Source organism: Syngnathus acus, chromosome 4, assembly GCF_901709675.1.
Source record: "Syngnathus acus chromosome 4, fSynAcu1.2, whole genome shotgun sequence".
In the NCBI taxonomy this organism is placed as follows: domain Eukaryota; kingdom Metazoa; phylum Chordata; class Actinopteri; order Syngnathiformes; family Syngnathidae; genus Syngnathus; species Syngnathus acus.
Window position 1 is genome coordinate 9,422,900 of NC_051090.1, and position 139,526 is coordinate 9,562,425.

At 45.7% G+C, this 139,526-nt stretch overlaps 9 protein-coding genes and 1 long non-coding RNA gene across 19 annotated transcripts; 3 read left to right on the forward strand and 7 right to left on the reverse strand.

The window, feature by feature from the left end:
- Nucleotides 1–3,525: 3,525 nt before the first annotated feature.
- sh3rf1 (SH3 domain containing ring finger 1) lies at nt 3,526–23,748 on the forward strand. The gene is made up of 12 exons (XM_037250014.1): nt 3,526–3,866; nt 5,112–5,587; nt 16,012–16,287; nt 16,616–16,711; nt 16,938–17,237; nt 18,617–18,727; nt 19,859–19,986; nt 20,483–20,653; nt 20,946–21,232; nt 21,356–21,645; nt 21,774–22,105; nt 22,174–23,748. Exons 2-12 carry the CDS (start codon nt 5,219–5,221, stop codon nt 22,340–22,342), a joined length of 2,529 nt encoding a protein of 842 aa, XP_037105909.1. The 5' UTR covers nt 3,526–3,866; nt 5,112–5,218; the 3' UTR covers nt 22,343–23,748.
- Nucleotides 23,749–25,263: 1,515 nt separating this feature from the next.
- LOC119121293 (60S ribosomal protein L5) lies at nt 25,264–28,233 on the reverse strand. Its single transcript, XM_037248712.1, has 8 exons — nt 28,110–28,233; nt 27,602–27,671; nt 27,409–27,524; nt 27,197–27,331; nt 26,792–26,994; nt 25,681–25,858; nt 25,504–25,592; nt 25,264–25,426 (listed from the first exon to the last, which is right to left on the reverse strand). Exons 1-8 carry the CDS (start codon nt 28,110–28,112, stop codon nt 25,327–25,329), a joined length of 894 nt encoding a protein of 297 aa, XP_037104607.1. The 5' UTR covers nt 28,113–28,233; the 3' UTR covers nt 25,264–25,326.
- Nucleotides 28,234–28,868: 635 nt separating this feature from the next.
- Nucleotides 28,869–44,300, forward strand: evi5b (ecotropic viral integration site 5b). Of its 6 annotated transcripts, XM_037248704.1 has the most exons (21): nt 30,870–31,084; nt 31,412–31,512; nt 34,072–34,286; nt 35,590–35,779; nt 36,717–36,941; nt 37,025–37,099; nt 37,200–37,325; nt 37,410–37,553; nt 37,727–37,816; nt 37,889–37,986; nt 38,082–38,142; nt 38,229–38,282; nt 38,948–38,980; nt 39,528–39,674; nt 40,136–40,267; nt 40,434–40,574; nt 40,771–40,929; nt 41,038–41,184; nt 41,251–41,346; nt 42,105–42,200; nt 42,522–44,300. In XM_037248704.1, exons 2-21 carry the CDS (start codon nt 31,510–31,512, stop codon nt 42,825–42,827), a joined length of 2,538 nt encoding a protein of 845 aa, XP_037104599.1. In that variant the 5' UTR covers nt 30,870–31,084; nt 31,412–31,509; the 3' UTR covers nt 42,828–44,300. The 6 variants fall into 6 exon arrangements, with proteins under 6 accessions (XP_037104598.1, XP_037104600.1, XP_037104603.1 ...); XM_037248703.1 differs by lacking the exons at nt 30,870–31,084; nt 31,412–31,512 and adding an exon at nt 28,869–29,124; XM_037248707.1 differs by lacking the exon at nt 31,412–31,512.
- A 1,109-nt stretch (nt 44,301–45,409) lies between these two features.
- Nucleotides 45,410–48,488, forward strand: LOC119121292 (zinc finger protein Gfi-1-like). Of its 2 annotated transcripts, none has more exons than XM_037248710.1 (5): nt 45,410–45,501; nt 46,422–46,658; nt 46,789–47,150; nt 47,372–47,509; nt 47,631–48,488. In XM_037248710.1, the coding sequence occupies exons 1-5, from the start codon at nt 45,426–45,428 to the stop codon at nt 47,973–47,975; spliced, it is 1,158 nt and encodes a 385-aa protein (XP_037104605.1). In that variant the 5' UTR covers nt 45,410–45,425; the 3' UTR covers nt 47,976–48,488. The 2 variants fall into 2 exon arrangements, with proteins under 2 accessions (XP_037104605.1, XP_037104606.1); XM_037248711.1 differs by having other exon boundaries at nt 46,792–47,150.
- Nucleotides 48,489–56,237: 7,749 nt separating this feature from the next.
- LOC119121887 lies at nt 56,238–56,930 on the reverse strand. Its single transcript, XR_005097778.1, has 2 exons — nt 56,834–56,930; nt 56,238–56,753 (listed from the first exon to the last, which is right to left on the reverse strand). It is a non-coding gene; the product is annotated as an uncharacterized LOC119121887 (long non-coding RNA).
- Nucleotides 56,931–61,604: 4,674 nt separating this feature from the next.
- LOC119122140 (uncharacterized protein C1orf146 homolog) lies at nt 61,605–62,873 on the reverse strand. Its single transcript, XM_037250346.1, has 5 exons — nt 62,737–62,873; nt 62,344–62,437; nt 62,070–62,232; nt 61,828–61,906; nt 61,605–61,712 (listed from the first exon to the last, which is right to left on the reverse strand). The coding sequence occupies exons 1-5, from the start codon at nt 62,815–62,817 to the stop codon at nt 61,605–61,607; spliced, it is 525 nt and encodes a 174-aa protein (XP_037106241.1). The 5' UTR covers nt 62,818–62,873.
- Nucleotides 62,874–63,374: 501 nt separating this feature from the next.
- Nucleotides 63,375–70,402, reverse strand: btbd8 (BTB domain containing 8). 3 transcript variants are annotated; one of them, XM_037250223.1, is made up of 6 exons: nt 70,297–70,402; nt 68,209–68,658; nt 67,492–67,570; nt 67,313–67,428; nt 65,627–67,231; nt 63,375–64,100 (listed from the first exon to the last, which is right to left on the reverse strand). In XM_037250223.1, exons 2-6 carry the CDS (start codon nt 68,576–68,578, stop codon nt 63,616–63,618), a joined length of 2,655 nt encoding a protein of 884 aa, XP_037106118.1. In that variant the 5' UTR covers nt 68,579–68,658; nt 70,297–70,402; the 3' UTR covers nt 63,375–63,615. The 3 variants fall into 3 exon arrangements, with proteins under 3 accessions (XP_037106118.1, XP_037106119.1, XP_037106117.1); XM_037250224.1 differs by lacking the exon at nt 70,297–70,402 and adding an exon at nt 69,705–69,771 and having other exon boundaries at nt 67,313–67,425; XM_037250222.1 differs by lacking the exon at nt 70,297–70,402 and adding an exon at nt 69,705–69,771.
- Nucleotides 70,403–71,862: 1,460 nt separating this feature from the next.
- Nucleotides 71,863–76,368, reverse strand: ephx4 (epoxide hydrolase 4). The gene is made up of 7 exons (XM_037250306.1): nt 76,000–76,368; nt 75,579–75,664; nt 74,922–75,079; nt 74,487–74,615; nt 74,182–74,285; nt 73,363–73,511; nt 71,863–72,467 (listed from the first exon to the last, which is right to left on the reverse strand). Exons 1-7 carry the CDS (start codon nt 76,243–76,245, stop codon nt 72,227–72,229), a joined length of 1,113 nt encoding a protein of 370 aa, XP_037106201.1. The 5' UTR covers nt 76,246–76,368; the 3' UTR covers nt 71,863–72,226.
- A 798-nt stretch (nt 76,369–77,166) lies between these two features.
- Nucleotides 77,167–82,660, reverse strand: brdt (bromodomain, testis-specific). Its single transcript, XM_037250347.1, has 18 exons — nt 82,466–82,660; nt 82,236–82,373; nt 81,565–81,703; nt 81,215–81,336; nt 80,747–81,076; nt 80,497–80,625; nt 80,080–80,292; nt 79,797–79,966; nt 79,341–79,717; nt 79,042–79,173; nt 78,858–78,910; nt 78,654–78,786; nt 78,495–78,553; nt 78,308–78,368; nt 78,021–78,124; nt 77,757–77,929; nt 77,467–77,674; nt 77,167–77,321 (listed from the first exon to the last, which is right to left on the reverse strand). Exons 1-18 carry the CDS (start codon nt 82,646–82,648, stop codon nt 77,256–77,258), a joined length of 2,790 nt encoding a protein of 929 aa, XP_037106242.1. The 5' UTR covers nt 82,649–82,660; the 3' UTR covers nt 77,167–77,255.
- A 7,174-nt stretch (nt 82,661–89,834) lies between these two features.
- On the reverse strand, nt 89,835–117,682 carry tgfbr3 (transforming growth factor, beta receptor III). 2 transcript variants are annotated; one of them, XR_005097696.1, is made up of 18 exons: nt 117,437–117,682; nt 115,172–115,344; nt 107,722–107,912; nt 103,457–103,594; nt 100,243–100,429; nt 99,336–99,498; nt 99,096–99,243; nt 98,793–98,982; nt 98,415–98,710; nt 98,179–98,334; nt 97,543–97,686; nt 97,151–97,339; nt 96,294–96,557; nt 96,034–96,160; nt 93,575–93,616; nt 93,354–93,464; nt 91,778–92,256; nt 89,835–91,700 (listed from the first exon to the last, which is right to left on the reverse strand). XR_005097696.1 is itself a non-coding variant. In XM_037249236.1 (17 exons), the coding sequence occupies exons 2-17, from the start codon at nt 115,233–115,235 to the stop codon at nt 92,117–92,119; spliced, it is 2,550 nt and encodes an 849-aa protein (XP_037105131.1). In that variant the 5' UTR covers nt 115,236–115,344; nt 117,437–117,682; the 3' UTR covers nt 89,835–92,116. The 2 variants fall into 2 exon arrangements, 1 of the variants encoding a protein (XP_037105131.1); XM_037249236.1 differs by having other exon boundaries at nt 89,835–92,256.
- Nucleotides 117,683–139,526: the final 21,844 nt, after the last annotated feature.

Genomic DNA, 139,526 nt, shown 5'->3' on the forward strand with positions numbered 1-139,526 from the left:
AATAAATTCTGATGTTTTTATCACCTGAACGCAAAAAAACAAGTTATAGATGTTCTATGCGCAGAAGATAAAGAATAGATGCTGGTGAGTATTGTCATTTGTCTTTCTACATGTGTTGCTTCACTGTGTGTGTACAAATATCCATTACTGAAACACAGCAACATTGATGCTAATTTTATTAGCCAGTCTATTTTGCATGGTAGTAGATTTAGTTGTCAATGCCATATGGTAACATCTGACCTGTACGATGGTCGCCCGAGTCCAGTTGACGAGCCAGCACTGTCCTGTACGGTGGCTCAGATGAGACATATGTGTGATAGTATCGTTCAGGCTTCCCCGCTGACAGCTTAGCATCGCGAAGGCTAGCTGTGGTATGCACCAGATCGCTGCAAGCCATACAGAAAATCCACTTGAGGGTTATTTATTTAGTGTTCAACATTTTTTTCATTAATCTATAATACCATTCTTTTTTCTACGACAATCCGAACAATAAAATGTTCAGTGTCTGTCCCTGTACTGATAACTTTGACAAGGCTAACAACCTAATGAGATGATGAAGATCAACAAGCGTCTCACGTGAAGAGTTTAGCAACCAGTGGCAGAGTGTCAATTCCAAAATGGTGTCGGTAGCCCAGCTGGTCCAGACGCTTCCTGAGGTGGCTACTGGTCTTGTCAATGCTGCTATCCATGGTTCTGATCCGAAACCATAGGCTTGTTGAAACTATTTCCACTTCATAGCTGTCCTGTAAATGGTGACCAAAGGATGTCACTCCCAAACACATAGGCGCAAAGACATGCTCTTTATGACTAACATCAAAGTTTCAAACACTGAAGTCACCACACATCAAATTGCACCTTTTGGCTAATGTGTTTCTAATACTGCACTGTAAATTTCCCAAATGTTTCTCATAAATCAAAACTATTTAAACCCCTAAAACGTGTGCGGGTTAGAAACTAGTTTAATCCCTTCAAAAGTTTCAATTGTATTGCCTTTTAATCCCCTAAAAGGGTGCTGGTTAAAGTGGGAATATTTTAATATATTAAATTCCCCTGACAGTTGCGAAGATTAAAATTCTCTGAGTTTGGGGAACACATTTGACACATTCAATATGGCGAACGCGCTGACGTACCGTAGGAATGCACGGATGCGAATCGATCACGTGGCTCACACGTCACTCGCTATCCTGATGTGCCGCTCGCTTTAGACGCCAGGGGGCCACGTTGAGTTTATTTTGATTTGACCTCTCCGATGTAATAAATCCAAAGCACGTTAAGAGCCAAAGGTCTTATTTGATATAAAAGTAAAAAGCGTTACTTTCATCCTTTTATTTTAAATGTAACTTCTCTGTGAATTTTTGGTTTCACTTTTAATCACAAATGGAATGCCAACTGCATAACAGCATGAAAATATAGCTGCTGGCTGTCCTCTATTCTCATTTATGTCAGTGTATAAAAAATCCTGTGACATTCCATTACGAATCAATGATTAGAAAAGATTATTTAAGGGGACGTAATGTACACACTGACAGCAGAGGCCATTTGGGAGCCAAACGTTTTTCAGGCCTCGCCGCTGTAATACAATTGCATTTTTGCCGACTCAGCAAGTCATAATTCAGTCTAAATGCGGATCGCGGGCTATGCACAATGTGCACTAAATTAACTCCTTGGCGCTTTGTTTTTTGGTGTGACATTATTATAGGCTGCCTTTGGCATCCCAGCCCAGTCTTATCTGTTTCATTAGCAGCCAGCTTTTTACACTTTGGCTGCCCCTGACTTTGTGGGGGGGAGCAGTGCTTTGTTTTTTCTCAACTGGAAAGGTGAAATAAGCAAGGAAGTCAAAGAGACGGCTTGGCGGATGTTGGGGTTGAAATTAATCTGGCTCGTTTCCCATAAGACCTTTCGTTCTCTTCCCCCGGGGAGGGCAGATATATGCACGCAACCACCATTAGCCAGCAATCGGCCCTTTGTTGCCTCGGGCTGGCTTATTAAATCTTATTGAAAAGTCTAATCTTGATAGCGTCATAAGCTTTTGGTCCTGATGGAGTAAAGCTCAAAGTTGTTCTTTGATCGTTAATAAATGCACACTTGTCGAGCAGCATTACCAACAAAGGCTCTGTAATCACTTGTTTGCTTTTCTTAGAGTTCCAGAAATATCACAGATTTGAAAGCACAGTTAGCAGGGGAATTAATAGCAGCAGTGCGCCACATGTAGGACATTTCTGCACACTAGTAGAACATCTTTGGCGTACTAGTAAGACAACATGACAGCTAATCGTTGTGGGGACAAAATAGTAGATGGGCCTTGAGCTGGAAATCAAGGATGGTGAATAATTTTCCAAATGCTCAAGTAAGTGACAGTGCGTGGAGGTCAAGCAGTAAAAAAAAAAAAAAACAGCATAACGGTGGGGGCCATTGTCTGAGCGAAAGTACAAGGAGGGGAATGCATTGTGGCAATATGAGCCGGAGGATGGGGAGGCGAGGGTGGGGGACTCCTGCCAGCTCCCATGAGATCACATGTGACGGTGGAACGCAACCTCCTTATAAATCTGTCGCTTTATTGCGCCTTTTCTCCTCCCTCTTGCGCAATATCTTCCAAACAGGATCAAAATAAATGTTTATTGTCTGGTGTGCTGCATAACCCCGATGGAATTTTGACACTTAGCAGGCGAGCAATCACACTCAACGCTCACATTTTAAATTATATATATATATTTTCAGTTTTTCCTGAAGGGGAAATGTATAAAGCAGTGGGACAGTTTTATAGTTTGGAAAAACATCCAAGAACTAGATAAGCCTGGGTTGTATTTTCATAAAGAGTGAGGACCAAGAGTCAGAATAATCTCGTCCAAAAGGACTTTGCTTTACCGTTAATGGTGTCTCACACGTCGTATTTTGCAGTCTGTGCCCTGTCAAATGTGTTTTGAAAAATGCAGACACAATAATTACATTAGCCTTGTCTGCATTTTTTTTAAAATGGCTTTTATTACAGTATTTGTACTAGTAAGTCTGAATTTCGAGTTGCAGCTGGTGTAGTAAGATGAAACAAAATAAAAAATAAAGTTTGTTCTCCTTCTGACAAAGAAATCAATTCAGCACTATTTTCAGGCATTCTGTGGAAAAGATGACAGATTAGAATAAAAAGTGGAGTTTAACCACATTACACAAAACACAATTACATAAAAATATAATAATATAAATACTAGCATGTGCGTTTTAAGCGATTAAATGGAATTAAAAACAAGTTGACACATGGTGGCATGATTTAGCTCACGCCCTTTTGACAAAGCTTCGACGCCCGCTTCGGGTGTGCCTCGGAAATAAGAACACTCGTGCATCGAACGTAAAATACCCTCATTTTAAAAGAGGATCGTGAATTGTGTGTTTAATTTGGGAAAAAAGATAAAGAAACAGCAAATTAAAGAGTCTTCTCAACAGCATTTTCGTTGGATACGCTTCATCGTGCGTGCCCCCTCCGACAAGAAGTTGAAATTCTCAGTGTCTTTGAACGCCACACAACTCCCTCCCTTCCCAGTGTTTGCAGGTCCAACAGAACAGAACAAGCGAGTAGCATGGCGGTCCGTTGACGCGCTCCGACTTGTCGTCGCTCGCCTCCTCTCCTCATCTTCGTCTAACAAAAACTGCATCAACAAATACTTGGAAACGCCATACATCGGATTAAAACCCCCACCCGACATAACAGAACTCCATTTTCGATTTTTCATAATAGGTGGGGGGGAGGCTAGTAGTGTTAGTAGTAGTAGTAGTAGTAGTAGTAGTAGTACTGTAGTAGTAGTAGCGGGGAAGCTTGCTAACTAGTAAAGCTAGCCACAACTGGTCGAAGAGGGACACGAGCGGTAAACGAAGAGGTAAGTAAAGTGTGTTCATTTGCTTGTATTTTCTGTGATTTCCATCTAGTTCGCCACATTTCGAGTGCTTTAAAACTTAGTAACGCAACTAAGTTACCGCTAGCTGCGGAAATGTAGTTTTCCTTTACTCATAGCAATATTGCCCAATTCATTTTGAACGTTTGGGAAAGGATAAAACAGCAAATTCAACCAACAAAAGAGTTCAGATCTGAGGGATTTTAAAAAAAAATCCATATTGTTATAGTGAGTTAATTAAAAATGACTGGTGCAAAGTATTCTATTAGGCTAACAATATTGTGTTGCATGTGTATGACATGTAATTGCTGCATATATATATATATATATATATATATATATATATATATATATATATATATATATATGTGTGTGTGTGTAAGCAGAACTTAATTTACGTTTACACTTTGCTTTTTAATGAATATAATTAATTAAAATAATTAATAATGCTGTACGTGTCCTTCTACCTTGTTGTGCAAAGTTTCATGCTATTGCCTAGGACATGCAGTGAACTTGCTGTGGAGATGAGATGCAAACTGAAATATCCTCTGGTGATGTCACATTGCATTGGGCTGACTACAGTACACCAGTTGGATCCTACAAACTAGCACGACGCGGCCAATCACGTCAAATGGCGGAGTAATATGAGAGAAACAATTTTTTGCGTATTTCCTGCAAGGTGTAATTGTGTCTCAATCCGGCCATGGGAGTAATGTGCCAGATTGCAGGTCGCAGGTGCGTTTATCCGCTTTGCGGCAAATTAGATTAAACGTGAACTTTAAGCACCTCTGAGTTAATCATCAATCCTATAAGTTGAGGTTTTAAACACCCTTTTCTACTCCTGTGTATCAATTCATGGGTTTTCTTCTTCGTTTGAGGTGGATTTTTCAACCACGTGGAGCCACTGAGAGCCATTCCTTCTTGTTTTTACAAAACAAAAGAAATGCAATCAAAGTATTATTACATATTCAGGGTCTAGGATGCCTCATCATAGAACTTTTTTTTTAAATCCAGGAAATTTTTAAGTATGAAATTGGATATGCAGAAGGGTCGCAAAGAACAAAAAGTTATGTTTGATTTGAGTCTGACTTGAGATGAGACTATGATCAAATTCCAAACGATAATATGTGCGCCAATATACTTGAGCCATATGTGATTGTTATGCACGTGTCCCGTGACCTGATTCTCGATTCTGTTGACTAATCTGCTCGTGTTGACCCTCTTTTGCAGCTCATGCCCAGGCCGTGGCCCTAACCAAGGAATGGCAGCGACGTGACACGGGTGGAGCGAGCGTCATGTTTTTCTGCTGAAGCCACCGGGGCCGAGCGCTCGCAAGCATGGATGAGTCGGTGCTGTTGGACCTGCTGGAGTGCCCCGTGTGCCTGGAGCGTCTGGACGCGTCGGCCAAGGTTCTGCCCTGTCAGCACACCTTCTGCCGACGCTGCCTGCAGGGCATCGTGGGTTCCCGAGGCGAGCTGCGCTGCCCGGAGTGCCGCACGCTGGTGGAGTGCGCCGTGGACGAGCTGCCCAGCAACATCCTGCTAGTGCGCCTCCTAGATGGGATCAAGCAGAGGCCGCGCAGACCCGCACCCACCAACGGCACCGCCGGAGCAGCGGCGCGGGCGCACGGCAGCGGATCTCGGAACGACCAGGGCGCCCCTGGACCCCAACCCCAGCGGGGACTGGCCAAGAGCACTCTTGTCCGGGTAAGTCTTCAATGCATCGCATACTGTGTCTTAATTGCTTCATTTTGCATTTGTTACACTTTTTGTTTGTTTTAACCCTCAAATCTTGGCTTGCAATGCAAAAAAAATGACCTAACGACAAGTGCTAACACAAGTTGGGGCCTTTTCGGACCATTAAGTGCTGCATCCACCCAATCCAGAGTTTGGTGAAACTATCTTGAGGCAAAGCAGCAGACGTGGGTGCGGCTGCCTTATCTGTCCGCTCCTGCTGACTGTCAATAATAAATTCAACACGCCTGCGGTTAGACTTGTGATTGGATGAGCGAGTCCGCAGCAGGGAGTGGAGCGAGGTAGCATGAATAGAGGTTAAACATTGACTTTCTGCTCGTGTGGACAACAGATTTTTCGGTGTTTTTGACATTTGGGGCTTTTTTTTTTTTTTTTGCTGCGGCCATTTTCTGCAAATCATTATACATTCATAATAATATTCATCCCAGCGCCGATATGCGACTTGAAGGCAGAAGCGCAAAGCGCACGACCACCGCGCTGCCCCCTGAGCTGAAACAATACAGCAGAAATCCGCACGGATTAAAAGCAGCATGTTGCATTACCGCCGCTAATCTTTGCCGCAGATTAACTGCGACCAGAGTGAAATGGAAAGCAGCTGGTTGACTAACGGACGTGATTGGGATCAGTTAATAATTTAACACACACGTTTTACCGCCTTCTGCTCCAGCCAGCAGTTTTCCGATAACGAGATTTCGCACTTTTTTTATTTCCTTCTGTTAGTCTTGAGCACTGGAGGTCCATTCGTCAATATTCAATTACATGTGGTCAATATTAGATTTTAGATTGATCTCATGTCCTTCATCTATTTTGATAGGATTCATTAAAACATTAGTAAACTGCTGCTGGGGAACGCCGTGACATTTCTGAGTACTTTTTTATGTTGAAACTCGTTTAGCGTGTCAATCAACTGATCATCGTATGTTGACATCTAAATCCATGTTTGACACTAATGACTCCAGTTGTCGTGTCTTTGCAATTCCTGGAGAATTCCCCGAAAAAAACAAAAAGGCCAAATATTTGAATGGCCCCTTGTTGTGACCTGCACCAAAAAGGGAGGATAGGCTTGATGAAAAGATGTCAAGGCCCTGTGTAAAATCATCAGAATGTCAACAGGCCGATAATGGATCGCCCCGGCCCGAGATCAGAGGCCCTCCTGTAAATTGCTACTGGGCGACCTGCCTCGCTGGCTACAGTATCGCTCTATTCATTCGTGCTCCTTTCAAAGCTTGTTTGGGCTTTGGGGAATTTCCCTTGGCTCTGGAAAGCCCGGTCTCAGCGGACCTCTCTTCGGCTTTCAGGCCGTGTTGACATTTGACACGTTCCGGTCCGGGTCAAACAAACGCCCGTGCGACTTTGTCTGATGATGCCGCTTGTTTGATGAATTGCGACAGGAAGGAAGTTTGAGTTTCGCTCTCGTGAAAATTGTTTCTTGTGCGTCGCGAGGCGGGCGTTCCGCTAATGACAGACCAAAGCCCGGCTGTGCAGGTGTAAGGTCTTCGCGACATGAAAGGGTCTGGATCAAAGCCGGTGCCGATTGGCCGCTCTGATCCCCCGACCGCCCCGCCTTGGGCCCTTGAGCGCTTCACTAACCTCGCTCAACATTCTTAGCTTCACCTCTTCATTGTTGGATGGCCCAAAATGTCCATCTGGAAGCAGCTCATTTTGGGTGTCCTGCCCCACCTCCGATTTTTGTTTGGCTGAGAGCCGCCCGACGGGTGCACAACAGGGTTTTGTCTCGGGCCCCTTTCTCATCTTACCGCTTAGTGGAATGACTGGTAACAGAAGTCGATGGGTGTTAAGTTGTGGCGTCGTGACCAAAGGGGACAAATGTTTAGTGCGGCAGCGGCTCAGCGTTGCCCCCCACCCCCTTAACAGCATCTCCGGGGCTGCGGCAGTTGTTTGACACTCTTTTCTGGCATTTGCTTTGACTTAGTTGTTTGAGCGGGTGGTCCGCTGGAACCCTTCAGTTTGATGACTCACATCCCACGGTGCGCGGTAACAAGGATGTTTTGACTTCCCCTTGCCCTCATTTGCCTCGTATAACTTTTTTTTGTCTTTTGTTTTTTGCCAGCGTAGATTGAGAACAGACGGCCGGCCGAGCAATGCAAAGAGCCATTGGGTGCTGTCTGGGAGTCAAAGATCCGGGTTCAAGAGTCATTGTAGTCAGGGGGGAGGGTCTGTGTGTGTGTGGGGGAGATTTGCGTGGATGTCTTCACTTATTATGGTGGAGTGGCAAATTGAGGCTTTACTCGCATAGTGGAAACAACAGTTTGCCGCTTGGGCTTACAAACGCGACCACAAAGACTTCCTCGTTCCCACCAGCTGAATATTAGGAGAAAGGATTTATTGATTAATTCTAAACAGATTCCGACTGGTTTCCCCTCGACACGGCGTACGTAAATCGTTTACGCGAGGCTGATGGCGCTCATCATGGGTGTTCCGGCTGCACACGTTCACGGCATCGGCCGCAGCTGCTCGAGATGTTCTACGCTGTCAAAATAGTGATGGACGACCTTCTTGTGTTTCCGTCATCGTTAAAAAGAAAAAAGTTGACTTGACCCGCGGCAGAGGGAGGTTGTTACTTTTTCCACCGTGTTCTCAACGTGAACACGTGGAGCCTCTTAAGTCACTTGTCGCTGCTCTTTGCCCGCTGACGGGAAACAGGAAAATATTTTGTCGGCGGGACGTCACCGTCTCGTGTAATGAAAGCCTTTAACAAACAGTTTGTTTTTCTTCATCAAGGCCTCTCATAGGCACATCAAACAAACGGGACGCAGGACGGTGGATTTTGTTTCCCTGTTATTTTTTGTCATTCATTTTGTCGTCGATTTATACTGCGGGCAAAAAAGAATGTTTGTGTTTTCTTATGCGGAGGTTCTCATTAAAATTCCCGCACGCCTCCCTCATCTGAGGTCGGTGATTCACGCCGGCCCGCTTTGATGACGTCAGGCTGTTGTCGAAGCCGCTCCTCGTGGCCGGCCGGCTGACCCCCGTCCGTGTGACACAAGCCCATCATTATACCGTCACGCCGCGCCACAAAGCTGGCAAGCCGCACCGTGGAAGCTTTCCATCGCTCGGATGTTTTCCCCAAAGGCCTTCGGCCACCCCATTTGTGAATTTTTGCAATGATGTCACGGCAGTTATGTAGCTCATGCCGCTATCGCTATTCCCCTTGGAAACACGAGCCAGATCGGATTTTACGATTACAAATGGTGCCACGGTGACCTGAAGTGAACTTTCCCTGTTGCGTACCAGGCAGTACCTGTTACCAGTCATCCTGTTTATAAGAGTAAAATTGGGTTGTTGGGTTGGTGCTACTTTTCTTCACCCACACAAAGATACGTCATTGAATTGTTTAGCATTCGGGAATAGCTCCCAACATACCGTGAATAATGAACACATGTTGCATATCACCTCCTGACACGATACTCTTAAGGCGGCCGAGCCGGCAGTCCATCATACGCAGCCGAGCTCATTCGTCATCGCCATAAATCCCGTCTGTGTTTTGGAAAACATGCGAGGAGTGAGCGGGCGAGCGGCTGCTTATGCTGTGGGTAATTACCGTCCTCGCCATGTCGGGGTTTACGTAATTCCCAAGGAGAGGTTCAAAAGAGCAAATCATGTGATTGCACCCTGGCGGAGGGAAACGCGACTCCCCCCGGTGTGGACTTTGTGTTTCCCCTTTGTCTTGTCTGTTTCCCTTTCAAGACACAACTCGGAAGGACTTTATTTTTTTTGTTCCGTCCCACCTTAACCTCTTTTTTCTCAAACAGAAGGAGATGGCGTGCGTTAGCGTGAGCGTCTCTGAGGAATTCCATGAGTAGTTGCAGGTCATCCCAACCCCCTCCCCTCATTCCCCCACCCCCATAAACGTGTCTAATCCTGTCCGGCACATCCGTCTTCTGTACAACTTCAAGCTGGAGATTATTTGTATTGTGCCGTCATTGTGTTTGGTAGAAAGAAGCAACGTCACTCTTTGCCTGATGAGCAAACGCCATTTGTAAAGATGCTCGGGGTCTTTTACGATAAGCTACGCTCTCGTGTCGTGCGGCGACACGCTTCTGCACCTGAAAGCCTTTGGGCCGAGTCATGTTTTTTTTTTTTTTGTTGTCTCCTCGCAAGAATGTTCATCTTGACGACAAACTCTTTGCCCGTCATTTTCCCGTTCGTCTCGGCCTTTGATAAAGCCGTTGTCACACGCTGCGGGTTAACTCTGGGTGGTCCGCCGACCAAACCGCCGACCGCTCCAGTCACCCTCCCCCGTTTTGCTTGGTCTCATCTCTTGCAAGTCTGTCAGCATGACTGTGCCAGTGGAAGCAGTCATTAGCCCACTCACCACATTCCAATCGCACCTGGAGGCTCCCACAAAATACTTTTGTCGTCCAGCAGAAGAGGGCAAACACTTACGGAACTTGTCACTTCTTTCAAGCATGTAGGATTGAGATTTTAAGTTTTTTTAAATAATCAAATATTTTGGTCATACGTGCTTGCCTAGTGATTTACTGTTGACTGATTGTTATAAGGCAAAGATAACAAGATTTTGTTGAAAACACAATTGGACAAAAATGTGTTTAAAAAAATCAACTGACCAATACGGAAAAAAATCAGACAACACAGGTCCCTAAAAAGGAAATCTGCCAAAAAATAAAATAAAAGCAATCTGACTAAAATGACAAGCCTGACCAAAATCGGCCAATATTTTGATGGAAATAGTTATTTATAGAATACATATTGGTACATTTTTTTTTTTATCCCAGATATTGGCATCGTCTTCAAAAAATTCACATTAATTAGGCCCTAAAAGCGTCACTCTGTCAGACTACGACACGTTCTGACTTGTATACATTTTGTCTTCTGTAGCCAGCACACGCCGTCGTAAAGCGAGCGCCACATCTTCGGTGGGGTTTTCGCCTGCAACTATTTTGTCAGCTGCCGGACACTCTAACTTTTCATTGTGCGGCTGCCCTATTCCCCAAGAGCCCCAATAGTACCTGCCCGGCCCATGAGGACAACTTTGACCTTTCACCCTTTGTTGTGATTGGTGGAGCGGCCGTGATCAAGCACGGGCTGTTTGGCTGCTGGCATGTTAAGTGTTTTGTTCCCGTCCCCGGGGCCAAATAATGATTTGTGGAGAGTTTTGTTTTCAGTTGTTTGACCTGCGACCCCCGCAGCTATTACCGGCTCTGAATGCATCTTTGATACGCTCCTGCTGGTTGCCTCAGGCTCACCTTGAGTGATGCGCCCTTTCAGACCGCCCATAAAATAAGTGAAACTCTGAACATTAGCAACATGAAAGTTGATAGCCTTGTCTATCATGAGTAGAGCCACAAAAAATGCCTGTAGCAGCCATCGAAGGATTTAATTACATAGATGAACACGATTTTGAGCGTCTGCTTTTAGCTACGGCTCTGTCGCCAATAGGTGTGATTAATTCTGGAGAACCCGAGGAGCGCTGACAAGAGTCGCGCTCAAGGCGGTCGGCCATTATCACCCCCTTGTGCGCAAACACCCTGCCACCACTCCAGGAATACGCTCCGGCTGTTTGCGTCCCTTCCTAAGCACGTCTGATTATCTGGAAGTGCACTTTGAGCCCATTTGTCTCGTACAAACACTAATGCGGTCCTGACGCGACCAAATGGCCGTCGTGTTTGCTTTAATAAGTTGCGGGCGAAACACAGGTGTGTATTCCGTGCAGCTTTTATCCATCTGAGTAGTTCCTCCGTATAACCTTGGCAGAAGAATCCCGTGATGTCCGTGAACTTGAAGGCGAGCCAGCGGCTCCATGCTACATCTGGACTCGGTCCAGGTCGGAATGAACAAACAGACTGGCGCTTTGTTTACAAAAGTGGAAATTTGGAGAGAGAGAAAAATGCGCCTTCTCGCGGCCATGTTTGTTTCTCGGACCCCTTGCCAATTCTCTGTCAATATCTTTTGTTTGTTGGCCCTTTCCAGGCCCGTACAAATACGAGCCTACCCAAGCAAAGTTCTTCACTTGCCAGCGGCCCAGGAAGTGAACAGGTACCAGTCAGGACAGGAACCGAGCATAAGTGGAAGGCAACATAACGGCCCTGTAGAGTCCACTCCCTTGACTTCCGCCCTCCTAATGGAAGTCGTCAGAGCGGGGCAGGTGGCTCCTGCTGAATGACTCCGTGGAAACAAAAGAGCCAACAGTGCTCGCTTTTAGCCGCGCGGCGGCCAAGAAAGCGAGGAAACGCTTAGTATTCAGCTGCTATTGACTGGCCGCTGCGTTCACTGTTACTGTGACATTTGCGCACCAAAAGCCTCTCTGTAGCTTGGATACGAGTTTGCTTCTTATGTGCAACTCGTCTCTTGGTACTAATCCACCAAATTCAATCTGATCTGATTGGGGCCTGAAATAATGGCCCCTTTGTAAGATCAGAGGTTTCAACAATCTTATTGCTTCATCATGCCCACCCAAGTCTAACACTTTGGTTCTGTCTGGCGAGGCCAAACAGCCGTGTGTCATTTGTTTGCCATTAATGAAGGTTTGGGTTAAAGGTCATGATCCAGTAGCATGTGTCCTCTTGTTGTGAGAGTGTAACATCGATAGTTTGACTCATGACCTCATGACTCAAAACTGCTCAACGTAAATATTTTTTGTCGTGACGCAAGTTTAGGATGGCACGCCACGCTGTCTCTCATCTTTGCCGGCAGCATTGTAGCTTGCTAGCCTCCACTGCTGCTTTGTGCACCCTCCATACTGCCGGGCCCCCGCGGAGGCGGTCCTTAAAGCTCACTGGACTGTATGAACTGGCACGCGGTGAAAGACTTTTGCTCTCTCGGCCTTAAGTCAGAAAAGCAAAGCGGGCCGTCCGCTGGCCCACCCAGAACATCCTTTGCCCTCCCGGGTAAAGTACCCCACTTGGGCTTAGACAAAGTGCTGCGCCAGTCTTGCTTTTGTGTAAAAAATGTACATCCCAGCAATAAACCCACATGAGAACCGCATGTGTGTGTGTGTGAGACATCCCATAAAGCCAGCCGTATTAGCTCCCTGCTAAAACACTTTTCCTTTGCTCGCCTCAGCTATAGCTTAGCAGCCGGACTCGCCAGAAGAATGTTATTATAATACTTGGTGCTTCCAAGCGTCTCTTTGTAGACACAAAATCTCAATGTAATTCCTGCTTTTACACATGGCAACCTTATGGGGCCAGGTAGCCGACTCCGGGAACGGATGGCTTTGATCATCAACCCGCTTCCAGGTTCTCATGAGCGAGCTCCATCTGAACTTGAGCGGCAGGTCAGGACCCGGCAGTAAAACCGAAGCGGGCCAAGGTCAGCGGGCGGTTAGAGCGGCAATGCCCTTTGTGACCGGCAGGGTGAAAATCTGTAAAGTCGTCTCGTTTCGAATGGAAGGTTGGACTTGCGTCTCTTGAAGTGCTACAACAAGAATTTCCTTTCCAGCGCTTGTTGAAATCCTCCCGTTCTTGTCGTGCGATCCATCTGGCTCGCAGGCAGCGCCTTCTTGAGCGAGCGAGCGCATTCGTGCCTGCAGTAGATGGCGAGCCTCATTTGCCGTGTGGTGAGTGGCAACAAACAACAGCGCGGGGAAATTGTTGTACAGCAAAGTACTCGGCCAAGCTCGAATGGCTCATTGCAACTTCCTCCCCACTAGATCAATTAGTCCCACAACACTGAAGCTGAGCTCAGCCTTTTATGCTTTTGGCTTGTTTGCTTCCACTGCAGAAAAAAATTTAAAACTGTATTTCCCTCGTACTGCGGACCAACCTCTGAGTTGCTAATAATGCTATTAGTATTAAAGGAGACAAATTACAGTGGCACCTTAATTTTGGTCTTTCCCCCCTTTGCTTTTCCTTCAAAAATCCTTATCACATGACAAATACATTTTGTGACAAGCTTGTTACTTAATTTGCTCTTCCGACAATCCTAAACGCTAACCCCACCCAAAAATTGTTTCCATGGAAACAGGCGGTAGACGACGTTCTATTTTCAGCAATTTCACATTTGGCCCCTGGTGCGGTTGTATCATCTCACCTCAAAGTTTTCTTTCCAGACTTTTCTTTCTATTTTAATAAACCTGATACCCCGCCTTCCTTTGTCTGCCCGCATGCTTCCGTCCACGGCCCAGTTCCTGCGTTTTACACAAAGAAGCCCTCAGGATGCAAAGGCGGAATGGCAGGGCGCTGAAAGGAGCCCCGCTGTACAACGGTCATTAAAAAAAAAAACGCCATTAGGAATCAATTTCATGCAGCGCTAATGGAGTCAAGATGCCCCCCTCACCCCCCACCCCCTCCTTGTCTCGTGGGCGGCTGCAATTGTTGGGCGGCAAATGACCTGCTAATGAACAACAAATGTCCCGACAAATGACCACCTGGCCGATATCTTGGCGGACGTTTGGGCTAGCGCTCAGGCGGTCACCTGCGGAGCTGCACAGGCGAGAACGTAGACACGGTGGGGGTCGAGATTTCTGTCTACTTTGGCCAGACCCCGACTGCTGACGTTGCAAACGTGGCTATAAAAATATGGTGGATGCGTGGACTGTGCAGCACATCTCTTGTAGGCAATCTAGTGACTCTGGAGGAAGCTGCGAAATCCCTTTGGCACACTCTTGTAATTGCATTAGCCACGATAGAGGCGTGATTGTGCACAACAGCTGAGCAGTGTCAAGTCTCCGTCCGAACAGACAAGCCTTTGATTATTAGAAATCTCTCTGCGCCGCTTCCAAAACCAAAAGTATATTTTTAAAGCCCGTGTTCCTCAGCTGACTGTGTGGAAATGGCGGTTATTTTTGGATTGCGCCGCACTGAACATTTCCTGTGTGGACAAGCGCAGCAGCGATGCGCTCTGTTTTGGGACCGTGGGCCAATGAGACCAAGCGTGTCTTTAGCGGGTGTCCTTCCCTGTGCTGGCATTGGAATAGATGACATCACCTGGAAAAGGAAACTCGTTGCATTTTTACACAAGACATGCCCCAAATGAGAGTAGCAAATGGCGTCTCATGTGGCCATTGTAGCCAATCAAGCGGACACATTTGTGGCCATTATGTAACCGCAGAGTCCTTCAATCTCGGTCACGGTTATTTCTTATTTACCGTGTCCTCACATCTCATCGCCTTTGTCATTTGCTCCTGCTTTATTATTTGCATTTTCATCACAGTCCTGAGACCCCCCCTCCCATCCCCTGAAAGGAGGCCCAGTTTCAGTACAAAATGTAGGGGGACTGCCCCCGCCTCCCCTCACGGTTCCTGCTCCCGGCAAGGCAATCGGCGAGGCCTCATTGGTTGTGTGCTTCGGTGTGTGTGATTGTGTGCAGCGGGCTAACGTCAGAGTGGCTCACCATCACAGCTCGTTGTGTACTCCGTCCGCTCTCCCCGGCGCCTCCCGACGCTTCATTAGCCTCCAGCGAGACCATCCAGTCTCCTCCCCAAACTCTGTTTACCCCTTCGCTTCACAAAGTGTTTGGGATTCACATCACTGGCACCGATGTCCAGCAATCAGCGGGATAAATGGTTGTTGTGTGTGTGGATGTGGGGGGGGGCTTGGTTGGAGCTGAAGCCTTCCTTCGAGACACCCCTCCTCACGCTGAATGGAGAACATTGATGTTTCTCCGGCCTGCTACCCCCCAACTGGCCTGGCCCTCTTTCCTTGGATTGTCATCCCCTGAATGGCCCTTTCAGGGCTTTGGAGGCTAAGATATAAAACCTCCTTCGGGGGAGGGGGGTGTTAAAGGGACTGGACTTCTGAAAGTCTTAGTCGGACACGAATGTTTGTCCTTGACAGACTTTGGAACGTCGGTTCTTGAGCGATGTTCTGTTTTTGGGGGGAAATAAGAATCTTTCAATATGGTTTGCTTTAGTCTGAAAATGTGTGGGGTACCTTCCAAAAATGTGTTTCAGCAATGATTTTTTTTTTTTATTCACCACACAAAGCCAAGTTCAGAGAAAGGAAAATATTCTTTCCATCTTTGCCTAAGATATCCTGGATTTATCTTGTAATGTTTTTCAGCATGCGTCTGTTTTATAAAGCTTAACTTTTGAACCTTGTTCCCACATGTTCATGTCTCAGAGAATCCCCACAGAAATTTACAGCTGGACTGTTTTTGTTTGTTTATTTGTTGAGAAATCCATCGATGGTGTTTTACTCAGGCCAGAGCAATCAACATATTCCTTTGGCCCCATTTTTCGACATCCTGGTAGCAAAGAACTATGTAGGATTGAGTTGAGGTGTTTCATTTAGACAAAAGTAATGCTTTGCTGTCATATTGTGGCACGTGTTGGCAATTATATTACCATAGAAATCTATTTAGAGTGGCGTTAATCCGTCAAGTCATGTCTGTCACGTAGTCTACCAAGTAAAGTTGTGTCCTAAATTCATGGTGGCTCCACATTGTGATTTCAGGCCATCCCACAGCTGCCGTGCGCCAAAGCGCTCTACAACTACGACGGCAAGGAGCCGGGCGACCTCAAGTTCAGCAAGGGCGACGTCATCATCCTGCGCCGGCAGGTGGACGAGAACTGGTACCATGGCGAGATGGGCGGCGTGCACGGCTTCTTCCCAACCAACTTTGTGCAAGTCATCAAGCCGCTGCCGCAGCCGCCGCCACAGTGCAAGGCGCTCTACGACTTTGAGCTCAAGGACAAAGAGGCCGATAAGGACTGCCTGCCGTTCGCCAAGGTATCCAAAGACTTAATTGCGTGTGTTTTTCTTTGGGATGAAGCACCCTAAAGAAATGCATGGTAATTCCATTTTGTCTGGCTTCTTGATGAACGGCTGTAATTAGGCGAGGCGGGACCGAAATAAAACGAGTGCATATATAGCGAGAGCTGAAGACAGCAGTTTAGCTCAGCCTTTAGCTATGTCGCATCTCCATCTTTGAAGTGAAAATATAACAGCAGACAACTGTGCCAGATCGTCTAATACGAGCAAAACTAAAATAAAATTAATATAAAAAAAAACTCTTCAGAATCAAGTAACACATTTTCATATTCATGTTGTTCTCCAGGACGATATTCTCACTGTCATCCGCCGCGTGGACGAAAACTGGGCAGAGGGAATGCTGGGAGATAAAATTGGGATTTTCCCCATCTCATACGTGGAGGTAAGAAAAACAGGATGCAGCAGAATTAATACTCGTGGAGATCCAGGTCACCGCGTAGGTGGCTTCCTGTTCAAACACTTATTTTTAGAATTATTTTTTGACAGTTTGAGGTGGCGAGCTCAGAAATAGCAGCACACGGAGCTATTAAAAGAATTCTGTCCGATTGTTGGTATGCGAGCGCCTCACGAAACCCCGCCCACCATTTCCATTTTCTCCTGCCTGCTAGTTCAACTCTGCCGCCCGGCAGCTCATCGAGTTGGACAAGCCCTCCGACCACAACGGCGAGTCGGGCGAGGGGGCCTCCTCGGGGCCCCAGAACAATGGCGGCCATCGGGACAAGAAGAATAGCAAGAAGCGACATTCCTTCACCTCTCTCACCATGTCCCACAAACCTGTGCTGGCTCCGCCCCCGCAACGCCACTCTATGGAGATCAGCGGCCCGGTACTCATCAGCTCCAGCAATCCCACTGCCGCCGCCCGCATTGGCGAGATCAGTGGTGGGCTCTCCTGCAGCGCACCTTCACAGGTAACGACGCACCTCTGCCACCATAATTGGATATTTGTATCGTTATTTCCTGTAATGAAAGTGTCAAAGTGCTACTTTTGTCCAAATGAACCTGTTAACACAGTTCCTTGGTGCCAAGATGCCACAAGATGGCAGCAAAGTAATTGGCCTGAGCATGACATTTTTTTTTTAATTAATCTGCCCCATGTCACATCCCCCCGCAACGCGTTTAAGAAATCTGGTTTAGTATTTCGTGCCGATATGACGAATCCAGGCCAAAACATGATAAATGACATAATGCAAACAACGCTCCATCCGAGGATTCAAGCAATGCGTGGCTGCATGACTCCACTCGCCCGTGCAAAGCGTCCTCGGGCCCCCTCCGGGTCCCCGCGGAGCGCGCCAGACATGACAGCAGCTGCTTTATGGTCGGCAGCTGCCGGAGGTTTTGGACGTGGTTAGACACGCTCGCAGACGTGCCAATTTGTCTGAGGCCGCCTGCGCTGTGAATAGACCCAAGTAAGGCGGCCGGTGTCAGTTAAGGTGTTTAAAGAGCACTAAAATAATAAAGAGGAGCTGAGGAATGCGCTAATCGTTCTCTGAGTTGCAGTGAGAAAAACCCAAAACATAAACAACCCAAACGGTGTGAGAAAATAGCCATTTTGAGCAAATTCAAGAACTTCCTTGATGAGCGTCCAATGTGCTGCGGAATGTTACCTGATGCAGTTCTCAAGTCTTAAAATACCCCACCTCCACCTTACTGATCCTTCCAGCAGGCAGACAAAGGACAACAAAGGTTGGCTACTGTCGCCCAGGGGAGGATTTTATTTTTTTGAGCCAACACGCCCGCCATCACTTCTTTTCCTCACAGTGCCGTGCTTAACGCTATCAAGCAAAATCACATCAAGTCTGGCAGGACAATGACTTGTCGAGACATTTTCGAGACGGCGGCTTCAGTTGGAGGTTCACCTTAAGAGGCGTCCCAGCCGGCCCGGTGCACTCATGCGTGGGGAGAGCGAGCCGGCAAGCCAGCGAGCGAGCGAGCGCGCAGGCCTCAGGGAGATATTGTGCCAGCGACACTGGGGCCTTGTTACCACGACACCGCCGTGCTCTCACGCGCGCGGCCGGCCAATCGGCTGTCACGCGTGTCACCTGATCTCGGTCAGCCAATCCCAAGAGTTGCGCTCGCCACCTCGGCGAGGAGCAAGCTCACACAATGTGACGCCCACGGTGAAAAAGTGTCTTCTGTCATTACGCTCTACATTGTATCAGGAGAGCACAAAGTGTGTCCTAGACGCCACATCCTCCACTTTGCCAAGTTGTCCAATATTTGTTAACACTACCTGTGGTGGAATTTTACCGTCATGTTTGTCGAGCCCCATTTCTCCTGTGTTTGAAAGGTACACATTTGCACAACCGGACTGATTGTGACTCCGCCCCCGAGCAGTCCCGTCACCACAGCAACGGTCTTCACGTTTCCTTCGGACACCTGCTACGCACCCATTCCGCTGGTAGGTGCAGACTCTGACAAAGTGTGTCCACGAACATTGCAAAGCCATATCGAGAATTACGAAATTGTGATTTTGAATTGCCTATATGCAAATAGTTGTCTCTGGAGTGCCTGCCCAATATTGAAGTAAATCTTTCGTGTTCACTGTTATATAAGAGTGGAAGCCAGGACTTGCTCTTCCTTCTCAACGACAATTATGGGCTCTGAGGGGCTGGTGAGCGATGTCTGCCACCTAGTGTTAAATACTGTTACTACAACTCAACACCGCTCGCGAAACATCTTCAAAAATGAATTGAGGGCAAATCCAGGGGCGGGATGCCAGTTGCCCGTCCCAGCTTTAGCTGTTCGCAAAATCAACCCCTTTCTACAAATTTAGCCTGAGAAAAAAAAGGGGCAATAATAGCTCTCGGCCGACACAAAAGCACACACAAACTTCCTCTGCGTGTGTGTGTGTACACGCTGGCGTGGCGAGTTAGTGAATGAGCAGGAATGCGCACACAAAAGGTGGAGCTCTCCGCTTGGCTTGGGAACCCTACGTGATGTTTTTGTACAGATGATTCCTGTAGCCCGCTGGCGGCCTAATTATCTCAGGTTCAGCGTCGCCAGTCGACCGTAACACGCTCGCACCCTCGTGCACATACCGCTGGGGGCGAGGAGGTCTCACGGTTGCTCGGTTTGTTGACTTCTAAACAGGTTGTCAGCGACCTCACCGTGGTGGAGCTGCATCAGCTAGGCAGCCGCGCGGCATGTGGAGACAATTAAAGGGTAAAAGGGGGATTTTGCCATCGTTGCAAGCGCCAAGAAGAGTCAGAGTTGATCCGAGTTTGTCATTTCATATGGTCCGCGTTAAAGTCTGGGACCGCTTCTACAGCTGCGCCGTCTCTTAGCAACAAACAAACAAGCAAGAAAATGGAAGGCAAAGTGGAGGTCAGCTGGACTTGCTTTGTCACTCCTACACAAACTGGGCTCCAAATGTTTTCCACTGACGGCCAGTCCATTTGGTTATTCTTCACATTATGGTTATGAAACATGCTCAAAGCAAGCCAAGCTCAAGCCCAGGCCGGTTTCCGCAGAACATCCTGCGATCGATCATCATCATTACCTTTACGCTCCTCTCTTATCATTTCGGCAGGACGCTCTCCCACCACCGCCACCTCCTCCGCCGCAGTCGTCCACCGGAGGCGCTGGTTACTCGCCGGTGGCGGGGCAAAGACCCTCCCCTAGCGTCAATGATCAAGGCAGCAGACAAAGACCCACAGTGTGAGTTGGGAAAACCGTCAGGACGCCTTCAAAAGCAGCCACCTGTTTTCATCCGTCTCGGGGGGTAGCCATTTTGTCACTTGCTACAACTGACTTGCCCTTTGAAAGAATGTCTCAAGGACTTTGTGCACATGCTTAATACCAGCGGTGATGCGTTGAGGTTCTGTGAGTTAGCCTTGACTTGCAAAGCACACCCCAAGGCAGCAGGCACACTCATGCTGCACCTATTTAGAATGAGATGCCCCTAGGCCTGCCTGGTCTCCCGCCTCCATCTGTGTCCGCTTTTGCACACACGTCCCGGGTTTCCCAGGGTTCTCATGCTGACAAGTTACAGCATCCCAGCTGTGACTCCTCACCGGCCCCAATAGAGACATGACCCACAAATTCCGGGTCACACGTTTCTCGCGCAGGGTCCGCTGCATTGTGAGCAAAGACAAACTTCCTGTGCTTGCTTCTTATGGGGCGTGTCTTTGATATGTTTGCTTTGCGGCTGCAGATATGTGGCCATGTTCCCCTATGCCCCCCGCAAGGAGGACGAGCTGGAGCTCAGGAAGGGTGAGATGTTCCTGGTGCTGGAGCGCTGTCAAGACGGCTGGTTCAAGGGCACGTCCATGCACACCGGCAAGATCGGAGTGTTCCCGGGAAACTACATGAGTCCAGTCAGCAGGTAGGTCGCACTAAAACAGGTTGTGTGTTTTTTTTGTGGAGAAATGTTTGATGCACAGTGGGAGCTTTAAAGTGGGAGGCAATGCATCCAAAATGTTGATTTGGGCGCCATCTTGTGGCAATATAGCATCAACTCTTCAGGCTCTGTCCTAATTTAGGTTTACAGTCAATCTGTCTTTCGATAAAACAACCATTTAGCTTACTGCTAACAAATGACTGAGATCCTATTCAGTCTTGTGTGCCGTGTCACACTTGTAACGTAACCTACGCCCCCCCCCCCCTCAACATTTTAGGACTGCGTCGGGGAGCAACCAGTCCAAAGTACCCATGAGCCTGTGCACGCAGGCGGGCAGAGGGATCACCATCGTCAGCCCCTCGTCGGGCCACCACGTAGCCATTGTGGCGGGCCCGGACTCTGGCAAACATCCTTCTGCCGTGAACTCCGTCACCTCCGCCGCCACTGCTCAGTCGGCAGTGCCGGTGACAGCAGCTCAGACGGCCACTGGCCAGCAGCCCAAAGTGCCGCTTAACGTCAACTCGCAGATGACGGTGAATCAGGCTCGCAACGCCGTCAGGACGGGTAGGTCCAACGGGACTGTAGGTCTCAACCACAAGCCTGAAAGATGGAGAACTTCACATTTTATTACCAAATGTGGCTCAAACCAACTCTATTGTTTTTTGCATTCGGTAATTGTGTTTTCAGCCGCATGCCACGGTCAGGACCGGCCCACCACAGCCGTCCCAGCCATCCAGTCCGCGCCAGCCGGAACCTACCTCCCACACCTCACTGCGTGTTCCCAGCCCTCCCCCGGCCCCGCTCAGGGCTGCGCCCGGGCGTCGGTGGCACTTGGGTGCGCCGCCGCCTCCCTCACCCCGCCCAATGTCAGCGCTGCCTCCCTGGACGGTGACACCTTGAGGCCTGTGCCCGTCCTCGCCGGGAACGCTTCTGCTCTCAGTGCCGCCCTTGCATGCCGCCTGGACAAGGACATCAAGGTAGGCAACATTTTTTTTGCCTCCTTTTTGGGGAAATGCAACATCCAAAGATTTTCTATTTTTGGCTGTGTGTGAACGCCACAAAGTTTTTAACGTCGCCTTCCAATGGTGTTTTGTTGTTGCCACAGAGGGAAAAGAAAAGTCTTCTAAAGCTGCTGTCCAACAAGAAGAAGTCTCGTCAGTCGCCACCTTCCTCCCCCACACTGGAGTCGGAGCAGGCCGCCGCCGGAGAGTCGGGCCAAGGCGCCTCGGGTCCAGAGGCCTCCCTTCCCTCCGGCTCGGATGCCGACGCCGCCATCGCCGCCTCTCCGTCTCCATCCTCCGCTTCCTCGTCGGAGCCCGCCTCTCATCGGAGGACCGCCGCTTTGGACGGAGGCGCTCCTATCGCGCCTCCTCCTCGCCAGCCATGCTCCTCGCTGTCATCGCTGCAGCATGACGCGCGGCCCATCGTCTGTGAGAGGTAGACTGCATATTCCTTCAAGCTGAATCTTCTCAATCACATTTGTTTTTGTTTTGCATCTGAATCAGGTACAGGGTGGTGGTTTCGTACCCGCCGCAGAGTGACGCCGAACTGGAGCTGAAGGAGGGCGACGTGGTGTTCGTGCACCGCAAGCGCGAGGATGGCTGGTTCAAAGGCACTCTGCAGCGCAACGGCAGGACAGGACTCTTTCCTGGAAGCTTCGTGGACAGCATCTAAGCCTCTCCCTGCACACAATCCTTTTTTTATTTTTTTTATTTATACCCTTAAATGTGTGCCTTGTACTGTGTATCACTTTATTGTACATAAGGACACAAACAGGATTTAGTTCCGGACAATTAGTTAATATAGATATGTTACCTTTTTTAAATTATTTCAACAAAAACTGGTCTTTTTTTTTCTTTTTCCAAGTGGTTCAAAGGGTTAAACTGGCACGTGTCCTCTCTTTTTTTTTTAAACGAGCGAGGCAGTGCATGTGCATCTCAGTAAACTCGAACATGACGCAATGTGGCATTTATTTCACGAGATGAATTTAAAAAGTGAAAGTCATTAATTACACCGAAAATTCTTTTCTAATCTTGATTGACAGACTGAGCGGGATGCAACTTGTATACGGCCCGCCTTGAGACTTGGAAAAACAAATCAAGCCTCAACGGAACTGCTTGTAAATTCATCCGAAGTTCGCTTTCCTACCGTCGTGTTGGACGAGCTGTGCTGCTAATCAAACGCACCCCGACGTAGCGCTGCTGCATCAGAGTGACTCAACATTTCTGTTGCAGTAACCTCACACTCCTTAATGTGACGCCGCCACCACGACACAACAGAACATTTGTCTCGCTTTTGTGAACATGCTGGAAGTTTTTCTAATATATATGTTGAGAGAGAGAAAGAATTGTTTTGATTGATCCCATTTTGATCGTATTTTTTTTACCTACTTGAAGTACCGTAAGATTTATTTTGCAACCCGAGAGATTTATTTGTGTTTTTTTAGTAAAATGAACTACACTCAGCAGTTAGCATTAGCAAATATTTGTTGTCCATTTTAGCTGTGCACTATTTCTGTTTGTCTTTATAATACAGTGAAACCCTGCATTTTCCTGGTTGGACTTTAGCAACTTTATGCCTCCCCCTGATAGGAAAACATTTGCTGGACCTTTTTTAGTGTGAACAAAGTGAACCACTGTGATGATTTTGTAATTCACTTTCTTGCTGAAGGCTTCCTTGCAATATGACACAAATTGTTTTCCAAGCAGCCCTTTTTTATTTTATAAGGGACTAACAAGGCCACAGAGACGTAATATTACAAGGAAAAAATATAGACAAAATTCATATGTTGTAGTCTTAATACTTTGGCTTAGCTGCACACATTCAGATCCAGAATAAATTAGGCTGGCAATTCAATCTTTTTCTACGTTTTTGAGGACGACAAAACAATTTCACAATTCTCCTGCTAAGCACTTGATACACTGTATATTTGTTGGTGTTTTAGTTGGTTCGGGGGGGGGCTTTACTTTCACTGTCTGAAATTGAAATCATTTATGCTCTCTTGTGAAATTCAGAAATATTTGAGGGAATTGCACATTTTTAAGAGGCAGTTTAACAATAAAAGCTAATGGTTACCATGAGTGTGTTTGCACACGCCGTCTTGATATGATTGGGAAAACTGGGAGAACACTGACGAGAAGTGACAGGCGAGACACAAACACACGACCCTTCTGGAAAGTGGGGGTTACCATGGAGACAACTTATGCCTACCACAGCGACAGTCAGCGCTGCTTGCCTTGTTGGATCTTAACCTTTTCAGCTTTTTCATGACCATTTGCAGATATTGTGACATTGGTTTTAATTTGTATAGCAATCCAGATAAATGGATTGCGTTAGCATAGAAGTACGTTTATGCATTCTGACACGCGAATGTTTAATGCACCTGCACACAAATCACCAAATCAGTGACAACTGGCCACACTCAAACTAGGGCGGATGAATAACTTTGCCGCTGAGATGTCCGGTTGTCTGTGTCCCAACAGATTCAAATAGCACCAGTTAGGAGGCTCATAGCCAGAAAAGGAGGTCGGAGTTGCGAAGTCAGAAAAAGAGGACCCAGTCATTCGACGGGCTACAATGTGACGTCACTTGACAATGTCAACAACAAAGATGGCGGATGACGGAGGGCTCCGCTCACCTGTCTTGTGTGTGGACACCGTGAATTAAATTCCTGCATATGACGGTGTGCATAAGTGTGTGTGATAAAAAATAAGACTAATTCCGATAGAATGTTGTTCTTGTTTATCACAACGCATTTTGACTTCCAGCAAACCTTCATAATTTTCTTAATTTATATAGATTTAAAAATATCGTAACTTGAAAACATTTCATTCATTTGACCAAATCATCATCATCATGCAGGTGCATAATGCAGTCAGTTAAAATCAGTTATTTTGAATAACTAAATGAATGTAATAATAAATAAAGCTAAATGTTTCAATCTTGTAAGTTAAGTTTTGTCATTCACGGACTGCGTCTCCTTTAAAACCATTATTTTACTGAACTTCAAAGGTTGAGTTGATACTTCAACTTTTGTTAGTATTTTTAAATAAATAAATAATATTCAACTTGAGTAATGTAATGTACAGGAAATCCAAGAGAACGATAGAAGGAGCGAACAAGGAGTATCGATGCTGCAGCATTATTACATCCAAAGAAAAGGATGTTTGAATTATACAAAATTATCCTCTGCAAATAGAAACTAACACTGCAGCTAAATGAGAAGTAGTGACATTCCACGTGTAGTTTAATTGCATTATACTGCACCTAGGGCGGCCAAAGTACACAATGTACGTATGTTTATATAGTCTTTTAAATTGTTTAAAGTTGTCTGGGGCTGGGTTTAGGAAGTCTGAGTAATTAAAGTATTATACTGCCCCCAGTGGTCAATGGGCATAATATGTATGTTTACAAACATTATACAGTGCTTTCTAACTATATAGTATTATTTTAAATAGTTTACATTTGTTTGGAGCTGGATTTAGGCAGTCTGAGTAATTGAAGTCCCTGAAAAGTAAAAACAAGTCTTATCAATTTTATTTTTTATCAAGTTGATGAAATCCTATAAGTATGTGATAAAAGCAAGAGAGGCAGTGTGAACATTTTCCATAGATTTATTAGAACAAAATTCTGGCTTAGAAGCAACATAGAGCGAGGCCTCACTCTGCTTCTTCCTTCTCCTGAGCCCGAAGGAAGCTGGCTTTCTTCTGGGCGACACGGGCTTTCCTCTGGGCCAGAGACATCTTGGGACGATTCCACCTGAGGAAAAAGACCCCATTAGCAAGGTGACATCTGGAATCAAGACCCCTTAATTCTAAATCCCATATCTTGCTCACCTCTTCTTCGTAACCTCCCTGGGAGGCTTCTTTGCGTGGACCGGGTTCTCACGAATGGCGGCGTGAGCTTTTTTATACATTTCCTCAATCTGAAAGACATGTTTTGGCGATGACTTAAAAACTGCACAAGACGATCCAGAGCGTTTGCTAGGTGCTATGCTTTAGGGCAGCACTCGCCGATTCGGGGGTAACGCCGTTCTTGATGAAGCGCGAGAACTGCTTCTTGTAGGCATCCTCGTCATCCTGCATCAGCAGGCTCATGTACTCTGACACATTGATACCCAGGATGTGCTTGCGGTGGACCTCGGCGTTGAACTCTTTGCTCTCTATGTCGTACCCCGGGAAGCGCTTGGTGCTGAGGAGACGGAAAATATGGAAAGCAAATATTGAGCACAAATATCACTTTTTTTGCTTCCAGGGTATTTCAGCAAGCACTTAATACAATTAGTCAATGTGGTAACTCAGCCCTGATGCAATTGATGCCCTACCTTGTCGCCACGTCAAAAAGGACACATCAAGCAGGTAAGATTCTGACCGTAACCAAAAATATTGCACTCACAATCACAGCGTTAAACTAAATTATTTTGTAACAATTGAGCAAATATTTTTTCCCATTGCACACACCATAGGTGCAACAATCTTAAACTAATCGACAGACAAATGATTGAAACGTCAAAGCACAAATGCATATTAGCCATGCGAGATATCCAACTCCGAGCATAGCAAGTATTTATTTTTTTAAACATCAACTAACCGAGCTGGTTGCCAATGTTCATTTCAAGATAGTTATAGTAATTTATTAACAGTGTGGGCACTCAGACACAATGGAATTATTTCCACCTTTAGCAGCATTTGGCATACTTTTAACTTTCACCAAGTGTAAAGTGTAAAAACATCAGGAGGCGTAAGGTCACTCAAAAAAATAAATACTCATATAGCGGACGGAAGTTATTTACCGGTTTAAAAAAGGTGGAACTTAAAATTATCAACCAAATGGGACCCAAACCATCCCATTTGTCAAAAGGCCCAGTTATTGTTTGTTTGCGTGAATTGACTTTAAAATAATTTTGCAAAACATAATGGATAGCTTACTTCTGTTAGATCCATAGCAGTCCTCAAACAAGAACATCTGTGCCATTAATCTGAGCAACCGAAGTCAATTCCTTAGCCGGGCATTCAATGATCATGCCAGGCAGTATGCAAACTATCCTCAAAATAGTGATCATAACCTCAGTATCTTCTGTTAAAACTGTTTTTGAATGCACTTTTTGACGTTGGATCAGCTGACCTGTGTGGGATGCTGAGGCCTCCGTCCACAGCGCCCTTGAGGGCCCCGAACACCTTGTTGCCAGTGGAGGTGCGAGCCAGGCCGGCATCCAGGTAGCAAGTGAAGGCTCCCGGCTGGCCGTCGATGCTCTCCACGTTGAACTCCTCGCCGTTCACATCCAACTGGCCCGCGTACACCTTGTCAAGGCCAAACCTGTTCAGGAGCTGCAAGAGGACGAGGAGGAGAAAGGTTAGCGACTCTTTCCTAAATGAGAAGATGTTTAAATTAGGACTGCGGGGGACTAGATTAACCGCAGAATTTGGTAGACAATACGTTCTGCCTCAAAACTAATCAGTGACAGCTGCGTCTGGTCGCAAAGAGGCCTAGTGTCTTGGCTTCACACGCCAGGCGGTGGGCAATACGTACCCTACGGGCCATCAGCAGACCGGTGCAGTAGGCCGCTGCGTAGTTGGTCAAACCCACGGCAACACCGTACTTGGGCAGCTCGTGCGAGTACGCCGCGCACACAACCATGTCCCCTTCGATTTTGGCATAGGCGATCTGCGACAAATAAAAAGCATTGCATGACATCAGTACTGAAAACGCCATAGCAACACAGATAAAGCAATGCAACCTACCTGGCAGATGATATCCCGGTTGGTGAAGCGGACGATCATGCGGTACTTAGGTGTGTTGTACTTGTTCTTGTCTTGCACAACAAGGCGCTTACGGGCGAAGTAGTCAGTTTTCCCCTCTAAGAAGAAGCACAAGCATGTGATTTTATTCCTTAAATTTCGAACAACTATCAAACAAGTGTGTGTGAGAACGTACCTCTCCTCCTGCGGAATTTGACCTGATACCTCTTGAAGTAGGCCTTATTCTTTACCACTTTAACGAAACCCTTCGGGGAATACACAATAGAAGTTAAGTAAGTGCAGTGATCACAAGTGCCCAAAATTCAATAGACCTAAGGGGCTGTCAGTGTTGCGGGCTAGTTAGCACGTAGTCCCATTGGAAGTGAACGTAGTGTTAGCTGCATGCTAACCGAGCTCGCAATTGAAATGGCACGTCAGGTGTTTGCTGTCAACGACGGTGTGAGGTGTTAAAACAAAACCCGGTGCAATTAATGACCGTGAATTGAGTTGATATGCGACAGGAAGTGGTGCGTTTGTCCGCACGGCCATTAGGCCACGTTGAGGCAGAGCCGGCGAGCAAGCACTGGGGGCACAATCCACGTTCATCATTCACACAGCTGCGTGTTTTGATACAAAACTCGACACCGAGTGCAAGATGCACGTCTTAGGTACGCATGTAGACACATATTGGGAGAATTACAAACCATTTTGCAGTCTTTCTGGCCTCCTTATGAAGGAGCCCGGAGCCAAAGACTGGGAATTGACTCCGCTGCACGGGAAAAAGGAAGTCGGCTTGTGCGCATGCGCAGTAAATAGCGTGTCTCAGGATGGGGGAATGAGTCAAGCAATTTTACTACACTGCCCTCCCTTGAGCCGGGGCGAGACTGCAGCAGAAATGTTGGTACCTCGACCGCAACCACAAAGTTGTCAAAAGCAGGTTTGCAGAGTTTTATCTTTTCTCACAACTTTGACATTTAAATCATACAGTGTCACACATGTTATTCAACCGTTCTATTTTTCTCACCCAGACTACAGCAGCCCCTACACAGAAGTTGAGTTTGAGACACCTGCTTTGCAGCAAACTGTGACAGTCCTTGTCAGGTATTCTGTCTCTGATTGATTTGTTAAAATCGAAATAAAGGCACAAGATGACAGAGTTTTTTTTTTTTTTTTTTTAAATGAGTTTTACTTATGTAAGAAACAACAGTTTTAAGAACTTCAGGTTCTCAGTGTGCAGTTTTTTCTCCAAAATAGTCTTTAAGATGGATCAAAACATGTCAGAAACAGTGCAGGATGTGAGGCCTCCTCTCCCCATGGAGTTTTTCTACATCTTCTTTTTTGTTTTTCTTCCCTTCAGGAGTGCCATGCTGGTTGGTGACAATAGACGTGCGTCAGCGTTGCCGGTGTGAAACCAGAAAAGTGGGTTTCATGACTGATCGTGTGGTATGTGAACGTAAGCCGTCACATTAGTCACATTTTCACCCCGGCAGGTAGTGAGGCTGTGCTCCCGGTGGAAACCTTCACCTGTCACTTTTTAGCCACTGGGATACATTCTCGTTCACAAATTGACAAACTGAGACCGTATACTACACCATAATTGTGGATTATTGCTTATTATTGGTACTGATTGAGACAAGATGCCTTAACTCAAGGAGCCACCCGTAATCTGACACGAGTGTTCCGGTGATGTCTTTCTTCTAAATGCCATCTGAACTTCAGGTAAGGCATTCTTGGGAGTCAGGTGCCGATCAGATAAAGGCAACACACAAGAGTGACTGTTAGTACATACTGTACATTACAAAACGTTGTGCCTTTTGAAAGGCCAAATGCAAAATATCAGGAAAGTCTTTGTACTTAATGATTGAGTGATATGTTATGTTATTGTGCATTTTGTTAGAGTATTTTCTTTAAAATTGAAAGTAGGGTATGAAATCCTACTGCCCAGGTTGTCTACAAAGTCTCATTACAATTCTACACAATTCTGACAAAAACAAATGAACATTATGCGATTTAATGCAAAATGTTGGATTGTTCTCGTGATTTACGTCTTAGTTTTTCAATTTTGTTTGATAAAAAACGTAATACTATTATTATAGGACATGATGACCACATTCTGGTTTGATGGGTGGTACTGCATTGAAGTACGCGTTTGGCCTACTGGTCTGTATTTCTCTCATAAAATATAGATATAATTCAGAAATACATATATTTAAACCCATTATTTGGCACATACTCATTGAAATATATTGAAAAATCTGATTTAAATCGATTTCTCTCGTCGTCTCATATTTAAAGTGTAGTTGCGCACTCCGCCCAAGAAGTGTCGCTGACGTCAAAGCAAAGAGTGAGTAAGGGGCGCATGCGCTATGGCATGTAAACACCGCCTGTACGGCTGGAGGCCGCCTACCCGAGACGTTGCTGTCCACGTATAGAGGCTTTGCAGCTGACGTCATCAAGCTACCCACATTAGCTTGGCGGCCATCATGGCGGTCAACTTTTCAGTGCCGGTCAACGACTCACACACGCTTTCTTGTTATATCTGCTGCTATTTGAGCTTAAAAATGCCGGATACCTGCTGTGCTGTTGGATGTAGCAATAGACGAGGCGATAAACCAAATCTTAGCTTCTATAGATTTCCGGCGAACATGAAAAAACGTGATAAATGGATCGCGGATATTCGTCGTGAACGATGGAAACCTACGATTTACACAAGGATATGCAATGAGGACTTCATATCAGGTATGTAAACAAACTATTCACCCCTGATTTGTTTCACAAAATGTGAAATAACACAATATGGGATGATACAAATATGATTGTTGAAAATGCTGGGTGCATTTTTAGAAAGGCAGCAAGAGCAGCAAGGCAGGGAATGGGATGATTTCTTCAGTTCACCCCCCCGTTTTTATTTTGTGTTTATTTTTTCATGATGCTTGAAAACGTTATCAATGTAAATATTGAATTATATTTATTGGTTAAGTTTTCAAGCCAATCAGATGTGGCATCATGCAAAAATAAACAAATAATAAAAATGGTAGCAACTTGAACAGACAGGTACAGTATCTGAATGATTTCACTCTATTCAGTTTTTTAATATGTCAAGTTATGAAATGCCATTACAAAACAAATCGACGAGGTAATTATAAATATCTGGATATGAGCGTTCAGGCAGGTCGGCTGTTGCAAAATGCTCGGGCGATTTTAGCATGCTTCTCGGTAAAAGGTACGGATCCGTTGTGCCAACAAGGTTCAACTTCTCTCTGTGACGATTCTTGGAGTCTTCATCCAAATGCCTAACTTCGTTGGATAGCAAATCAGCCATAATTCGGAAGAAATCGGTGAAAACGTAGCGCAGAAATCAGACAATCCATACAAACACGTAGGAACGAGCTGACTAGTTGACCGCCAAGATGGCGGCATAACACAAAATCACGTGATAAAACCACGTGACTGCAAAGCCTCTATTAGACGGCCGCGATCGCACCCAGCCCATGCAAGGAGACACCCGACAGACAGTAAACGCTCAGCAATGCTAACGCGTCCCGGTGGAAAAGTATCGAATAAAAAAACAACTTTTTCTTGCTTTGTTTCTACGCGAGAATGCTGCGGACGATAGCTTAATGCACGGGAAACACTCCAAGCGAGGAAGTTTGGCGCGGCGTGTTAAATTCGCTTCAAGGTAAATGGATGTTCCCTTTTTTTCCCATCCTCTCCCTTTCGGGTTTGTGTACTTGCTGAAACTATTTATAAAACGCCGGCAAGTAATTATTAATTAGAAATGAGCACTACGTGTATTTTTGTTTTTTACAAGATAGCTGCTAGCCAGCTAGGCGCATTGTTAGCTTTGTATACTCTTTTGTGATATTTCAGACGAGTTCTTACATAGAATTAAAAATTGAACTCCATAATTCGCTAACTCGCGTTCTGGGATATTAATTTAATGCAAGTTGGTGAGCTAGTTGGTACTGCTCGATCCTGAGTATCTCCTTTCAACACTCAACACCAGGCAACCATAAAAGGAGCAGATGAGTCTTGCATTGTTGTTTCCAAGTTGAACGCTGCTCTACTCAAAAGAAGAAAGATGAAGAACACAATGATGACAAAATGATCGGTCACTGTGTAATATAAAGTGGGACGGCTTCTGAATCTGCTGTCATTTTTTGAAACTAATCCTTATGAATTAATGGTGTCGCCAGCAAGACCAAGAGCAAAAATAAAACAAGTCAGCCAAGATTCAACCGGCCGAACCTTTGACCATCCATCTCTTTGAACTGAGCCGCTGACTTGTTGATGGGGCCTTGCCAGCAGTTGGAGACCAACTGAAGTCATGCCGGTGTCACCAGTTAGCAGCGGGGCGACAACCGCATGTTGGTCTTACTGGGTTGTTTTCGTTCAGTTGGTCTCAAGAGAAACACATCAGCTTTGCTCAATTGACTTGCTTCGCTGAATCGAATCGGCAATCTCAGTGGAAACATGGCAAAGTCAGATGATTTGGTTCAGAATGATGGCGACGGCCGACATCAGACCACCATCACTTCACATTGTTCACTTCGCAGTGAAAGTATAGCAAAGCAAAACAACTTATGTGTTCATACATTAGGAACCGGAAACGATTCAAGTGACTCGAATCATTTTTGTGAGTGACTCAGCGTAACTCGAGTCTGTGAGATCAAGCGATTAGACCAGCATTGGTCTGCAAGTGGCAACATGCGCTACTGCCAGAGCAGCTTCAAAAAGTCCTCCATGACTTCTTTTGGCCATTTCCCCATGAGAGTTTAGCACGATGATGATGAGGCAGCAGCAAAGAAGGAAATAAAAGTGTCATGTGGTGCAGTGGTCAGCATTAGTGCGGTGACTCCAGAATGTTATCTGAATTAATGAAGTCATGATTCGTGTATCTGCTTGGAGAACCAAATTAAAATGTCGTTTTGTTTGAACAAGGCGTGTACAATTGCTCTGCATCGCACTGAAATCCTCTGTGCGTTTGTAAATATAAGGTGCAAACTAAGAAACAGACTAGAAGTCATCAGACTTAGCTTTTGGCATTTACACACAACACGTTAAGAGGTTTGTAGATTACACAGGCTGTTTATCAGTAGCAGTTGTATCGGGAGATAAGCAAAACGTCTGTCCTTGCACAAAGTGCATTGGAGTACCGCCAACAAAACAGATGATCTCAAAAAACCAACAGAATTAAAATTATTGACAAAATCAAGGTGCAGCAAGAAGTAGCTGGGCGATATCTGTAAGGACTGTACAATATCGAAACATCAATCTGTTTTTGTGCTTTTCTCCTATGCGCCACAGGAGAGCGCCAGTGTTTGTGTTGGGGAGGAGCTAAGTGTGGCCTGGGTTGTTAGTGGAAGTTACCAAGTGTCTTTTGTATAATTATTGTTTTGCTGGTGCATTTTTCTCTTAAGCTAACCTATCTGTAAGCCTTTTATTTTCAATTGTGATGTAAAATGAGTTTGAATTAATATGAAAGTGCCAAATGAACAATTCTAAACATTTTTGGGGGGGTTTCAATTTCTCCATGAGTGGCATTTACACAGTTTTATAATCTATTTTACACGCCTAGTGGTAAAAATAAGGCAAAAATGAAAGTCAAGTATGTGTGTCCATATTGTGGGTTGTTGATATGCGTGGAGTGCAGGAAGAGGAACAAGCTGCAGTCACAAATGTCTTCCGGCTCGTGAAACATTTGAATAAGTGGCTTCTTTTACACTACTCGCTCATTAGCCATGCGAGCCACGTCTCGAAGCCTTCTTTTCTCCTTTTTTTTCTTTTGAGCTTTCCGGCACACAAAAGCCGAGCCGCTCGGATGTATGGGGAAGCCTCGCAAATGGAATGTCCTACTGACCGCTAGTGCCACTTGGCTCTGAGGGTAGGTGAGGCTGAAGAAATGGACTTTTTCGGACCAATGTTTTCAAAACTGCCGTTTGGGGACCTCCTTGGGTTCCGTGAGATGTCACTTAAAGGGTCATTTGCAAATGTTTTTAAAACGTTGACAGTGTTAATGCTAAAGTGAATACAAAATCCCATGAACACGCGAACAGAAAATTAGCATTGATTTCAAATAAATATTCACTCATAAATGCTGTAAGAACACATACATACATACATACATACAGGCATTACAATAATTTAATGCACATCTCCTTTTTAATCTTAATCTTGACAATCCCTGTTCTGGACCTTTTATTTCTGGGCGTCCAGGTGAGTGCAGCGTTGCACTTCCTGTAACAGGGAGGTGCTATCTTTACCGCAGCACTTTGACCTGCCAGTGTGATCAAGCATATGACTTCGTGAGCTCCGTTCAAAGCGGTCAAACGTTCCAAAGCAGAATGTCACGCTGGCGTTATGCTTGACTGGATGCTACCGTAGATACTGGCTGGCTATGCTGTCGCTGAAAGCCGGGGCAGAAGCCGGCGAATGACTTGGAATCATAGGTAGGGAAATTCAGACGTAGAAATGGAGACTCCTAGGTTCCTGTGCTTGTTTTTTCCCCACCCCCATTTTCTGTTCATTAAAAGTTTATTAGCGTTCGGGGCCAATAGATGGGGGTGCGTGGGTTGCATCATTCATTTAAGACAACTAAACAGCTCTGTCTTTTGCGAATGACACTCGCGCGTTCTCTATCATTGATGTGAGCATTTTCCCGGACAGGTGGCGACAGACAAGGTTTCTGGTAAGCTGAGTTCCACTCTCTCATGGGTGAAGAAGTCTGTGTCGCACACGGTCAGTCAGATGGCTAGCCAGGTGGCCCCGCCCACATCCCTGCCGACCTCCGCCTCCGCGCCGTCGCTGTCTTTGCCATCCTCACCGCCTCAGCTCAGCCCCGATGACGTGGAGCTGCTCGCCAAGCTGGAGGAGCAGAACAGGTGAGGAGAAGAAAGAAAAAAGCCATCCTCACTTTGATTCACTGTGACTTTAAAAGGCGGGGCCTTGCCCGGTGAGTGATGTGGGTGTCAGCGAATGAGAGTGTCCAGTCGGTTGGCTGGCTGGCTGGTAACTCGTTTGCCTGAGTGGACTGACTGTGTGATGCCCATCAGTAGCTTGCGTATGAATTTTCACAAGAAAATTGTCCTTTTAGTATCAAACTTGTTTGGGTTGCGTGTGAATCCCACTGAGCAATCGCCTTGCTGAAGCAGCACTTTTGCAAGTTTTCCGTGTGAATTGGAATCAAGCGAGTTCATAAGGGCACAACTGCGTTCGGACAGTCCACTGTGTTTGTGGTGCGGGTTTTTTTTTTTTCTGGTCTGAGGCCTTTGGACTTTGCAAACACAGATAAAAGTCATCCAACAGTGTAGTTGAGCAGCACACGAGGAACTTGTCTGTAAACCGCTCCAGATCTTGAAGATGCGAATGAAGACAACATCATGAACTGGTCCTGGTATGCTGCTTTTCTTCTCAAAGCTCATTGTGGACTCCAGGGAGGTCCAGTTATTGTTTTTTTTTATTCCAAACAAGAGTCTCGTGCTGGTAAATTATTAGCCCAACTGCTTGTGTGTTTGCATACCAGCGGGTCCACGGAACCTTAAAAACTCTTTTGAGTTTCCTTTAAATCTGAACTGAAACATTTCAATTCAGCAGTGAACATTTTCGCATGTCCTGTCTGTACTAATTTATTGTACAGACAGTACATGTTGCCGCTGGTGTTGGTTCCACACAATTGCCTGTAATTACTTTACAATATTAACAAAATAGTGACATCAATTTTGCATTTGACACAATTGTTGAACTTGCTGACAAGGAAACTTAGTGTAGCGTCACACACAGTTGCGAGCTGAATGGCGGGCGTTGCTTTTGTCGAGTGGGAAGCCCTCCGGCCGGCTCTTTGCGGCTGCGGGTTCCGCCCACACGACCCAGATGCGGCTGAAACTCGAGCCGGCCCCGTGACGTCAACGCTGCCGCTGCTGTTTTCCAAGACGGGCTGCCCGTTTGCTTGAAGACACCCAACGGGAACTTTTATTCACTTGATTATTAATTTAAATTAAGTTGATTAAGTTGGTCAATAAAAAAGGAAAATAAATCTGCTGGTTCTTTGAACCAGCCTGGTAATTGAACCTTTATTGACTGCAGTTTAAAATGGTGTTTTCAAAGGGGTGAAATAAAAAATCCAATTTGAAGAGAGAAAAGGGCGTCTGCGGTGCTTGCCCTCAATCCATTTTGATTGTCTCGCAGGCTCCTGGAGACGGACAGCAAATCCCTGCGCTCCATGAACGGCTCGCGGCGGAACAGCGGATCCTCACTGGTGTCCAGCTCCTCAGCCTCGTCGAACCTCTCGCACCTGGAGGAGGACTCGTGGATCCTGTGGGGGCGCATCGTCAATGAATGGGAGGAGGTGCGAAAGAAGAAAGAGAAGCAGCTTAAGGTGAAATGTGCCGCCACGCTTTCCTGAGCCATCACGCTACGCTAGCACGTGGACGTGATGACTTAGACTCGTAGACAAATGTAGTGTTCTGCCACCATCTCGTGGAATATGTAGGCAATTATAAGCCACGTCAGTTACTGATTTTCGGGTGCAGACCTGTTGAGTTTTTACAAAAGCAAAAAGTGAAGCAGTGTTGTCTTTCTAAGCTCATCAAATGCTGGAGGAAAATAGAAAGAAAAAAAACTTCAAACTGGATTTGCCTCGTATGTGTAAACCATGCTATACAATTGATCCTCCTTGTATATCCTGAAGAGAGCAAAGTATTTTCCGTCACTATTTTTGTACGAGTCACCCCCCACCCACATTGAGTCCTTCAACAGCCTATTTTTGGAAAAGCTAATTTAAGCTCACCTTTCCGTTTCAAACCTCACTTGTGCCAGGAGGAAGTCACACGCTGGTGTTGATACACGACACCCAATGGTTGAGTGGAAAAAGTTAGGAATAAATATTTTTAGGAATGAACATTTTTAACACAAAGGCGGTGGTGCCTGAAAAGTGCACGTGTGTGTCCATAGCAGCTGTCTGCTCTAAACTCGCACAAGTCCTGGTCAAAGTCAAGCTCTGGCCCAAATGCACCCTGGCCAGAGCAGATGTGCGCACACGCACAAAAACACACACGTGCGTGCATCATAGCAGGAAAGAGCAGTGTGCTCCGTCAGCACAGGAAATTTCTTAATCACGTTGTGTCAGCAGTAATGCATGGAAAAAAAAAAAAGTCCTACGTATGTTCTAATAACATCATTTAATTTGTTCCTTATCGTGGAACAAAAATGGAGGGCAGCTGTTGGTCCAAAACAACGACAACCACTGCTTTGGCCGGAAAACTTTAAATTGACAAGCACAAATAGCAGCATTGATTTGCAAAGTGCGCTTCCAGGATCTGGTCCGAATGGGGATTCCGCACCACTTCCGGGCCATCGTGTGGCAGCTGCTGTGCAACGCCCAGAACATGGCCATCAAAGACCAGTACTCAGACCTCCTGAAGATGACGTCGCCATGCGAGAAGCTGATACGCCGCGACATCGCCCGCACTTACCCAGAGCATGACTTCTTCAAGGAGAAGGACAGCCTGGGCCAGGAGGTTCTCTTCAATGTCATGAAGGTAAACAATGACGAGGCCCTTTGACGCCGCGTTAACGCAGCGTTACCACAGCATTTCTCCCGCCCATCTTGTTTGCTCCTCAGGCCTACTCCCTGGTGGACCGCGAGGTCGGTTACTGTCAAGGCAGCGCCTTCATCGTCGGCCTGCTGCTCATGCAGGTAATTGTCGCGCTCTGACGTCGCACCTGCGAGGGAACCAAAGCTGGAACCCTCACGGGGGATTTTTTTTCCCCCCATATATATATATAATGTCCTCCAGATGCCAGAGGAGGAGGCCTTCTGCGTCTTTGTCAAGCTGATGCAGGACTACAGGCTGCGGGAGCTCTTCAAGCCTAGCATGGCGGAGCTGGGCCTCTGCATGTACCAGTTTGAGTCCATGATCCAGGTAGGAGGCTCAAAAAATAAGATTTGGATCTTTTCACAACCCAAAACATCACTGTCGCCAATCTCGACCATCTCGTCCTTCCAGGAGGATCTCCCCGAACTCCACATGCACTTCCAGGCTCAGAGCTTCCACACCTCCATGTACGCTTCCTCCTGGTTTCTCACCATCTTCCTCACCACCTTCCCGTTGCCCGTCGCCACCCGGATCTTTGACATCTTCATGTGCGAGGTGGGTACTTGCAAGAGACGAGACTTCAGATGAATTTTGTTTCTTGTCCATCGGCGCCACCTGCTGAATATTGAAAAAGAAATTTCCAATTAGACGTTTTTGGGCTATTTAATATTCCCATTTGCTCCTGTTATGCTTTGCACCCAGTCACTTACGATGCCGTCTGTGCTCAGGGCTTGGAGATCGTCTTCCGAGTGGGCCTGGCCATCCTGCAGATGAACCATGCGGAGCTCATTCAGTTGGACATGGAGGGAATGTTACAGGTGCAACTGCGTGCGTGATGTAGCGAGGCCGTCGTTTGTGTCGTTTGGTCTGACTCGATGGGTCCTCTGCAGCACTTTCAGAAGGTCATCCCGCGCCAGCTGGACACGGGCCCAGACAAGGTCATCCAGGCAGCCTATCAGTTCAAGTACAATGCCAAGAAGATGAAAAAGTAAGCAGAGGCTCGTTTTGCTCTCTCTTTCGCCATCTTGTGGCCGCTTTTGGAAACGCCACCCTGGAGACCTACTTGTCTTTTGCTGGCCTCAGGTTGGAGAAGGAGTACACCACCATCAAGACCAAAGAAATGGAGGAACAAGTGGAGATCAAAGTGAGTCTGGCCACAGACTTTGACTGCTTTTTACTTTTGATGTTTAAAATAGATTTAACCTAATGCATTTCACTTGCTTCTGGCAGAGGCTGCGCACAGAGAACCGCCTGCTGAAGCAGAGGATCGACACTCTGGAGAAGGTGAGTTCCGCTCGCGTCACAGCAGATCCCTGACGACTCCCTCACCTCGCACTAAACCGGCTGTTTTGAGAGTCGGCACGCCAGTCGGTCGCCACGGCGCTGCCGCTAACTGAGGCCGGGCCGCGCGTGCATGTCAGGTTTGCGCCACGCCGAGCATGAGGCGGATACTCGGATTCTAACGCATTCCAGACGTCGTCATCTCAGGCACTCGATCGCTAACGCCGTCCAACGTTTGGAAGCTCGTTTATGAGCCCCCTCATCAGACATCCTCTCTCGCTCTTTCTTCTTCTGTCTTTCATTCTCACAAGTTCTTCTCACTGTTGCTAGCACATCTCGTTTTTTCTAATGGCACGCTCTCTCACTTTCTTGCACGTAATGTTCCTTTTTGCACCCCAAGATGTAAACATGCTGCATACTGTTTCCCAGCCAAGCAGATTAAAATCAATAACAATTACACTACTAATCAAAAAACAAACGTAACACAAATGTTGGTTGGGAATCATTGCATTAGGAGGTAAAAATGAACATTGCCTTTGACGCTGCATCTGTTTTATTTTTTTTCTTAAAAACAAAACAAAAATCATTAAGTATCTTTTGTGTGCTTTAAACTCTCCTCTGGATTGTCTCTCTGCTCTCTATTTTGTGGTTATCTCTGTTTTTTGTAGGAAAGTGCTTCCTTGGCAGATAGATTGATCCAGGTACTTTTCCCTCACTTGATTTTTCTCGCTGCACCCCCTCCCTCCTCCCCGTCTCTCCTCTCTGCCCCTTTCACACTGACGAGCATGAATCAGTCCTAAAGGGCTAATGATGCACATTTAGAGGAAATTATTCATGAATTCACCAGGTAATTATCGTTCATGACAGTATCAAATACATGCATGGAATCCTCAAATTACAGAATCCAGACAAAGGATTGAATGTTGTTCGCCTGAACAAGCCAGCACACTCCAAGCATTTATGAAAGTCAGAAAATGCTGATTGGCAGAAGTTCAAACTGTTCATATCAATGAACCTTTAAGGCCAGTTTGATGCTCCTCTAGTGCCTCCGGAGGTGCAATATTGTATGACAAGCCCACTGTGCACTTGTTTGTTCAGGTGTTTGGGGGAAAAAAATTTCAAAGCAGCATGTCCTTTCAAACAACCCCAATCTTTTTTACCTTTCTTCCGTCGTCTTCTTTCACTTGCTGTCGGGCTACCTATCTCACTTCCCAACCCCCGTCCGCCCTCGGTCGTTTGCGTCCAAAGGGACAAGTGACTCGGGCTCAGGAAGCGGAGGAGAACTACCTGGTCAAGCGGGAGTTGGCCACGCTCAAACAACAGAGCGAGGGGGCCGCCGCTCAGCTGGAGCAGGCCAACCACACCATCAGGCAGCTTCAGCAGCAGCCGCAAGCGGTAAGGACGGCCACCGGGAGGCGCCACCGCCCTCCGGAGCCAAGCCAGATCAGGGTCTCGCAGCAAGTCATTAAAAAGCTTTGTCCACAATCAAGAAACGATCACGTTTGGTAATCGGGCCTCAAGGAGATGCTCGCATTTAGCCTGCTTGTTGTGGCACGCATGAAGTCCCACGTGGACACTCTCCTCACACGCTGCCTGTATGCACTTACAAATGTCTTCACACCCCGCACATCTGCTCTCTTGCCGTCATTATGTTTAGTTATTAATTCATGCCAGCGCATGTTTTGGATAATGTGACATTTGGATGTTTTATTCATAAGGCGCCATTCTCCCGCTAAATCTATGCCACCCACGATTGTGTTAGGCCAAGTCTTTGCCAATTATTGTAGGAAATCTTCAAGTCATGCCGAGCGAAAAAGAAATGTGGTGTGTTTTTTTTTTTTTTGTGCGCTTGTCAGAAGGGGGCACTACGCTGCTCGGAGGAGGCAGTACTGCAGCTGGAGCGAGAGTTGGTGCAGGCCCGGCTGAAGGAGGCAGAGTCCCAGTGCGCGCTCAAGGAGATGCAGGACAAGATCCTGGAAATTGAGAAGGTGATGCATGAAAAGACAGAACACCTTTCATATTTATTTCAACAGTAGATCAAATAACAAAATGGCTTCAAATAACGATATAATATTTAGGTCAGGGAAGCCTTTGAAAGGTTTACATTTGGCTTCGGCCTCCTAAAATGTGGTCAAATGTTATTGCACACTGTAGCGCAACACGTCGCTGCCGGATGACACCAACGTGGCTCGACTGCAGGAGGAGCTGATGGCTGTGACGGTCAGGGAGGCTGAGGCCCTCACAGGCCTCAAGGAGCTACGTCAGCAAGTTCGAGACTTGGAGGACCACTGGCAGGTGGGAACAGAAAAAAAATCAAAACAGCTACGCCACAGCTTTCTGTTTGAGGTTATAAGTTGACACTTAAGTAATTTCTTACACTGCAGACATCACATCTTTTTACAATCGTGTGGCTTCCCAATTATTCCATCAATTATTGATGGCTTTATTTAGTGATTCTGATCACACCCCCACCCCCCCTGCACTTTTGCAGCGCCACCTCGCGCGAACGTCCGGCCGTTGGCGGGAGAGTCCCAAGAAAAACACGCTGAGCGAGCTGCAGGACGAGCTGATGAGCGTGCGGCTGCGGGAGGCCGAGGCGCAGGCCGAAGTGCGAGAGACTCGGCATAGGATGCTGGAGCTGGAGACCCAGGTTAGAAAAACCTTTTTTTTTTTTTTGTTTTTTGTTGGGGGTTCCCGGTTTTTTTCTTTTTTTTTATTTATTTTTTTTAATAATTTTACTTTGGGGGGGATTTTCCAGAATCACATTCACGCCAACCAGCTGCGGCGAGCGGAGCAAGAAGCCCGAACCCTTCAGGATCGCGTTGAGACGTTGACCACTCAGAACAAAGATCTCCACTCGCAACTCCAGGATGTCAAGCGACGACAAGCGGAAATGGAATGCAAGGTACCGGATGGACTCTGTGCTGATTCGCGCTGGGAGTCGAGTGTAAAAATTGTCCTCCTCTCCCAGAGCAAAGAGGAGGTGATGGCAGTGAGGCTGCGGGAGGCCGACAACATGGCCGCCATGGCCGAACTGCAGCAGCAGATCTCCGAGCTGGAGATTCAGGTGATGGAATTCGGAGGACAAGCGGGCCTCAAAAGTAAAACAAAATGAATTAACAGAAAAGCACTAAAACAGAGATTTTACTCTCTATAGACTTGTATTCAACATTTCAATGATTGACTTAATTGTTTCACTTTCAATTGACCAAAAATGAACTTTGGTGCTCGGTCGTTATCAGTCCCGGCGTCTGTGTGTCCCAGCAGGAAGTGGTTTCACTCTCAACACCACTGCGATGCTTTGTTTTGTAAGAGGTTACTGACGCCATATCAAACTTTTTTTTTTGGGAAAAACATTCTTGAGACGTTAAACGGCCGCCGCTTGCCGGCTGGCTGCCACCTGTTTTGCATCGCAGCTGAGATCCAGGAAGCTGTGGGAAAAAAACCTCAAAAACATCATCAGGCCTGTTTTTGGACCTCCTTGCGAGGGTCTATTGGGACTCCTCGGTGATGCAGGAAGTTGTTATTTTTAGATTACCCACCCCCACTTGATGGGACCTTATCCGTCGTGTGAGCAAAGCTTGCAAAGTTAATGAGTGATTGAATTCGTTTAGTCAGTGTTACCTTTTTTGTGTTAAACTGTATTCAGATGCTGTCCACAGTTAGCAGGATACATGCGCCGTTAGGTTGAGCTGCATAGCACAGTCACAAAACGCACCGCTGTTCTTTTGACTTTAGCTAGCTAGCAGCACTATTTGACATTAGCACCCTATGTAGACATTAGAGAATTTAAAAAAAAAGCTTAAGTTGTTTTTGGCGGTCTAGAAAGAAGAAGGGAAGGTGCAGGGCCAGCTGAACCACAGCGACTCCAACCAATACATCACAGACCTCAAAGATCAAATTCAAGAGCTCAAACATGAGGTAATGACCAAGATTTTCGCACCCTTACGCCTTTTTTCATCCTAGCTCTGAGATTTGTTTCCTGGTTTGACTGAGATAAGTCGAAGTGTCAACTACACCCAAAGCGCTTCCTGTGCAGCCGTCGTCACGTTGTCATGAGAACGCGTGCAACCGATCCCTCACAAAGTGGAGGCCAAGTATTGGCGAAAGCTGACGGGCGATCAACACATGCTAAGCTAACGTTAGCCTCAATCGACGTGATTCACTCGAGCTTGTTCACTTTTCAATGTCATGTTTTCTTTTTAATGATGTCAATCATTCCTAATTGTCTGACTTGCACAGATCTGCTGCCTAAAGGGACAGCGCGGCGTCACCTCCAAACCGGCCGCCTTTGACGGGATCCACATCATCAACAACTACGGGCACCACCACGACCCCGATGACCCTCACGACGAGGGCTCGTATCACTCTTCAGACGAGGACGCCACCAAGGACGACAGCGTAGGCGGCCGCCGCACATTGCTCCATCCCAAACTGGGTGACACGGACAGTGAGGAAGACGACGACGATGAGGACAGCGAAGCTTTGAGGCTCTCCGTACCCCCCGCCGCTGCCAATGTGGGAAATCGCAAGTCCACCACTGTGTGATGCATGGAACTTTCCAGACTGGGGAAGTGATTGTGACTTGGACAGTACTGATCCTACAGAGACAGGGTTAGGAACAGGTAAGGAATTAGTACCCGGTAAGAGACCGTTCAACATTTTATTCTCTATCACACTTCATTCAATGGGATTTTATATGAACATGATTTTATAAATCAACAACGCTACAGCGTGTGTGTGTGTATGTGTGTATTGTGGTCATTTTATTTTGTTGCCCTCACGTGAATTAAATGACATTTCAATTATTTTTGAATCTACCCGGAGACAAGCCATCATGAGAGGAAATAATCTGAAATGGACCTAGGAGGCCTCTCCAAATGGGCTGCGCGGGAGCGGAGAGGGGCATCACACAAGGGAGAAAGGGGACGCTTGTTTGTGTTGTGTTTGTTGATTTAATGATACTTGGTTGTATTTCCAAAGTTATTCTTTTTTTGTTCACTCCATTTCACACACTTGGACAGCGACTTGGAACCACACTTTGTTTTTGACCTGGACTGGTCTGGTGCTGGACTTGTAGCCGTACTTTGGCTTTAACTTCAACCTGGAACAGGGCTTCAACTGGGAGTTGTACACAAAGTGGACTTGGACATGGATCTACACTTGTGCCTGGATTCGGATCTATACCTGATTGTTGACTTGTAACTGGACATATAACTTTACCACGACTTCAACATCTACTTGGGACTGAACTTTGACTGGGCTTTGTAAACAGACCTTGACTTCAACCTGGACTGGATTTGTGAACATATTTTTAATTGGATCTGGACTTTGACTTGAATCTGCATCTGGAGCAGGACTTTTACTTGCACCTGGATTTGACTCTGCACCAGGATCTGGACTTGTTCTTGTATCAGGATCTAGGCGTTTACTTGGACCTCAATCTGGCCTCTGAATTTGGACAAAAGTCAGAGCTCTAAAGCTGGATCTGATGTGGTTCAGATAATTTTATCAGCTGGGTGTCAGTGATGACATCACATTTATCTGGTAGATGTTTGGACAGCATCAATGTTCAACATATTTTTTTAAAGCACTTTGGGAGTCGGCCATACATTGCACACTCATCCACGCACAGTTGAGCTTGTGCGCAAGGAGTTGACAATATAACATTTGTTGAATTTCTATTATGAACTGTTTATCATAAAATGGCAGGCAGGCAGGAAATATTCGAAGGCTGCTGGTGATTTTAAACAACAAAACCACAAAAGTCAGATAACAATCTGCCACTCAAAAATCGAGTGCGTGTGATTATTGAGTGCGCCTTTAGATCTCTGCTGTGATTTACTGACATGGATTCCGTACAGCAGGGGTGTCAAACTCTGAATGTAACCCCTTATAATCTCAGACTACAAGACTTTTTTTTGTATCCATTCACGATCGTTGCCCTGTGAGACTACAAGACAAATATGTTCTGTGTGATGGACTTATTTTTTAATAAAAGCCTTCACGTTTAAAATAAAAGCCCCACTATACATGGTCATTTTTAAATCCTTAGTCTTTTTTAAAAACTCGCTACACATGGGCCCTTTTGAAGCCTTACTATACATCATTTTTAAACGGAAATCCTAAAATTTTTGTACTCATACTCAGTGACGTGTGCGCCTTTGCTGGCAGGAAACGTTGGCGTATGTACACGTGCTCGTTTTTATCGTCCACGGCGTCCTATCTGCGGGCTTCTCGCTGGGCGGAAGTCTAATCGAGCTCAGGCACGTGTCCCTCCTCGCATCCTGTCGCGATTCTGCTCCTTCTGATTGGCGACGTGCATCCGTACGGCCATAATTTGTGTGTATACTGCGTGCGCGCCTCCAGTTTGGATATTTTCTGCATCTTGTAAGGATCCTGTCATATAAAGGCCATGTGAGATTCACAAAACAGACAGAAAGATGGACACTTCTTTTACTGAACGGGAAAACGGGCAAAAACAAAATGAAAACAGCCGCAAAGGGAGTTCGCGAGCGTATAACTAACCACGTGATTGCAGCGCCTGACGTCACACATCAGGCCGTGCGCTTTTCCCTGTACACTAAATACTTTATATTCGTGTACATTCGCTTTTTTATTTGCTGAAAAGGTTGGTTAAGCATCTTAAAAAATATTCTGTGAAAATCTAGTCCTCTAGTTAAGAGTTTATCTCTGCATTGCCCTTAATGTTATAACTGGATTATAAATGCGATTTCCGTTTCTAAAAACACAATTGGTCACTGTAATTAACATTCCAATTGGAGTCCGGTGAAAAGGGTGATTTTTTTTTAAGCATCCCCGGTGATACAGTATTTTGTTTACAGTGTTATTAACAAAATAATCACGATAATTGCTGCTAAACCCACAGGTGTCGAACGAGTCCCCCCTCTCGTCCCCCTAAATTGACAACAAATAAATAAATAAAGCTTCTATTGTGTGCGGGATAGTGAAAGCGCCTGGGGGCTCATCTTCCTCGTCCTCCTCTTCCTCGGCGTCACCTGTGCGCGTAACACCTGGCGGGCGGCTGGCGTCCTCGCGCATGCGCGCCGTGGCCTCTAGCTTGAAAGGCAGCAGTAAGCAGAAGAAAGAAAAGAGGAGAATTAAGAGAAGAGCGCAGCGGAGAGGATGCCTCGCTCCTTCCTGGTGAAGAGCAAGAGGGCTCACACTTATCATCAACCACGAGCACTGCACGACTGCACAGGTAACAACCACATGCATGACATTTCCTTTCAAACTTGACATTTTCTCTGAGTCATGGGGAATGGCAGTGAATTAATTAGACACTAAATACATTACTGTGACCCTCTGTTAATTTTTCTCCCAAAATCTCAACGCTGACTGTAAAACAAATATTTTACACGATTTTTAAGCACTGTGAAGACATTAAAATATGACACCGTATTTTTCGCTGTTATGCGATTAGAAATGTATTCCCCAGTGGAGGAGAAAACGCAACTCTACTTGTTCTACCAATAAATTAAATTTAACGAGTTAACAGACGCACGCATTTTCACGCTATTACGTTTAAAATGACTGTCTATATTTTTTGTCGCTGTAACAATAAAAACGATCAACCATTAAAACAAATTACAACTATTACAAATTACTATTACAATATTAAAATTTGACAAGTTGATCATATATTTGTTATACTACAAAATGATTTGAGTGAAGTCAAGTGGAAAGTGTTGGGAAGAAACGTGCACTGTTGAAATAACCACGTCGATTCTAACGTTCTCACTCTTACGTTAAAATATGACAAATTGTATTTTTCTGTTGTGATGTTACAAAAATTTAGTCTCTTGACACTGAAGCGAAAAGATGACGTTTTCAAACCTCAATTTAATTGTTTTATAATTAAACACCTTTACGGGGTTTTAATTAAAACAAAATAAAATATTGTTGTATTATGTTAAAATAAACATTAGTACTAAATAGCCCTGTGTCTCCGTACAATTACAGCATATTATCGGGATAAAAGAAAATCTGACCTTAATGACAGAGGGAAAACCCATTATTTCTTTTCTTTGGTTATAGTCGTGACCAAATTATTATTTTTAGATTCGTTTAGAGAATTATTGAAAACCGCCCAAATGACTTTTTGCATTGGTGGCGGAGTAGGTCCTTGGCGTGATGGTGGTGGGTATCCTCCTGCGGACCCGTCCGGTTCCGCGTGGAGCTTTCCCGCAAAGGAAGCGGTGGTGACCGCGGACGCGTCGTCTCTCTCTCTGGGTTGCCTCGTTCCGAAGGCGCCTGACTCCTCTCCCAAGTCCCCGTCAAGCTGCGCAGGCAGTCTGTGCGCGTCCTCGCCGGACTATGAAGGCTTCTGGAGGCCGCCGTCCCCGTCTGCCTCGCCTGGTACGCACAATGATGGAATTAATTCCGATTTGCCGCTAAAAATATCACTTGTATGATTTTATATGTTTTTGTCGCCAGAGTCGGTTGACGTTAAGTCTTCGTTTAAAGTTAGCTTCCTCTTTTCTTCCAGTAGATTCGCTCAAGTCTTTTTCCCCTTTGATGGACGATACGACGGCCTTTTCAGTTCCCTTCCGGCCGTACGATTGGAGCGGATACTCAACCCCCGTTGTGCAGGGCCTCTATCCAGCCACGGTCCCTTCGGTGCACGGCTTTTACGCGGAGCCGGGCGCGCAGGTGCTCCAGCAGTCGTCCGCTTACGCTCAGCAGGCGCTGCGGACTTACAGCCGCCACGCCGTCGCCGCCGCCTCACTGCTCTTCCACGACAGGGGGGCCCTGCACGCCCACCACATTGAGGCCCACCGCGAGGCCCCGCCGGATGTTTGCGCCAGCCTGGCGCTCCACGGCGCCTTCAAATGTGTCAAGTGCAGCAAGGTGAGACTTTAGAGGAAGTGGAACAATTTACTGACTTCTACATTTGAAAACAGCTATTTCTAGTTCTTATTACTTTGTCAAAAGAGGCTGATTACTACTTTCAACCTTAGCGGATGACGACATGATCAACAGATAATCATTCAGCATTTGTTTAAGTGGAGAAAAGAAAATTGCATCCATGTTGTTGCAGCAAATAATCAAATTTTGCCCGCGTTCGGCAGGTCTTCTCCACTCCGCATGGGCTGGAGGTGCACGTTCGCAGGTCCCACAGCGGGACTCGGCCCTTCGCGTGCCCCGTCTGCAGCAAAACCTTCGGACATGCCGTCAGTCTGGAGCAGCACAAGGCCGTGCACTCGCAGGTCAGTCTTATGTTGTAATTTTTCTGTCTGCAAAAATATAAACAGATTTTATATTAAGGCCGATTAATTAGTCGGGCACGAGTTGGTGACTCATGATTGACTCCTGACCGCCCCGCTGCAGGAGAGGAGCTTCGACTGCAAGATCTGCGGCAAGAGCTTCAAGCGCTCATCCACGCTGTCCACGCACCTCCTGATCCACTCGGACACGCGTCCCTACGCCTGCCAGTACTGCGGCAAGCGCTTCCATCAGAAGTCGGACATGAAGAAGCACACCTTCATCCACACGGGGGAAAAGCCGCACAAGTGCCAGGTGTGCGGCAAGGCCTTCAGCCAGAGCTCCAACCTCATCACGCACAGTCGCAAACACAGCGGCTACAAGCCCTTCGCCTGCCACCTCTGCAGCAAAGGGTTCCAGAGGAAGGTCGACCTGCGCAGGCACAAGGACACGCAGCACGGGATCAAGTGATGGCGAGGCGCTAACAGACTTTTTTGCCAACGCTTGTTTGTCTTCTGTCCTGGGACCTGTCCTCGTCTGTTAAGCCACCACCATCAAATATGTTGCTATCGGAAGGACAACGTAAAAGTGAAAGATAGACTTCTCAAAAGCACCAATATCGCAGATTAATTCATGTTGAATGGGTCTTACACCAAAAATGTCCATACTGATATATAGAGACGTTAAACACTAAAAAAAAAATACATGCATAAAATACTAGAGATTAGAATCTTGTTTTGTTTGTTGTCACTCAACCTCTGAAGTCATGCTGGCAAAATATCAAGTCAGATTTGAGCATTTTCTTTTTCTTTTCTCACCACTCAAATGTTTTCCCCTCCTGCTTTGACCAAACTGCAATAAACGGCAGAATGAATGAATGAATGAATCTAATTAATCATTTATCTTATTTGACCAACCTACAAAAATTGTTTTCAACCAAACGACAATACATGAGATGATTTATTAAAGACAAATAGAACGCGATTGAAGGAGTCGTCTCAATTTGTGCATAAAAACAATGAATGATTGGTAAATGAACATTTAAAAACTATGATTTTTATATGGATGTCATTGTCTGCCTTATTTGTTATTTTTCATGTTTTTTGGGTTATTTTTGTGATTTTTTTTCATGTATATTTTACTTTGTGGGTGATAGAAGAATATTAGCCTGGGTTCGGATTCCAAGATGCAGAAGGTCATGTGGGCAAGTGACAGTGTTACTCCCCCACCCTAAAGGTTGTGTGTTAAAACCTCAGGTTGATGTGTAGCCTCCCTCTGATGGAATGCTTTGTTTCTGTTGGCACCAGTTGTACATTAAAGGCATGTTTTTTAAAGTTGGATTTTTTTGGGTAATTCTTTTATGCTTTTTTGTTTGATTTTTTTAATGTGGATTTTTGGTGTGATTATTCAGTGATTTTTTTTTACATAGACGTGTGTAAAATTTTAACGTGATTTTTTTCATGTGGATTCTTTATGTGATTTTTGGTCTGGGGCTTTTTTTTTAATGTGGCTTTTTTGTGTGCTTTCTTTGCTAAGACAGATTTGACCATTGTTTCTTTCCAAGTTGGTATTTTTGCTGTGATTGCGTGTGCTGTCGACATGTTTGTTTTGGCCACCTGGATCATGTGTTTACACCATCAACAACACGCTGATTGATTTCTTATGTTTGTTTTGAGTTTTTTCTTACGGTTGCCAATTCCGCCCCTGGCCATCAACAAGAAGATGACGAAGAAAACGCTGAGTACCTGATGAGCTGCAGTAAATCACCTTCCTGATAACAATGATATCAAAACATTGAGAATAAGAATAAGAGTGTTCTTTCTGTGCACTCGGTGATTGAAATCAGTGACTGACAAAGATTTTGCTTGCTCACGCCTCATTTGGTCAACATGAGCGAGGTCTGTGGAGGCATTTTAAATATTTTAAAGGCCACAAAAAAAAAGGGCACGATGAAGACGAGGATGAGGATGGCTGCGTGGGCTAGGGTGTCTTGCAGAAAGAAAACAGCACACTGGTAAAATAAGGATGTTAATATCTTACAATTATTTGTTTAATTAACATTTCATGTTCCACAGAGAGTAGGAGAAAAAAGTCAATCTCAGGGAAAAAAAAAGAAGCTTCCATTAAATGTAACCACATTCCCGTCATGCCTCGGGCCACGTGCACAAAATCAATCACGGCTAGGCCCGGGCTGGACCGTGTCTTTTTTTTATGATTTATTAATAGAACCTGTGGGTTTCTTGGGCCTTTTAAAAAGAGATTCAAATAAAAAAATCTATGCTGCACACACAGTACATCAAATTGTAAAGTAATAAAAGACAACATGGGCTGTTCATCAACTCATTGTGTTGTTTCAGGTGTTTATGCAAAACAGAGGACAGTGGTTTGCGCTTGTTTAACTGTAAAGAGACAAGCTGCTGATTAGTGGAAAGCACAAAGAGTGTGAGCGGGACCAGTGCCCTCCAGTTACCCGGCACCTCGTTATACTCGAGTGTGTGTTGTCATAATATTTGCTCGGCTTTGTTTTGTACAGGTCTGACGACTTCTGCGCATTGAGCCTGCAAGCTCACGGCAGTGATTAACTCAACGCCGGATTCAAAGAGTTCTGCAAAGTTTGGGTCATACACATGACATGCCCCCCCCCACCCCCCATCTTTTCTTCAACATGGAGGCTTATTCATTATTCACCTGATGTGACAAACAGTGCAAAGCAGCTGTCAGCGCTGCAACAAGGCGCATGCACAAATTATTCATGACGCGGCAGTAAGAAAAGAAGGGAGAGCATGAAAATAATAACAAGAGACACACTGAGCTCCATAACACCAATTTAACACCGCCACTTTATACCTTTGGTGAGCGACGCACGACAAACATGCAAAACACACACACGTACACAACACATACACAAAACCCGCACACACACACACACGCACGCACACACACACACACAACAGATACAAAACACACACACAGGATTATGGTGCACCCAGATTTGATGGGAGGCAGTGATGTATTGTTCTTTTCAGTTTTTAGACCGTTTTCTAATGGCACGTCCCAAGGTGCTTGTGTGTATGAGTGATTCTAAATCCAAGGCCACGCACACACACACACACACACACACACACACACACACACACACACACACGCACACACACGGTCACATATTAGGAATCGGCGGGGGCCAAATGATGAGGCCTCCTTGAAAGCTTTCCATTAGTCGGGTCTGGGGCCCTGAACAGCGTGAGTCGGGGGGAGGGGTGTGCACGGGCGTGTGTGCATGTATCTGAGTTGATGTGTGCGTGTGTTTAGCCGCTTCATTTAGATACATATCACATATCAGAAAACGATTGCGTTTGAGCTGAGCACCTTACCGATGGTGACCAGACCCAAGTCATTCCGGGATCAGCAGACATTCTGCCTCCTCCACTTCTCTGTCTTGTGTGTGTGTTTGTGTGAGAAGACAAAGAGCAAACGCTACGGGTGACATTAAAAGGATGCTTAAGAGCAGCGTGACGGGATGAAGCTTTTCTTGTCTTCAGGGGCAATAAAACACGAGTTGGAGCACAAGTGACAAGTTGGCATGTTACGGCCTTTTAGCGCCCTCGTGTTCTTACTCTCTGACAAAAGCCTTCGCATGTTTTTCTTTTCTCTTTTTTTGGACATCAATGCTGTCTTGAAGTGGCTTTTAATCACAAATGAGATACAAGCCACTTTTACATCACCTTTGTAAGAATCAGAGGCGTGAATTTACTTCTTTGAAATATGACTACAGTCTGGTAAGATCATTTTATTCAACGACACCTAAGACCATTTTTTTTCTAGAAAATTTTTTCCTCACAAGTTTACAACTTTTTTTAATTAAAAGATACATTGTAAAATTAAGAATCTGAAAAAATACAGATGTGCTTACTGTAAGTATGCCAGGCCAATAGCAGGCAATGTCTCCAATAATTTGTCTTGCACAGCCTTATCTGAAACATTTCATTAATTTGGAATTTGGTCTATATAAGTCACAGCGTTGTATTAAATGTGCATATGGTTGGAGACGTGAATCATTTGTTGTGTTGTCAGCAAGTGTCATTAACAAATGTTTGTGTTTTCGGGCAGCCATGAACACTTCACGCCATGTACATCCGCACTTGCGTGCTCAAATAAATAACTCAAAGATACGTATGTAAATGAGGCCGACGTGGCTTTGCGAACCGGGGCGACGATGTCGCCGATGAATCCCCCTGAAATATTCATGCCGACCGTCAACAGCGCACCCGAAGAAGGCTGATCCATAAGAGCCTCACCGCAGCCAGAGGAAGCAGTGCAAAAATGACAAAGATTCATCCTCAGCCGCCATGAAATATTGATGGGCAGGCATTCAAGTAAAGTTACTTTTTGTGTTCTGATTTAATGAATGATTTGAGCGGCGGCGGCGGCGGATGTCGAGTGTGCTGAAGCCTGCGCTAATGCCCATCCGGGGGTCTTGTGTGGTCATGTGTCACACTGCGGCAGGATCAAAGCCCAGGTGACGGATCCCGCCATCGGGTAAAAGTACTTCCAAGGGCCCAGAGAACCAGGGAGAGCCTCGCCGCATTCACGTTTTAAATCTTGCATCCAAAGGGGACTTTTTAGCCGGAGCAAATCTGCTTTTAATCACACTCCCACACGTTACGTGTACTGTGAGAGAGAGAAAGAGAAAAAAGGGCCAAACGGCAGTGGAAAGAAATGGATCGTGGCAGTGCAGCGGCTCTCCCATTCTCCCTCCGGCATCCTTTGAAACATTGATGAGCCCAACCGGAATCTGATCCCGCCCTGCAAAGCTTTCATAATTATCACAAAAACTCGTATTTGCTCATAAAAATCACCAAAATCAACGTCAAATTGTGCTGTTAAGCTCCGCCCACAAGCGATTATAAAACTGAAACATTGTGCGAACCGCAAGACAAATTTAATAAAATAATATTTAAGAGAAATGAACCTAACATGGCCGCTTCATACCAAAAATGGTAGACTTGCTCAGCTATTTTCTGACATTTTTGTGGGCATACTCGGGACACCAAATTTCATGGGGTTATGTTATACTGGATTTGGGGTGCTGAATTTTACTCAAGTTTGGAGTTTTAGGCTCCGCTCACACAAAATATAAAAAAAAGTCGGTCCCTCAGAAAATGTTCAATTCAGTAGGGCTGTGCACAAATCGGTGGTGATTCGAAGGTGGCCAAATGGAAGTGCCGTCACCAAATCATGATTGGCTTACTTGACTCTGACATTCTAACGATCCAAACTGCATTATTTAAAAAAAAAAAGAGCCTTGGGTTCTGGCTTGAAATGTCAAAGGTTCCTGGTTCGAGGAAGCAAAAAAGGAAAAAGTCAAAAGTCACATTTTTGGTTTGAAGCGGCCATTTCAGGTTGAGGATGCGCCATTACATGTCTGTAGTCTGTAAAGCATTGCAGCAAAAACTGACCATTTGGTTTATCCCTGGAAGTCATTCATTTCAATCAGCCTGCTCTTTACGCGATGAAAAAAAACCCTGCTGTATTTTTTGAAGCAGAAGTTTGAGGAGAAAAAGTCTTCAATTAAAGTCAAAGGGGTTGCGGGCACATGACCTGAAAAGGAAGGCTTGAGTAGGCAGGAAGTGTCAGGAGACGCGTGTGGCAGGTGAAACGGGACTCGGCGCACTCGAGTGAACATTTAAACGGATCAGGGCAGTTTGGGTGTGAGGGGGAAGGGGGAGTGGTGGTGGAAAGAAAGAAAGAAACGGGACTAAAAGCCTGCCATCACTTGCAACAAGACGCGGGTATCCCAAACATGGTGTGTCAGCATCTTTAAACAGCGTCTGACAGAATCGTCTTGACAGCCACTTCACATGTAACATCTTCGATCGGCCTCCCTCGGGGAGGCGCTGGGCAGTTTGAACTGCAGACGGCGCTCCAAATTCAAAATTTGGCTCTTTGCTGTCAAGAGTCACAATTTTACTGGGGTCAAGTCAGATTTTTGGGAAGGAGGAGCTCATGGTTCGAGAGGAAGCTTGTACAACAAGAAGTTAAGATTAAAAATGTATGTGGGCATTTGCAAAAATGTTGGTTCAAGAATTAAGTACATTTTTTATTTTAATTACATTGCTGTTGTCACAAAATACAGTCGGCTGACAACCTTCCATAACAAACTACCCATCTTACGCCATCTTGTTTTGTCTCAGCCCAAAAATCTAAACAATACCCCAGAAACAAGAAAAGGCTTTTTTGTTTTGGCATTAAGCATGATTTGATTTCCATCGCGGTTGATTACTTTTGAAGATAGATCGAAGACACGAGTCTGCAACCAGTTGTACCAAAAGGCAAACACTCGAGTGAGTGAGGGATTCGGAGCGCAGCCATATTGATCGGCGCTTGTCAAGGATCACGCTGCATCTGCTAGGTTGTCTGGGCGAAGTGTGTATTGATCGGCAACGCGTTTACAAGGAGAGTCACAAGTTAGACGCGGCGAGATCTCACACCGTGTCGGTATCGCTCGATGGCAGACGGATGCCGTCGCAGTCGCCGGGGAGCTTTCGCCTCGCCGCCAAAACATAAAGCGGCATGACAAGGATGTTGAGAGGTGCGGAAGATGATTCTCTTTCCGAGCTGGCCCCTCCCTGCAATTGTTTGCTACAGGGCTAAAGCTTTTACAAAAAGGGGGCATAGGTGAGTAGCATCCCTGGTGAGAGCGCTAACTCCATTAGCTCTCAAGGCCACTGGGGGAGTCCCTGCAAAAGCCCCCCCCTCCCATTTTAAAATGATATTCTGGCAGTAAAAGACTGATGTCAAATCAGCTCCGTTACACTCGACTTGCCGTCTTTTTGTCATGCCTTGTGACAACAAACAAACAGATGCAGATGAATGCTGTAAAAGTAAGAAAGGACATCATGAATGAATGGAAAGTACGTCACACTTGAACTGCAATGCTATGCATCCATGACGGAATGCCATGCGAGTCATTTGAATTGCTTTTATTTGGCAGAGTGGGCAAATCTTTGACGAGATTTTTAGAAAGCGACATGTATCTTTGGTGGATTCCTAAGAGAGTCTCAATGTGTGTGTGTGCGTGTGCATGCGTGTGTGTTACTTGCCAAGCGAGCTGTTGGTGGTCTGCTGAGGCCAGTGAGGGAAGTGGACTGGATAAAGCGTTCACTTAAAACCTGGCTCTTGCTAAAAGGTCACATAGGACGCTTTCTCCCACTCCCGTAGGATTCCTCCCGAGACGGTGGACTACATAGGCAAAGCAAGTCGTCAAAATAGAAGGTGCATCAAAAAAAGGACTCAAGATACACAGTTTGGGGGTAAATTGGTGGGAATGGTCTGTCAGGGTGAGAACTTTATCAGGCACACGCGCTGAGTTTTCCAAAACTTACAGGGGTCACCTATACCAACTTTTACATCATTATGAACGCCCCCTAAAGCAGCGAAACGAACCTTGTTGATCTAACTACAGGCTTGTATCTGACGTCAAATTCACGCCCATAGCTCCAGTGTCTGATTTAAATGTCCACAAGATGAACACAACCATAAACACCGTATTAGTTTATGTATTTTATTTATTATAATTGTGTGTGTGTGTGTGTGTGTGTGTGTGTGTGTGTGTGTCACACACACAGACATTCACACCGTCATATACGGTAATCGAACTCACAATGTTGGCACACAATACAGGCAGTGTACCCACACCACCATCAGCAATTCCCGCCGTGGTATTTTAATTCAAACGAGTCCAAAAAAGTACGCTGAAACCCCAGGGTAGTAAAGTGACAGCAACTCATCAGATAACGGGTCGCGCCTCAATGTAGTCATTGTGCACTTGGCCGCAATCTTTGGCTTCTCTGAATGACAACAGTGACACCTACAGCACAACAGCATTATGGACCTAATAAGTCCAACCATCTAGTAAAAAGGCACCATTAAACGCTAAAACATATATATTTCTTCTAATTAAATATTTTTGTTTATTATCATAAAGGCACATTTATAATGATACGGGAACAAAAGCAATACCCAAGCATAATAAAGGCACGGACAAAACTCTCCATTCTGACAGCTGTGTGAAAACAAGAGCTTGTCAGCTCCTAATTAAAAAGGGACAAGCTGCACTTGTATTTGCTCTGGTGCAGCTTTTGTGGCATGCTTTCATCGCACTGTACCGAGTCTAGCGGCAGATGGTTCCCAAATCCCATCGTTCAAACACGCATCAACGCAGCCCATTCATGGAAAATCAGGACGGCGGGAAGTCCCTGATTGTGTTTCTATTGTACCCAAAATACACACGCACATACACACCGACACATACACAAAGAATGAGCTGAGTCTTATCTTTTGTGTTCAGTGCAATATGCGGGAAAGTCATTTTTAATCCGCAACGGACGTCTTTGTGCAACAGCTTGCCCACTGCATTAGGTTAAAATCAATCGTGCTAAGGCCCAATACCTTACGCATCTTGCAAAAGAAAGAAAAAAAAAACGTCGGGTCACTTTTATGATTAATTTTGTTCGACGTGTAGTTCCTTAGGTCAGCACAAGGCAAAACGCCAACGGTACGCTCCTTTGCCCGAAAAAGTTGCACGCCAGCTCCCTCTAGCGGGACGACCACGAATGCCAGCCGTAGTGCGGGACACATACTTTTTGCATTCGTCTTCAATGTGCCGCGTTTCAAAGCATCAGGTGACCTTGTCGCCCGGAAAAGGCGGGCGGGCAAAATAAAGAGACGGAGGTGTGCATTGAATGCTTTTATTAGCTTTAGCAGAAAAAAAAAGGTGAACAAGACCAAAGACAGCATGCAAAGGAGCAAAATCCAAAAGACACTTTGCTTTAGTTAGCCCAACCATCCCCACCCAAAGGAACCTTATTCGGCCTTTGTTTTGGAAGCCTTTTCACGTGCCCCTCCATATAAAGGCCGCCCTACGCGACACGCCGGCTTTTTGCTTTCTCCCAAACATCGCGGGCGGCGAGCGCAACAGATACAGAGGGAGGAGGGTCATTATTCCCGTGACTATTTGAAAATGGGCGGCGACCCGACAATGCCGCAAAGACAAAAACACCGACCGGCCGGCCGATGACTTCCCCGAGCAAAGAAAGAAGCAATAACAACCAAGAGTACTGTTTTTTCTTTTTCAACTTTTTGCACCTTTTCTTCTTTCTTTTTTTGTGTGTAGCGGTGGGTGGGTTGGGTTGGGTGCTCGTAGGGCGACGGCGGTGGCTCCCCAGCTGACGTCTCCCGGCCGGGCACGAGCTGCGGACAAGCACAAAGACAAAACGGCGCCTTTGTCAGCAGAGCACGCAAGGAGAAGTGGAGCCGGTGCGCCGACCGACCTGGCGGCTGGGCGCCGTTCCGCTATCTAGTAGCACAAGAGGCAAAGCAGCGCGTGCAGCAGGCTCAGCGTCAGCAGCAGCGCCGGCGAGTAGGACGCCGCCACGCCGCCCCCTTGCAAAAGACGGGAGACAGGCAAAAACAAGGTCACAAGGTCACAGGGCCACAAGCCCACAGGGCCACAAGGCCGTCGCCACTACTCACCAGTCAGAGTCAAGACGTAGCCGCTCGACAGGTCTGTGCCGACCTTGCACGCGTATGTGCCTGCGTCCATCTTCTTGAGGGGCTTAAAGTCCACCGTGGCACCGGTACGGTGGAGCATCACGTCGCCGTTCTTGAGCCACGCGAAGGTGGTGACGCCGGCGGCGCGGGCTCCGTTCTCGGTGACGACGCATTCCAGGGTCAATTCTGTGCCTGTCTTCGGTATGCCGCTACTGCTGGCTTTGACCTCAACCTGGCGGCCCAACTGCTCTGGTTTGCTGTCGTTGCCCTCTCTCAGGTCCTTCCCACCGCCCGGCTGCGAGATTTGGGGGACTGTGGAAAAGGCGGAATGGCAGGACGCAGCAGAACCTTTCAGAGCCCAAGAGCCGTTGGCGAGGGCTTTGAGCCGCAAAAGCGCCTGGTGCCTCGTTGCGATGCCTGCCCGCCACCCTTCTGCCCGTGAGCTGGCTTTTTGGTTTCGCTTTGGACGCCGCGGTCCCCCACTGAGGGACCACGCGAAGGAGCGAGACACGGCCATCGGCGCCATCTTCGGAAAGGCCCGAGGGCGCTCTTGGCGAAAACGACTGACTACGAGGCCCCGCGAGACTTGTCGGTGACATGCAACCTACCTGTAATATCCAGTGTGATGGTCTTATGGATTGTGGCGTGTGTCGTGCTGTCTTTGGCTTCGTACTTCCCCTCATGAGTTTGCTTCACCAGGTCAATGATGTCCAAGTCACCGGCGACAGGCGTGCCCCACACCGCCGGAACAGCGGCAGCATCAAAGAACCATGCGACGGCGCTTTGCTTTCCAGACTTCAATCGGACGTTTTTGCCCTGAATGACGGTGCACGTCCCGGTGTCCCCAGCCACCGTGCACACAACTGGCAGAACGAAGCGCAGAGGCGGCACAGGTGTCACTCGCACGCACGACTCGGGTCCAAGTTGCTAAGCAAAAAGTACTCATTGAGCTTGCTGACTCGGGCGACAAAGACACACATAACGCACTCCAGTGCAAAGCCGTTTGACGCGGCAACTTTTGTCTTCCTCAAACCAAAAGTTCTCTTTCGGGCCGCGACCCCTTTTGGGAGGAATCGGCAATCGTTACATAATGGGCGCCTCTTTACACTGGCAAGAATAAACGCGCGGTTTTGTTTCGCTTTCTTAACGAGTCGCCCGAGTGGCAACAGCAGACTCACCCAAAGGTTGGACAGTAAACGTGTGGGTTTTGCCTGCGTAGCTGGCAGTGTAGTCCCCGGCGTCGCCGTCTACCACGCTTCCGATCTTCAGGGAGTGCTCGGCTTCTGTAGCGGTCACGGTGTACCTGCCACCATTTTGGATTTCTGTCGCGCCCTTCTGCCATTTGACTGTTGTAGAAGGTGGGACTCCTGTGGCTTTCAATGTGAGGTCACTGCTTATCTCGCACTTGCACCTCACAGTTGCATCCTGTCCGCTCGAGCATTCCGCTGGAAAAGCACAAAGGAACGACGCAGTGTCACTCGAGCGGGCTCTGCACTCAAGTCCAAGTAGGCAAACAAGACTGCTCAAAGTGCTGATTCGACCGTGGAGCGGCTCGTGTGCCAAAGTAGCGACAACTGGACCGTCCGGCCAACAACACTGAACTCAAATCCACTTTGGAATTGATCAAGTCTGTTAAACATTGCGTGTGTGTGTGTGCGACAAGACATTGGTCACATGCAGCAACGGGAGCTTTGAAGATGTATGCGGGCCCTAACGCTTTAATTTCACTCCGTCGCGTTCACAACAATAGCGGGATAGAATTGGCCATTGTCAACCCACCTGTTTTATTTGATAAGACGCGTCAGGAGAGGTGGTCCTGGCTACTTTTGCGCCCCCCCAACAAACGTTTTGCAGATACAATCGACCCGACTCTCAGCAGCAAAATGACACCACGTGCGTGACATAAGGGCGCAGACTGAACAGATTTGGGATGTTCCTTAGCTGGAAAAGTGGCTATTTTTTTTATTCAGCGTATTGCGCCCTGGGCGGTCGGTCGCCCATATTGCCCATGGCAAAAACCGGCCCTGCGCGTCAGCTAAGCGACGGCTTCCTCCCTTGGCCCAGGCAAGAGCGGCTGTCTCCATTCTCCGCAACTTGTGTGCGCGCTGGCTGGCTCGATCGCGCGTTACCTGCCGCGGAGGAGACCAGGGGCAGCGGCGGCAGAAGCAGCAGCAGCAGCAGCAGCAGCAGCAGCAGCAGTCGGGACGGCCCCATCTGGTCGCGATCAAGCGGTGTTTCCTCCCTTTGGCGAATGCGTCGACTGCGGCAGGCGACAAAAGTCAGTATGTCGGAGTCGGCTCACTTGATCGGCCGAGGGACGGAGGACGAGCACGTGGGAGCAAAGCCGACAAAGGCTGCATGCTTTCGTCATTATCGCCCCAAAAGCACGCTTTGAAAGTTGACGAGTCTTCTGCATATTTGGCCTTTCTGGATTGGAGGCGCTGCGCGGCTTTGTGGCGAGCGGGGTGGAGGCGGGGGCTGGGTGAGGGGGTGCGACGGACGACACGCGTCCTCCAAGTGGCCTTTCGCCTAAAGGCGACGGGCCCGCGAGGCTTCATTGGGGTTTGAGGCATTCCAACCAAGCGGCTCTCAAATAGGTTCATTTCTCGAGGCATGCAAACCCTCCTGCTGGTCAAAGCTGCGTGCTACAGGAGTAATTCAATGAGAATTACATTCACCTTCACATTTTGCTTCATGATGCAAAGAAATACAATTCTCTCTGCGTGTGCATTCGCGTGTAGGAAGTAGAATATCGTGTTTCAAAGTGTAAATACCATCAATATCTACAATTTCTCTCTGCGTGTGCATTCGCGCGTAGGAAGTAGAATATCGTGTTTCAAAGTGTAAATACCATCAATATCTACAGACAGTAACAACGTTGACGGAACAAATGTTGTTTTGAAGGGCTGCTGTGATTTAACAAGGAAAGACTGATGTGCTTATGGATGAAGATGACTGACTACTTGTGATTGTGCTTGTGAATGTGCAACTGTTATTATAGGTTTTGATTCGAGAAGAATATTTTTTCCACGGTCTTGGGATTTAGGCGATTTCTCCTCTTAGAAAGGACTTCCCCTGCTTTGGAGAACACTCTCTCGCAAGGAACGGATGAGGCTGGGGTGCACAAGTACACAAGTGCACAAGTGCAAGTTTTGTAGAGGCTTGGGGATATGGTTTTCTATCCCTCCCAATAAACCAGTGGCTTATTTATTTTTTGTACGACCACAATTTCTTTTGGGGTGGTTGCAACCACCAACAAAATGTAGATTTTTTTTTCCTTTTTTTACCGGTTCAGGGTGTCCCCCGCCTACTGCCCGATGACGGCTGGGATGGGCTCCAGCACTCCCGCGACCCCCGTGGGGACTAAGCGGTTCAGAAAATGGATGGATGGATAATACTACTCGTTTTTTTTTTCGAGTGGTTGCGGCGCCCCCCTCCCTCCCCAACTGGCGCCCTAGGCAATAGCCTAGTGTGCCTATTGGTAGGACCGCCTTCGTGCGAGCACATCCGAGCGGCTATCGCACCCTCACGTGACCACGGTGGGTTCGCACATGAGCGTAACAAGCTGGACGAGCTGTTTATTTCGTCGTGTAGTCCTGCAGAACTTACCGGACGTCACGGGCGACGCCCGATGCTTTGTCCGAGACATTGGGTATAGTGCCTGCCCCCCCGCATCTTGAGGCAGCTCACCGGCGGGTGCCGCCTGCTGCACCACGTTTCCAAGTGCACTGCGCTCAAACAGGGCTGCTGAGGCTGGCGCAGGGTCGGTCGGGCGTCCTGGCTTGGCTCGGGGCCGAGGGTCCTGCGCAAGCGGGTCGCTCAGCTTCCGGTGCCAGCTGGAAGAGGATGGCCGGTTGGGTCTGGGCCGCTGCCGCCACGCCTTAACAAGTTTCTGGGTTGTTGATAGAATGACTACATTTTCCGCTGAGTGTTCTAAATCTTTTTAAGCACACTGATTCCCGCTAAACTAATTCCCTCCTCAAAAAAACAACAAACACAGTTTGTAAGATTACATTACTTTTTTAACGACACGGATTCCTGCTAGACTAATTCCCTCCTCATAACAAAACAAACAAACAAACAAACAAACAAACAAACAAACAAACACATTTTGTAAGATTACATTACGTCTTTCTCATGATTCATTTTTTTCTTTTTTGTCACGCATGCGCGCACGCGCGCGCACACGGCGACTCCCGATTCATTTAAGTCAGTATGACTTGCGTGACGTTTCTGCCCTCTAGCGGCCAGAGCGTCATCCTGCACCAGCATATCCCTCCAAAGTAAGACCGTCACAATGTCCTCAGAGGTAAAGCACCAGGTAAAAAAAAAAAAACACGCACACATGCATACACTAAATCACATGAGTTTTTTTTGTTTTTTTTACTTTGAACATAGGTTCCACAGAGCAATCTCGTGACCTTCGACCTGACGGAGAGAATCATTGTCCTCTGAGAAGACTGCGGCGGACAAAAACTCAGACCGGCTCAACCCGACCACGTTATTTGTTTAAACGATAACGTTTGAAATGTTTGACGCTCGCCCTGGTGTTTAGGTGAGCTTTTTAAGCATGTCCCACACGGGGCTCCTCTCTATGATGTGAGTTTTAGAAAGAGTCATCCTGTGCCGGATGCGGTTCACGTGAGGCTTGCTCGTGGCCTGTGCGGAGGGGAAAAGGTATACAATTGGAAGAACAATAATGGCTTGAATCCTACGGTGAGCTAAGTTTCGGGCAAAAGGGCCGGCCGTGGCCAAAGTGCAAATGTAGCCTAACCTTTGCAATAGTCAGCATTCCTTTGAGGATTTCGCTATTGTTTCGCACTGGGAAGATGCGGAGGTGACTGCCAAAGAATCTGGAAAATAAGAGAAAAAAGTCAAAGTTCTGCAGCGAGAATAATGAAAAAACACATTTCCTCCACGTTTAGTTTGGCGGCTCATTGCTTAACAAGCCAACTCTGGAAAGCTGCCCCAGTTTGAAACCCTAACCCAGGCTAATATTCGGTGACATTTTCTTACTTCTGCTGGATGAGCGAAAGGATGTCCAGTTGTCTTTTCCCGTTGAAAGGAGCGTCCAGCAGCACAAAACTATTGCGGTGGACCTGCGCAAACTTTTGGATTTGCTTCACGAGCGCCGACTCATCTTTGACATTTTCAGGCTCCACCAGTTTGAAGGCTGTCCCTATGCGTAGTAGCACACACCCGTTTATATTTAGAATGCAAACGAATCTACAGAAAACCAGTTTGGACTTTTGCTAGGGCTAATAACAAGAGCATTTGGAAATGGTTGTACCAGACAGAGGAAAAATGAAAGATCCGCTCTCCACACTGTCTGACAGGCGAATTCGGTGTTGTTGAGCACGGAGAAGCCTTATGGTTTCATGACTCTGAGGGGGGACCCAAAACAAAACATTAGCAAAATCAAAAATGTCTTCAAGTCATACTAAAACTTCCCAGTTTGATACTTGTAGGAGCAGAAATGACCTACTCTCTGTCGAGTCAGAACTACAGAAAGTGTCCTTGGATTTAAAGAAATGTAAATTCGTTTTCTCCAGTAAAAAGATATGTATACAGGTACAATATGTCTTTTTTTGACTAGGTAAAAGTTAAAAAGTTATCATTGACGAAGTACAACGGTAAAGCACAGATATCGGATACAGTCAACAAATATTTGACCGTTGCGTACCTGCAGTGAAGTGCTAATGATGATAGTTGTCGTCCACCTCGTTTCTCCATCAGCCGCCATCACCAAAAGAAATGAGATCATTTCGGTAAAACGAATATCCACAACAAAGTCTTAAAAAAAAAAAGAGAGCTGTTAGCTGCCCCTTGTGTTAGCCAGTTAGCTATCTATCATGAGAGACGGCGGAGACACCAATTGCGGTATTATACCGCCGGTACACATTTTTAGTTATGTATATTTTATTTCCTTGCAAGAGATTATTACGATTAGAACGATTCATATAAATGAGCAGGATTCTGCATAAAGTATTTGAGTTTTGAAAGGGTTTATGCCTTCTTGGTGGTCACTGTTTACTGTTTATCTTTTGTGTTTCTCTATGCAATGTCTGAAACATAAGTATGTCTGTCAGGTACATTGCCACAAGTTGTTTAACTTGAATAAATCAAACACTGATGGCACAATGCTGTACCTCTTTCTTTTCGACCAGAAATGTGTTGCGCCGGTCAGGGGGTACTTGGCTGAAGAAATATTTCAAAGGGGGTACGTCACTGAAAAAAGTTTGAGACGCTTCCCCCCACCCACCCAGGCTTGTTCCGCAATTTGACCGTATTACGTGTCTTGACCGTAGGAACCATTCCAGCTCTACATAAACACACATCTTTAATTTGGTAACACAACACACAATGCAAGGCTGTAGCCAGTTTTCCCGAAAAGAATCGATTAGAACACCGAATGATTAGGACGATCGGGTGTGAACATGTGTACAGAAGATCAGGTGGATGAACCTGCCTGAGGTTTAAAAAAAAAAAAAAAAAAAATCCTTAGAATAAACGGGGACCAAGATGAAATATGCCTTTACTTTTCACACGTGTGGACGCAAGGTCAATGGTGTGTTTCTAGTTCCACAATGGTCCACTCCCCTTGCGGCGAGGCGGCATCTTCCGGGGAGAAGCTGGTCACCGTGATACTGGTGGACGAGTCCTCCATAGGCGAGATGAGTTCGGCCCAGCGCTTGAAGGTTTCCCTCTCCGGGGACAAGAAGCACCTGGCGTCCAGACAGTCCCGGGACAAAGACAGCGTCTGCTTGATGAGGTACTGTGCCAGGTTCAGCTCCTCTGGCACCGGGTTGATCACGCCCAGATTGGACTCCTGCTCCGAGAGGAGCTGCCTGAGAAGACTCCAGTCCCGCTTGGCAAACTCGCTGCCTTTGTCCTCAAACTTTTCCTGTCCCGTTGTGTCCTTGTCCGAGCGGCGCACGAACGCGTCGCCCGCGTCCATCTCGTAAATGGGGGAGAGGAGGGCTTTGTTGGACGGAGTCTGCTCGGGTTTGCCGTCGCCTAGATCCAATCTGTCACAAGCAATGTCGCCTAAAAACAATTGACAATATTGCAAAATGACAAACTGTGTCACAGCCCCGTGCATCTTTTTGTTTTTTAACATTTCAGAGACAAATCACTGTCAGCAACTCACAAATAAATAAAGGAATAAAAATGCCTGGGTTAAGCAGGGGTTGAGAGTTATTTTTTTTGTGTTGTTTACTTGTATGTATATTGTGTACTATGTCTTGTCACCGTGGGATAGTGGGAACGTAATTTCGATTTCTTTGTGTGTCTTGGCATGTGAAGAAATTGACAATAAAGCAGACTTTGACTTGACTTTGAAAGGGGGGGTGGGGGGTCACAAAATGGCCCCTGGGACTGAATTTGGACACCCCTTTTACAGAAAAAAAAAACCACCTTTGAAATCTTTTTTTTTTTTTGTATCCAAATGCTCAAACAAAGCAATAAGCCATGCATTGGATGGAAATTATGTGTGTCACAAAATATAAAATAAAGTTAGTTTGCATGACTATATACTCTTCTCATTGGCAAACTGTGTTGTAGTTTTCTGAGGATTTGGACGGAAAGGAAGGGGACAAAATGTACGATACAGGAGGAACAGTGCCAGCATAAGCAAACAACAACAACACTGTTTCTTGTTTTAAACACCGGGACACAAATCTAATACCAAAACTGACCAACATAAATAAAATGGATGTAAGGGAAAGCAGCAGCATGCATGTGTGCAGAGCCAAACAATAAAAAAAGACCAAAAACAAAACAAAAGACAACTTGGTGCACAATTTAAACAAGCAGGAGATTCAACATTTTCTTTAGTTCAATTGACTTTTTGTCTGCTACACAATTTACCTTTTTTTTTTTCAATAAAAATACATATTTATTTGAAAGATGTTATCACGTATAGCATTTTAACAAGCACTGTTTTTTTTCTTTTAAATTTTGCTACTTATACTGTAGTTCGCTAGATGGCAGAAAGAGGAAGAATTGACCTTAGAATATTTACAGAGGTCAAAGTTTGATATTTTTTCATATATTTTCCAGCTTGTTCAAAATTGTTTAAAGCTGGGTGAGATTCCGTAATCGCCTAAAAAGCCTTGAGGGATTTTCCCATGCTTTGCTAATGACCTAAAACAAACAACTCGGTCGGAGGCGGAGCCTGTATTAGACAATTTAACAGGTGTCGTTCGTGGGTTTTTCTGTTGCATTTCACCACTAAAATGCTACACGGGGCAATCTCGGACATGGAAATATGCAGCGTGGTCTGAAATGAACCACAAAGAGAAAGCGTTTGTATATAAGGGTGCTTGTCAGAAAGGCCCCGCCCCTTCACCGGCGGGATCTGATTCAGGATATCAGTGTTGCAAATTCAAATGCATTGCGATGAGAGCAGATGTTTAGCCGTGGAGATGCGAGTTGATTTGAATTTGAACTTGAATGTCTGAAGTGGTAATATCCTTCTTTCTACACAAGGGATGGTGGGTACAGGTCTAAGAGTCAGGCGCAGAGAATGGTTTTGGGGAGGAGCAAGGGAGAGTCCATAGATCATACGTTACCTGCTGGAGACTGTAAGGGAGAGTCCCCCATCTTGTGCGGCTCATTTAAGTCTAGGTGTAAGTCGGTCTTCTTGGTTCCATCGGTGTATGGCGGCCGCAGGTCCAGGTGACACGGCCGCTCCTGGGGCGGGGGGTCTCTGGTGGTATTGGTGCTCGGCGGAGGGCCGTCGGTCCCTTGGCTTTGCGTCTCCTGAATCTCCGTCAGGAACTTCAAGGGCCTTTCTTGCGGTTCCTCACCTTGCGGCTGGTGCGCAGTCATGGAGTGTTCATGGGAAGGGGCGCGGTGGCATTGTGGAGTGACGGAGTCCGACTCAAAAACGTCGCACGGAGTGGCTCCGTCGTCGTGGTCTTGAGGGGTTTGGACACCGCCTTCCTCAGAGCCCAATTCCTCGCACTCATCCACAGACAGCAAAACAGAGCGGCGGAAGTTGGATGTAGACTGAAAGTCCGGCTGCTCGTTCTCCGGGTCCGCGGCGTCATCATCGAAGGCCGGGTTGATGATCCCTTGAAAGGGCGGCGAGGCTTCGGTCGGACCCTGATTAGGGATCACCTCCACTTCTGATCTCTCCTCCTCTGTTTCCTCTTCATCATCGTCCTCCTCCTCTGAAGTCTGGCGCTCAGGCACGCTGGAAGGCGTCTCGGCGGTCACTGACCGTTCCTCCCTTTGCAACCACGACCGGGGACGTGGCCTCGCGCCTTCCTCCTCGCTGGTGGTCTCCACCTCCCGGCCACGCAGCCGGACGTCCACTCTCAGCACCGTGCCGGCCTCGTACATCTTGATTTCCTCAGGTGTGCTGGTGTCGCTGCTGCTGCGGCCGAGGAAGTCGTGGCAGCGCATGGTGCTGCACTTGGACACGCCTTGTTCGTTGTACCCGTCGTCGTCCTGCGAACCCCCTGCGTCGTAGTCCTCCGACCGGGGCTTGATGTCGTCCGAGGAGGTTGAGTGCGTACTGCCAGTTTCTGATGCAGGGCTAACTTGTGGGTGGATGCCGCCACTCCAGGAGTCCTCTAAGGGAGTGCTGGTACTTGCCCCACTGCAGGGGGTGTCGCCAGGCGTACTCGGTGACTGAAGCCCCGTAAGGCTGTCAGACATTTTAACCACGGCAATGGATCTTACTGCTGGCGGCGCTACGCAAGGTTCATTCGCGCCATTTGTGGACTGTTGGTCAGTCTTCTGGACAACGGAAGAAGTTGAGTCCTGATGGGGGCTGAGGGAATCTTGGCCTTTTGGTGGCAATGGTGCCACGAGTTCCGCAGCGCTATCTGCCCCTGCGCCGCCGCTGTCCACCTCTTCAGTTTTACAGTCTGAACTTTGACCATTTTCCTTAGCACCCTGACCTTTAGAACTTCTGATGGTTACTCCAGTTTTTGCTGAAGGTCCCTCCGATTCTGTGGTACTTTTAAGTTTTGGTGCTGATTTGTTGAAGGGCTGCTTAGTAGATGTGGGAGACACTTTGGTTGGTTTAGAAGAGGATTTAGCCAAAACTGAGGTTAAGACCTTTCTGGCAGTTTCCCCGTGTGGTTTGCTCAGCGCAGAGGATCTCGGGCCATCTAAATCCTTCCTGGGCAAAGTCTGCTTTTTCCCAACAGATCCATACTTGGTGACTAAATGCCAAAAAGAGAAGGTAGCTGTTAAAAGGCCATTTTGATTCAAAGAAGTCAAATGTAAAATGCACCAAATCTGACCGTTACTGTCTTGGACTCCTTTGCCTTTGGGGTCCGCCCTTGCTCTCACTGCTCCAGCCACAGGGGCCTCCACTGCTCCAGGCGGTACTTTCACCTTGGACCTGCTACCGGGACTGCTGATGGACAAAACCATTCCAACCATCGGGTTTAATTTCTAACAATGTATTCAGCAAACTCACCTGCTGCTCTGCTTTGTTGCATCCGATTTGGTCGCTGCAAGTTTGTTCGGTGGCTTGGCCTGCTGTTTGGGCTTTGCTCCTACAACACGGTTGTAAACCGCAAGAGCGCATGTTGAGGACAAAAGAGGGACAGTTGCTGTTCATCTGCTCTGCCCTGATAGCAATAGAATAGCCAGCGACAAGATGTCAAAATGTCATTTCCAGTTGAGGGTAAATCCAAATAAAATGAAGGTTGGTTTACTAGTGTACCAGGACGGATTGTGATCACCCTTGGAGGTTCTGCTTTGTGTGTTTCAAGTGCTTGTGTACAGAAGGCCTTGAATAATGCTATCAGGGATGACATCAGGATTAAGCGGCTTCTAAAACCGCAAACGCTCAAAGTGCTCAGTCAACCCGACACACACACACACACACACATACACACCGAGTCCCTGCAGTCTGGTAGCAGCTGTGCAGGGCTTAGGCCACGTCTGCGGTTGAGCAGCTGCCGGCAGACCGATAGCAGCCTGAGTGCTTTATCTCTGCTTGCTTACACGCTGTAGTGACACGACTTGGCAAATTTTAAACATCCCTTGTCGTAACCTTAGAATGCTCTACTTGATTGACTTGGCCCAACTTGACCTACTTGATTGACCAATTTAACTTGGGATTTTTGCTTACGGCTTATTCTCACCTCTGTCATTCAGTTTCAATGATGTCAAGATAACAAATCAACACCTGGAATGGAAGTAGTGCCATTTCGAGGGCTCCTGCCGCCGCCGTTTTCTGGCGAGACGCCGCTCGACGTTGACGAGGCGGCTTGTTGCGTAGAACTTCTTGGAGGTCTCGACACGCAGCTTGGAGGGGAGGTCTTGGATCTGCTCCCGGGATTTGCCTTCTTCTCAGGCTCCTTCGCCACACGAGAGCGAGCCGGACCGGCGACATCCCGCCTGGCCCCCACAGCGGTGCCGTTCAGAATCGGTGTTCCGGTCGATGTTGTCTTTGGCTTTGCCGCAGTGGTCCGCTCTCCAGGCTTCTTGGTAAGCTTCACCTTGGAGGTTTGTGCATCTCCCGATGGGTGAACAGTTGTCAGAGAATCCGACTTCATGGCGGGAAGTGGAATCAGTGCACTCAGACACTCTTGAACTCAGCAGACGGAGAACATCTTAGAAGTGACTCATGGTGCTCCTCAAGACACAAAAGAACAGAAACTGTGTGAGAGTCACAGTCAATGGTGGTTGGAGTAGTCGTTGGCGACATCACTTTGTGAACAAACACGTTTCACACTGACCATCTTTCTGGTTTGGAGGTTGTACTTATTGTAAAAAAATTGAGAATCACTGAGCGCTTTTGTGGTACTAATGAAGTGGCCGCTGAGTGTTTCTGATGCTCAATGTAGATCAATAAAAGACTGCGAGGTGCTCTCCATCCTGCCTCATCCGCCTTGGCGGCACATCTGCTGCTCATTCCACGTTGATGCGCTCAAGCTGGCTTTGCTATTTGTGTCACATGGCAAACCTCTGCAATCAAGGGCTGGAATTAGTACGTGTGCTTACAGCACAGCACGCAGCGTTGTCTGCCTGTCAAAAGACGTACTAATGTTAGCATTGATGCTAATGCGTTAAAAGAAGAATTTTAACATTTTTATTGATTACTTTTAATTGTGCTTTAATTGCACAAAGGATTCATATTCAACATTTTCTGGATGGGTGAGCTCGCTGGACCAAACAGTTGAGTTTTTTGCTTTCCTGGCAACATTAGAACAATGATGTCATGGCACTGCTGCATTTGAGATGGTGTGGAAATCGGAAACTCTGTGCACGAGGCTCGACTCTAATTGTTGAGTCAGACAGATAAACAAGGCAGGCGACTGGTGTATGACAATGACTCCAAAGGAAAAGTGGAGTGGAAAACAATGCTAGAATGAACTGTTGTGAAGAAAGAAGCAAGGTTTACAATAGTAATGTATATTGGGATGGTGAAGGGACTCTTTTGGGGTAAATTAAAGAAATCTTCAATTGAGGCCACTCGTGCAGAACAAATAAGCTCCATAGCTACCCGCAACATAAACATGGATGTGAGAATCTAGTAGGGGAAAAATTACTACATTGGAGAAACAAACAAAACAAAGAAACAAGGCAGACTGGGTGCAACCGATAAATCAAAAGCGTCCTGGGACGGAAACGTGGATGCACACAACATTGTAGAGGGACCGCACCATGTGCTGTACTAACCTTCCACTTAATTAAGTAACAACAACTACCAATGAGCTGCTGACGACAATCTTCTGGTCCAAAGCATAGCAGGAACATCATTAGTGAACTGACTAGCTTAGCTAACCTTAGTGTGTGCACCCAGGCACGCGCACACGCACACTGACTCACGCGCGCGCGCACACGCACGCACACACATACACACACACACACAATCCATTGAGCAGAGAAAAAAAAAACCTTCACTCAATGAATTGATCGGCATGCTGCAGCCAAACTGCATTCATGCAAATTCAGCAAATAATGTAATGTTTTTTATAATTATTATGAACAGTTATTAATACGGTGATAACAATAATATGCCTCGTGACGTAGTCTGTGTTTTCCATGCGGTGTGCCAACGATAAGATCCATAATGAATTATTCAGGCGGCTACTTCAGTGTCGCCTTAGCACGCATAGACCAGCGTGTGGATCATGTGCACCATTTTAGTCACCTCCCCTTCACACACTCACACATTTTTCCTAAAATCCTTCAGCAAATAATAATAACCATAAAAGGACCAAGCTAAGCTAAGCATCAGAATCTCATTCCCACACCACAGACGTCTCACCTGCTCCGATTCCTCTCCAGAACCCACGAGAAGCTCCAGAAGAGGCGCAGTACAGCAGCGTGGAATGCATCTGGTGATTGGACCGCCTGGGTGAGGAGGGGGGGGGGGGGGGGGGTGAGGAGAACGAGGACGGGTGTGGTAGGAATGGAAAAATGGTGCTGTGCTGTGTCAGCCAATCAGCAGCTGCTTGGAAGGACCTTTCATCGCCATAGCAACACACATCCCCGCCCTCCTCAGATTCACACTGGCGCGGAAAACGCATCACCGATTGAATGTGAGTATGGGTTGTATCAGATTAGCCGTGACCGCCACCGGTTTAATCCGGGAGGCCAGCGTCTACTCGCCTCCCAAGATTAGCGGGCCATTACCTCCGACAAGGACTTCAATTGCTTTGTTTGTTTCCGTCAGCTGCTGTCATTCTGTCACTCACAGTTGACGTTTACTGTAAAATGTAAAAATCAAATTAAGCATTTGACTTCTACATGTTTAACTAAACTATATATTGTACAGTATAACGAAAAGCATGCTAACATGTAATGCAAAACACCACAAAGGAGCTACGTAAATGAGCATAAATCAGTGTTTATCTGAATGATTGGAAATAATGTTGATATTTTAGAAATTGTTGAATAGAATTGGCGATAATAGAGAATGAGTCAAACTTGAAAGGAAGGAGACAGAAAGTCAACAAACGTATACAACAGGGACTGGCCTCGGTACTGATCGGAATGAGCTTTTCTTTGATGAGCACAAATTGAATCAAGGTGCTCTTTGATCGGATCAGCTTCATGTTTCCTTCCTGTGGAGGAAAATAAAAAATACGGCCTAACGAGTTGGATGATAACGAGCTAATGATATATGGCTCAATTATGCAGAAGCAGACGGGATCGCCGCCTGACACCTGACCTGGCTACTAAATAGTGTACACCCTTGACTGCTTGTCTCTGAAGATACTGCTTGAAAATATTGAAAAGTGTCAATAGTTTCACATTTCACCGCATCGCATCACATTTCGCCTCAGTGTCACATCGCACCACATATCAGGAAGCAAGTGAACTTCCGGAGTTTCCTTGGTGAGCCCCAGGCAACTCCAAGAGTTCGCTGGCTGGACGTCGACCCGCGTTAAATCGAGCCAGGTCAAAGTTAAGGACAGCACTTTGTCTCTGAGCCCGGAGGGACAAACATGGACTCCACTGGATTGTGCTACTTTGGAACCACTACTGGGTCCGTGGATGCTCAGCATGAGACCGGGCTTTATTTTCCTGACCCCATTTTCGCTTCTTGTCCTGGCCCAGTTGTCAAGAAAGCAAACAGTGAAATGTCGGATCGGTTTGAATGTTTCTCATGTGACTGATTGCGTGACTTTAAATAGGACAAAAAGAACTTAGAATTGATGTGAAGTGAGATTTGAGTGGTGGCACATAAAACATTGTGGAGTGAGCATGTTGTGTGTGTTTATTTTTGTGTTACTCTATTTGTATCAGAACCTCCAGTTCTGTTCCTGATGTTTTGCTTATAACCTCTTTTTTTTAATGGTGTTTACTTTTAGAAGAAGTCCACAAAATGTGACAGGAAGTGTGTTTATTTATAAAATCAAAATGGCGGCTCTGTGAACTTTGGAATGTGTGCGGTGGTACAAAGCAGGAGGTATTGTACACCCCCAAATAGATGACTGAAGTGTGTGTGTGGGGGGGGGGGGGGGGGTGAATTAAATTCACTTTTTGGAACGCCCTCCAAAAAAATGAATTCAATCCATTTGAAATAAGGCTGCAATATAACAAAATGTGTATTCCGGATGCACTGTGAATAAAAGTCCCTGCGTCATTCTCAGCCACGTCCGCCTCAAAATGTGCTTTGAAACTGGCAGTTGCGTCATCGCTCTGTTGCCTGGCAACGCCAGTGTCTGCCCGTCCGTCCGTCCGTCCGTTCATCAGTTCCTGTGGCCCTTGCGGCTGTCGCCTTCCTTGAGGAAAGTCCACATGAGCGTGTTGACGATGTCGGGCTGGTCTTGTTGCAGCCAGTGGCTGGCCCCCGAGATGACGTTGAGGCGAAAGTGATTGCGGATGTGCACCCGGCACTCCTCAGCCATCTCCTGCTCTACGAAGGCGTCGCGCTCGCCCCACAGCAGCAGCACTGGAGACCGCACCTGGTTGTGGCTCAGCGGCAGAGAGCTGCGGTCATATCAAAACATCCCGTTACAAATAAGTCAAGTGGAACTTGAGCATAGAACTAACGCTGTTCAATAGCACTGTTTTTTTCAGACCGATGCCAATACGAGTACTTACTCGTACCAAGTATCGAACATGAAATTATCGAATAAAAATCACACACAAGACAACAGCAGTAAAAGGCAACACATTTTCTCCTTTCCACTGTTCTATGCTATAAAAAGCAGCAGCAAGATTGGGTAGCAGATGGTTGGCTCGTTCATGTGTGATGAGTTTGTTAATTCAAACGTGCTCCGAATAACATTTGCGCTCTTTTTGCTCAGCTTTAATAAATGTTTACTTTCTTTCTGATCCTACACTAGAGGGCGCCATGCAGGACAACGACAAGGTTCGTCCTCATTTAGGGGAGCGGGTGAGTTGAGTTTCTTCCTTCTGACTTGGGGTGAGAGCCAAGGCATACCCTTGACTGGTGGATAAATTTATCGCTAGCCAATGTCAGGGCACACAGGGGGGCCGGAGCCGAGAATCAAACCCAGAACCTGTGCGGCAGACCAGCTATCCACCCCACTCTTCCCCCACCCCCGCCAAAAAAAATAAAAAAGCCAGATTTTTTTGCAGGGCAGCACCTGTTGGTGACGTGTTGCGATGGCAACGGGTGCGATGAGTTGTTCAAGGTGACGCATGAAGATAATGGGCCGTGTCAAAGCATGCAGAGCAACATCTGACCCTCCTAAGCAAGGACACTCGAGGGATGCAAAACAAAAGCAAAATGAAAACTCGACCATGCACTACTTTGACGATTTGTATTATCAATAGACATTATATTATTATTACATTATTAATATTCACATTCGACTATATGTATTAATATTCTATTAATCATTATTAACCTCCACACCTGAAAACATTCCTGAAGTAGTTGAGCGCGGCTGTCAGAGCGCCAGGCTGCGACAACGCGTACAGGTACGCTTCCAGCTCTTCCGCCGTCAGCCATCTTCCTTTCCGGGCCATTCCGGTGCTCCGGCTGGTGAACAAGGCCTTCAGAGCCTTGGTGGCAGGGCAAAAGAAAAACGCACGTCAGAGAAAAAGATTTGGGCGGAAGAGCAGCGTGTGCCCACTTTACTTGGCCTACTCTTGACTTCCTGCTGATAGCACAACAAACACTCACTGCGTCAGCACCATATGAACCTATTATGTAATGCTATCTTTTAGTTTCACGTGGTGTTGGGACACAAACAAGGAGTTCCACTCTTCTGGTAAGATTTTGGTTGAACGTGGCCTTTCAATTTAGCATTTTAATGGCAAATATTAATGGTAGGACATCGTTCACGTACTATTTGAACATCTAATCTTAATCAGAACAGAAGAATATTTTCATAGCCTTCTTATTGTCTTGTGGGATTTTTTGTCCATTGGTGATCATAGAAAATTTGTTTAATGCAGACTTTTTGCGAGCAACTACAATGACAACTACCCTGACAAAATAGACTGTTTTGGGGCGCTGCACTATAAAAGCTTCAAGAGGCTAGAAATACTCATAAGGATAAAGAATTTTCCACAGAAGATTGCTGATCTTTTTTTTTTTCTCCCTCTATGCGTCTATTTTTAGCCTACACTCTGATGCACTCTTAAAATGGAACAGACGATAGGAAACGCACGCACGTACGCACGCACGAGAGCTGTGCCCTTGAAAAGAGTCAAGGTTGGGGGAGGGCACCTTGAAGTCGTTGATGGAGAGCATGAGCTCAGGCAGGCGAGGCAGCTGGAAGAAGAAGAAGTGGCTGCACTTCAACATCTGGCTGGGATGGCGCAAGGCATAGTCTGAACGATGACAGGACAACAAGAAGAGGACGGGGAGGGGAAGAACGAGGAGAAGGCAAGGGCAAAGAGGAGCAGGGGGAAGGAAATAAGATGACAACAAAGGTGAGGATGAGGAAGGAACATAACATTGATAATTAAAGCACTGTAGTGTGCCCAGCCTCCTCCTTGATGAGACGGAGAAATAGAAAGATGGAGCGTTACCTGCGTGGACGGATGGATGCGGACAGTTGAGGACAATGAGCTTGGAGACCATCTCCGGGTAGTTGATGGCAAACAACCACGCGATGGTGCCTCCCCAATCGTGACCCACCAGGAAGCAACGGTTGTAGCCTCAAACCCAAAAATGACAGGAAAAAAAACATCAGGGCGGCAAGGAAAGACCAGACAAAAGGAGGAAAAGAAATAGAAAGATGGGGGAAAGAGTGGAAGGCATCAGAGATGCAAGTTGTCAGGAAAGGAAGGCCAGAAGAACAGGTGAAATCAGTCATTATTAAGCCAAACATGATGCCCTTGTAACCACGGCAACCATATTTTAGTGCATCCTGTCACTTGTTTCAAGGCCTCAAAGCGCCAGTCTAACTGGTTGCTATGGTTACCGCCTCCTCACACCATTAGCACGCGTCTCTGCGAGCTCACCGAGGTGCTCCACCATGTCCTTGACGTCGGTGAGCAGCAGTTCGGGTCTGTAGCTGTCCACAGCGAGTGGCAGGTCCGACTCCCCGTAGCCTCGCATGTCCACCGCCACCACACGGAACTCGCTCTTGAACTCACGCAGCTGGTAGCGCCAGGAGAACCTGCGGCACGACAATGCACTTTTGAAATGTGTGGTGGAAATAAAGTTCTCGAGAACTTGTGGTGCTAACACAAACAGTTCCTGGGAAATTCCTAACCATAATATTTGGCAAGATAAAAAATCTTGCTACGTACTGTTGTCAGTATGATTAGATCCATTGCGACAGCGACATTTAGGAATTTTTTTTTACCGAGTTTTTTCCAAGTTTCCAAATGACATGTTCATTTCTGTTGTGAAAGGAAAACCAAATTATCTTGGCATGTCTTCTGCACGCTGCGAAGAGACGGCGATGCAACCTGACAACATCTTTGACCCCAATCCACAAGGGCCTTACATCATATCATAATCCAAACGGCAGCTGAGACAGATATCTTAAAGGATTTGCACCCGTGAGGGAGTTTGAAGAAGCAGGATGCTCCAAGAAGCATTTTTTAACAGTTAAGGGGAGAGGGGGAAAAAATAAAAGGCGCCCAAAGGTGCTTGTGGACTGGCTCACGTACCAGAACTCGGGGAAGCCATGCAGGAAGAGCATGAGGGGCTTGCCCCGCTCGCCCGCTGCCACATAGTGAAACCTTAGGCCCGACTCCTGTGGTGACGCAAGACACACAAAATAGATGTTGTGACATTCAGTCTCTCAGATTTTCCCAATCATCCTACAGATCAAAAGGTGCCAAACTTGTGGAATCTAGTTCAAAAGTGTACCTAATAAGGTGGACGTCATTGCTTAAATTAGTGACGCAATAGCAACAACACTTCTCGGACTCGAGTTGCACACGTGTGCACGCGCCCCAGACGAAAACAAAACTCACACGCGCACGGCCACAGCCATCACGACTCAAGGCGCACGCACCGCGCCACCCAACCTTCGTACACACGCCCCCACAGCTCATGCACGCGCCTCTCACCCCCTCCCACACTTACCTTTATGCGCACATAGCAGTGTGTGCCCAAGGACGTGTCGTGCAGACACGCCGGTGGCGCCTCACGCAGCGTCCAGCGGAAGGTGGCAGTCGGCCGCGCGATGGCGCTCCAGCAGAGCCGCAGCAGCGCCGCGGCGCCGCAAAGCGCACAAAAGGCGGCGACGAGCGACCAGTAGGCGCAAAGTCTAAAGCGCAGCGCCAGGCGGACGAGAAGCGGAGGCAGCGATGTGCGCAGCGGATGCGCCATCTTTGCATCGCGTTGCCAGTCTCGGACGGATGAAGAGGATGAGGAGGAAGACGAAGAAGAAAAGGAGCGGGAGGGAGGATCCCAAACGACGAGCTGCTCAATGGGACGGACGACTGGGAGGAAAACGAGAAAGGAAGGGAGGGAGGGGGGTGTTGTTGTTGTTTAGGGCCAATCAAGAGTTAATGTTCCACCTCACGTCTATTCTCTTATTGGTGGCACGCGGTGTGCACAAAACACGTGGACCTTCTGCAAGAATAAACATACAGTACACTGAAGTCAATTTAAAAACACACTCGACGTAATTAATGTCTTAGACAGATGGGCCGGCTCATTAAAGAAAGTCACCCAGATTTTAGACCTTCGGCAATTTCCCGCATATGCGCAAACCATGCCAAGGCCAAGCCGATTGCTTAGTGAAAATATTTTTATTATTTTCGGGAATAAAAAATAACCCCATAACAACTCAAACGAGCCTCTCTTCGTTCAAACGTATTCAAGGCGCAACATACAAAAGAGGCGAACGACTGCATGGCTAACAAAGTGCGGTGCGTGTCATACAACAAGAGAAAGCAGTGAATGGAAAGGATGCATGCAAAATCGTGTTCTTTGTAAACAAAATGGCACATGTGCCAATGTATGGATGTACAACTGCACCATCTGACTTTGGAATTTGAATCTTTTCTTTTTTTTCTACCAATTAATTTTTTATCTTTACCACCAGGCCAGAATTTTTTGATGGGGAAGGAAAAAATAATCTGAAAATCAAATTTAAACTTAAGATGGCACAGACATACTTCCATATGTGCATTTTTTTTTCTCAATAACACAAACCTGCAAAAAGGCACTATGCGGACAATAAACAGCGCACGTTCAGGGACTTTCCCCAGACGCAGAATTGCCAAAAGTGTAGGAGTGCGGAAGTTCTCAAGGGCAAGGCTTGGCCGTATTCACCAGAGGAGACTCAAGGCACTTCTTTGGTTTCAAGTAAATCTCATCAAGAGTTTTGCTTTTTAGTCCAGGTTGAGTTCAAAAGTGGTCATGATGTCCTGCTGCATGGTCATGTCAATGCATGACATCTATCAGGGAAACCACAAAAGTAGATGAAAGTTAAAAACATGTAGTTGAAGAATGTACTAAAGACGATTTAAAAAAAAAAGAAAAAAAGAAAAAAAGTAAAAAAAAAAAAAAAAGTAAAAAAAAAGGGTTTCCAGCCTTTCTCACCGCTTCACGTCTGCGACGTTCCTGCTCCTTCTTCCTGGCCAGCTCCCGCACTCGACTTGCGGGGGACCAGGCGGACCCGAGCCAGGTCTCCACAGGTGATGTGGGCTGTTCGCCGCTGCCGGGGACGTGTGGTGTCGTCTCTGCCAGAAGGACGCAGCTCCCGAGAGATGGAAGCTCTTCTTTGCACAGTGGCGGATATTTGTTCAGACTGGCGTTGATGATCAATGTGTGAAATTAGCAAAAGGCAAACTTTTTAAAAGGTGCGGTTATTATTAAGAATTTTTTGTCACCGCTTTTCTGGAACCTCCAACTGTTTCTTCAGCGCCTTCTCACGCTCTTCCTTCTCCATGGCAGCCTTCCGGAACTGCTGGAAGCTCTCTTTGGACGACTTGATGGTGGTCGGGATGGCGGACGACTGCTTCATCAGTCGGGCCCATGACTCAGCGTTTTTCAGAACTATGTCCTAAGATTAAAATCAAACAAACAAAAACATGAAATTTGAACTACAATTTAAAGTCCATCCATGTTATGTCGGGGGTTCTGCAGGAACTTACGTTTTTAGGATTCTTTTCCTGTAGGGTTGATTTAATGGGAGAATTGGAAGATGACGTCACATGTGCCACTTGACTGTCAGGAACATTTTCAGGGCATTTGAAACCTGGATCAAAACAAGTTTTGTTTTATTTCAACAGTAAAGCTATTCAATATTTTCATTTTGTGCTACTTGTTAGTAGAGAGAAATTCTTTGGTTTCTTCCATATGCTCTTTGGGTTCAGTAGCGAAAAATGAAAACAATTCTTAAATCCCCAAAGAGAAGAAGTTGTTTTGGAAGATGACTTGCCAGTTGTAATGTCATCTCTGGCAGGCAGTGGACTCTTCCCCAACGGTGACAGGATGGGGGCCTAAGAACAAGCCAAGATGAGCAATATGGCTGTTAAAAAGATTTTTATACCATTTTTTTGGTTTTAAAACTTCCAAAACATAGTTTTGTTTGGATTTTCGTTGTTCAACATATTTAGCAGGGTTACCTCAAATCCAGTGGTGGCCCAGACCAGTATAGTTTCAGGAGACGGCATTTGGTACAGGTCTGTTAAATACACACAAATACTTACAAAAAGGTACATAAAAGGTTTACTGCAAATGCATTAGTTCAATACAACCCTACTGCATTTAGATGTAAACGTCACCTGGAGGGGGCAACTTCTTGCCGGCGTCACTCCCCCAATGGTGTTTGGCCTTTGTTAGCTTGGAAGCAGCAGCTGGAGCAGAGGAGTGTGCGTTACCAGAGCGCCCCCTGTGGGTCAGCTTGCTACTGGCAGCCTGCAGCGTGACAAGCAGTCGTTGGCACCCTGGCAGCTTCAAAGCCTCAACAGCCACTGGGAGAGGTTTACCTTCACAGTCAACTTTTGACATCGGCCTTTAGCGCTCTTCTGGAGTTTGCCCGCTGGCAGACAAGCAATATAAAGTTTGGAATGAATACAGAGAAGTTATCCATTTCACCATTTTAATTGTATCCCCAGCTGGACTTGTATTCGCTGATTGTGTTTGGTGTAATGCAACATCAGAGTAGCTTACCAGAAGATGAGCGAGCGCTGTCAGAAGACGGGGAGCTACCGCCGCTGTCGCCGCTACAGCAGGAAGTAGGTGACGAGTTGCTACCGCTGAGCGCTGACGGGCAGATAAAGTCAGGAGAATCAGCTTGTTTGGCTGAAAGCAAAAGAAGAATGGTTAGTTGCGGACACAGGAGGTGTGAGCTTGCTCGAACGAGCAAAAGTTGAAAGTCATGTCAAAATTTTATTCGTAGATGATCAGAATAGTTGGCTGCTAATTAAATTCATCCTCATGTAACAGGCAAAGGTGGAAACATCTCTCACCGGCTACATTCTTCTTTTTTACGTGGGGCAGCGGCTTCATGAGCATCTTGCATCTCCTGGCCTCCTTCAACTTGCCTGAATGCGTTGCTCCAGCGCTTCTCTCCATTAACTTCTTGACAGAGCAATCCTTCTGGCCAGATTTCTTCCACCGGCACGCCACCACGAACCTCTGCAGGCACCTCTGCGCGGACATCTTCATCTTCTCCGAGTTCACCGTCGGCATCTCCCTGGAGGTCAAGCGAGGCGACGGGGCGTCGCAGGCCTTGATGATGTTTGCCAGGTTGCCCGAGGGCAAAGCAGCCAAATTCCGCCCGAGTTGCTGCTTCTCCCGGTAAGTCAGCGGTGTCGTCTTGTCTCGGAAAGTCACGCTCCTGTTGCTGTGATGCCACAAAATGCTCAAATAGGCACCAAAACACACACATGCACCCCTTAAGAAAAATATCAAAGCATACATACAAAGCAGAATTCTTGATGTTTTTCTCCACGGTACATTCATACTTGGAAGATTTGTGTCGAGTGATGTCCTTTTCTTTGGCCCTTTTCTCTTTTCTCAACTTGACCTTTTTCTTGGGAATCATCAAGGGGTCCTCGGTGAGTCTCCTAAGCTGGGCACTCACCGCCTTCAACTACACGCCAGAATGAAGAATGAGGAATTATCTCATTTGCGCATTCTCTGCTCCCTAGTCACTGTGGAAGGAATTTTAAATGATGGCGGGTAGATCACGGATATCCGACAGACCTTCTCCTCCAAGTTGGCCAGTTGCGCGGCGACCTCCTCTGATGAACTCTCCGTGTTGGAGGAGCTCTCACTCTCGGAGGATGAGGAGGAACGGGCCGAGATGGAGCGGCTTCCAACGCACTCGCCTTTGGGCTTATCGAGGCGACGAGGCGCCGCCACGCAGCATCCCGCCAGCTCCTGTGGAACCTTAGCGTAACGTGCCTCAAAAACCTCCTGGTTTGTGACAAGAGGACACCTTTAAGTAACGAGTAAACACAAAGTTTCTTTACATGGTATACACTTTCATGCGAAATCAAATTTTATCTGATCAACTGATGGAACAATTGAGAAGAAAATAAATTAGTGACATTAACCATCAACCATTCTGGTGTTCCAGTAGGCCTGTCTTGACATTTTTTTGTGTACACGCACGTCTACCTGCAGCTTCCTGGCCATGTAGACGACCTCATGTGCAGGAGGGTTGTACTTGAAGCAGTTGGAGAACATCAGCCTGATGTCAGCAGCAAACTCCTTCGCAGCTGTGTACTCTCGCTGCTCCATCTTTTTCTGGATTTAGACAAAATTGAAATCCTGCATTTAGAACTTGACCATAAATATAAACTCTAAGATTGTTTGAAACCCAATCCATGTAGTATTTGAAAGGCTCACCTGAAAGCCTAAAACTTGCCTTGATGGTGCCCAGGTCCATGGGCTGTTTGATAATGTCGTGGTAGTCGTGCAGTGCCAGGCCCACGGTGTCCACGGGTGTGTAGAAGGGCCATGCGTAGGCGTAGTGCCTCTTAGAGAACATCTCCTTCAAGATGACGTCGCAGTGCCGCAGGGGCTCGGACAGTTTTGGCTGCACGTTTTCCAGGGTGGTGAGGTCTTTCTTTGGCACCTTTATGGGCCGCCCGCTGCCCGTCCTCACAGACGGCATGCAGGACACCGGCGGCTCACTGACGCTGCTTGTTACCGCTGAAGGGACAGGGTCGAGTTTTCTCTTGTTAACTGTGTTGATCTGAACGGTGGAAAGAGGAAAAAATAAACATGAAAATTATTTGAATTAAAACTAGGCGAGTAAGACTATTCCAAATTGATCAATTGCTTGTGGCAGCCCTATTGGTGTGGAATTTAAATGTGCCACTTCTCTACTTACACTTTCATCCATCTGCGCTGGAACTGCGTCAGGTGACTCCAGGAGAGGTGCATCTGGCGGGATGACCATCGCCGTCTGCTGGAGGACCACTTTTGACACAACCGCTCTTGGCTTCAACGAACCTGCTGGACAATAAGCAGCGCCAATACGTTATCACAAGATTTTCATCTTGTTGCGTTCTGCGCCTTTATCTCTGCAGACGTTGCCTCGCATCAAATTATTTTATGGTCGCATGCCGTGTTGCTGCGTAAAAGCACGCAACAAACCTTGCAGGGTTCTATGTCAAAGTCTTGAGTCTGTGTCCCCCACGTGAAAGAGACCCAGAGTAAATTGTCTGTCTCGTAATTTACCAGCATTGCTTTTCTTTCCTTTGCTTGCTTCTTTTGTGGCGTCTTGCAGGACTTCACATTCGTCTGTTGGCATTTTAGCGACTTCAAGCAGAAAAAGCTTTTCCAGCGTCTGGGCCATGAAAACAATGTCATCTTCGGGCTGAGGACGGGAATACATGGACACTAACAATCAAGACCAAACATAGTCAATCCGGTAAAATATTCACAACTTCATTTTAATCCTCAAAAATCTGCAAACACCCAAATGATGACAAGGTTAAAAAACAGATGTTTCTGCAAATTTAGTTAGAAATAAAATCCTTTTACGTCATGCTCTGTTTGTGCACTGAAAAGCAGTTGCCAACAGTGTGACCTTATTAAGGTGTGCGCCTTTCCAAATCATGTTCCATCAACTGAATTTACTACAGATAGACTCAAATGAGTTGATTAGGGTTTTTTTTTTTTTTAAACTTGAAAATATGTATAAATATTGCTTGGTTACTACTTTGAGGACTTTCTTGGGATTGGGCAGCAATGTAACCGCTGCAATAAATGAAGGATTACTGTGTTTTGACAACCAGTTTGTGGTTAAGAAATAAAAATGAATGAATAATAGATTCCAGTTTTATGGGGTAGGTCAGTTACATTTTTTTTTTTACTCTTTTAGGTGTGTGGTAGTAACACTTTCTCACCTTGTTGTACATATAGCAGTTAGTGAACATGGTGTTAAAATCTTGGATGCACTCCATCGCTTTCCAGTAATACTTGTTCTGAAGTCGCTTCTTTATGGTGCCCATATCTATTGGATTCTTGATAATTGTGTAATAATCCTGGAGATGAAACAGCAAGAGGGGAGAGCATGTCAGCGCAACTTGACAAACGGGAACTTGGAGGAAGAAAGTCGCAATGAGGTCCAACTCACAGGGAGATGCAGCTCTATGGCATCTACGGGCTGGCGGAAGGGCCACGAGAACTGGTGTCGCCACAAAGCTTTGACCACCGTCTTCTCCAGGTACTGCAGCTGGTTGGTAGTGCGTCCTGGTCGCTTTGGGTTGACCACCTCAGGCGGAGGCGGGTTGCCGGGACAGACTTCCACACCAGACATGGTGCTGGCCAAAGGTCATTAAAAGGTCTTGCATGCACCTCCGCTGCGATGAGGCGGTCACATCACATGCACAACTGGAATGAGAAGTTCAGTCTTTAACAACCACGCGATTGCTGGATGGTAGAAGAAGGCAGATGCTTGAGGAAAATTAGCCCCCTAGGCATTCTTCCTTCTCATGTCGCTGGCTTATGTGAAAGGTTTTTATGTTGATGAACTGGACCAATTTATTATCATCTTACACACAAAGCAAATGATATAATTAAGAGTATTATTTTGTAATCTAAAGACTTTTGAAGTGACTTAATGGACATTAAATTAAAAAGGACCATAAACCATTTGAAAATATGACACTATTTGTTAATACGACGAGATTTTAGTTTGACATGTTGAATATTTTGAACCCTTTAAATTTTAATGGACTGAATGATTCAGAATAGAATGAGTCAATTTTACACACATTTAATACAAGTTATTAATAAAACTTGACCGATTGATTAGCTGCTAGCTCGTAGGCCAAAATCGTTGAGGGAAAGCCGCATCCACTCGCCCCTTTGACATTTACCTTTAGTTCCGATACCACTCCATCCAATGTCTTTATTTAGCCATACAATCGGAAAATCTGTGCGAAATGTTGACTTCAAACTTGAGCCCTTGGCCTCAAAACCGCGCCATGACTTTATTGTCGCCTTAGCTACGTCAGCCTTCCGTTTGTGACAATTTCCACAACACGTCTGCGAAGAAAAAAAAAACAATAACGCTACCAGGTTGACTTGCTACTAGATTTATTTCACCGTTTAATGTGCACAATATACGTTACTTTTTGTGTATTTATCTAACACCTGTGGAAGCGGGTGACTATCACTCACCTCTGGTTGATGCAAATGAAAGCTGGCAATTAGAGGTGGACGGCTTCGTTGAGGGCGCACTACGATTTTTTTTTTTTTTTTTTGTAATGTAGACTTTCACCAAGGTAAACAAGTGTAAATGAAAAGTTCTCAAAATCTGAGTCAAGCTTACCGAGCCCGCGTTGACTTTACACGTCACGGGACTCCTCTCGGTTGGCCGCTGAACTCAGGAAACGGTCACGATTTATAGGCTGCCACTTCTGGCTATACGACTAATTGGTCCAAATTGTACACCACGCGTCTGCTACTTTACTCTTCAGCATCCGAATTTAATGTTATGAAGCAAAACTAAAAACAATTCGAAGCCACTGTGTCACGCACTACTTTTAACATAGCAATAGGATGAAACGTTGAAATGCATTTGTTGGAAACAGTTTAAGAATAGAGTGGTACATTGGAGAGCCAGACATCTGGAGAGGCTGTCACTCTTGGCACGTGAAAGTACAAAAGCGGGTAGAAGGCTGAAGGCTCGAAGGCGGAGTTCCGACGGTGTTTGACCGAATCATACGGGAGGTGTCACGGGCCACGTCTACAAGCTGTCAAATTACTGCAAACTCGAGCGAGCAACGAGCCAGGCCGGGGCGACACGCATGCCACAATGGAAAAACTCGCAAATGTATGATTTTACATAAACCAATAAATAATTCAATAACGGTACACCAACTTGTAAAGAAAAAAAAAGAAAAAAAAAACACGTGCACGAGCTTTGCATTCCACCAGACATTGAACTACACACGTGTTCACTTCCGACCAAGAAACGCACGAAAATGAGCCCACGGTACTATCGCGGCCAAAATACCGCTTGATGAAGAAGAAAAAAAAAAAAAAAAAATACTGACCTGTTGATTCTTTTTTTTAAGCAGGTCTCTAAACTTTTGAACCGCGCCATTCTTGACGTAAACAAAGATGGCGTCTCCTTGTGACGCAATCAAAACTTGACCCCAACCAACATGGCTGTTTCTACGTATCACCCGAATCCGATTTATTCATATTATATCACATTTAAAGCACTACTGACGTTTACAGTGCCAACAAATGACTGAAACTCACAATGATGTTCAACTTGTTTCTGCGGACGTTTTGCTGTTGTGTTTGTATAACGATTAATTACGATACGTAACATCATATCAAGTATCAACTCAACTAGCTAACGTGGCTAAAACTAGTTAGCCCTTTCTCGTGGCTTGAGTAGAACATGCTTACTAAAAACTAATCAAGTCCCAACATTCTTAATGGCTAGACCGTACCGTTAGCACAGTGGTTCCCAAAGTGGGCGGTACCGCGGGGGCGGTACCGCCCCCCTGGGGGCGGTGGAAAGATCTGGGGGGGCGGTGAGGAAGAAAGGGGCGGTAGGGGGGCGGCAGTCGATTTGTACACAACACGCCGCTCTGGCCCAGTCAGATCCGACAGCATAGACTACAAAAGCAAAAGCTCAGGTTTGTAATTTCAAGCTTGTAATGTTCAGAATTTTATCTTATAATAAAAACCGCATTCTGGCGGTCAACATCATCTTGAGTTCAAGTCAACATGAAATTGGGGACTCGCCAGCTAGGAATTCACTGGGAAGCCAAAGGGGGCGCCAGCCTGCAAAAGTTTGGGAACCACTGCGTTAGCATAACCGCGATTAGCATATAAATGTCCCCTCTCTATGACGTCACACCATGCGTCTATAGTTTTAAAAAAATACTTTAAATTAGCAAACTGGCAGTTTTTTAAAAATATTCAAACATGTATTTAACCATTGCACATATCAACAACTACAGATAAAAACAAAATAACGCAACATGATACTGAAAAGTCAAATTTACTATTATGAAAAACCCCATATCTAACATCAGATACTAAGAGTAACACACAGTAAAGCTTTTGAATAAGCCCCATGTTGAAGGTCAAGCCAAAACCTTTGCTCAGACTCACACCAAAAGAAAAAGTGGTCTAAATCTTCAATTTCACTTTCACAAAAAACACAGTTCCCTACATCCATTTTAAATTTCGTTTTCATCATATTTTTAGTTGGGTAAATATCATTGATAATTTTAAATTGAAGTGCCTTCGTTTTTGCTGGGACCCGGAAATGTCAAATACTTGCATCTAATCGAGTGGACTGTCTAATTTGGCCATAGTCTGCTCTTTTGTGTGCAGAAGTCACAATAAGTCAGTATGTCCACAAGATGGTGGCATTGTGGTTGCGCAGATTTTGACAAGAGACAAAAGAAATAAGCCATTTCAGGCAGTGTTTCTGCGATAGTTTTATTAAATATATAGTTTTAAAATAAAATGTAGGAACCAATTTTACTCCAGATACAATTAAATTATGTCATAGGAAAACTATTATTTCCACAAGTGCTTGGTAATCTCAATGCTGTTGGGACGCAAAATGTCATCCAATTCTGGAATGACCCACAGACTGCCTGATAAATAAACACTTACACCAAAAATATAGTTAATAAAGGTCATTGATAGTTCCACAGCATAAGAATATTTAAGTGAGGTGGTTCCAGTCACAGGGAGGCTTGGTGACGCACTGGTTAGCACGTCCGCCTCACAGTTAGGAGGGTGCGGTTCGATTCCACCTCCCTGTGTGGAGTTTGCATGTTCTCCCCGTGCCCATGTGGGTTTTCTCCGGGCACTCCGGTGTCCTCCAACATCCCAAAAATATGCTTGGTAGGCTGAGTGAGCACTCTAAATTGCCCATAGGTGTGAGTGAGTGAGTGAGTGAGTGCGGATGGATATTCGTCTCTGTGTGCTCTGCGATTGGCTGGCAAACGGTTCAGGGTGTCCCTACTGCCCTATGCCCCTCCTGGGATAGGTTCCAGCACGGCTGCGACCCCCGTGGGGACAAGCGGCACAGAAGATGGATGGATGGTTCCAGTCGCTAAAAGTTAGCACCAGAATGCCAGTAGTCATCATACAAAGGCACATATGTAAAATGGAGTTGAGTAATGAGGGCCACATGCGGTTATTGAACGAGACACTTCTACGAGGCTTCCATCTGAAGAGTCCGGTGACGAGGGAAGCGAGGAGGGTGTGGAGGTGGATTTGCGGCTTGGGAGGTGGGGTGGGGGGGATACATCTGGATCATACATTAGCCAGCAGACCCAAACAAAATGGAGTCAAACATGTCTGTCTTGTGTCAACTGGTCTGGAAAATATCGTGGTCGTGGCGGCTAGCAAGGTCACCACACGTTCTGTTCTGTGTTCTGTCCTCCAATTATTATTATAGCAGCTAATTGTTTGGCTAACTTTCTTTAAAATGGTAAAAATTGTCACATTTGGTCAACGTCACGTTAATGAGTTTGATTGCTTAAAAATTTAATGCTATAATTAAATTTACACAATGGTGAGATGTGAAACGTCACATTTTTGGTCAGTGGCAGCAATACTTGCTATTTTTGTCCAATTTTTGTTATTTCCATGGGTCCTACATGTTCATATAGATGTTGTCTTATGTCTACCAAAATAGAATTTTGTGTACAGATTGACAATGGTAAATTGTGGAAATCGGAGTTTTGGCATGGGCGAAGTACAGCGACAAAATTAGCCATTCATTTTGGCCATTTCCTAGAGTCCATAAAAATTTACTTATCCCAGAGATTTTGTCGCATTGCTACCAAATTTGTTTCTTGTGTTCAAATATACAATTATATTGGAAAGATTTAGATTTCTTGCAATTGTGGATGGAGAATGCCACAAAACTTTGGGGTCCTTTTGTCAATTTCCAAGGGTTTTTCAAAGACAAATTTGCTCATGCGTCTACTCCAAACACGAGTGAAAGGTGCAGAAGAAACCATTGGAGGGCAGTTCAGGTATTCTTAAAAGGGGAAACGTGTCTGTTTTTTAAATGGAAAGACAAGCATGAAAGTGGGTTGTGGTCGCCTTGGCGACGGTGTTGAGAGGCTCAGCGGTGCCCCTCAGGGAGAAGGGGTGAGGATGAGGTGAAGAGTGGGACAACTTGACTTAAAAACAAACAAAAAAATGAAACTCTGATGTTTTCCCCTTGTCGGCGCACGAGCAGAATGTGGAAAAACCATCCCGGCGTTGTTGTTGTCCTTGACAACGGGAAACCATTAGGACCATTTGTGCTCATTGGGCTCGTTTTTTGGAGTTCATTCTGCTGCCAGATGTGAGCAAACGGCGTCCTTGTCGGCATGATGAGCAAAGCAGAGTTTTCCAGTAGCTTTACTTCGTGTAGATAACATCCAGAGTAGAAAGCAGACTCAACCGCTAGCATATGTTTATAGTTTATGACAAGCATCTTGTAAAAATGGCAAAGTTCCTTTTATAGTGAAAAAGAGAGTTGCACAAAAAAACTCTGAAAAAATGTGTAGTGCATGCCAGGCCAGTAGGTGGTGCTACAGCGAGCTAATAAGGGTTTAACATCGCAGTTTGCGAGGAAAATTTTGCATTTGTGCCTCATACTGCAAAGCATCCGTCCATCCATTATCCCTGCTTGTCCCCACAGGGGTCGCGGGCGTGCTGGAGCCTATCCCAGCAGTCATCGGGCAGTAGGCGGGGGACACCCTGAACTGCTTGCCAGCCAATTGCAGGGCACACAGAGACGAACAATCATTCGCACTCGCGCCTTGGGACAATTTGGAGGGCCCAATCGGCCTACCAAGCATGTTTTTGGGATATGGTAGGAAACCGGAGAGCCCGGAGAAAACCCACACGGGCCCGGGGAGAACATGCAAACTCCACACAGGGAGGGCCGGAGGTGGAATCAAACCTGCACCCTCCTAACTGTGAGGCGGTCGTGCTATCCAGTGTACCACCGAGCCGCCGGAATCAAAGTTTGAACATGTACAAAATTTCAGTTTTGCTGGTGATATCAGCAAGAACCATCTGAAGAACAAAACCATGTTGCTCTATGCTTTTTTTTTTTTTCTTGAGCACAGTTTGGCTATTCTATTTGTTTTTAGCATGATTTTTTTTTTAGCATATATATAATGTAATTTAGCATTATTCCTGTTGTGTTTTTTGTACTCTGCAGCATAGCTTAGCCCAAGTGTTAGCTGTCATTCCAGTTGTGTTTTTCTGGAGTGCTCACCTTTCAATGTGTCCTTAGGCTATAAATCTCACATGTGTTTTTGTGGATGATGACGTTGCCTGATCAGCTGCTGCTTCCAGGCGACCAATCGGAGAGCGTTCTCTCGGATGGCGAGCCGACATCTGGATGCGTTTAGGAGGAGTGAGCTTGGCCTCTCGTATTTGGTTTGGTGCACTCTGCGGCTGGTGTGGAAAAACAAACCCTAATGAAGTCTTGGCCCGCTCCTGAGCCTCTCGCTGGCTGCAATGTCGTGATTTTCTTCATGTATTTTTGAGTGTGCATCAGTGGAAAAGTTGAACGTGCAACAATTAGCCATTTGGTGGGATTTGTTGACATGTTTTTGGAAGCCCCCCCATGTCATAATTTATAATATTTCCTTAAAACAACACCAACCTGACTTTTGTGCATTTTGCAATGTAAAATGGACAAATAATTAGCAACAGGAGGATCTCTCCGGATATTGTCATTATTTTTTGTTCCTGCAGAAGCTAAGAGTGTGAAAACTTTGACTTCTGTAACAGAAAGACAATAATTCATTATCAATTTTGAAATGATTTCTAATTTATTTAGCTTGAATTAACCAACATGATACTGTATCATCAGAGAAAGTGTTAGGACGCTTCAAAAGTGTACAGTTGGTGAAAGTGATAACACTGCAATATATGGACATTTTATGACCATAAACAACCTGAAATGGGTCAGCAGAATTCCAGATTGTCAAAATGTGTTATTACCAAGCCCAGCATTGACAAGACGGAGCATGCAAGTTAGAGGGTGCCCCCCCTCAACAGCCCCCCATTTTGAAACCCAACCAGCTCCACATGGCCTGCAGCCTATTATGGGCTCGCAACAGTCCAAGCTCCAAAGACGTCATTTTAACAGCTCATTGTTCTCAACCGCAAACTCACCAACTCCCTAAGAATCCACAACCTCAAGATCTGCAGATCCCCCACCCGGTCCGTCCAAAACACCGCAATCATGTACGCAACATATTTTCACAATCACATCACAACAACATAAAAAGTACCCTTTTGATTTTTTACTGCAAACTGAAAGTGGAAAAAACATGCATTTTCTTCCACCTCCTCCTAACAAGATTGCTTCTGATTGTTTTTTGGTGACTTTTTGTTTTGTTTAGCTATTTTTATATTTTCTGTCCTGCTTTTTAAAATAAAGCCTTTATTCATTCATTGCACACACACACGTACTCGTATTAATTACTAAGACATTGAAGTAGATTATCTTGGTACATTTATTTTTGTCTTTATAACAGTCTGAACATGAAAATATAGAAAAGCAAAACAGATTAAAAAGTTTTTTACAATCTGCATCACGGTTACATTGAATGACGATGTAAAAAGTAACAAAACTCCCTCATAAAATGTGACGATGGGCAATTCACAGTACTTCAAAAATAGCATCGTAAAATTCCTCTGGTTAAATATATTCCAAAATATATTTTTATACACAAATATATATGTACTAGACTCTCTTCCCTCTTTATACATGTTTACATATGACAAGTATATGAAAAAAAAAACTTTGGTGCAAACATTCGTAAAACTCCGAGGTGGTACTTAGCTTTTACTTAAAAGTCATGTCTGGTTTTATACTTGCAAATTTGCTCACTGTATCAAAACAATCATCAGACAAAACAAAATTATGTTTTAAAAAAACAAAACCCAAGATTTGTTACTTTGTGTCAGGTTTTTGTCTGGAAAACTCCTCATCAAAGAACGGTTATGATTTCAATCTAATCATCAATTAAACTCAGCAACCACTGGCTAAATTAACAATGTGAGGCAGTGGGGTTTTTTTTGGCTTAACTTAGTTTCGCATTGGAGCTGGGCAAGCAAAAGTAGACCATATGGCATTGGCAAATTTTCAGAACAGGGTTTTTATGCGAGTGACAGAATAAAGCTATCCCTCCATTCGGGAAAAAGGACGTTAAGTAACAGGATGTGAATTGCTACATCACCAACACGTACGCGTCACAGTCAACCTTTTTAACAACTATTTACAATACTGTATTTACACACACATGTACATTATAAAAACCTATATATAAAAAAGGACACTTCTGATATTTTAGTCTCATTTTTGTTTTGTTTCCCAGAACAAGAATATAAGATTGGTACCACTCTTTAAAAAGCTGGGTGGGGACAGTTAGCTTAGTTTAGCTTCGCATAGGAGAAACAGTTTGAATGGGTCAGCCCTGTGAAATGAAATGTTAGATTAAAAGAAGTGGATGCATAGAGTGCAATGCTAATAAACGATACTAAATATTCAACATTGAATGGCTAATCTGTTTGTCCCATTTTAAAGAAAAATACAAAAAAATCTATAGAAAACTTGCAAAATGTTTTCCTCATTTTGTTTCTTTCCCAGAATGAGACAAGATTGGCACCATCTTTAAAACGTTATGTGAAAATGTTGCGCGAGTTGAGCATGAGAAAAACAGATGGACTTAGTCCATCTATTAAGATGTACATTGAATTGAAGGGAGTGTTTATCTTTTTTTAGTGGAGAAGCTCAGAATGCTTACAATCTGACTTGGAGTGGTATCAAACATTTTGTCACATTTTGGAGAAAAAGACAAGAATAATCTTATTGAAAAAAATGGACAGAAAAAGCACACATAAGAATTTGGCCTCGGTTTCTTTCCAAGAAACAGACGCGAAGATCGGTTCTGGGGGACTGTTAGCTGAGCTTTACACAGTGGAAACTCTTTGGGGAATGCTAATCTGCTAACAATGCTAATGATCCGACAGCATGCTGTCCACCCATTTGTCTCAGTCCGGAAAAAAAGGAAATCTATAAACACCACCAGTTCAACAGATAAAAAAAAAAACATAAATCTAGCTAGCCTAGCTTATCTTTTACTGCTGTATCGAAGACACTTGTTTACGATACGGCAAATGAGGAATAAAAAAAAAAAGATGTATAAAACTGTTTTTTTCTTATCAGTATATCTTCACGTCTTTCACATTATTTGGTATTTTCAAACTTCTGTTTACATTCAAAACCGATAGCTTTCTTGACATACCACGTTGAAAACCATTTTTAAGACCAGTAGTGGTTCTTTTGTTCCTATTATATTCTGATCTACTGTATCAGCTTGCTAAAAACATCCTGTTCATGCTACAAGCTGGCGGGCTCGCTTTGCAATTTAGCAACACAGATTTTTCTTGTACACTAAGTTTCAATTGGGGCTTACTCAGAAAAATTTCCCATGTGAGAGTTTTTTAAAGTGCCTATTTGTTATGAGAATTAAACTTTTCAGGTCGAATACTGTACTCAGAATTGTCATTAACTTTGCAATTTAACAACACGTATTTTTCTTGAAGACTAAGTTTCAATTGTTTCATGGTGTGGGGTGAAATTTGTTTAATTTGTTTTTTTTTTGGAGAAGGCCACAAGTCCCGCCTTCCCGGGTGTCACAGTACCCTGAGTTCTTTAGTCTTTTGGACCCAGGCAGAAGGGCGGGAAGGCTCCGGCCCGGGTTGGTTCCATCCGCTACGCCGTGCTGCTACTGGAGCAGGGTGTGCTCTGTGTGCTGCCGATGCTGTGGCCGGCGCTACTGTTCTCTGAGGCAGGTGGACAATTTTGGACCTCCTTGGTCATCTCTTCTGTTGCAGCTGCTGCAGCAGTTCTGCCTGGAAGCAACAATGAAAACACAAAATTGACTGATCGATCCAAATTGTAATTTTGTACGAAAAAATAGGAAAAAACAAAAGAAAATCCAAAGTAGTTTTCATTAGATTTCAAATAGAGCAACCGCACTGCACCTATTTTCTATCTAAAGAGTGAGTGTTGTTATCATCATGAGCGATGCTGATCTAGGATTGCAGGTGTTCCTCATCTTGTCCAAAGCACTGACGTCAACTTGTGAGCGTCAGCCAGTGAATGGCATCCAGTGGTGCCGCTATTAAAAGGTAAACGTTTTCATGAGATCACTGCGCGTGTTTGGACTTCTGGCCAGACAAAGACTGACAAAAAGTGTAATAAAAAAAATTTGTGAAGGACTTAACGAGCAAAGTGTCAAACATTCAGCATATTGAAGGCTGAAGACCTTTTATGGTATCCAGCTGTGACGGGTTAACAAAAAAAATTGCGTTTATGTCTCAAGGGGGGGACGGGACGCTCACTCGCTCTGTTTTGGTGCTTAAACATTCAAAAAGCCAGGAGGATATTTTTAGATGGGATCAATATTGCCTTGTAAGGTCATTTCATGCAAGATGGATGAAAAACGTTGTCTTCTTCTTGCACCTGCACCTTGTCCACGATCACCGTTCCTCATTTATGGAAGCTAACTTTCATTATTTAAAAACCTCTCCTGCTGAATTGAGAGAAAGAGAGCAGAGGAGGACTGGTCAGGACAAGTCATTTTGTTTTGTTTTTGTCAAGTCTGCCCGAGACCTTAATGCTATGCACGACTAAGCTACCAAAGGTAACCTCTCACTTCTTGGTCGCGGGTCTCAGGGGTGAGGCAGGAAGAACAACATGTTGGTGTGAAGCGGCGAGATTGTGACTTTTTTTCCTGCGATAGCCTCACGCAATCCAACCGGGGGAATTTCCACGCAGAGAATATCCTCGACAACAATCAAAGGCAGGAAAGACGAGCGGGACCTCGCTGCCGTGAAACGGGAAGCTGCCACGGTCCGTGTTATTGTGCGCCGCAGGATGTTTGGCCGCATTTCTACCACTCCTCGCATTCCTGCCGCAAGCTTCTGTGTTCCTTAAAAGCACTCACCTGTGTGCGAGTAAATGAACCAAAGCGCTCCCGTCAGCAGAGCGCCGATGGCGAAGGCGGCAAAGGCAATTCCAACCACGGTTGGCGTGTCGAGCAGGTGCGCCGCCGTGTCTGGAAACAACAATGGAATGATCACGGACTTGGGCTTTCGTCACCGGGTGTTTGTACATGTACACGTGTTTGTGACATGTTCCGATTCACTGCCCCGGAAAACAACATACTTTTATTCGTGGGATCATCCGGGCCTGCGTGTGGAGGTGGATCTGGGAAACACAAATGAATCAATTTTAAATAAATACACAACATGGTAAAAAAATATATCATAAGTACAAAAACAAAACACAGGAATATTTATTAAATAAATACAAACACATAGAAACATACACACTATATACACACACACGCGCACGCACGCACGCACGCACGCACGCACACACACACACACACACACACACACACACACACACACACACACACACACACACACACACACACACACACACACACACACACACATCTATAATACAGTAAAAACGGAATTATATTTCTTTCTATTAAAAATGCATGTACATAAAACCCCGCAAACATGAACCATGTTGGTCAACAATGTGTTCTTCTAACAGTGCTGATGAAGCTCTTCTTTGGAATGTGCCTTCGGGGTCTTGAGCGATGAACCTCGCCGGGTTGGCCGTGATGTCGCCTGGCGCACGTCCAAGCTTGGCCGGAGCACAATGGCCTCTATTCTTAGATCTTGTTTTTTTCATGAGGCCAGCTAGATGACAGGTCATCGGTGGAGGACGCCCTCATTGCTTGCATCAATAGCAACCCTGTGTTATCTGTACCATGCAAAATTGGAATGCATGCGAGTCTCAGAAACACGAATGTTGCAGTGATCAACGGGCCGCAACGAGTTTGCAAAAACTCCATTTGCTTGTTTTGTTTTATGGCGACTCATCAAACTTTGCTGACAAACTCTGCTCCTACATAAATATTCATTATGTTGTTGTGAAAATTTCTACATTCCACAATTCCCTGAAGGCACATTATCATCATCTGGTGATTGGAGGAGAACCAGGAAGTGAGCGCTACGCTGAAGTCAGATGTCTCTCTGCACTCCCTGGAAACTAAATCCTTGCAAGGTAAAGCCAGGCCTAATGCAGACCCTTTTTCCAGCTAGCTTAGCAACACGCTAACCACTGCCTTTTCCTGTCGTGTCTTCCCCAGGAATCGAACGCCACCGTCAACACTGGCACGATCGCTGGGAGGAGGTGGAAATAATAAAAACGCCGTAAATCGAGCAATGTTGGTACGCGACGTTCCTCCAGGATTCTGCTCACGCTACGAGACGTCCTTAATGGAAACCTTGACGACTAACACGTCGCAGAATTACAATGTTTCCTACAGTCAACAATGGAGCAAGACTTTATATTGGAATGCGGTGGTCCCGAAGCTCACATCGATACTCGTCACTGCAATTTTAAACAACATTTTTGGAGTATTGTATTCAAGTGACAACACAAGAACCTTCCTGGTTGGCAACAGAACACAGCAGGGTAAAGTCAAGGTAGAGTAGTAAAGCAGACCAAACTGGTAAAAGTCGAGCGAAGCAAAGGAAGACAAAAGCAGCGTTGCGTCGTGCTGATGCCTCAAACGGGGGGTGGTTGTGGTGGGGCGCTAGTGACATCATCACACAGACACCTCCAAAAGGTGACGGCTGTTACCTTGGGGGGGATTGGGGGGCAAATTATCTCTTGACACACTGGGATGACTGGCTAAATAAGGAGTGTTCTTCAAGAATTAACACACACACACACACACACATGCACACACAAACACACACACGGAGTGGAGTGGGTTGTGATTAAACAGGGTTGGGGGGCAAGCTGAAGCTGCTAAGTGAAAACAACTGGAGCTTAGTGCCTTTTTCCAGCCCTCCCTCATCGTGAGCCAGCAGCCAAGAGCTAGGCCTCAGCTACACACACACAGACACACACACGTACACACACTTGTGTACAAACGGTTGATGTAAACAGACAGATGATGACACGTAATGAGGAACAGATGTACGGGAGGCGATGCTCATTGTTGTGACTTCACTTCTGACTACACTTTGCTTATCTCACACACACACACACACACACACACACACACACACACACACACACACACACACACACACACACACACACACACACACACACACACACACACACACACACACACACACACACACACACACACACACACGACAAGATTGAAGTCAAGCAAAGTAAAAAATAAAATTAATGTAAAGTAGCTTGAAGTCAAAGTCCAGCAAAACAATGAGTGAAGTAAAACAACCTTAAGAAACTAAAGGCAGTGTGAAGTAAAAATATGACAAAGTAAAGCAAAAGTAGAATAGAGTAGCATGGAGTAAAGTCAAGCAGGGTAGAGCACAGTAAACTAAAAGTTTGTAAAAGTAATGAAGTAAGAGGACAGTCAAGCAACCAACTAAAATGGACAAAAGCAGACTTAAATAACCTGAAGTAAAGCAAAGTAAAGGAAAGCACTGTAGTTTAAAGACAAGAGAAAAGTAAAAGTATAAATAAAGTTATTTAAGAGTAATTAAGTGGCGGGGAAAAAAAAACTGCTGGAGATGGAGCATCTTGGTAATACGATCATGTCACGTTAGTGTCCTGACCTGTCTTGTGGGGTGGGCGGTCCCCGTCCAGCAGGATGAGAGATTTGCTGCTGGTCTTGGCGTTCATCATCATGTTCAGGATGTCTTCCACGCGCAGCGAGTCACACTGCCAGCTCGCATCCACGCACTAACCAGACAGGAAAAAGCCCAACGACAAAAAATTGTACTTCGGTCCACTCGGAAAGTGCTGAAAAATATTCCACTGATGACTAAGTAGCGTTTTAATAGGTTTTGCCTGCAGGGGGCATCGGGGTGCGTACCGGTGCAAGGTGCGGATTGGCGTGGGCGCACGGCGCCATCTTGCAGTGCAGGAAGAGCCGCGACGCGTTCAAGTCGGACTTCAAGGTGAAGCTGAAACTCTTCTTGTCATTCTGCGCGTGTTGACGGAAGCGCAGCGACTCGTCCGTGGGGCAAACGGTCTCGATGAGCGTGTAGGACGACTCCATTTTGGGGTTGGCGTCAGGCGAAATGAAGCACGACAGGATGTTGAAGCCCACGCTCGCGTCGGCTGATATCGACGTGATCTGAGAGACAAGGAAGAGAAGATCAAACATTTTCTCCTTTCACTTATTCTCATTATATCATATATCAATTTAAAGGGTTTTGCAAAAAAAAAACACTTGTTGCGCCTTCGAGCCAAATTTTATGGACATATCTAGGTAGCTAATGACTTCCATTTTCTGGAAGGCCGACAAAGGCTCCGTCCGGTAAACTCATGAAAAAAGCTGAAGAAACAAAAGAGGCCCTTTTTCTGCGAGTGCACCTTGCGTGCCGGGGTCAGCTCTCAGCACGCTGCCACTTCTGACGGCAAAGAAGCTGGCGGCAAACACACAAGAGCTCTTTTGTTGGCTCCCGCCGATAGCGTCATGAATAAGCGCTTCAAAGGACGCGGCGTGCCACCTCCCTTGACCTTTTCCAAGTCAGTAAATATTTGCGGGGATACCAGGAGGTGAACCAATGAGCGGCGGTGGGAAATAACCACACACTTAGTTGTGTAAGATTTCAGATGTCTGTACTTTGCGAGCAAATATTTGACTTGACTTGAAATAAACATCACAACATCAGTTGATGTTTTGTGTTTTTGGACAAAGTGAGCCTTTAAGAGACGAGCACAAACCTCCACGAAAATCGGCTGGTTCTGCAAGACGGTGTTGAAGGCCTGTCGGGACGGCTGGTTGGATGGCGGTGCATCATACAGGTCCATGCTGAACGCCATGTTCACGGGCCGGGCCGCACCGCTTGCTGGGACTTTCTTGGGCGGCGGGTCCGGGGTTTTCCTGCTTTCTTGTCGGTACGTGCAGTTGAACTGGGAGGGAGGAGGGAGATTGAAAGACAAGATGAACATCAAATCAGATCTTGCTGATCCAGCAACATTCTTGAAGCCCCTGATGGGAAATTTGGCACATTATGACATTTGTGCCAGGAGGGGGAGCATGAAAAAACAAATATTTTTCATGTCCTCAGGACACATTTAAAAATGACCCAAAAATCACATTGAACATTTGTTACCGTTATGATTGACAGCTGATCTCTGGGCGGCATCCTTTCCAGGTCCACAGCCTCCCTGGGGAAGAAGACATCTCCAGATTCCTGGTCCTCGAACTCCAGGGGCCCACCACTTCCGTCCTTTGACTCGCCGTGACTTATTAGGACCTGACGACAACAACAAAAATGAGAATCTCTCCTGGCCTCCTTTACGGTTTTGCCTTCAATCAGTCCAAAACAATAATGAAATACAAATAAACTGAGCGAGTGGGGACAAGCGCTACGGATAATGGACGGCTGATGATAAACGAGCGTTACACACGATACGCGTTGAGGAATTCACCAGTTTCCTGTCGCCCTGAACGCCCCCACAGGAGGACATGCGGGAGCCACTCCGCGACAATTCATCTCGATTCGGGTAGAGTTCAAAGTTTATCCCCGCATTGCACCAAAGCGGCGCTTGGACGTACGCCCAGGTTGTTAAAATTGCAGACCGGCGGACGGCGAGCAGGATGAGCAAACATCCCGGATGCGTTCCACCGTAACGCAGATAACAGAGGTCGAAGCCCACAAACACACCAGAGTTCATGACACATCTCAAGATGAGTTTCTTGGAAACAAAAGTCCTGCAAAATGATGGTTTTAGGGTGGTGGACTCACAGTGTTGATGTGGAGTGCATTGGACGTCCCCAGCAGGGGGTACACGGTAGTCTGGCACCCGTTCGACGGAGTCTCCAGTGTGTAGTGGGTGGCGTTGACTGCCGCTTTGCATCGGGAGTCTTGAAGCGTCAGGTTGGCGTGCCCAAAACCGTTGGCCTGATTGCGTAACAAGAACAATTACATTTTGTTCTCGGGAGTTGTACCTAATAAAGAGTCCCGTGAAGTTGTGGACTCACTTGGAGGCTCTCCTTGCTGATGCTGACCACCATCTTGGTGTCAAGGCACTGCACGGCGAGCCCCACGCTGAGGACGGCCCGGTGCTCCTCGGGCTCCGTCTTCTCCCAGGGACGCTCATCCAGCAGCGAGGGCAGCGGCAGGTGGGCCAGACCCTCCGACGCGGGCGGAAATAATGGGAAGGGCGGGCCGGAGCGGCGCGGAGAGGCCCCGCCGCCGCGTCCGCCCATGGGTGGCCCGGTGTCGCGTAGGATGGACAGCTCTGGGGGTAGCATGCTCTTGGCGTGGTCAGACACGTCTGGAAGACAAGTTCCATCACGTCGTTGCCACCTGCTGCGTGCTCCTCGGAAGCGTTGACATATTAGGACCCAAAGTGTTACCTTGCTTTTTGAGCCACACGTCAAAGTGGTTGGCCACGGGCGTGTTAGTGTAGGTGGTGACCGGGCCGTAGCCGTGCTCCTCGGCCCACTGGATCAGCGCCTGCGGCCCGGATGGCAAGTGCTGCTTGGGGGATTTGGACACCTGCATCAGCCTCTCTGTGCCGTAGCTCATGCTGATGCTGTCAGAAGCCTACGTGGGAGGGAAAATGTTTCTTACGTTCTGTTATAGTCATATACTAAATGAAGGAGCTATGTCGAGTGAGTGCGGTCATGAGCTGAAGATGGGGTTGGTTTGCTTCTTACCACAACAGTGAGCTTGCCCACCACGTTGTGGGACTTGATGACCCAGTTGACCGACTTGACACACTTGAGCAGCAGGACAACGTCGCGGTGGAGCGTAGCGTCGTCTTCAAGCGGGCGCAGTTCCACAATCACCTCCACCTGGAACGAACTAGACGACCACAGGGCGCTCCATTAAGAAGTCTGCTGTCAAACTCGAGAGTCGCATCCAGGATGTGGAGTGGACTTGTCTGATGCGCTGACCTGCTGGAGCTGGGCGCCTGTAGCTCCACAATGTGGACCTCCTGGTCGTGCTGGGCTGTGGAGAGGACGCAACCTTTGGAGGCTTGAGCCTCCATGTAGCCGCCAAGGTAGTTCAGGGACAGGAACTTATTGTCGATCTTGCACATGTTGGAAAAGAGAGGATCTGAGAAAAGAAATGGTGCTTAGACAGGGGTCCTCAGGGGCCTTTTTCAGGTCAAAAGCAAGGTTAGCATCTGGTCCATATTTATTCTTCTCCAGGTTGTCATCTGAGCTGGAGTGGCCGACCTTTAGTTTGACGTGAAGCGTTAAAGACAACAAACCTTGTTTGCTGAAGAGAACGTGAAGAGTTTGACTCCTCCTTCGCGCAGGGAGACGAACGCCTCCTTATTTGGCAAAATCAACCTTGTGTGAATTTCATGTTGGGTCTTGTGACTAAATGTCCATATTGAAGCAAAAACAAACGAACATAACAAAACGAACCTTACGGTGACCTCTAACGGCAATGACAAAAAGTAGAATTATTTACAACGTAGCGTTGCTCATCTGTTTAGTATAAGTGCTTTAAAATTCGTAGCAGCAGACCCCAAAGCAGCTGCGTCAACCCAAAATGGTAAACAATCTCGTCTCTTTTCAGGCTTGGCTTAAAGAGACTTTTTTGTGGGTCTTCTAATGACCTACAGAAGTTTATGCCGCTAAGTGAAAGTGTATTTGGGCGGACCCCCTGAAAATGGCCGCTTCAAACCAAAATAGAACTTTCTGCGTCTTTCGGGCATGGGTTCCATAGACTTTTTGGAGGGTCTTCTCAGGATAGATATTCCTACCAAACTTCACATTGCATGCCACGACCTTAAAAAAAGAACTTCGGGAACCCCGGCAGGCATGTGCTGCGGAATGTTGGCAATTTCACCTTCTCCGACTTTGATGTAGATATCTTGAGTCATCCTGAGCTCGGAGAAGGAGGTGACGGCCCCGTACAGCTTCTGGGCCCAGCTGAGGAGGTGCTCGTTGCCGTGGGGAAGCAGGTGCTCCTTTTGGACCTGACAGGAGAGCGAGAAGTTTCCCGGCTGGAAGCGAACCTCCGAGCCCTCGGGGACCTGGAAGAGGAAGGGAAACATGGTGTGTTACCGCAAATATATACCCGTACTTCATCTAGTCGATATGAACACAAGGGGTCTTAAAAAAAGCACTGTGAATGCTTTTTTGGATGCAATGTTAAAAAAAAAAGTCACACCAAGAGTAAAAAAAAGTAAGGTTCAGAGAATGATAGAAAGATTCAATCTGCGGCGGGTCCGGACGCGCTTCATTTCGCAGAGATAAACATCGTTCATTTGTTCAAACATCACTCTCCAAGCGGCCGCTGCGTCCTTTTCATCTCGCGGCTAGCTAGCCAGCGTCACATTCCGGGACAAAAACACACTGAGAATAAGATGTCTTTGTTGGCGTGCGGGCGGTCTCATTGACATTTTTGTATTCAGAAAATACATACATTCAAGACACATATAGTGATATTTCCAAGTCATCAGGTTGCGCAAATGCAGAAACCACTTTGGTTAGGTGCGTCAAACTAAAAAATATGCACTATATCCACGTAAGATTAAATAGCTTTTGTTGCTAACAAAATAGACAAACCAGACAAAATAAATTCTTTCATGTTTGGGAGAATGTCGCAAGAATGTTAGATTGTCTTTGATATGTGCAAAATCCCGTAAATTAGCTTCATTCAACAATTGTTCATGACGTTTGTAAAATACGTACGTTTGGCCTTCAAACTCTGCCGTCTTGTAATGATTAAAAACACATGAGGTGGAGTACAATGGAAATTCAAAACGTGCGTCTGGGCTGTCTGCGCTAAGCCATTCAGAGTTTATCAGTTAATTTGCGGCAATGAGGCTGTAATTAGTTGGAATTAAAGTGGAGGGTGGGGGGCGGCCTGAACGCCATATTAGCCGCAAGCTTTCCAACCTCAGGAATCTGACGCAGCGAAGCCAAGGAAGCGCTTGAACACATTTCCTTACTTTTGCGCTCTGGCCCGCTGCACGCCCAGCCGACGGACCGAAGGGACCCGCAATGCTGGGAAGCACGGCGGCAAACCTCCAGTTAGTTCCACTAGAGTAAGGTTCATAAATGGGCTGTACTATAATATACTGCAGTATGTTTAGAGAAGCAATCATGACTACGACTATTCAAAATGGCAGCACGGTGAAAAAGTGGTGAAAAAGCCTCACAGAAGGTGCTGGGTCTGAATTTTGGTCTTGGTCTAATCGAACCCATGTGAAGATCATCGGTGACAATATTTTGTAAATATCAAAACACAAACAATTTAGAGTGTTTGAAGGAGTTGTTTGAAGGAGTCTAATTTCACACACATCTACAAATATAAACAACAAATTTCCAATTGTGAGAGACAAATTATGTTTCATACACCTAATGAGATGTTTTTGTCAATATTTTTGAAGAAGCAAAACACATATCTGTTGCTGGCAAAGACAACTTAAGAGTCTTTGATCAATTGTTTTGAAATGATCTTTGAAGGAAACAAAAACACTTATTCCACATTATGGTTGGCAACTACAATTGGGACACGATGCTAAAGGCGAACACGCTAATTGAATCCGACTGCAGACAGAAAACAAAGCCATGTGTTCCAGCATTAACTAATGCTGTCTCCAATAAAACATTGCTTTGTTTCCATCACAGCGACGACAAATCCAAGAGCCGAAACAAACCGCACGTCTTGGCCGACAAACAATGAGCAGTGCTAGCAAGCAGTGAAAAAAAAGAGAGTTTATTCCATCAAGACTCGTAAAAAATCTTAACCTCCTCCCGCCTGAACGCAACAAGACTCGGCCCCAAAAGTCAACAAGGCCGACGCGTCCCTAGAGAGAAACAATGGCTGGCCTCGTGTCAGTGCTTGCTGATGGACGGCCAGTGGTGGAGAGGACATGTTTTACAACAAAAAGCTCACTTTGGCCTGTTTTTCAGGAAGTGAAAAACACAGAGAGTCAGCCAACCGCAACAACTTTGGCCTGTGAAGCGTTTCCACAGGCGGTCGAGCGAGCGTCCGCCGAACTGGACAGCAAGCGGCGACTTGTGGACGTCCAGGAAAAACTCCTGGTCCAAAAACCGTCTCCTTTGCTGAGCGTGTTGCTCCATGCGCTCACCGTTAAAACTCTTTTGTGACACCCCAAGGGGCTCTGTACTACAATGTGTGGGAAGACGCTATGTCGCTAACATTCTGTTCGAGTGAAATCCTGTCTATTTGTGGTTTGCTACTCACAAATATGCCAATTTGTATTTTCGTCGACATTTGATCCTCATTCTTTAATTTTCTTTTCAGATTTTCCAGTTGAGATACGATTCACTTGAGTTACGATTAGTACGACACGTATGAGAGCTCCCTCTAGTGGTACAACAAAAAACACTATATTAAATGTTCAAAGTGAGCATAATGTTCCAGTGGCCTATTTCTTTTTTTTTTTTTTTATTCCATGCATTGTATTTAATATCGCAAATTCAGTTGTATTTAACTTGAAGTGACACAACGGTTATCATTTGTATTTTTAATTTTGGCCGAATTTGTATTTAACTGATCGGCAATCTATGCACACGAGCGGGAAATTGTCAAATAGCGTGCATGTTTAAACGGTGTTATAAATGCACATATGCGTGATTAGCTTTTATCAAATTTCCCCCGCAGACCGCATTAAACGGTTAAAGAATGAAACAGTGCTGCTGGCTGAGCTTGTGTGGGATTCTTGAAGGAGGCGTCAGAGCCACGAGAAAGCCAAAAAGAGCCTCAAGCATCTGGGATCTGGTTTGACTTTTCACTGGCAAACACGGAACAACGTGTGAGTCACCACCGTGAGCGACTCATCAGCATTCATTTGTAAAATAATTCAAATAAACATCTTGAGTATGTAACCTGGAGTAAAACAAGCTAAAAAGACAGAGATGACCCGGTGTGCCTATCAAAGATGGCCACCGACTGTATTTCGTCCGTCGTTGCCTATTCGGTGTTGACGCCCGATGATAGCTAGCTGGCCGCTCTCGCCAAAAAAACAAACAAAAAAAACATAGATTACAGGGAGATAAGTTGCCATCTTTGAGGAAGCTCAACTCACGTGAAAGGTGCGCCTGACGCCCGGGGCGAGGCTCTCCGTCTTCACCTTCCACACGAGGGCCGCCGGGGAGTTGAGGACCAAGACTAGAGGCTTCTGGTGGCGCAGCAGAGACTGGATGGGCTTCAGGTGCAGCTCCACCTACACACAAAAGAGGCTCATTAGGTTGATTTATTATGATCAGATGGGATTTGCTTTGCTTGCTTTTGTCTCTGTTGTTTGTCTACCAGCTTCTTTGCTCTACTGCGGCTTTCATGTTTTGCTTTGTTTTGTTTTGATACTCAAAGGCGCTTTTCACTGTCTGCTTGTAAGATGAGAAAAACAAAAGGCCATCACAAGTTGCGTAACTTCTGCTGGCCAGAGATTTATGTATGTCGACGAATACTTGTTCTAGGATTACCACTACAACTACAATGACCATTACTAAAAATATATGACAGTCACGTGACCACAAAAAATGAGGCAATTAAAGCCTAATTAGCGGCACAAAAAGCCCCCCAAATTATCAGTAAAAGTTCCATTGAGGGAAAATAAACATCTAAACTATCTTTAAAACAAACCGAGACAGGCTCCAAACAAGCAAGATAAGAGACTTGATGCTTGTGTGTGTGTGTACATATTTTGAAATCTCCTTCCCTCCCTCCCCCCGACCCACTGCCGACGGTGGAAAAACCCTCTCATTGGTCCTCGGAGGGCAACAACAAAAGCAAACAACAAGCGTCAGATAGCATCGCCAAGCAAGAGAGAGCAGATGAAAAGTTTTGGAGGAGCAGACAGAAAAGGCAGAGATGTGAATCACCTGAATGACATCAACAAAAGAGCTGAGAGGAGCCATTGTGTGTTCCAAGTGGAGCTACAAATGACCGACCGCAAAGTGCCAGGAGGAGACCCGCTTGATTGCATCAAACACTAATGGCAGCTAACAGGCACATAAATACCCCCTCCCCCCACACACCAAAAAAAACCCTGCTACGACTTTTGATTATAACTTACGAGCACATTGATGGGGAAGCTAACCAGTTAACACTGGGAGAGTTTACCAAAAAAGATACATGGACATGGGTCCCTTGAACGTTTTCATTTTGGAGTTGCCGGCAGAATGTAATGGATGCAGTTTTGCTGACCTCCTGAAAGAGTTTCAGTTGAAGATGCAAATGGGAAAGTTATTTCTTCACAAAAGTTGTTAAACACCAGCTGAGAGGCCAAAACGGGAAGTAGCAAACCACCAATGCCTTTTAAACATTGTTCTTTTAATGATGTGAAGCACAGTGTGTACGTTGTGCATAAAATGCGCGATATAAAAAAAAAAAAAAAAGATAATAGCAATCGCATTACTCAACATCGCAGTCCCACCAAATAAAAATCCTTTGTCCACAAAAAGTTGAACTCAAACTAAACGTGGTCAGCAGCTGGGGAGCTTCTGCCATCGCTGCTATCGAGACATGCGAGTTCCCGCCTACGGAGACTCCGGCTGCCCGATCGGTTTGCATTGGCGTAAACGAGCGGGAGACTTTGAGGGTCGTGCCCCGGGTCGCGTCTAGACCGATCGCGTTACGCAAATTGAAATTCCTCTTGGGGGGGGGGGGGACAGCTGTGAGCCGGATAATCAACTCACTCCGCATCCCGCCAGTGGTGCTAGCGCTCTGTAAACACAATTCACACCCCTTTGGCACCGAGACCTTGCAAAATAGCTCGAGCTGTACAGTTTCACACAGGCATCCTGCACAAGCGTAAAACAAGTGACACACACATGGTAGCTAGTGTGAGAATCTAACATAAAATTAAACCGCATTCGTCACATGAGAACCAAATCAAAGTTCTTTGTTTACAAGAAGTTGCTCAATGAGAAGCCAAATGGAATGGGGACAAAAACAGGAAGTACAATCCTTAGGAGGACAACATGAGGTTTTCGGACTCCATTTGCAGTAAAAATGTCATTCATGTTTGTTAACGTTGTTTTGTTGGTAAAAACAGGAATTTCACAACTTATTGTTGTGGCGGCCGCCCGCGGGAAAAGGGAGTTTCCCCACTATCGACTGATGATTGAGTGGGAGGGGGGAATTTAAGCATACTTTAAGCCTTAAAGTATGCTTGAATTTTTTTCAACATTTAAGGAGACACCAGAGGGCAAATGAAGGGAGGCGGAAAAAATAAGTGGACAGTAAAATCATCAAGTAGCTTGTTGTCATTGAAAAGGAGATACCCAACCCAAAATGTCTAGAATCGCATTCGTTAATTGAAAATGTCCCCAAATTTTAATGGCAGAACACTACATTAAAAATGGCGGCTGAGAAAGAGCAGTACGGTTTGGCGCCATCTTGTGGTTTTTCAGCAAAGAGATTTCAAGCAGGTGAGTTTGCGTATCGGAGCGGGTTCACGATATTTAGTCTACTGCAAAAAATGTCTGCTGCAGCCGACAACCAATCTTGTCTGTCTGGATCTTGGTTCTTTCCGGGTGGCTGGAGGAGCAAGAGGGGCGTTATCGCTGACTCCGCCCACATTCTTGACGCTAACCTGCTGCCTGATGCTAATCAGCACGCTTAGCTGCAAATGCAAACAAACAGCAGCGGGGGAACGTGTCAGATTGTACACGCTGTAGCCGCAAACACCTTCAAATGGCCTTAAAATACAAAGACAGATTCAAATCAGTCATTTGCTCACAACCTTTTTAAAAAGCCACAGCAACGGAACACACACAGGACGTAGCAATCTATTCAAATCAAAGCAGCGATAGAGCCAAGACTGACGCTCACAACAATCACAAAACAGCTACATTAAATTATTTTAAATGATTGGCCATTACGTCCAACTAAGGAGACACTCAAACCTTCTAGACATGTACCTATTTTACCCTCAATGTGTTTGAATTTGAGATGGTTTACAAGCTTTTCAGTTCAAAAGTAATTGGAGGAAACGGCCAACGTTCGACTTTGCCCTAGCAGTGATCAGTGGCTTTAGCGGTCCTTAACAATCTGGAGCTCTCGCTCCTCAGACGCGGCCAAATCCAGCTTCTGTTACTTTGATCGCAGACAAATGCGAAAAACACTCGATGGGCAGAGAAAATAGAAGAGATTTGATTCCAGCCGGTCACTGCTGCAGCGTCTATAAAAGGACCAAAATAGTCGACATAAAGTCTGCAAACAAAAAGAGCCTTTAGCGGTCGCAATGCAAAAACTGTCTGGTCACTACCCACACGCACATATTGTGTAAAAATAACAAAAAGGAATGTTTTTAGTCATGAAGGCGGTCAATTGATTGTTGACATTGATATGTGGAATACAAAAAGACGTATTTGTTAAGTAGGATGAGCTAGCAAAGCAGCCAAGGGATGCTACACGCAGGATATATACACGACACCTCGACAGGGATTTAAAATAAATGCCTTGTGTATATTCAGGTCCGAGAACAGATCAAATGCCAATATGTTAGCAGGATAATAAGAAAATCACATGACCCGTATTCAAATGGCGAATGAGAGCGAATAAAATGCTAAGAAATTCAAAATATTTTGTATTGCATCATGTAGCAAGACGGACCTTTGGAGTACTGAAAGGATGAGAACCTAAATCAAAAGAGTGATGGGATTGGCTAGAATGCAAACAGCTGCTTGTGCGTTACTACGTTGCCGTTTGTGGAGGTTGCGAGCGGGTCAGAGCGCAGTTAGCGCACGTCACCCCACGTCGAGCACATTTCCAGCGTGAGGCCGCTGTTGTTCTTGGGCCACGGCGAGTGGAGCAGTAAATCCAGCAGCTGGGGTGTTGCCTCTCACCTAATGAGCGGCGCCGGGCCAGCTGCCAGTCACGTGCGCTTGGCTCTGTTCCAGCTCTTCCTTACTGACCGTAAAGTTGACGGCCATCGCGCAAAACTGCTGACGGCCGTGGCGTCTTAGCTGTGAGGCCGCACACGTCGCAGCTGAAGCTCGCATGTGTGGCGTGTGTTTGCAAATTCCCATCTGTACTCTGTCGCGCGCTGCTGCGGTTTTTAGTGTTCCGGAGGCCCGGACGAGGTTTTTTTTTTCCCCACCAAACGGGCCGGGCCTCAGCCGCAAGCACCTCGAGGACATCTCCAAGCCGTTGCCAGACACCACTTCCACACGCAATCACGGAGCAAAGATGACTGCTGACTGGAGGATCGAGCCAGCGCACACTCAATTATGGGGAAAGAAATGGACTGTCCTTACTCTACAAGAGTGACCAAATGATTTGCGTTTTCACAATCGTAAAAAAAAAACAACAACACACAAAACAAAAGTTACGTAATGGGCCGACCTCCGCGGGGGTGCTGCCGCCGGGTCTCAGGGGGATGGTGCCTCTCAGGTTGACTACGTGGACTTCCTGCGGGAGGGTGCTCGTGCCTCGGCTGGCGCAGCCCGACAGGGCTGTGAAGCTCTTGCTCATGGCCTGCACGGGGTGGGCCAAGCCCACTGGCAGCAACTCGCATGGACTGCGAAACAGCGGCCCTGCGATGGCGCAAAAGACAAAGAATTAAGTTTGCGGCGGGCTGTGTCAGAAATGAAGCAAATAGTGTGGTCAAGTGAAAAAAAACAAATAAGCCAGACATATTTTCTCGTCCACACAATGTAGCGTCACACAGTCTGAGCGTTCACAGGCAGTTTAATGTGCAATAAACACACAACGTTGCCAAAGTGCGCTGTTTGGTCATATTTTCCCTTGAGGCGAGCGAGGCGTCACTTTCTCCTCATTGCTGCACCTGAGCTTCGAGCGCCACCTGTTACCTTGGAGACCTGACAAGCACCACCAATGAGTTCACACCGCAAAAAAAAAAAAAAAGGCCATAAAAATGTGCTGAATTGAAACCAAGACTGTATAATGTGGATCAGAATAATGAAATGGATCTAGTATATGTGCTAAACTGCATGAACCAAGAGAAAAAGATGAAATGAAATAGATATAAATGAATGACTTGAATATAATAAAAGGTAAAACAATGAATAGAAATATTACAACAGAAAACAAAAACAAATCAAAAGGCGAAAAAAGGAGTACATTTAAAAAGAAAACAAAAGAAAACAAATCATAAGGTAAAAGTAAAGACAAAAAACCCCAACCGCCAATCAAGCCATCCAGCACGAGAAAAATATGCAGACTGTTAAAAAAAACAGCAGACACTCCCACCCATTAAATGCAATCTAACGTATGTTACAAAAAACAAGCAATCCCAAAAAATAACTTCCAAGTGATGACACACATGCACTCTCCAAATAAGCAAAGAGATTATTTACGTATCGACTGCAGCGTGAGAACCGAGAGTGACAGTGGCTCACGCTGAAGTTGACATGACGTGACACTTCCTCCTCATCGGCCGCAAAGGTGCCGCGACGTCTTTACGTGACCCACTTAGACATCGCGGCTGGGATTTTTCAGCGAGGCAACAAACAACCGAGGTCTGTGGTCAGGTGGGGGACATTGTGGAATTTTTTTTTTCTTTCACATTATGTGTTTGAGCCAGCAACATTGCGCTCACAGAGGCCCCGCTCGCTTTACCTAAACCATGCCGAGGTTGCAACATTTGGAAATGATTTGAGGCTACGTTACAATGTTCAAGTCTCCCAGCGGGAGCCAGCGTGTGCTTCAGTCCACTCACTAGCTTTTTTTTTTTTTTTAAATCTCTCCTCATCCTCCATTTTTGTTGAGAACTCAATGCTATTGTTTTCTCTTAGCCTTAACGCAGGCCGTGGCCATCTGTCTTTTTCTGCAGCGCTGTGATTGTTTATTTGCGTGGTTCTGCCTACATGGAAAGATTTGCAATACACACACACACACAGGCGTGTACACCAAAGCAGTATTACGAGGATTATTATGTTTAGCAAAATATGATAATGATATCCTTTTGTTGTTGTACATTCAGGACCACGTGCTTATACGGCCATGATCACAGGAAGTGGATGTTGGAGATCCTAATTAGGGCACATAGCGCACTTCAATAGCCCATGTCGGCGTGTTTAGAAGGCCTGCTTATAGAGAGCTGCGGCATCAGCATAACCATGAAAAAATTACCTTGATTTTTCATGGACCCAATGACCCTTAACAATAACTCAGCGGTAATTAAGTAGTAGCTTCGTCATGATAGCATCGAGCCAAGTTTGTAACGGTCGTGTAGTAGCAGCGTAGTGGTCGCAAAGTAGACGTGTCGTCACCCAAGAGTAAATGAGATAACCAGATCTATTTTTTGAGTACTGATGACTTATTTTTTTGTTGACTCGATACCACAGAATATGAGGACCGAGGCTGGACTCCAAACACTCGCCGCTTCCTACAGGGTGGCGCCCGGCCAAGATTTGGAAACAGGAAGTGATGTCAGCTGGTGTGTGCCAGTTTGGGACGAGTCAGATATTCCCACAAAGCCATTTCCCAAGATAAACAAACACAAACGCACACGTACACACATGCACAAAAAGCTGGTCCACTCCCACTCCCTCTGCGCAAGCAAAAACTTGCCTTGAACTCTGCGCCCTGATTGTTTTGCTTCAATGTAACAAAATGTAGCACAGCATAGTATGGTACCATCATAGCCCTAAACTTTAGGACAGATTTCTTTTTCCTGAATGAAAAGAAGGTTTAAGTCTACTACTGGTAGACGTTAAGGCCCAAAAGCGCAGGTCCAAATGGGCAAATCCTTAATAAGGCCACTTTAATTACAGTGAATACGAATTATTATTGCAAAGTTCAACAGATCTCCTCTCTACTTCCCGCAAAGGATTAAAATGATCCTCTGGCCTCCTTTTCTGTTGCACCGCGGGGCAACGTTCCCACGCAAAATGCAACATCTCCTGCCCACTTTCCTGCCACAGGGAGGCGTTTAAAAAAAGTATTTTCTTAACCAGCTCACAATAACCAGCAACCCTTGCTATCCCTTGCTCACTCACCCCTGAACCCGCAGCCGCTACTCCAGGAAGCCAGCAAAGCCCTTTATAAGGGGGCAAGGAGGTTCGCGTCGCCAAGAGGATTTATCTGCCGTAAAACAAACTGCAGACAGGAGAAACGGAAGCCGGGAGGGGAAGAAGCGAGGCGGGCAGGCGTGCACTCTTGCTCGATGAGGGAACTCGTAATTTCTAAAATGAGTGACACATTTGAAGGCAAATAAGACAGACCTCATGTGTAAATAAAGTCACGTATGACCATCTAAATCTTGTTTTTCTCAACTTTTTCTGCACAAGATTTTCTTTTTTGTGTGACATCATGACTGTGTCTCATTTTTAGAAAACAGAGAGGTTTAGTTACGCAATAAAAACACAAACGTCTTCTCTTATTGCTTTGGCGCCATCTGAAGAGACTGGGAAATGGCTTAACAAAAAGCTCACATTAGCATCTGCTATCTAGTTGGAAATGTGCACCTACTAACCAAACCACAGCTACAACTGGGCCCTTCCACCTAACAGCTAACTAACTTAGCATCGGAGCTATAGCTCGCAAACCTCCTAGATGACTCGTACAGTGACAAAGTGGTCCTTAGCTTTTTTTTCTTCTCCCCAGCGGGGTGACGACATCACTGTTGCTAATAAGCTAACGCCAGTTGCTACAAAACAAAGAGTGTCATGTTCACGTTTGTCATCGATCGCTTTCTTGGCTCGTCAATCACAAGTGAGCCTGACCACTTTGTTTGGGTGACGGCACACAAAAACACCATCCGTCATCGCAGATGGTGAGAGGCGCTTTTTCTCCTTCCTAAGACACCAACAGAAAGAGTGAATCACACTGCAGAGGAGGAAAACTACAAATGCTGTGCTGTTCTTGTCATCTTGCTAAACAAGCAAAGCTAGGCTACCTTGGTGGTAATCTTGCTGGAAATAGGTTAGTTAACAAAAGCCCACAAACAATTAAAAACAATAAAGTTACACAAAGAAGCCAACAAGAAAGAGGGCATCCCATAAGATGCATGAAACTGCTGACGCTGCGCTATAGTTGCATTAGCCTCCCTGGCGGAGGTAATGAAATTGTCGGGGCAACACTTCCACTCGGTCAAGTGCCATCATAAAACTTCGTAGAGTGGTCCGGAATCGGCATTGTTAAAATAAAAAAAAAAAAAGTGTGAAGGCTGAGGTCTTGGCGTTTGTCTTGACTAGCGCGCGCCTCCTCGCTAGTAAAGACGTGTGTGGCGTGTTTAGATTGGCACGTTTCCAACACGCCAGGAGAAAGAAAAGAAGGGCGGGACAAAAAGCCTTCACGCTTATGTCAATAAAAGGCCTGCGAGTCCCCAACTTGAGTGAAATGAAATGAAAGGTCAACCGTTAAAGAAAATGGAGATGGGAAAGAAGACATTAGTAGCTTCAGCTTTCTTAGGCTACTTAAAAGATACTGAACAGTTTTAAAAATTCTTCGGCCAAATTCCACTTTGCTTGAAAATAAAAGGAAAAACAAAAAAGGCTCAACCAACGATCTTGAGCGGGCCTGCTAACAAAATCCGAGTGGAGCCTCAGTCTCTTTCTGATTTTAACGACTTTAATTGCGCAACCGCAAACTCGCAAAGGGATCGTCCGTCTGGTGAAAGTGTGCCGCTTTCTTTTCTTTTTTGGAGCGCAAACAAGTTTCTTTCTGTCTGATTCTTTTCCCGGTCTCTGCCAAAACCACGAGCGGTTGCCGAGGCTCATCTGGAGAGGACCGCCGCGAGGCTTCAGATTGTGCAAGCGCTGTAACCGGAGAGTTGCGGCGTGGGCGGGAGGAGGAGGAGGCGGGATGGGTCGCCGCACTCGAATCGACGGCAGCGGCGACGGCGTTTCTTCCAGCGGGCCGAGCAGATGTTGAGACGTCGCTAGGCGCAACGCTTTGGGGTGTTTACATTGTCAAGCTCAGGCCAAGACTTTATCTTGACAGGGAGGCCCCAACGCCAGCCCCCCTGCTGCCTCGTGTCACATAACACTTGGACTACTTGTCTGCCCATTCTTCTCGTCACTCTGTTTATTTCTATGATGCAAAATGGCACTTATCACGGCTCGTAAATGACTGTGAGAGGAGACACGACTGATATAAAACTCATGAAATTCCAGTTTGTAAACTGACGTTCAATGTTCAAATCGCTCATGCCGTTTCTTCGTTCTTATATCTTGAACTGATTATTTAGCCGTCAAAAGCCAGTCTTGCTTTTTCTATGGTGTGAAGTGAGTGAGTTCAGTACAAGTGTCACAAAGACGTTTCCAAGGTTATAGACACTTGGGATTTTTTAGGTGTTGTTCAAGGTGTGTTTATTTCTGTCGTATGAGCCAGGTGGCGAGAGGTGTCGCGAATCACACGACACGTCCGCTGCGCTCTTCTGCCTGCAACATCAACCGCTATCTTGTTCCCGGTTGTCTTCGTATCTCGCCAGCCTTCCTCTTAAGAGCTCGCTTACGCAAATCTGCGGACCTCCGCTGACTCCCACCCCCTTTCCTCTCTCACTCTCGCTTGCTCTGTCCCTCCGTCTATGGTTCCAGTAAGCGGGCGTACAAATAAGTGAAGTCAGAGTCAGTAATGGGAGACAGCTGTTGGCGATTGTGAGCTTTCCATTGTGTTTCTCAACATCGTGAAGAAGAGAGAAAAAAATCTGCAACAAGGGGAGGGAGTTGGCGGGTGTGATATTAAAGAGGACGACTTACTTGGTCTTCACTTCACAAACTCTCCAACTTGAAGTTTTACAATAGCCAAGATAAATCAAATCACTTTTTGTTCAAAATGCTAACATGGTAATAGCGGGAGCCCTCAGCACTACATGACTTAGCCAGCTAAGCTAACTGGGCTAGCAACTTCCTACACAGATAGTCCTCATTTCTATCTGTCGTGCGAGTGAGTTTAGCCAATTTAGAAAATAGTTAACTATTCATTGGGATCCTTTCAAACGCAACAGGCAAAGTGCTTTTGCTAAGGCTATGCCATTTCAATGAAGCTATCTTGCCCAGCGTGTAATAGAAAACAGAGCTAAGAACAAGTTGCTCTCTCTGTACTCGACTTGATGCTACGTTTGCTTAGAATTCTGAGAAAGAAATCACTAATGTAACATTTTGGAGTCAAAATCCTTCCTCCCTGCAGCAGCTTGTAAGCGAGCGAGTTGTCGTGCGTGTGCTCTTACTGTCACGTGACGATGATGATATCATTAAAAACACAACTCGTAAAAAAGACCACAAGGCACTTTTTTTGTTTTATTTGGAGATTAAATCTCTAAGAGGATATTTTGTTTTTCTTCTACTTTGAGCCAAGAATTGTTACTCAGAAATGACGCAGTGCCAAGCTCTCGCCTCTCCGAAGGTCAGAACAAGATCGAAAACCTGGTTTCCGTTGCTAAAATGATTACAAATGTACTTTTTATGACTGCTGAAGGCCTCTGTGCATTTGTTCTATTCATTTGGTGTTCATTTCTATTTCTGTTTATAAATTCCAAGCAAGAGAAGCGACCGCATTTAATCATATAATCTAGCATCAATTTTTTTTCCTGGTAAAAGACGATAGCCCACAGGTCACAATATTGTGCAGGACTTGAAGGATCAGTGAAAACGCTCGGCTCCATTCCCACACCGAGCGGCTCCGGCTTGAATATCTGGCGGCTTTCCCGCACGACTTCATTTTCCCGCAAAGCTCAAAGTCTGGCCAAAAGTTTACAATATATCCATCAACAAAGAGCCGTGCCGTGGCGGAGAGGTGCTCCATAGTGAGAGTTATGGGACGGCGGATTGCGTTGCTTCGAGAGAAAAGGCTAGCTTACGCAAGGCGGCCGGCCGGCGGCCAGTTGGGAAACGCTTGCGCAGACGCGCCACGTGTTCCTACGGGACGCCAAATTGCCGTGTTGAAAGCAGATGAAAGGAAGCCAGTATTGGACAAAAGCGACTTTTTAAAACTGACCTTTTCTTGTTAAAATACACAAGAATTGGCAGAAAAAAACATATTAGATGAAAAATACACAATTCGGATGTTAAGACAAAGTAATGTTGGCATTAAATTTGCGAGAGGCGGCCCAAAACCCATCAAGCGTTTGAGCCCGACCGGATGGAGCCTTCGCTGTCCAGAGACAAAGACGTCTTGTGATTAGAAGAAGAAGCTCCGTAATGAGGTCGAGGTGACGGCGGATGGACGCCGCGCGGCACAGATCTTCTCATTCAGGCAGAAAAAAAAGCTTCTCTTTGTACAGCCAAGGTCACGACGCGCACATTCCTCAAAGCCACTGAGTGCGGTTTGGGTCCGGGCCACGTCTGACATCATTATCGCGAGCCTTTTATTCACGACCACTGGGAGCGCTCCGACCTCCTCGCGTTCATCTTTGTCCGCCGCTTGACCATCCCTCGTCTTATCGGGAGGTCGTAAATCGCGCCGAGGCACGCCGGCCCTGCTGACTGTGCTCCTCGACCCTGCCGTGTCAGCATTTTCTCGCATGTAAATCCCCTTTTACTCAACTGACAAATACGCTATCTACAAAGGCGTGGCGGGAGAAAGTGTGGGAAATCCCACAGATTGATGTCATCATTATAAAGGGCAAACAAAGCCACGATGTGTTGCGTGTGTCGTTTTTTTCCTTTTCACTCTCTCACTGTCAAAACATGAAATACGTTTCTGTCAAACACGTTCACCTCCAAAAACGTTCAAATTTCTGCAGCATCACAGAAGTAGTTAATCTCAAACCGCATTGAGTCATATTTTCTAATCAGCACCAAATGAGAGCTTTCCTCTTATGTCATTATTTTGATCTCAAACCTCGAAAACGTCACTGTTCTTGCATAATGACTCGATCATGACGTACCTGCAGATGCCAAGTCCAACGTTGTGAGAAGCAACAGCGAGGCGAGGGTGCATCTCCTGGCCATTGTCGTGAGCTGGCCGCCTCCAATACACGGACAATATTTGGAAGTGGACGGAAAAGCCTCTTTTTCCGTCTCTCCCCTCTCCAAGAGGCCTGCTTGCAGGAAGTCAGCCCTGCAAACAAAAGAGGAGAAAGTCAAGCAGCGCTAAGAGAGAAGGAGGGAGGGGGGTGCTGGTTGAACTCGGGCCCCCCCGAAGGCGACCGGGGAAGCGCTAGATTGGTGAGCGGGGATTAACCGAGGAGGTTAATTGAGGGTCGTGCACACTTCAAAAGCAGAGGGGGAAAATGCCACCAGTAATGAACACACTCTCGCTGAGGAGAGGCTTCAAACGCTCACCTCTGTGACAAGTTCAACACTCCTTTGGTGCGCCAGCCGCACAAAATTTCACTTTAGAGGAAAATATCAGTCACGTAAAAATCTACTGAAAAACAGACCAATAATAAATCAATAATCTGATTTACTGTACACAGTAAACAGACACTTTATTAGGTTAGGTTAAAGGTCAATGAATTTTTTTGCCACATTTTTGCTGGACATTGTGCTACTCCCTTCGGCCACCTGGAGGCAGTATAATATAGATGTATACAGAAACGGTGCCAGCTCCTAAGTGAGCTGCATTAATACCACTTGTTCTTCACAGAGGGTAAAGAATATATGCTTGTCAATATTACCACACTACGTGCGGCATCACTTCAATTAGTCTATGGCGTTCTGGGACTTTTCTATTCTGCTCAAAGTAATCATATCGCCAGAATTGAACTCATATCGAACCATGCCTAGTTTTTTTTACATCTTGGTGCCACGTGGGGGAACGTGGCAACAGACCCTCCGCTATCTATCAGGCGGCGAACCGTGTCGGGAAGCGGCAAAGCGTGGGGGTGCGCCAAAACGGCAAGGTGCATCCAAGTGTGGAGGCGCGTTGCGGCTGCACAAACAGTCGCGGGACAAAAGAGGCTTTCAGCGCGCGCCAGCTGCGCAGCCTGAGAAGTCATTTTGGAGGATCATGACAAATATTACACATTTTGAGCCACTTGCTCGTGATTTATCTTCCCACTTGACCATTCCGTCTGGCCCAGTGGAGCGGCGGCGCTGCAGCGGCAAAGGTAACACCGTCAACTAGCATAGGTGGGTGATCATCAAAAAGAGACAGAGGTTTTACTTCTAAAGAGTATGATTGCAATATTAATGCTGCTGTAACATTAGGCGCAGTTTGAACATTAACACTGTACGCTTAAACACAAGGGGGCAGAAAAAAAAAGCTGTGTTTTGGGTTCGGGAGCTTTTTTTGTTGGGTCAACACTCAAATCACCTCACCTGACTTCTCCTCACCGCCCACCACACACAGACAGATAAAAATCAAACCAAGATAAGTAACTTCAAAATGTTTTACCCTGAACTACACAGGTGAAAAAAACGACTTAATGTGGTTGCACAAGTGTGCACACCCTCTTACAGCTGGGGGTGTGGCTGTTCGGAATGAACCGATCACATTGAAACTCGTGTTAAATGGGCATGAACACACACCTGTGGATGTTCTAGTGAGCTTTTCTTGACATATTTTTACTTTTCTAGTGGAAACCTAATGCCTAACTGCTTTTGGGAACGGTTCATAATTTCAAATCTACTGTACACGCTGATGTAATAAATCAACCTAAAAATGTGGCAAATTTTGTTGGGTTCTGCTACTTTACTCAAGGACACCTAAAGCAAAAGTTCTATCAAAACAACAATTCTCCATTAGATCTGTATTAATACGTGTATATTAGTGTGAATATATATATTTTTTGACATGGATGAATGTACACAGTTTTTACATAGCGTGTTGCATTTTGGTGAGAATTACACACTCATTTATTCTCATTGTATTGGGTGAGTGTACCTAATCAAGTGGCCAGTGAGTTTGACAAAGCATGATGGGGTTCCCAAATGACATCTGTTAAAGAACTTAAGTTTAAAGGGAATTGCTCATTAATAACAAATATCATAATTACTTAACTAACAAGGATGCATAACTTGGCAACAAACTGACAAGCTCCAAATTGCACTCGTCTGACTCATAACACATAAAGACGTAAAATAAACTTTTTGGACACTTCTTGACGTCGTTGGGTAGTTGCTTTTGATGGCAAAGTGTTCACAAATAAGCACATTTTACACACAAACAAATTCCACGGTGGACATTTTGACAGAGCAGCGGAGCGTACCTCCAGTCAACGAAGTGAAACGTCCGCGAAAAGTGCTCCGCGGGCGGCGAACGGAGCTTCTCCTTCACCGGGGTACGACGGTCCCTACTTGACCGAGAATGAAGCGACTTCTGCGGGCATGCGGGAGGGAACTCCACGAAAAGCGGTGGAGAAAACAAAAACTCAGGAGTCGTTCCTTCGCACCGGAGTTTTCCGCACTTTTTTGCTGACTTTCCTCCAGCACAGATGGGCTTATCTGAGGGGGGCGCGGCGAGGGGGCGAGGAGTCCCCCATCACAGGGGGCGGTCGCTGGTGACGTCAGAGTGTACTCAAATCTGTCAGTTGAGTCAACTCAAGTGATTGTAGTGCAATTTTGGGGGTGGTTTTCATTCTTTAAAATATCCAGCAAGGACAGAAGAAGGTATTTTCTAGAATCAAATTGTAAAGTATTTTTATTCATTTTTCCCCAAAATAAAAGTAATTTTTGAGGAGGGGAAAAAAAGTAATGATCATAAAAGAAGTTTTATTTCATAGAATCAAGTTGCCCCCCCCAAGAATACAAGTTACTGGGATAATTAAGTCATATTTTTCTAAATTAAAGTTTTGGTTGTTGTTTACCAGGTCAAATCAAGTTATTTATCTATTTTTTCACCGCCACCGCTAATTTTTTTCTTTCTTTTTAGAAAGAAAATGTTATTCTTGTGGGAAAAAAAAGTGTGTTATTCCATCCTGGTATTTTAAGTGTCCCTAGCCCCCAGCCCCCGGTCCTTTTCTGTACTGGACTGTTTTTGCTCTCTGCTGCAGAACCAACTGTCCTCCAGGGACAACTACAAAAATAAAGATGAAAGTAGAAGACGGACGATGCTAAATTTGAAAAATTTGGAGTTGTCATTGCGTAAAGGTGGAGGACAGCCATGTGTAACGAGTGAAGCAGCCACTGACAGATCATTTTGGCAATTTCCAAAGATTCTCATAGACAAAGGTGTCCCAGAGATTTTCTACCAAGGCAGTGGTGGTTTGACACTTGGGGTATCGAGAGACTGAATGAATTCGGTAAGCAGCCAGGCACCAGATGCATGGCCCGGCATTACGTTTTTTTTTATGTCGAAAATGCAACAAAAAAAAAGCGTCGTCAAAATGTCATGTTGGGCTTTTAAACAACGATGCAAACATCCTTTGTGCTTTTCGACAGCGTTTGCTGATCTTCCTGATTTGGGTTGCAAAGGACCAAGAAGAAGAAGAAGAAGATGCAGCAGCTTTGAGACAACATCAGACAACAAACGCCTGATCATCCGTCACTCGCCTTTGGTCATTTCCATACGTCTGTGATGTGAAATTGTCAGCGACACAGCGCTTTCATTCCTCCTTCGAATCGCAAGAGCCCGACCGTGCTCCGAGTGATACCTTCGTGTGAAATGGCAGATTCACGTTGAAAGGGAACACGGTAAATGTCACGCAAGATGTGATGTGGCACTAACGAGACAAGAGGGAAGGAAACTTTTGTTGTGGAAAACACACAAACGCATTAAAAAAAGAAGAAGAGGAAGGAATGCTGACGCTGACAAGGAAGCGCTCAAAGGGATCAAATTATCTTCCATCTCATCCATATGCATGTCAGACTTAAAGTGTGTTTATTTACACCGTGTCAGGGTGGGAGATGAAAGCGCGCCGCCGCCGCTTCGCGTTTCATTAGGCGAGACTTCGAGTTGAGGCTCCCATCCAGCGGATGGCGAAGCCTGTCAAAGCCGAAGCGGCTCTGTCACGACAGCTCATGATAGCAGATTATTATTTATTAGGGCCAGTCATTATTTTTAGGCCACAGATGTCACTTTTTGGAGGACTCTCACATACACGACACATTTTTCTCTGATAAAAATGTGCAATTTTTTTCGTAATTTGTTCGACAGCGACCAATTATGGAACAATTCTTTTTTGGAAATTTTACCGTCAAATTCATTTGGCAACATGAAATTTTGGAGGCATGTCTATCATGAGTAGACCCACAAAAAAGAAAGATACATGTAAAAAAAACAATAAAAAAACAGGCCATTTTGGTTTGAAGTAGTTGTATTTTGGTATTATTGGTATTATTTTGGTATTTTGGCTGGCTCTTGTGGTCTTTGAATTGTGTGTGTGTGTGTGTGGGGGGGGGGGGGGTGAAGCCAGTTCCAATGAACATGAAATTTGGTAGACATGTCTCTCATGTTTAGCGGCGCATCCCAGAAAACAAGAAAATTTGCAGCCACAAAAATCAGCTTCACTCAGCAAAAACTAATTTGGTAAGCATGTTCCTTCCTCATGAGGTGACCCACAAAAACGTTTTAAGAATCCACATCTGAAAAGAAAGAATCTATCATTTTGGTATAAAATGCAATTGAGGGTCATTTGGACCTTCAAAGAAGATCTCCGGATTCTGTCCAATTTGCTATCAAATTTTGAAACACATTCCAGACAGATGACACTAAATTGCCAATAGTGTGAGTTTGGGGAATTGCGAGCGAGAGCAGAGAATGGGGACAAAGGTTGATGACTGAACAGAAACCCCAAATTGTAACAAGTCATTTCCACAGAGTCAGAGTTGGTCTCCAGCGGGCCTCAGTTGTGGCCTCTGTGGCCTTTAAAAGGACTCAGACAGTGTCTCGCTTGAAGTTTCTGTCAGTAGCAGGAAAGATGAGCTGACTTTCATTGTTGTAAAAGTCCCCGTAGGCGTTTCCTGCCTTAAATCAAAAGCGGCGTCACATTCAAAGTCGGACTTCCTTTTTCTAAGTGTTTGAAAAGCAAAAGCGCATGCCGACGGAATACCTCAGACGCTTTTGTAAGAATCCTTATGCTACATTTCGCTTCCTATACCGCAGATCAAGCTCATAAACATGCTTGAGTCAAAGTCATCCAGCGTGTTAATAAATCTGCACTAAAGTCTTCATGCCATATTGCTTGTTTGAATTCAATGTTGAGTGTGCTGCTCCTGGTTTGTACTGTGCACCTTGGCCACCAGGGGAAAACGTAACACTCCAACAAGTCACAGTAATAGTTGTCTTTTTTTTTTTGCAGAGGATAAAGAACGCTATCGTTTGTTTACATGTGTTGCTCCACTGGTTGTGTTTAAATATTTGTTGCTTAGAAAGTTACAAAACTATGACACCAATACAATTCGTTAGCCCATTGATAGCATTTTGCTTTGTTTGTTTGCATTAAGCTAAATGGACTTTATCAATTAAGTGGTTGCTTTAAATTTGAAACGTGTAATTTTCTTTGACAGTTTGAAGCCTATTTTTTTCCATCTATCTGTCAAAGTAGTGAGTGTGTGTACGTGTGTGGTGAGTTGAGTGCACCGCTCACTGCTTCTTTGAAAGGTTATTCATGATAACATCTGCCTTGCACTAGACAAAAAATAATCCACAGTCCTAAAAAGTCTTCAATCAATCAAATGTTTCATGTTTAATGACGCTTCTTTAATCAGTGAGAGACAAAGTGCAGATTTAATATCGACTCAAGCGAATTCTTCAAGAGCAGTGGTGAAGAATTGCTCATCTATAGTACCCCCTAGCGGCCATCGCATGTTAATACTCGATGACTGGAGCCTCAATTCGGGTCAACATGATATCCCATAGAAGAGCATTTAACAGGTTGTGGACACCCTTCATCAAGTTTGTTTGACTTGAAATTTCGCATACTATTCTACTTTAATCATCTCATTGGAAAAAAAAATAATTTGGGTAATTTTGTTTCACTGCGATCAAGATCCCAAATTACAACTTTCTAACACGATGATGAGGATTTCGCAAAGTTGGTCAGACAAGGATCAAGAAGTTTGAATGACATGAAACGTATTATACAAGTAAGTCCACTTGATATTTTCACAATATTGTCGATATAAATCTTGGACTGCAGTACCCTGGAGTGCAAAATACTGCCGGATGGGGGCGCTGTTATCAAGCGCATAGTCTAAACGTCTAAATGACTTCTCACTTGTCCAGTTAAATGTGTAAATTGTGCCAGATGGGGTTACAACCTCAAAATAAAATGCAGATGGAGGCACGGTTATTATTCTTTTTAATTACAGCATTTAAAGGAAAGTGCCCATCATTCATCTGGTGTGATTGACAAGAATAGTCTTCGACAAGTCTGCTTCAATGTCCCTTGACAATGCGTTGGACAGCAGAATTTGAAGGTTAATATTCCTCATTCAAGTCTGATTGACTAAAACGTCTCTCCCATTTGAATACAAAAGTACCTCTGAAGTCACCCTTGAAGATTGGATTTAAAAATGTATACTTTTACACTACAGTACTTTTATAATCTAAACTTCTTTTTGAAACCTTGACATAAAAGTTGAGCGGTGAAAAGCAGCCGCTATTGACCAAAAAGTCCTGAGGGCGGGCTTAGCAGCTAATTGCCTCAGCTCATTGATGTTTCGGTCGCTAATGCTACATGCTAACGTAACACAGAATTGAATGAGCCCACGTTCAGAGACGAGTTGAGATTGACTGGGGGCTTCACTGGATGAAGTCTTCTTATTTTCTGGATGAGACGAGCGGCTTTTGGGGCATCGGGCGGGGGGCTTATTAATGGCGTCCCATCAGCGGCCCCCCTCAATCCTCTCCCCATCCCCTGTGTACCCGCCGGCCTTCAGTTTCCCAAACTCGAGCAAATAAAGTGTGTCAGCTTGAAAGCTGAAGGACTGTCAATCAATTAAGTCGTTAGCCAGAGCCTTGTTTACTGAGTGTAGTGTAACAAGGCGCGCAGGGAGGCAAGCAAGGGGGGCTCTGGGGGGGCTCTACCTCACCGTGATGCCTTGTCATTGGCTATTCTCTTTCTCTAGAAACCTCTCTGAGCTTTGAAGGCTACAAACTCATCTTTATTTGTCTTCCTCACAAACTAACGTAGATCCCCCCACCCCAGCCTTCCATTAGCACACTGAAACTAAAAAGTGCCTTGAAAGAGGTCTTTGCCGTCCCTGTGTGTTTTACAGAGCGCAACAATCCCCAAAGTGTCATGGCCGACATTTTTAATAGCGTTATCACTTGGAGCCACATGGCTAAAAAGACGAATAAAGGCAACATACTCTACCTCGGGAGGCTTTTAGCAACAAGCGGCTCATGATACATTCCAGACTGTGTGCACTTGAGAGCCTTCAAACTGGGCCGACTCGCCACGGATACATGCTACTAATAATAACAGACACATACATGGACACCTAGCCGATAGAAGAAATAGACTGTACTAAAGGACACGTGCTACACACCTACACAATGTTGGACATATAACAAACTTGATCCCGAGTTGATGCATCGTGTTGTGATAAAATAGTGGGCACGATGTCCTTAGTCTGTAATTATCTTGAAACGAGCAAGCGTCGTCAGCAACTCATCAAAGAAACATGTCCCGCTGCTCTCCCAGCAGCAGATCTGCTTCGCTGATAAAAAATTACATCCACATCAAAGAAGTGCTCTTAAAAGAGCAACTTTAGGAGAATTAATATTTGATCGCACACACACACATGCACACACACACTGCTAATCTCTTAAGAATATTAGAAGACTTAATGTGCCATATTTACCAGTATTAAGGACTTTTTTAAATAGCATATCATATGCATTTAAAAAGCGTTTTGCATATCAAAATGCAATTTGTGAGCAGTGATTTCACGGCAGGTCATTAAAAGGGGCTAAGCACAGGCAGATTTACTCTGCCACCTAGCGGACATATACTCCCATTGCAGGCAAAGGCAGCTGACGTTTGACACTGACCCACACACAATCAAGTGAATCTAATGCATTATATCAGCATATGAGTGAATGTACAATAAAATATGTTTCGAAGCATGACAGCCTAATGATCAATGAACCTGCCGTAGGAACCTTTGTTACACTCTGAGATACATCCAGGACCAAATTATGTACCGAGTTGTGCAACCGGTGTTATACTCACAATACCATTCGGGCATCCTCAGGACAGCAAGGTTCTGAGGGCTGAGTAATGCACCCTGAGTTGCACCCAGAACCAATGTCCTGAGTACTGTACCCAGAACCCAATCACGTGTCCAGTGGTGCACCCATTGACTAACCCACAAATTTGTTGTAAGCTAATGCTAAAGAATAGCACGCGTGCAGACTCAGCACACAAAGCAAACGGAGATAAGAGGCGTCGGTGCACCAGCGGATAAATATTTATGCACAAATATTTATGTCTTACAGTTTCTCAATATATCACTATTAATCATTAAGTATCCGCATTCCGCCCACTTAATAATTCAACGCGTATAAATAAGTCATATTTGCCCAGTCAGTGCATGAATATTCAAATCGTTTGGAGAAGATTTGGCTTCACTTCTGGCTGATAATTGAAGTGGTGTTCAGTCAAAGACGTGTTAGCGCTTTGCTTAGCCCCATCAATATTTCATTTCTTTATGAATATGCCAATTAGCAGCCAATTAACAGACGCTGCCACGCACGCACAAACATGCACACTTTTTTTTTTCTTCTTCCCCACAGCACACTCAATGCTCAGGTAGCATCTGATGAATCGCTAATTACCAAACAAGCGAAATATGATTCTATGCTAACATGCCTTTCTGCTAAGTTTCACAAAACAAACCCCCCAAAACAAGATGTCTGCTATGAATAATGCATTGTGCGTTGTACAATTTAAATGAGGGTCAAAGTCGGTTGCTTTAGCAGCACACCAGCGACTGTCTGCATTAAAAATAGACGAGCGGCACATTTTCAACACTTTCATTAAAACCAATTTCACATACACGCAGCACGATGGACACGCTTAACCCATTCTCTGCTGCTAAGACATGCACACACACATGCACAGTACGCCTGAGTACAAAGGGATGCGCATTATGAAGATGTAATTGTATTGTACATGATTTGTCAACATCAAACAATGAGACACAGCAAACATCGTACACATTGTGGCTGTGTAGTACACATTTTGAACACGCATATGAAGTACTTAGTGGGCACAATACACATTCGGCATGGCCACGGCACCTATCATGGCCACATAGCACCCATTATGGCCACATCACAGTCACATAGCACACCTAATCGACACTACGCTCAACCTCACACACCTCCTTGCCACACAAACACATTGTACACAATATGGCTACTTAATAAGCAAGACAGACACATAGCATCCATTCAGACCACATAGCAAATGTCCTGCACCCATTATGACAACATCTTGGAGCATAGCACCCATCAAATTGGGTCCACATTTTAGACGCAGGGCACACATGATGGTCATATTGAAGACACCCTGGTCACATAGGTAAACCATGGCAAGATTGAAAATATCGTGGAATTCTCATGGTCTTATCAGGGCGATACACAAAGCACACATGCTGGCCACATAGCACACACAAAAGCTGCATAGTAGCCATCAGGTGACAAGCAGCGGCGGATGTTGTGACAACAAGTCAGCGGCGGTTTATCGGCCTTGTGCAGGTTTAAGAGCAATGCCAGCCGGCCCGCTGAGAGTCGGCGAGTCAAGCAATCCACTAAATAAAGGCGGCCGGCCGAGCCGCGTCATCCGCGCATCGATTTTATGTCAGCAACAAGGTCGGGGTATGTGGAGCAGCCGCCGCATAGCAACGAGCTGTTAAAATGACGACATGGAGGACTGTTTGCTTACTTGTTTCCACAAGTTGTCACTAATTGTGTGAATCCTCAAGAGCGGGAGTAGCCTACAATATTATCCCCAGCATTTTTTGTCTCAGCTTCCACATTTTGCAAACAATTTAAACTGCAAAAGATTCACATCCTCCAATTTTCAGATTTCTACAAAAAAATTGCCAAATTTCCCCCCAGTTAAGCTTCAGTAATCACATGCAAATTTAACAAAAAATGCATTTGCTCAATTATCTTTGCAGCTCGAACTGTGCAACCCGACAGGAGTGGCGGCTTCACTTTAGTACGGCGAGTTCTAAGCGATACCATCGTAACAACAACCCAAAATGTGTTAGCACCCATTTATTGCTTCCGCCTCGCACCTAAAGTTGCGAAAATGGCGCCAAACTGCGACGGCGTGCGACTGTTGGCCAAATTAAACCTGCGATGTCACATGGCAAAGCAACACTCGGTGGGTTGCACCATAGCGAACAATCAACAGCTGACATTGTGTTAGCTTGGAAGCGCCTCAATGCTAACATGCTGCGTCTAGTTAACAGCATACAGTAATATGATTAGTTTTGTGAATATCATTACATCTTATAGCCTAAGAAGATATCTTCTACTTCTTATTGTTGTTTTTGTTTTCTGTAAATAAATAAATGATCTAGGCAATTATGCTATTACACAAACGATAAACATGAATTGATGTCACGTTTTTGCTGCTTTAATGAATATATTGTAGACATTCGAGACCTCTTTGCGTATTTTTATAAACATCAAAGAACACTGACTATTTATATTGACAAGAATGTAATTTATATCAGCATAAACAACAAGGGATATTTAAAAATCGGTTTAATGATTTACCATTTAAAAACATTTTGAACCTACTTTTCAGTTTGTTTGCATAACGAAGGTAAAAAAATTATTAGTTATTTATATGTATTCAAAGCTTGAATATGAACACAAAATAATTGTGAGACAATTATTAAATAAATAAATAAAATCATATAAAGTGTCCAGCGTGGTGGTGGTGATGTGTGTTTCCTCCACTAAGGGGCACAATGTGACCACTGATGCTAAGGTGGCTAAAGCGTTACTAATGCTGGGATGGACCAAACATCACCTGAATAATTGATGGACTGACACACACAGAGCTTCATTAATCATAATCGTCATGGCAGACATCCTGCAGGCGCATCATCATCATCAAAATGCATCACAAACATATTGACTCCTATTAGTATTCATACATGTCTTTAAAGTGTGCTGAATTTCTCAGTTTGACACCTCGCCTTTGTTTATACTCATACGCTGGCTACCCGTCCATCTATTGTGTCTATTTCTGCTGCAGATACTCGGCGAGGTGGCAGAAGTCTTGAAACACGACATTCGCTGGATGCTACGTTCGATATACCTGCTGTCTAAAACAACAAATAATATTTGTTTGTTTGACTATATATATATATACACACAAATATACAGTATATAAATGAGGATACAAAATGTGTGCCCACGTTCAACTATGTCAAGCAGGCTAACGAGCCCGTTAGCCGTGTGTCAAAACGCTAACTATGCTAATGGCGCTAATGGATAAAAATGCTAATGGGGAAATGTTAATTGCAATGAAAGGCATTCTCCTCCTTCACACTTACTGTTTCTTAAAACAATAATTATTCATGCGTCTCGAATGTATCCGGGTAGCCTTTCGCTCCAGGGGCACCCCCCAACCCCACTAACCGATCCCCCCCTCGCCTCCTCCCCTGAAGCGGCCCCTTTGATTGGGCTGTGATTTGTTTTGATGTGTCAAGTGAGCACTTTTTAAAACCTCCTTAACTCCGCAGGCCAGGCTCAGCTCGGCTTGGCCGCCCTCCCTCGGGGCCAATGAACGCCGCCCGGCCCCCTTTGCTGAATAATACCGGCCGCGCCCCTTATCCCAGTAGCCCCTCCGTTGATAAGATGCTATTAATTGGCGTGAATAGCGAGGCTGCGCGCCCTTCCCTTTGTATACATTTAGCATTACACTCATTAGCTTCCTGCCGCCTCCCGGCTACTTCCAGCTCCTCTAGTGCGCGCGCCTCCCCTGGGAGGCAATTTGCATCCCACCACGGCGTCTCTCCGGGCTTGTTGAGGAAATATTAGCTCCTTTTCTTCTGTGGCCGAACCTTTGATTTATTTGGGTCTGGCGCTGATTGAGTGGCGCTCTCTTCCCCTGCGTTAATGAGCGGCTCTGATGGCCGGGCCCGGGCACATTGATCTGGGGTTGAAAGGGCGGCCCGTTGACGAGAGCGACGGGATAATCATGCCGTGGCGAAACCCCGGGAATGCCACCGGGGAATCCCGCCGCTGTCACGGCTCGCGAGGGATGGTGTTAAATAGATAGACCCTCGCATTTCCGCGTGACTTTTTGACAGCTCGCAGAGCTCCATGTGTTCTGTGTATTGCTTGCAAGGAGAAAAATGGAGAGAATCACATGCACTAAACACAACAATTTTTACAGATGGTACAAGGTGTACAAAACTAGCTTATCGATCCGCATGACACTGTTACTTTTAGCAGATAGCTGCTATCTGGCAGCTACTTCAGTCGAAACTTTCATTTCGACTCAATCACATTAAAACTCCACAAGCTCATCTTGGTATCGAGCAGGGAAAGTATAGTTTCGTCCAGAAAAAGATAATAAAAGGTTTGGTAAGGAGAGAGGGAGTGAGAATGGGAGGGGGAGTGCCAAAGAGCCAAAAGGCTGTGAAGTGGTCTCGCTGATGAAAAAAGGTGAAGCGGGAACACGGGCGACGGGCGGGCGAGTGACAGTCGGGTTAAGACGGCAGGCATGTTCAATCGCAGGTGGAAACATCAAACAGAGCCTCAACCTGCGATTCTCAGATTAAATGTGCTGACACGGCCTCGTTTGCGGCGGGACGGATTAGCGCACATCAGCGCTAAAGCTCCAAACAATACCTTTCCAAATTAAACGGATTAAGGCGCCCGCGTCTGACAGAGGAGGATTTCTCTTACTTTTAAATTATTTTTTTTCTCCTTTCAAATAAGACAAGAAGACGAAGAAAAAGAAGAAATGTTCTCGCCGGGGCATGTGAGCACTTTGGCCATGCGGCTCTCACGGAGGGCGGGGCCGAGCAGATGGAGACCGGTCGGATACGGAAAACAAACACGGCCCCTTCCAAATGGCATATTTCCATTTCCCAACGTGTACATCACCTCTCGTCTATGATAAACATGCAGCCACCCACGTGCTCTTTATCATTATTAAATGTTATTATTAGCACAGCGACTTAAATAAATGCTAATTAAATGCTGCTTGTAGCATACTAGCAACTCAAGGCTTTGCTTCCACTGTTTTGGGGTCAGTTTTTCCCGCCATCTTATGACCAAGATGCTATATCACGTTAGCTTTGATGTGTGCTGTCACCCCAAAATACAGAAGTCCTAAGTTTCTAAACAATTTGGAATATTTCCCGACTTCAACGAGCTACTGATCTGGAAGATGCAACTGTGATCTGGCGGACATCGTTCTTAACAAACATACTTTGTTTACAAACATACGTTTTTTTGTAGTTGGAAACGGTTCAGGTTTGTGTCCCGCTGCTCAAAGTATCTAAGACGTCTTCTCTGACCTTGTCCTAATAAATTGAAGCTGAATGCGCATTTGGACCCGGACGCTGCAAATGAACTGCCCGCACCAGGATCAATAAAGTTGTCCGAATCGGAATCAATTAAACAATAGCGGCTAGCAAACGGGGAGGGAGAGGTCTGATGTTTTCCCCCTTCTACTCGGTTGATTCCGTCGATGGCGTCGGCGAAAGAAGAGGCGCCGCTGTTCAATTTGCCGGCCCGACGAGCGGCGTCTGCTTGCCGGCAAGCTAAGTGACATGCGCTGCCGGGCCGAGTAATGTGAGTGTGTACTCGCAGTCAAGCAGTAAATTACATTGTTTAGCTATCAAAGGCCCGCTGTAATTACATCTGTGCGACGGGCGAAGACGGGCCGCATCGCCAAGACGCCGGCATACATAATCACAGGCGGAATCCCATTAGGGACGAGAGAGAGCATTATTATGGAAATGACCTTTGGGCGACGGGATTTCAGCGGGATAAAAGAGAACATCATCCAGGCGGGGGGAAGGCGCGGCGGCGTCTCTTTATTTTCCACCGCACAGATTTAAGAGGCTTTCTGGCTTTCTTTCTTTCTTTTTTTTTTTTTTACGAATCTCGTCGCAGGAGGAGGACGGATTTAAGAGTGTGATGCATCGCTAATCTGATGCTTGAACGCCAGCCAAACAGGGAATGTTCTCACCTTGACGTGAAGGAGGAGTGTCAAACAAATGCTTTTGCGTCAAATTAGCTGCTGGCGCAGAAGGGAGGGGGTAGCGGTAGCGGTGGGGGGACGGTAGTGGGGGGTCTTGATCCTACAACCTTCCACCTTGGAAAACCGAGCCGGGCACCTGATACGCTCGGACAGCTCCGGCAGCCGGAATGCTTCGGCTCACCGAAGCCACCGCTTCCACTGGACCGCCAGCCGGACCCCTCAAAAGAAATTCACTTGGACATTTGTGCTGAACTAAATTTTGCAGTGGTCCGCAGGTGGTAAAAATATGTAGATTACAATTTTACTGTCTCTCTGGTACTGTGATCCATGCAAAGGTATCAACCTTTGACCTTATATAAAAATCAAGTTTCAGTAATAGACAAAGAAAATGCTGGTAAAACCTAAAACTAAGAATTTAGTGGTCTACAGATTATTATGTATGGGGAAAAAAGAAAACCAGAGACGAAACCAAATCCTACTTCTGATTGGTTGAACTTTTAAAGTGGACTACCAAACTGTCAGGAAGTACATACTTGCTCCTGCAATATCAGGAAACCCCTAAACCTAAATTTTGGTGTATTTTGGGGGCTCATTAGATCATTATAGTATTAGAAATAACCTAAAAGGTCATACGTGGCTGAAACCGAGTTGAATCCGGACTACTTTCCAACAACACCAGCCCTGATTTGGGAAGTACCCCAACGGCAAAGACCAAGTCCTGAACCTTGAAGTCGCTTGGTGTGGCCTACGCAAACTCTTAAAACATTGCCACGTCAAATTTTGTCATTAATTGAACAAATTGACCTCATCAGCCAGGCACACTCGCAGAAGCGCGGAACAACTTTGTTGCTTTTATCTCCACAAGGCAGACTGGAGAACAGAGCAAGAATTATAAATAATACAAGTAAAAATAGTCTTTAGTAGATAAATGCAGTTTGTTTTGTTGCTTGTCAAGTGCACAACATGATGCGGTAATCAAAGCGGGTGAGTAAAAACTGCTTGCAGATTGATCTGCGCATACAGCTTAAGTGTATTAGGGCTGCTAATCCCTGTAAATATCTGCAGGCAAGGCAAAGGCAGCCTTTTAACATCCGCTAAGTCAAGCAAATACAAGCAAATAGATAACTAAAAAAATCAGCCGGTTATATATAGACGTGCGCCGCTAATGAGGCACGCGCTCGGATATTTTGATGCCTTCGCCACCCCGTCGCGCAAGGAGGGTGCACGCGGGCGACGTTTTTGCTGTAAATGGGGAGCGTCTGTTCTCGGCTAACACGGCGACAGATGGAAGAGGAAGAGGTGGAGGAAGACGAGAGCGTGAGAGCTTTTTACCTCCGAGGAGGTGGCAACAGTGAAGCCACTCATTAACACTGAATTTACCACTTCGTTAGCGAAGCGGCTCCCTGCGGCGGCAGGCAGGAGCGCTCGATCGGTCGGCCACTTGATCAGGCATACTAGACGTTTTCAACTGGTTTTGTCCAAGGGACAAACCAAGAAGCAACTCGGGGACCACTGCTTTGGCGGAATATTATTTTATTTTGCACCAAAGTAGGCTAGACCTATACAGGCTATCTGTTTGGGGGATGTCAGCGATATTTGCTATAATTTGGTAAACGATTCACAAAATTAGCTGGAAAATGAAAGAAGTCTAAATGATGAATCAATTTTATTTTTAAAAATATTACAATTATTTCCTGGACCACCTGTAATACCGCTACGGATCACTAGAGGGCCGCGGACCACTGGTTGACGATCCCTGAGGTACACCGATTCCTATGCGGGTCTGAACAGACTGTTACATGAAACGGGGTACTGTGGTACAGTCGCCCCAACCAAGTTGGGGCGACTGTACCACAGTACCCCGTCATGTGGCACAACATTGTGGAGTCACCAAATGTGAATTAAAAAAATGGGACCATAATTGGAAAAATCAAAGTAGATGTCATCTCAGACTAGACTAAACTGACTAGAAAGTCCCCAAAACACAAATGGACATACACAACATTGCTCTTTTATGTAGTTCTGTTATGTACCTTATCAAGTGTCTCTGGTTGACTACGTGAGAGGAAGTCAACTGTGTGCGTGATTGCAAATCTGCCAATTTACAGAGATAGAAAAAGTACAGATAACAAAAGTGAGAAGTTCAAATGTATCTTTTTTTCTCCAGATAACATTTTGTGTTTTAAGGTCAAAGTGCAATAATCTATATAAAATGCAACTTTTCCATGGTTACTAACAAATTTATTTTTAAAAGTAGCTTGGTTACTAACAAGTAGCTTTCCCTCTTTTTAATTTGGGAGTGGGACGGCAGCGCCACTGTGGGAGTGGCCACGGCCGACTAATTATCATCAGAGTAGCGCCTTTCATTCCCTTTAAATGCGGCACCAAAGTGTGCCCATGTTGTCAAAAATGGGCACAAGAGTAGTGCAGTAACAAGGTAGCTGTACTTGGTTCCTTCCCTTCCCACCATGCCAATTTGTTGTCATGTAACTAACAAGCGGCCCTTTCCGAGGTGTTCTTTGTTGCCGTGGAAATTTGCTCCGTTTTAGCGCCGCCGTGGAAAACAACGGGCCCGGGCGAGGCCGCGTCCCGGAGGAAGGCCGGCGTAATTAAGCGTTCTCGCTCGGGGGCCGCGGCGGGCTAACGGTGAGGTTTGTTGTGAACACAGGTGGCGGGAGAAAAGAGGCGCTTGTTAAATCACAATTCGCCACCCCCAATAATCCCTGGCTCCTTTCCCGCGGCGGCGGTACGAGGAGAAGAGTGTGAATAAACACGCACGCCTCTCGCTGCTGTGTGGACAAATAGCTTTTTGTTTTCCACCATTGCGAGCGAAATGGAACAACGGACAGGAAGTCAAAAGTAAACAATACGGCGCCATAAACACTTTTTGTTAGCAATGACGACAAAATATTCCAGTCATGTAGCATTTGGGACACAAATTCCAGCCTTTCAGTGCAAACATGCAACTCGGTAGGAACCGGTCGCACTGTTGGAGGCCAAGACTTCAAAATGGGCCAAACAAAAGCATTTTCGTCTGTTTTTAGTGACAAACAAGCCGGTGTCAAGAGCCGCCGGGTGTGATGTTGGGGACAAAGATGTCTGACAGTCACGGGTTGCGATTCAGCAGCCACCACAACATGACAACAACCACAGCAGAAGCCTTTCAAAGGGGCCCGGTCCACTCTATGGATGCGCCCCGCTGTTCCCCGTGCAGCCTTCAGGAGAACCTGTTAATGGACCTGCTTCACACCCCGGCTCAGAGGTGCGCTGTGTCCTGAACAAAGGCAGCCGACGATGTCCCGCACGAGAAGGCCTCAGGGCCTCAAAGCGCCTCCCGCCACCCGGCGAGCTTCAATCTGACGCCTGCCAGAAGCCTGCAAGTCCAAACGGGGCCCACATTAGCGAGATTTGACGACACAAACGAGATCTCGACGGGGAGGTGCTGGCGGCGTGGCAGAATATCCGATTTGCTGCGACGACTCTCAAAGTGGTGCGTTTCATCTTTGATGATTTTCATTTACATTTGATGAGCTATGAATCAGAATTGAATTGCTTTAGCAATTCTCTGCTATCTTTTGAAAGCATAGCAGCTCATAGGGCCATTAAGTCTGCAATTTAAGAAGTGGACCAAAACTGGACAAGGGCGACACTAGCGCCCAGGCCAAACACGAGCAAAGATTCACTTGGGCTTGGTAGACGAGTGGCTGACCCCGAAGAGCAACGCGGCGGCTTCACCTCCGGGCAACGAAACATTTCCGTAGATATGCGAATGCAGTATCGTGACTCGCTCGGTAGATTCCCGCAGCGTGGGCGGCGCACCTTTGATGTCTTCTCTCTACCGCCATCAATATTCACCGTGACGAGACGGAAAAAAACTTTCATTCATACAGAGAGCAAAAATGATGGCCCTGGCGTGCGTATAAAAAGCATGGAACAGATAAAAACAGTTTCAGCAGATCGGAACAAAAAAATAATTCTTTTAACTCAACGAGACAACTTCCCTTTGTGAAGCAGATAATGATTGGCCGATGTGGCGACCTGCCGCAGTATAACGCCAACTACTGCCGAGGAGGACTTACTCAATGCCAGATTTTCTTAGTATCGGTGGCTTGTATCGGCATCCCCTACAGGATTAAATAATCTAAATATCTAAAACTCTATCATCACAGCATTTAATTTGACGTATGTCCTGAAGCGCTTTGTCAAAATTACATTTTTCAACCAGTTATTATTTACCTCAGATGACTTCAGGGCTTCATCACCTGAGTAAATTGCTGCAACCATAAACTCCAGCGGGTGTACGGATGATGACATCATAGGAGGAAACTATTTATGTTTCTTTGAGTACACCTTGACAAGTGCGTGTTTGCGCGAGCGCAACGCGCTGAAGTCGAAAGACTTATTAGCAAGCACGCTCTATCCTGTGATAGGCCTCGCCAATGTGCAAATGTGTGTGCGTGCTTGTGAAAACACAACACCCTGAAGACGGCGGCATTGCGTTCAATTTCCGCGATTCTGCTTGGGGAGTGTCGAAGGCACACCGGGACTCACAGTTGTGCTTCCTAATATAATTACCGCGCTCTCGGCTCCACACGCCGGTACGAGGCATGCCGCTCGGCATAATCCGAAGAATGTTCTGAAATGAACATCAGGAAGTCGATTTTTTTTTTTTCCTGTCCAAAGTTTTCTTCTGGAGAGTTTAAAGGCCACAAGGAGGAGTAGGTCCACAAAAAGTCTCAAAAAGTCATGACAGAGAAAGTCTTTCCTTTATTTATAGCACACCAGGTTTTCATTTTTGAGCTTGACCTAAAAGCTTTTGATTTTATGGTGCATTGTAATTGATATCAGATGTTTCAATTAATTCATAAAAAAATATTATTATTATTATTATTATTATTATAAGAATCTGGGAAAGCCACTCATCTGCAAACATTTGTTGACCAGTGTAATTAATTGCACCATTGCCTATGGGAATGCAGAGAGTTAAAAAACATCCATAAAATGCACTTGGACATGATTCGTTTGTGTACCTAATGAAGTGGCACGTTTCACTGCCGACCTATTGCCATTTTTTTCTGCAATTAAAAGACAATTTGTTGCCAAGCTGGCTGGTACCAGTGAGTCAGAGTGTGTGTGCACTAGCGACGGTCACACATCATATTGGCAGGGGGGAGTTTTGGGGGGTTGGGGGGGGGGGGGTCCCTCAGCCCGCAGTTGATCCCGGCCAGTATTTAAAGCAGCGATCAAAGGCGTACAAAGCAATTGTCATCACGCGTCCTTTCCCGGGGGAATTGTCGAGTACATTAACGCTGCGTCTTTGGGAAATAATTGTGCCACTCTGTGACTTCATTACGCTCTCCAAAGATCTCCTCTCCGGAGGTTGAAAGGCACATCGCTGGCAGACAGAGTCCCAGGGGGCCCAATGAATAAAATAAAGGGGAGATTATAATGAGATTGAGTTAGCCATGACCACAGTCGGGCTTTTCATTATTCCGCTGGCTGGAGAGAGGGGGGGGGGTAGATGGATAGAGAGGGGCGACATGAAAAAATGTTTTGCGGCCAGAACCACACTCGCCATCTGCTGTGGGGGTCCCGCTCCCCAAACTAATATACATCAAATACAAGTAGCACTGCCATTCATTTGTCTCCTGATGTTGATGATGATGTCGTTGTTGTCGTCATCTTAACAAAATGTCCTTTGTTAATTAATTTCCAAAACTTCAATTAGGTAACAATTAAGAATATTTGATAAAACTTTGTGACCTTTTTTGTTATCAATTGTTAGGGGGATAGGAGATATTTAAACATTGCGAGAAAAGTTTTTATACTTCTTTGGGTTTAAGTTCGCAGTGTGTCGAAGTGCTGTTGGGGTGGACTTGTTTGTTTGTCCAAATGTTGCTGGAGGCTTAACATGGGCTAGGAATGGAACATTTCGGAGAATGTTTACACGAAAACAACCAAAGAAAGCCAAAACAATGACAAATTGAGGAATCGCTTTCCTTACTGGGGGCAGAAAAAAAATAACACTGCAGCCACTTCATTAGGTACACCTGTATTGATATTTCTGCTCTCGGAAACAGATTTGTTGGAGTGTATTTGTGTGTTTAAAAAACAATAAGGACACAAATGTTTCTTACTGACTCCCTTCCGTGCTTTCATGGTCACCAAAAATGATGAGGACGGCCCGTATCTGGATGATGTCATTGATTGTGTGTATAGATGAAGCATATATAAGTAAATGTGAAGCACAACACATCCATCCTAAGCACTTAAGAGCGAAATGAACAACAGCCATTCAATTTGGAGATATTTAAATGTTGTTCGTGCTGCAGGACCGGGCAGCGGCGTAGCGACTGGATGGATGTTGCACTGGTGGCATTGAGTGTCACTGATGCAGGAATGATGAGCATTGATCAGCACACGTCCTTTCGGGCCTGTTGCTTACACGCTGTGACACCAGCCAGTGCGCGAGTGTGTGTGTGTGCGTTTCTGTATGACAACTGTGTGACGTATGTTTGTGTGTGTTTGTGTGACATGACGTTTTCTATGTGTCAGAAACAGGCTGCGATTAAAGTGTGCGACAGAGAGAGAGAAATGTGTGTGTGTGACAAGACTGTTTTTGTGTGTGTGTGAGGGTGGCAATCAATATGTTTCCATTATGTTGTTGGCCAGTGTCAGCATGGTGCGGATGGCGGCGTTACACGGGTGAGACAGGGGCCGTGACACCGAGGGAGACGCTGTGTCAGGCGGCGGGAACAAGACGCTACACGCCTTTGCACTTCCAGGAGGCGTCACATGACCCACAAAGGGGGCAGAGGGTATCAGGGAGAGTTGTGGGGCCCGCTCCCTGGCCACCACCAATGCTTTCACCCCTACATCAATTATTCACCTTGGCGGTGATTGCAGCCAGACAAGCAAAGACGCATTTCAATGCACACACACCTCAACAGGCAATCAGGGCGTGAGCCTGCAACTGATTTTGGCGCCCTGGCATCAAAACCTCTGAACAGGATGCCCCCCAAAAATTAAGCAACAAAGGGGCCCTTCAAACTTAACGTGACCTCTCAAAATGAGCGTTTGGGGATTGAGCGCTGAGTAATGAAGTCGTCAAGAAATCGATACATTTGGACAAGAATACAGGAAAGACAACCTTTTGGCCTCCTGCAACAACTATTGTTCCCCTCCTGTCACTACTCTTTATTTTTATTGATGCGAGCGTGTTGTGTGTGTTTAATGATCAGCTGTCTCATGACTCACCCTGTGATGTCATCTGTTCTCCTCTTATTGGACAGCTTCCAGCAGCAGGCAAGCGCATTTGTTTTAATACGCACAGTTTGTCACACACTGCTTATTTTTATTTGGACGCCAAAGCCCTTGGGATCATATCTGAAACATAAGAAGACAAAAAAAAAAAAATCCTGGCATTTTTTTGTTTTTATTTTTAAAGAAAGAGGATATATATGATAGAGTATAAAAAATGTACACCATTATAAATAATTGGATAACAATAGAAAAAAACAAAGAGTAAAATTTGAGTAAAAAATAATTAAAAAAAAAGAACTGCCTGGCTGCCTGCGATCAGTACAACAGAGACAGGGACACTCACGTACAAGACTTAAAACTGTCTTAAGCTGCAGTAATATTGGTTGCTCTTTACGGAAGACAAAGAATGTATGCATGTGAGTATTGTCATATTTTCAGTCTAGATTCGTCGCTCCACTCTTTGTATTCAAATATCGGTTACATAACACAGAGACCGATGTGATTCATCGGCCCTTGTATGGACGTTATCGTTGTGCGTTAGCATAAAGCTAACAGACAAATTATGCAACGTGTTTTATATTTATTTTGCCAGAAATCCTAACTGGGAGTGCTATTAAGTATCTTAGCTTTTTTTTTGTGTGGAATTATTTTTTACATTAACTGCTGCATGTTGTCAACAAAATTACCAAACGACAGCTCAAATCTCGAAAGACTCGTAAGTCGGGTCACTCGTCTCTGAAGGCCACACTATGGACAGATTCTTTTGTTGTCGATTTAATTACATGATTAAATTGATGTCAGATGTTTTTATTTCCCCCATCCTGCAGGCGGCGGTGGCGGCGGCGTTTGTAACGACTTGGGGGAATTCAGGTTAATGCGTTGACAAGGTTTGAGCACAGCGGGTCATGTCGCACGACACGCATGGTCGCTCGCGTTCACTTGAGCAGCTGACAGGTTCTAATCACACGCTGGCGGCCTCCAGGCGCCACACACTGATTTTTTTCTTTCTTTTTTTTTAAAATCATCATCAGCCTGAAATGAGAACACCATGATGACACTCAAAGTCGCTCTAATTGTTTGGGCTAATTGGGATGACACAGCTCGCTTACATGAGCTGCTGTCATTCATAAACAACACACACGACAGTTCTATTGAGGCACTTTATTAGGGACACGTCTCATGACAATTGCGCACAATGCAAGAATTACACCCTGTCAGAGTCAGAAAAGAGAAACAAAAATAGATCAAACAACAATAAAATAGGTTTAAGTGACTTACAAATTAAATTAATGATTGTTTTCATAATACAAGTACAGTTTGCTGTAGAAAACAAGACAGTGTTTTCGTCATAAAAACCAGTGAGATTAAGGGCATATAAAGGGAGGGGGGGGGGGCAAGCAAGAGGACGTCCAGTCTCCTCAGGCTACGCGATGTGCTTGTTTGCCCCCTAATGAGATACTGTAGGAGAAGGACGTGGAGGAGCGTGGGGGGGTTCCGAAGGGGGAGGGTCCATCTGGTGGTCAGGTGGTCAGGAAGCAGCTGGCCTGCATCCCGCGGGCGCGAGCTGACCTCCTTTTTTTTTCGCCTACGTCATTCGAAGGGAACACAATGGACGGCCATTGCTGATCAAATGACCACTTTTTGGAACATATTCAAAAGTTGTTGAGTCGTTATTTTCAAATTGTCCGCTCATCCTCTTACGGTGACTTGAGTTTATAATGAAGGGTCATTGGCTGACTTAGCGGCCCCACTGATTGGTTGCCGTATTGAGTAAAAAGTAAAAGAGCGACGTTGAATGATTACAAGACTAAAGTTGGAAAGTGGTTTTGAGGACAAAAGTGTCGTTCACAAAATGCCGCTCACACCATTTTATTGTCATAAAATCAGAAATGAATCTAAGTTGTAGGTTAAAGTTGCACAGTTACAATATTGCAGCTGTAAAATTATCAGATTACAAGAACAAAATTCAAGCAAGATAAGATTGAAATTGTAATTTAAAAACAACTAAAATCATAATTTCAGAGGAAAAACTTACGAGTCTTGATACAGCAAAATGATTCATATACCAAGAATCAAATTTTTAAATGAAACAGGCAATGGGGACGCAGGCGCCTGTAGGGGAGCAAAGCATACTTTGTTTTGCTGGGAAGCGTCTTCTGTCTGTTTTTTGTTTAGCGGCGGGAAAGAAGAGAAAGAAAAAAAGAAAGGTGTATGCGAAGGTTAGCAGGGAACACGGCCCCTAGAAAAAGGGAGCAGACGTGACGGCGGCGTGACACGACAAGGCGACGTTTACCCAATAAATGCAAATGACGACAAAGAGACGAGCCAGCCCACGGGTGGGCGCCACCCGTCACCGCCCGCGTTTCTTTATTTAGACGCAAAAAGCCTGAAATGTGTCTTAATGTGATAAACGTCAACGTGACGCATTTGGAGCACAAAACAAATATTTGCGCTTTCCCTGAAAACAGACAAAAACAAAAACACGTGCTGTGAGCGCAAACGCTTTGGTTTTGTTGTCATGTTAGCGGTTCGAGGCGACGGAAAGCAAACACAAAACAAAAATACAGCCCGTGTGCTCGAAAATTTGTTTGTAGATAGAGAGACAGAGATGGGACGGATAGAAAGAGCAATGGAGAGATAGAGAGGCAGATCATAAGATAAAGAGGGGGCGAGAAAGCCAGAACAATAAACTACTAGCATAGGTGTCAAACTCGTATCCTCGAGGGCCGCTATGCTGCACGTTGGAGATGTTTCCCTGATCCGACACACCCGATTCAAACGATCGGCTCATCAGCAAGCTCCGCAGTACCCTCATAATGATCCTGATCATTTGAATCAGGTGTGTTGGAGGAGGGAAATGTCAAAGACACGCGGCCCTCGAGGACCCGAGTTTGACACCTGC

Excerpts from the sequence above, each read along its gene's own strand:
- ephx4 (XM_037250306.1), bottom strand. The coding sequence starts at position 76,245 with ATGGCGCATCCGCTGCGCACATCGCTGCCTCCGCTTCTCGTCCGCCTG. Across the intron at positions 75,665-75,999 it reads ACTGCTATGTGCGCATAAAG|GAGTCGGGCCTAAGGTTTCA; the intron begins GTAAGTGTGGGA and ends GCGTCACCACAG. Across the intron at positions 75,080-75,578 it reads CATGGCTTCCCCGAGTTCTG|GTTCTCCTGGCGCTACCAGC; the intron begins GTACGTGAGCCA and ends GTCGTGCCGCAG.
- LOC119121292 (XM_037248710.1), top strand. The coding sequence starts at position 45,426 with ATGCCTCGCTCCTTCCTGGTGAAGAGCAAGAGGGCTCACACTTATCAT. Across the intron at positions 45,502-46,421 it reads AGCACTGCACGACTGCACAG|GTCCTTGGCGTGATGGTGGT; the intron begins GTAACAACCACA and ends GTGGCGGAGTAG. Across the intron at positions 46,659-46,788 it reads GTCCCCGTCTGCCTCGCCTG|TAGATTCGCTCAAGTCTTTT; the intron begins GTACGCACAATG and ends CTTTTCTTCCAG.
- brdt (XM_037250347.1), bottom strand. The coding sequence starts at position 82,648 with ATGTCTGGTGTGGAAGTCTGTCCCGGCAACCCGCCTCCGCCTGAGGTG. Across the intron at positions 80,626-80,746 it reads TGGACCTGGGCACCATCAAG|AAAAAGATGGAGCAGCGAGA; the intron begins GCAAGTTTTAGG and ends GTCTAAATCCAG. Across the intron at positions 79,967-80,079 it reads TGGCCAACTTGGAGGAGAAG|TTGAAGGCGGTGAGTGCCCA; the intron begins GTCTGTCGGATA and ends TCTGGCGTGTAG.
- LOC119122140 (XM_037250346.1), bottom strand. The coding sequence starts at position 62,817 with ATGATCTCATTTCTTTTGGTGATGGCGGCTGATGGAGAAACGAGGTGG. Across the intron at positions 62,438-62,736 it reads TCATTAGCACTTCACTGCAG|AGTCATGAAACCATAAGGCT; the intron begins GTACGCAACGGT and ends GTCCCCCCTCAG. Across the intron at positions 61,713-61,827 it reads GAATGCTGACTATTGCAAAG|GCCACGAGCAAGCCTCACGT; the intron begins GTTAGGCTACAT and ends CCCTCCGCACAG.
- evi5b (XM_037248703.1), top strand. Across the intron at positions 36,942-37,024 it reads TTCTCTTCAATGTCATGAAG|GCCTACTCCCTGGTGGACCG; the intron begins GTAAACAATGAC and ends TTTGCTCCTCAG. Across the intron at positions 40,268-40,433 it reads AGATCCTGGAAATTGAGAAG|CGCAACACGTCGCTGCCGGA; the intron begins GTGATGCATGAA and ends TGCACACTGTAG.
- LOC119121293 (XM_037248712.1), bottom strand. Across the intron at positions 27,332-27,408 it reads ACCGGGATATCATCTGCCAG|ATCGCCTATGCCAAAATCGA; the intron begins GTAGGTTGCATT and ends TATTTGTCGCAG. Across the intron at positions 26,995-27,196 it reads GTCTGCTGATGGCCCGTAGG|CTCCTGAACAGGTTTGGCCT; the intron begins GTACGTATTGCC and ends GTCCTCTTGCAG.
- sh3rf1 (XM_037250014.1), top strand. The coding sequence starts at position 5,219 with ATGGATGAGTCGGTGCTGTTGGACCTGCTGGAGTGCCCCGTGTGCCTG. Across the intron at positions 21,646-21,773 it reads GCCTGGACAAGGACATCAAG|AGGGAAAAGAAAAGTCTTCT; the intron begins GTAGGCAACATT and ends TTGTTGCCACAG. Across the intron at positions 22,106-22,173 it reads CGGCCCATCGTCTGTGAGAG|GTACAGGGTGGTGGTTTCGT; the intron begins GTAGACTGCATA and ends CATCTGAATCAG.
- tgfbr3 (XM_037249236.1), bottom strand. The coding sequence starts at position 115,235 with ATGGCCAGGAGATGCACCCTCGCCTCGCTGTTGCTTCTCACAACGTTG. Across the intron at positions 99,499-100,242 it reads CTACATCAAAGTCGGAGAAG|ATCCTCTCTTTTCCAACATG; the intron begins GTGAAATTGCCA and ends TTCTTTTCTCAG. Across the intron at positions 93,617-96,033 it reads CCGCCCACCCCACAAGACAG|ATCCACCTCCACACGCAGGC; the intron begins GTCAGGACACTA and ends TGTGTTTCCCAG.
- btbd8 (XM_037250223.1), bottom strand. The coding sequence starts at position 68,578 with ATGAAGTCGGATTCTCTGACAACTGTTCACCCATCGGGAGATGCACAA. Across the intron at positions 67,429-67,491 it reads GCAACAAAGCAGAGCAGCAG|CAGTCCCGGTAGCAGGTCCA; the intron begins GTGAGTTTGCTG and ends TTTGTCCATCAG. Across the intron at positions 67,232-67,312 it reads AGGAGTCCAAGACAGTAACG|TCACCAAGTATGGATCTGTT; the intron begins GTCAGATTTGGT and ends TTTGGCATTTAG.